Source organism: Polypterus senegalus, chromosome 6 (assembly GCF_016835505.1).
Source record: "Polypterus senegalus isolate Bchr_013 chromosome 6, ASM1683550v1, whole genome shotgun sequence".
Taxonomy (NCBI): domain Eukaryota; kingdom Metazoa; phylum Chordata; class Cladistia; order Polypteriformes; family Polypteridae; genus Polypterus; species Polypterus senegalus.
In genome coordinates this window covers 3,934,489-4,078,667 of record NC_053159.1, presented here as the reverse complement: position 1 = coordinate 4,078,667, position 144,179 = coordinate 3,934,489, and the positions used below count along the sequence as shown (strand labels likewise).

Genomic DNA, 144,179 nt, shown 5'->3' with positions numbered 1-144,179 from the left:
TCCATCCAAGGAGTTTTTGCGAAAAAATATTTAGCGCTTCAAATTTTAGCTGATGGAAATGCTAATCATCGATAAAATGTTGTACATGTCGACATAATATTTTTCCGTTTAACTTTAGCGCATAAATTCCATATCGATACTTCAGATGTCGCAAAAACTACATTGGAAACACTTTTTGTCGGGGAAAAAAGGGTTTTAACGCAAATAAATGTGTCACATGATACATTTTCATCACGTGCAATCAAAACGAGAATAGCGGAGCGGTTCGCATGGTCTGATGAAGAGACTCGTTATTTCTCGTGATGAGCCAATGCAGTAGCGGATAGGCTGGGTCTCCTGCTACTAAAAGGGGTACCTGATCTCCCTCCACATCAACTGTAGCCTGGGGGGGTCTCTCAGGATGTCTAAATAATACAAAAACCACAAAGGTAATTTACTGTGCCAGTCAAAATATTTAATAAACCGTGTGTTTCATTACCTAAACATTTTTTTCTTTCTCAGATGTTTTAGCATATATGAGAAATTCTCCCATTAATATTAACTTTAGTTTTTTTTGATTAAACGTTATTTTGTATTAATTCAAATTTCAGTTTTTATTAAAAACCTTAAGGGAAGCAGGTTACAGTACTAATTCAGTTGTCATCGCACTGAGAAGGGATGTTGAAAGGTAGGCTCACCTGTACAGATCTGATCTGCAAACACAGCTGCATCATGGGCACTTCCAGGAGTGCCAACGCAAATGTCTCGTTTCATGCACCTGTCATCAACAAGGGCCTGGAGAACAATAGATGGCCACCCTTTGCGATTAATGTAATCGCGGTAGCCTTCCGTCGGGGGAAGAATAGGCACATGCGTGCCATCCAGCGCACCGTAAATCTGTGGCACAAGATGCACCAAGGAATTGCGGTATGCAATTTCATTGGCCTCCGCTACAGTCGGAAGTCTGATATAACGCCGCATTAATTTTTCTTTAATAGCGGTGCACACAGCATATACACATCGATGGACGGTAGTTTTACTAACCCCGAAAGTTTCTCCAACTATACTCTATACTCGGCGCAGGTTGCCAGCTTGTAAAGGGCGATGGCAATCCGCTTTGGGTTGGAACCGTGGTCGGTGGCAACCTGTGATGGCGCAACATCAGGACTGATGAATCCACACAACATCTCAAACGTCGGCCGTGTCATTCTAAAATGTTGCAGCCAGAGATTTTCTGTGAAGTGTCTCCCCACCACCTCCTCCCAGAAGGTCTTATTCCGTCGTCTCTCCCATACCCGTGGGTTTCGTCGCACTGGGGTACTTTCTTCGAGCTCTAGGGCTATCAGACAAGCAACTGCTTCATTCTGCTGTCGTCTTCGGATATTATGGACAATTCCAATTATTTGTGAAACTGAAATAACAAGCTGGCAAATTTCAAAAAACTGTCTGAATAATCTCTCCATTTCTTTGTTTCTTTGTTTAGTGGAGGGGGTGTAACGTGGAAAACAAAAGGTAGATAATTTGCGACATACACAAAATTATGTATGGAAACGGCTCAAGGGCAGATTTTTTTTCGCGATACAACAAAACTTATGCGACAGTTCGTTTTGGGGGGATGACGTCATCACGCACACCATTTTATCGATAAAAAGCCAGTTGGATGGAAACAGTCTGGAGACAGCAAATTTCGCACATTTTTTTTTTCGTATATTCTGTTTGTCGATAAGAAAACGTCGTCAAAAACTGGATGGAAACTTGTGTGTCCTTCACATGTTTTCTGCTCCTCTCTCTGCCAGTCTCTCGCAGCTGAATCACATGGCTTTGAAATAAATTTCACAGATTATATCGGCACAAATATATGCTTGTGAGACATGGACACTATCCAGTGACCTGAGATAAAGACTGGACTCCTTCAGTGCTGTGTCTCTTCAGAGAATCCTTGGGTACAGTTGGTTTGACTTTGTGTTGCTCATGGAGTCCCGAATGAGGCACATGACCTGCATTGTGAGGGAGCGTCAGTTACGGCACTACGGCCATGTGGCGCGTTTCCCTGAGGGTGATCGGGCTCATTGTTGAGGACCCGAGTGGCTGGACCAGGCCAAGGGGACCACCAAGTAACACCTGCTGCAGCAGATAGAAGGCCATTTCCGGAGGGTGGGACTGCCTATATGCCAGCCAGGATCCCAAGCTGTTTCGTCAGGCGGTGGGTGTGGCAATGTGGTGTACCAGTGTAGGCTCCCCAAGATGAGATGAGCTGACCTGACATTGGCACAAATATAACATTCTGAAGGCTTAAGCTCCCGTAGCCTGACAGAGCACAAGCCTAAAATATTTCTGGGTTATAAAGCGCCCACGTTGCGTGGAGTACAAGTTAATAAAGGTTAACATGAAGGATGTGTGAAATACTGCAGGGTCTTCTTATTAGGCACAAGGCACGTAATTTACAGTTTCCAAACCGCCTAACGTGCAGGTCACTGGGACCTGAAGGGAGCCTACACTGTCCACACAGACAGCGGGGAGTACAGGTGAGCCATAAAAGTCTGCCTTTGATTCTCTGCTTTTTCATCGTTTCTTCCAGAGCAGGTATTTTGTTTTCTTGCGTTTTTGTCTTTGCTCACCAGAGATTCTGATCTTTGCTTTGTTATTTAACCTCAACTCTTCTCCTGGTTGCCTGCACAACCTTAGTGCTTTTTTTGAAGACGCCTCCAGGAATGATGCAGACATGTTCAGAATTCACAGTCAAGTGTGAGTGTTGTGTTAATTGATAATCAAACACACACACATACAGACAGTAGGATTTTATTATATAGTAGATATTGTATGATTTTTGTGAATTTGCCCGCTCCTCATGAGTAGGACAAAATGGCACCCATAAAAACAAAATTAAAACTAAAAATCTGCACTAGAAGAAAATTAAGAAATGAGAATATTCTGTGTGAGAGCCATTGAGAAGCTGTGCACAGTGCATTCTGGGAAGCAGAAGACCACACGCATAGCGCTCGTGTATCTCATCAGACGTTAAGAACAAACATCGCTGGTATGATTTAATTTAAAACAACAAGCTGTGCTACCCGTCTAAGGCAGGTTAAAATCTGAACAATCAATGCAGACCTCCACATTAATGCTTGCAGTGCACCACCTGTCAGAATGTACTTGGTAATGCATGTAATCATAAAATGCATTGCATTAGTCATTCCAACAGATGGTGCATCATAAACATTTTTTAGTAATCAAATGCTTTTCATTTGTCATGCTAACAGATGGAGCATCACAAACATGACCACTGCTTTAACAAATCCAGCGCCAAATGGCATATACCAGAGAGACATGCCTTGCATTTTTCATTCAAACAGATAGTGCATCACAAACAATTCCACCTTAATAAAAGGATTGGTGCCCATGTGTCTGTCTGTGTGACCATCAGTTTGCTGTGTCTCTGACATTCTGATAGATGGTGCATCACAAACATGAACACTGCCTTTACAAACCCCATACCAAATGGCATAACAGAAACAAAAACATTGCATTTATCTTTCCAACAGATGGTGCATCACAAACATTTTTAGCAATAAAATCCCGTGCATTGGTCATTCTAACAGATGGAGCATCACAAACATGACCACTGCTTTAACAAATCCAGCTCCAAATGGCATATAGCAGAGACACACACCTTGCATTTGTCATTCCAACAGAGAGCGCATCACAAACATTTCCACCTTAATGAAAGGATCAGTATCTGTGTGTCTGTCTGTGTGTCCCCCATTTCTGGCCCTGGGCAGGCGATTCTGGTCTTCTCTGCTGCTTATTTTAAGGCCTCACACCCTCATCACTACAGTCCTGACAAGCTCACATACAGGAGGTCCTTGGCAGCATCTGAAAAAAAATTAAAACTACACGCAGACACAGGAAGAGCACCCAATCGACTCCGCCTTCTCTTTAGACTCTCTAGCCAATGCCTGTAAGGGGCTGCATTAGCCACACCCACCCCAGCAGTGCTGACTTAGCATCCTGATTTCATGGTAACTGAGGAGAAAAGGAGATGCAGCAGACCTGACAACACGAAGAACAAAATGAGCAATCAGACTCCTCTGCCAGGAGTCACTTCAGGCTGATAAGAGCAAAGGGTTAGGAAGAAGGTCACATTTGGAAAAGGACAGAAGTAAATGTTTAATGAAGGGAGTGCATCTGATTGTGCATGCCAGTCTAAATGAATATGTTTTCATAAAAACAGTAATGCAAGAAATGACGGCAAAAAAACTCATGGAATCAAAGTTGTGTTTCCCCAGAGTGTTATCAATTATTGAACACAATTAATGTAAGCAATAAAAGGTCTGAAATGAGAGCAGACATTGTGAGCGAGTGAATCAGCAGCTGGCAGGCTCATGTTATTGAAACTGCGAAAGACAGCCAGGCGATCAAACCTTGTCAGGTACACCTGGAGGGATATTAAAATATTAAAAATGAGACAAACCTGCTGAATTTGTGCTGCCTGCTGTGTCATTTAACACAACTCGGTGAGAAGTGCTGATGCCGACATCGAGAGCGACAAAGTCCGACTCAAAATCAGAGACGGAAAACTGCAGGGATGAACGGCACTTTGGTATTTAGACCAATTTAGTCTGACCGAGAAATATGAAAACAGGCTTTCAGTTTACTTTTTATTTTCCTTTCGTATCTGTCTGTCTCCATCTGTTTGACTACAGAACATCTTCAGACCCTTCATTTTTCATATTGTTACATGCTTCTGATATGAAAGACACTATATAATAGAAAGAGAGATGAGGCACTATATAATAGATACAAAGATAAATAGATAAGGCTCTAAATAATAGACAGAAAGATATGGCTCTATATAATAGATAGATAGATAGATAAAGCAATACATAATATATATATATACGGCATGATAGATAGATAAGGCACTATATAATAAATGGACAGATAAGGTAATATATAATAGATCAAGCAATATACAATACATAGGTAGATAAGGTAATATATAATATAGATAAATCAATATACAATACTTAGATAATGAACTATGTGATAGACAGATATGAAGGGCACTATATAACAGACAGATAAGGTAATATATAATAGACAGATAAAACAATATACAACAGATAGATAGATAAGGCACTATATGATAGATGCCCTGTGGTGGGCTGGCACCCAGCCCGGCGTTTGTTCCTGCCTTGCACCCTGTGTTGCTGGGATTGCCTTCAGCAGACCCCTGTGTTAGGATATAGCGGGTTGGATAATGGATGGATGGATGGATAGATAGACAGACAGATAAGGTGATACATAGATAGACAGATATGGCACTATATGGTAGATAAAGCAATATGTAATAGATAGATAAGACACTATATAATAAGACAGATAGATAGATAAGGCGCCATATAATAGATAGATAGAACTTGATTTGTCCCCATGCTTTCACTTTCTCACTGTGGGTTATTGGGTGAAAACTGATTGGCAAAAATGGCAAACGTATCTTTTCAAAATGAAAATCTAAAACACAATAAAGTGTGCAGAAAGTGAAGGGGGTCTGAAGGTTTACCGAATCCACTGTATACACCATTTGTTTCAAAAAGAGCAAAATGAGTGCTATGGCTTGCCGTGAAAGGCACTACATTAAATAAAGAGTGACATTGATACCTCCAATCCTTCTACATGAGCCTATAAGTGACACGAGGACATGACCCGTTGTGGCCGTTTATCTTCATGTAGGTTTCAATTTGTGAGCAGTGTGGTGACATTCTGTTCCGACCGGCTGCAACTGGATTGTCACTTTTCATTTGTTCTGTTGCTTTTTTACTAAATGTCACGCTTTTCTGTGCTCTTTATCTCTACTTGGACGGCCATCCTTTTGTCCCCATTGGGATGACCCATTTGCCGCCCTTCCCTGCTCCACTTTTTCTTTTGCTGCCACCCGCCATTCTGTTTACTGCTGTTGCCCCTTGTGCCATTTCTACCCGCTCTTCACCCACACAAATGACAATAAAATGCCACTGTGTTATTTAACTTTTTTTATTTTTTGCCGTCTGTTTAATCCAGATAGGCGCAGATCCATTATCTCCTCAATTGAAATTCATTCCCTGCTGAGTTCTTCCATCTACCTGCCCTTAAGCAGCACCATAATAAGACTGAGAATTAAGATGACGTGGCAAGAAAAGTTCACAAATGCAGAAGGCGGACTGAATGATTAGTCAGGAGAAACTGTTCCCGGAAAGTGACTTAAAATGGTGAATTATCAGAGTGAGGTTTGCATGAGTGGGACACAACAGAAAGCTGAGCATCTCAAGTCTGGAAGTTCTGACATGGCCATGAGAGCTGAAAGGCTGCACAAGTCTACGGTGCCATCACGGTGCGGAGTAATAAGGGAGGTTCGTACTCATGACCACGCCATGACAGGATGACCAGGCCAACAGCCACCAGGCAACACAAAGACTTGTCCTCTGAGGGGCACAATTATGAAAGTTAAGGGGTGCACCCCCTGGACACCAAAGGGGAAAGGGGGTCATTGATGATACTGAATGGACACTGTTATCCTCTGGCTGCCATCTAGGAAAGTAAAAGTTTCTAGGAAAGGGGTGCTCGCTCCTTAAAGTTGTGGACAAATGTGTTGGTCCTGTTACAGCTCACTGAGACAGTGCTGTATGCCCCCTGAGAAGTGAGGAAGTGAAAAGCAATTCTAAAGAGGTTAATTCAAAATTAGAATTCAAAAGAAGATAATCAGCAGCAAAAACAGGTCACCAATTAAGAAAAGGGGTTAGGATGAAAACCTGCAGCCACCGCAGCCGTCCAGCACCCCTGGCTTAGAGACAGGATTGTGTTGAGGAAGGCAGCAGTGCTGAAGGTTCCCAAGAGCATAATGGCCTCCATAATTGGAGCAACCAGGACTCTTCCTAGAGCCGAGGCACCGGGCCAAACAGAGCAATCACGAGAGAAGGGCCTTTCTTAAGAGATGTGACCAAGAACCCAATGGTCACCCTAGTTGGGCTCCAGAGAACCTGTGTGGACCTGGGAGAAACTTCCAGAAGGACAACCACCCCTGCTTTACTCCATTAATCGGGGGTTTATGGCAAAAGGGGCACAAGATGCATGAAGGCCCACTTGGAGTTTGCAGAAAGGCACCTACAGGACTCTCTGTTCTGATGGAACTGTCTGGCCTCAACTCTAAGTGTCATGTCGGCAGGAAATCAGGTGCCAGTCATCACCTATACAACACCAGTCCACCATGGTAGTGGTGGTGGAAACATCAAGTAGCCAGAGACAAGTCAAGGGTGAACGGAGCAAAGTCCAGAGACCTCCTTAATGAAATTCTTCTCCGAGTGCTCAAGACCTCAGACTGGGCTGAAGGCTCACAAAGCAAAGGACTGGCTGAGGGACAACTTGAGGGAAGTTCTTGAGTGGCCCCCCTGAGCTTGGACTTCAACCCATTTGGTCATCTCTGGAGACCTCGGCATATCTGCCCATCCAACCTGACAGAGCTTGAGGCAGAAAGTCGCTCGTGGTGTCAAACCCAAGGTGACTCCAGGCTGAAATGGCTGCCAAAGAAGATTTGTGTCAGTGTGGAGAGTTTGGTTTTTTATTTGTAATAAACCTGCAGAAATTCCTAAAATCTTGTCTTCGCTTTTTCAGGCCGGGGTATTAAATTTTTTTTATTGAATTTAAATGATTTTTGCCCAAGGCTACGAATCAGCCAAATGTGTAAAACATGACAGGGACTGACAACCTTCTGAAGGCACCGTAGGCTAAATCTGAGGAGACGTTCCTCACCATTTCCATACTGGCGTAAAATGTCCCGTCATGTAGAAGAGCAGGTCCTCAGGTCTTACTAGCAAACATCGGAGACATTTTTGCTCTTTTACACTCTACTGCCAAAAGAATTGGGATGCCTGCCTTTAGACACACATGAACTTTAATGACATCCCCTTCTTAATATGGAGTCGGCCCACCCTTTGCAGCTCTGACAGCTTCAACCCTTCTGGAGAGGCTTTCCATGAGGTGTAGATGTGTAGTCTATGGAAATGTGTGACCAGGAGAGCATTTGTGAGGTCAGGCGCTGATGGTGGACATGAAGGTCTGGCTCATTCACAGTCTCCGCTCAAATTCATCCCAAAGGTGGTCTGTCGGGTTGAGGTCACAGTCACACCACTCGCTCCTCCTTTTCTTTTTAGATCTTGCTTTGTGCACTGATGTGTGTCTGCTGTCATGTTGCCATCTCCAATCCGTTCCCACAAAGTTGGGAGGATGAAATTGTCCAAAATGGCTTAGTATGCTGAAGCATTAAGAGTTCCTTTCATGTGAACTAAGGGGCCAAGCCCACCCCGGAGAAACAACCCCACACCGTAATCCCCCACTCCAGTAAACTTTACACTTGCCACAATGCAGTCGGGCGAGTCCCGTTCTCCTGGCCAGACTCGTCCATCGGATTGCGTGATTCGTCACTCCAGAGGACACATCTGCTCTGCTCGAGAGTCCAGTGGCGGTGGGCATCCAACGCTTTGCACTTAGTGATGTCAGGCTTGGCTGCAGTTCCTCGGCCATGGAGACCCACTCCATGAAGCTCTCTCTCTGCACTGCACTGTTCTTGAGCTTTTGGAGGTCTGTAGCTGTTGAGTCTGCAGAACTTTGTCGACTTCTGCACACCTTGGCACGAGCTGTCCCCGCTCTGTGATTTTAGGTGGCCTACCACTTCATGGCTGAATTGCTGTTGTTCCCAATTGCTTCCACTTTGTTATAATACTACTGACAGCTGACTGAGGAAATTTCACGAATGGACTTATTGCACAGGTGGCATCCTACCACGGTACCAGGCTTGAATTCACTGAGCTCCTCAGAGTGACCCATTCTTTCACACATGTTTGTAGAAGCCACCTGCATGCCTAGAGGCTTGATGTTATACACCTGTGCCCATGGAAGTGAGTGGAATACCTGAATTCAATGATATGGAGTAGTTGGGTGGTGGTCAAGTACAAATTGAACACATGGCTTTACGTGTCCGGGACTGATTAGCTCATTCTGTTCAGATGTTCCTCAGGATTTCCCACAAATGTTCCTATATCCTATGGAAGAGAGAGTATTATTATTATTACTTCTTATTTGGCTGACACCTTTATTCAAGGCCACTTACAACATTTAAGAGAGGCAATGGGTCACATTTTTTTGGAGCACCAGCCATTCCCATTTTTAAATGCCTGGCACTTCTGCGAGAAGCTGATCCTCCTGTAAAAGAAGCAGCTGGCCTGTTGGATCAGAGCACCTTGGACTCTAAAGAGGGATTCTTGTGCTACTAATGCTGCTGCGTCGGAAACCCTGGAGGGCCATCATGTAGTTATGGAAGCTTTTGCTTGATTATTCCTCTGCTGTGCCAACCCTTGCTGAGCCCATCTGTGCCCTCCTCACTTACCATTTCTTGCGCTTTGCCAGCTGCTGCTTTGACAATACAGGATTCATACAGGGTTATTGCTATCAGTGGAGCTGGCCATATTCAAAGAACACAAATAGTCGTACCAGCAGAATCTACCAGGAGGAGACCGGCATTGGGGGCAGTTGGAAGAAAACGACCACAACACACAAGTCAACAGAAGCTGAAAACAAAGTTAGAAAAGAAGCTGAGGCACCGGGTGGCATAAAGGTGGGAGCCCCAGCACCATATGGAATGGTATTGTGCTTCTTCTAAAAATCCATTTATTCCTCCAGCAATTTTCTGTTCTGCTTGGGGTGACAGATTGTGTTTGGGCATTAAGCGTTCAATGGGGTGCCAGTCCATCACAGGACATGCTCACCAGGCCAGTTTAGAAGCACCAATTCACCTAAACCCACTTTTTTGGGATGGATGGAGAGGGAAAATCAGAGCAGCAGCACTCTTAAAAATAAAGAGGCCAACCAGAACTCAAAGCTGTTCTTCTGAGCGACACCAGAGGGCAGTGTTTCTCAACCTTTCTGATGTCACAATCTACTTTTTACTTTTGACCCCTCATTGGAAGAAGCGCTATGAGCATGATCATCAGAGCGGCGCCATGTGACTCTACACTCACCTAAAGGATTATTAGGAACGCCATACTAATACGCTGTTTGACCCCCTTTCGCCTTCAGAACTGCCTTAATTCTACGTGGCATTGATTCAACAAGGTGCTGAAAGCATTCTTTAGAAATGTTGGCCCATATTGATAGGATAGCATCTTGCAGTTGATGGAGATTTGTGGGATGCACATCCAGGGCACGAAGCTCCCATTCCACCACATCCCAAAGATGCTCTATTGGGTTGAGATCTGGTGACTGTGGGGGCCATTTTAGTACAGTGAACTCATTGCCATGTTCAAGAAACCAATTTGAAATGATTCGAGACATGGTGCATTATCCTGCTGGAAGTAGCCATCAGAGGATGGGTACATGGTGGTCATGAAGGGATGGACATGGTCAGAAACAATGCTCAGGTAGCCCGTGGCATTTAAACGATGCCCAATTGGCACTAAGGGGCCTAAAGTGTGCCAAGAAAACATCCCCCACACCATTACACCACCACCACCACCACCTGCCTGCACAGTGGTAACAAGGCATGATGGATCCATGTTCTCATTCTGTTTACACCAAATTCTGACTCTACCATTTGAATGTCTCAACAGAAATCGACTCATCAGACCAGGCAACATTTTTCCAGTCTTCAACTGTCCAATTTTGGTGAGCTCGTGCAAATTGTAGCCTCTTTTTCCTATTTGTAGTGGAGATGAGTGGTACCCGGTGGGGTCTTCTGCTGTTGTAGCCCATCCGCCTCAAGGTTGTGCGTGTTGTGGCTTCACAAATGCTTTGCTGCATACCTCGGTTGTAACGAGTGGTTATTTCAGTCAAAGTTGCTCTTCTATCAGCTTGAATCAGTCGGCCCATTCATTCTCCTCTGACCTCTAGCATCAACAAGGCATTTTAGCCCACAGGACTGCCGCATACTGGATGTTTTTCCCTTTTCACACCATTCTTTGTAAACCCTAGAAATGGTTGTGCGTGAAAATCCCAGTAACGGAGCAGACTGTGAAATACTCAGACCGGCCCGTCTGGCACCAACAACCATGCCACGCTCCAAATTGCTTAAATCACCTTTCTTTGCCATTCTGACATTCAGTTTGGAGTTCAGGAGATTGTCTTGACCAGGACCACACCCCTAAATGCATTGAAGCAACTGCCATGTGATTGGTTGATTAGATAATTGCATTAATGAGAAATTGAACAGGTGTTCCTAATAATCTTTTAGGTGAGTGTATATGACCCACTTCGCCACCCACCATGACCCGCTAACTTGCGGCTCACTGGTGGCAACCTGTGATCCAACAATGGGGTCACAAACCAGTAGAAGAACCATTTGGATCCCTAAATAACCATTCAAATGAAAGTTCCAGAAAGACCCTTTATTGATTTTGATCCGTGACCACTGTCAGACATGTGAGAGTAGGGGCCAATGACAAGGCTACTGTTAAGTTTCAGTTCTTCTCCAAGCTGGGGTTCAAATTTCTTTGGTTTGTCTTTTTTAAACTCATTTTTGATTCTTTTGTGTATGTTACTATTTATGTGTTTTTGTGGGTGGTTCCCCAAGAGGCGGGGCCAACTGTCTATTACCGTCAAGAAAAACCCACAATCCCTTGCGGTTCATTGATCGCATTTGTGGTGTGGTGGTCAGTTCTTGTTTTTACTGTGCTTATGGATTTTGTGACTTTTTTGCTTTGTTCTTCAACCTTTGTCTGGATTTGTGTATTTGGACTTGTTTGCCCCTGGGTTGTCTGGATTGGCAATTTTTCTGTGCTTTTTGTGCTCATCTGTGCTTCCTTGTCCTGAAGAACATTTTGGTATAATAAACAATCTTCCTTTTTTGTTACCAAGTTTCTTCATCTGCCCTTTATGTTTTAACAAGCCAAAGCCTGACAGTTCCTCCCACTTGTGGGGCTCTTTGCTGCCACTTTTGAGACTTTATGCTAAGGTACCTCCCAAGGTCATGACAGAATGTAACATCTTAAAATTAAAAAAAACATCCGGGAAATCCACAAACACTAATTAAAAAAAAAATCACAAGAACTTACCAGCTCCACAAGCACATACAATGAAGTGCAAGGGACTGTGGGTTTTCCGCAGCCTTTAAGGAGATGAAGGCAGAACCTTGATGGTGATGGACATGTGGACCCCACCTCTTGGGGAACCACCCACAAAACACATGGAACATAACAGAACAAGCATAGACACACAGAAATGAAATAATCAACAATATTAACATAAACAAAACAATCAAAAATGAACAAAAAAAGAACCTGAACATCAGCCTAATCCTGGCTGAAAACATAACCGCTATGATAAGAACAGGAACGGGTGGAGTGGTGGCTCTGAGGCTAACGATCTGCGCTGGTATCCCGAAGGTTGCCGGTTCAAATCCCCATCACTGCCAAAAGAGATCCTAATCTGCTGGGCCCTTAACCTACAAATGATGCGGGTTCTCTTCCATGCTCTCCTTGTCCATTTGGGAACCCTGAACCCAACACTGTCGATAATGTCACCGAGATGAGCTGACAAATGGGGACAAATCTCTCAAAGCCAGGGGATATATTCCAAAAGTGAAAAAGTGCTTTATTAAAAACAAAAGCTGCAGTGCTTCAAGTTCCATTAATAAATCCATAAAAACAAGTGTCCAGTGGGGTTAAAAAAAACAACAATAAATAAATCCTTTAAAATCTGAGGTTAAAAATGTAGAAGTTAAAAATGCAGTCTCTCACTCCCTTGTTATTCTCTGGCCCAGCTCCATCACTCTCTCCCCGGCTCACCATTACTCGCAGCCACGGAGACCCAACAGCCACGAGCTCCTTCTGTCAACCTCCATCTTGGCCTCCAAACGGATGTCACTGCCAGACCAACGAGGTTGGCTCTCCTCCTGTGATCTTTCGCGCACCCGTAGTCGCTCCTCAGATCCAACGGGATGACATCTCTCCTGCTAGCCCCAGAGTGCATCGGCCAAATGCTCCTTAGGGGGGCCCCAGCTCGTGGTGTCTCCTTTATAGGTGGCCAGTTCCTCCCACCTAGACTGACTATTCCCGACTTTTAACCTCATTTTTACTTGCTCGATCTCTCTTTTTTCCCCCCCTCTGGTGTACCTTCGTTTATATATACACATATACACCTCTGCCTCCGTGAGCACAGCGTCTTAATTACACACCGCAGGAAGCCAATGAGGCAAACAAGAATGACCGCACCCACACGTGCAGGTGCGACTCGCTCCAATCACCTCATTAACTCCCCGCGGTCGTGCAATCGCGCCCATGGAGAACGACACGGCTATACGGATTTAAAACCCCAACCTTTTTTTTGGAAGCTGCGGACCCGCTATACCACACAGGGGCGCTCTACAATAGCTGACCCTGCGCTCTGACCCCAAGGGGTATGCGGAAACTAACAAATTCCTAATACGAGAAATTGTAGAAGGCAAAATAAAGAACAAAAAAAAAATAAATAGTACAGCCAAGCATGACAGGGTGCTGTCGCTAACACTTTCTCTTCTTTTGCCTACAGGATAGACCGACCATAAGCCTACTACCATCGAACTGGAAGTCTCGCCCTTTACTCACTGGACTGAATATGAAGAAAATCAATGACAGAAGTTTAGCCGCAATGCATTTAATTACTACAGTTGTACTGAAAAATGTATGTATATGTCTCAGTTATATGCTATTTGGTATGAGAGTTGTTAAAACAGCGTTCATGTTTGTGATGCTCCATTTGTTGGAACAACAAATGTAATAAACTGCTCAAAAAAATTAAAGGAACACTTTGAAAACACATCAGATCTCAATGGGAAAAAGAAATCCTCCTGGATATCTACGTATACTGATATAGACTGGGTAATGTGTTAGGAACGAAAGGATGCCACATTGTGTGATGGAAATGAAAATGATCAACCTACAGAGCCCTGAATTCAAAGACGCCCCAAAAATCAGAGTGAAAAAATGATGTGGCAGGCTAGTCCATTTTGCCCAAATTGAATTGCAGCAACTCCAAATTGTACGCAGCACTTTGTATGGCCCCTGTGTTCTTGTATACATGCCTGACAACATCGGTGCATGCTTCTAATGAGATGACAGATGGTGTTGTGGGGGATCTCCTCCCAGATCTGGACCAGGGCATCACTGAGCTCCTGGACAGTCTGAGGTGCAACCTGGTGGCATTGGATGGACCAAAACATAATGTCCCAGAGGTGTTCTATTGGATTTAGGTCAGGAAAGTGTGGTGGCCAGTCAATGGTATCAATTCCTTCATCCTCCAGGAACTGCCTGCATACTCTCACCACATGAGGCCAGGAATTGTCGTGCACCAGGAGCCACTGTACCAGCATAGGGTCTGACAATGGGTCCAAGGATTTCATCCTGATACCTAATGACAGCCAAGGTGCCTTTGTCAAGCCTGTAGCGGTCTGTGTGACCCTCCATGGATATGCCTCCCCAGACAATCATTAACCCACCACCAAACTGCTCATGCTGAATGATGTTACAGGCAGCATAATGTTCTCCATGGCTCCTCCAGACCCTTTCACTTCTGTCACGTGTTCAGGGTGAACCTGCTCTCATCTGTAAAAACCACAGGGCACCAGTGGTGGACCTGCCAATTCTGGTATTCTATGACAAATGCCAATTGAGCTCCCCGGTGCTGTGCAGTGAGCACAGGGTGCAGTAGACATTTGGGCCCTCAGGCAACCCTCATGAAGTGTTTCTGGTTGTTTGGTCAGAGACATTCACACCAGTGGCCTGCTGGAGGTCATTTTGTAGGGCTCTGGCAGTGCTCATCCTGTTCCTCCTTGCCCAAAGGAGCAGATACTGGTCCTGCTGATGGGTTATGGACCTTCTATGGCCCTCTCCAGCTCTCCTAGAGTAACTGCTTGTCTCCTAGAATCTCCTCCATGCCCTTGAGACTGTGCAGGGAGACACAGCAAACCTTCTGACAATGACACGTATTGATGTGCCATCCTGGAGAAGTTGGACTACCTGTGCAACCTCTGTAGGGTCCAGGTATCGCCTCATGCTACCAGTAGTGACACTGACTGTAGCCAAATGCAAAACTAGTGAAGAAACAGTCAGAAAAGATTAGGAGGGAAAAATGTCAGTGGCCTCCACCTGTTAAACCATTCCTGTTTTGGGGGTCACCTCATTGTTGCCCCTCTAGTGCATCTGTTGTTAATTTCATTAACACTACAGCAGTTGAAACTGATTAACAACCCCCTCTGCTACTTAACTGACCAGATTAATATCCCATAAGTTTCATTGACTTTATGCTATACTCTGATTAAAAAGTGTTCCTTTAATTCTTTTGAGCAGTATATATTGTGTTACTACAAACGTTTGATGTGCCATCTGTTGGAAAGACACAAGCAAGGCATTGGTTTCTGTTATATGCCATTTGGTATGGGATTTGTAAAGACAGCCTTCATGTTTGTGATGTGCCATCTATTGGAATGACAGACACACAGGCACTGATCCTTTCATAAAGCTGGAAATGTCTGTGATGCACCATCTGTTGGAATGAAAAATGACAGAGACATAGCAACTGGATGGACAGACAGATACACAGACACTTATTCTTTTCAGTAAGGTGGATGAACATGAAAAAAATCTCAAGTTACTCTTATCACATAATCCAAATGTCCCAAACACATCCATTTTTAGTAAAATATTGTTTAAACTAACTGTGCTGCCCGTCCAAGACTGGTTGAAATCGAAATAATCAACAAAGACCTCAGTATTAATGTTTGCAGTGCACCATCTATTGGAATGTAAATTGTAATGCATGTAGTAATAAAATTCATTACTTTTGTCATTCCAACAGATAGTGCACCACTAACATTTGTAATAATATGCGCCATCTGTTGGAAAAACTAATGCAATGCAAATATTTACGTTATATGCCACTGGGTATGGGATTTGTTAAAGCAGTGTTCATGTTTGTGATGCTCTATCTGTTGGAATGACATATCAACTGGACAGACACACAGTTACACAGACACTTGTCCTGTTATTAAGGTGGAAGATTGGCTGCACTACGTCTTTTTCTGATTGTTTGAACATAGAACACAGAACTGCTGCTGTTCTTCAGTCTAACAGAGGAGTTATGCGCTCTTAGATACAATACAATTAGATACAATTTAGCCAATTGTAACTAATCTTTACTAATAAAAGGCAGAGCCCTCACTTACTCACTGACTCACTCACTCGTCACTAATTCTCCAACTTCCCGTGTAGGTAGAAGGCTGAAATTTGGCAGGCTCATTCCTTACAGCTTACTTACAAAAGTTGGGCAGGTTTCATTTCTAAATTCTTCGCATAACGGTCATAACTGGAAGCTATTTTTCTCCATTTACTGTAATGGAGTTGAGCTCGAAAGCCATGGGGGCGGAGTTTCATGTGACATCATCACGCCTCCCACGTAATCACGTAAACTGACTGTCAACGCAGTACGTAGAAAATCAGGAAGAGCTCCAAAAAGCGCTGAAGAAAACATGCATTATATAATTGAGAAGGCAGCGAAACAATAAGAAGCGAGCGAGTGACATATACTACCATATTCATGAGTGCTGCTACCTCGGAAAGAAAGCAAGGTGTGAACCTAAACTTTAAATTAAGTTCATAGACAAGCTACCGCTGGCGTTTGTCATGCCCACAGGTAATGCGGGATACAAGTTTAATGAGAGGACGCAGGATATAAATGAGAGTTTTGATCACTTTGTAACTAAGTTAAAATTGCAGGTGAAGGGCTCTGCTTATGCAAATTCCAAGAGACTGTGTTTGTGGGGGATTGACAGTTAAGGCGGGTGGGGGAGTCACGTCTTCATCTCCCCTCCCATTCACCTCATTTCGCTCTGAGCTGAGCTCTGCAGCTAACGCAGTGTTACGGAAGCGACTTTGTGATGCTCTTACCAAATACTCACAGAAAAATCCACAAGTTAATACACACGCTGTCTCTAGAGTTTCTCCACACTGAATCCACCAGGCACTACTTACAAAAGGTCACATTGACAATCGTGTTACGTTATTTTTAAAATCTTTCCTTTTCTTAGCACAGGCACAGCTGAGAAGCTTTAATGCATGTGCTCCATAACGCGTTAAAAAATCACGCATTTACTCACACTTTGCTTTACAAGCAAAGGGGAGCTTTTGTCAATGCATGATTTCCTGGTACACCGATTACATTGATCAGCGCTTCCCGATTCATTTTACCCTCGCACCACCTTAGTTTGAGAAGAAGTATGAAAAAATATGAGGTTAACACAGAAAAACAGATCACCAATTAAAGCTTTATGAATAATCGATTCGCCATCAATAATTGGTTTGGTAAAGCCATACTCAGTGTAATCCTCCTTCCATTTTATAATTTTTCCGCCACTAGCCATGATTAAATGAACGGTAAAAAAGTAAGAGCAAAGCGAGGGTGACTTATTGAGACAGGCAGGCGACAGCTCAATAGCTTGAATTTGGATATAAGCAGCTTCTATTTAGTCGCCAGAAATATCTTTGTTAGGAGTGGAAATTTAGTCTTTAAGTTTCTATGGTAAAGAAAAAGTTACGCAATGATGACTAAATTTAATTATATAAAGTCAAAACTTGTATATATAAAGTCACTGTTGGAATAAATAAATTCAAAACTTGAATATATAACGTCATTCCCAAATATATAAAGTCAAAACCTGAGTATATAAAGACGGCGTTGGAATATTTCGGAATATATAAAGTAGGCGCTGCAATATATAAAGTCAAAACTTCAATATACAAAGTCAGCGCTGGAATATCCATCCATTTCCCAACCCGTTGAATCCGACCACAGGGTCACGGGGTCTGCTGGAGCCAATCCCAGCCAACACTGGGCGAAAGGCAGGAACCAATCCTGGGCAGGGCACATGCATCATTTTCAAAACATTAACCGAACAGTGTTTTTTTAATTTATTTTTCTGAATACGTTTTTGTTAACTTAGTTCAGTTCAGAGTCGTTTCAATCAATAGATTTTGACTTTCACTTTATATATTCAGGAGTGAGTTTATATATTCCAGCGATGACTTTATATATTCAACTTTTGACTTTATATATTCAGAAACAAGTTTGACTTTATATATTCTGACGCCGACTTTATATATTCACAAAATCAATGTATTTGCCTGTTTGGCACCCCATAGTATATGTGTGTGTGTATATATGTACACACACATATATATACAGTGGTGTGAAAAACTATTTGCCCCTTTCCTGATTTCTTATTCTTTTGCATGTTTGTCACACAAAATGTTTCTGATCATCAAACATATTTAACCATTAGTCAAATATAACACAAGTAAACATAAAATGCAGTTTTTAAATGATGGTTTTTATTATTTAGGGAGAAAAAAAATCCAAACCTACATGGCCCTGTGTGAAAAAGTAATTGCCCCCTTGTTCAAAAATAACCTAACTGTGGTGTATCACACCTGAGTTCAAATTCCGTAGCCACCCTTAGGCCTGATTACTGCCACACCTGTTTGAATCAAGAAATCACTTAAATAGGAGCTGCCTGACAGAGAAGTAGACCAAAAGCACCTCAAAAGCTAGACGTCATGCCAAGATCCAAAGAAATTCAGGAACAAATGAGAACAGAAGTAATTGAGATCCATCAGTCTGGTAAAGGTTATAAAGCCATTTCTAAAGCTTTGGGACTCCAGCGAGCCACAGTGAGAGCCATTATCCACAAATGGCAAAAACATGGAACAGTGGTGAACCTTCCCAGGAGTGGCCGGCCGACCAAAATTACCCCAAGAGCGCAGAGACGACTCATCTGAGAGGTCACAAAAGACCCCAGGACAACGTCTAAAGAACTGCAGGCCTCACTTGCCTCAATTAAGGTCAGTGTTCACGACTCCACCATAAGAAAGAGACTGGGCAAAACGGCCTGCATGGCAGATTTCCAAGACGAAACCACTGTTAAGCAAAAGAACATTAGGGCTCGTCTCAATTTTGCTAAGAAACATCTCAATGATTGCCAAGACTTTTGGGAAAATACCTTGTGGACTGATGAGACAAAAGTTGAACTTTTTGAAGGCAAATGTCCCATTACATCTGGCGTAAAAGGAACACAGCATTTCAGAAAAGAACATCATACCAACAGTAAAATATGGTGGTGGTAGTATGATGGTCTGGGGTTGTTTTGCTGCTTCAGGACCTAGAAGGCTTGCTGTGATAGATGGAACCATGAATTCTACTGTCTACCAAAAATCCTGAAGGAGAATGTCCGCCATCTGTTCGTCAACTCAAGCTGAAGCAATCTTGGGTGCTGCAACAGGACAATGACCCAAAACACACCAGCAAATCCACCTCTGAATGGCTGAAGAAAAACAAAATGAAGACTTTGGAGTGGCCTAGTCAAAGTCCTGACCTGAATCCAATTGAGATGCTATGGCATGACCTTAAAAAGGCAGTTCATGCTAGAAAACCCTCAAATCAAGCTGAATTACAACAATTCTGCAAAGATGAGTGGGCCAAAATTCATCCAGAGCTGTAAAAGACTCATTGCAAGTTATCGCAAACGCTTGATTGCAGTTATTGCTGCTAAGGGTGGCCCAACCAGTTATTAGGTTCAGGGGCAATTACTTTTTCACACAGGGCCATGTAGGTTTGGATTTTTTTTTCTCCCTAAATAATAAAAACCATCATTTGAAAACTGCATTTTGTGTTTACTTGTGTTATATTTGACTAATGGTTAAATGTGTTTGATGATCAGAAACATTTTGTGTGACAAATATGCAAAAGAATAAGAAATCAGGAAGGGGGCAAATAGTTTTTCACACCACTGTATATATATATATATATATATATATATATATATATATATATATATATATATATAAATATATATATATATATGTCAGCAACACTCATGACAATGACAAAACAATTACATTGTCAATCATATTACGCTATTATTAAAATGTTTCCTTTTCTTTTTACTTCTCCGCTGCCAAGCGCGGGTATGTTGCTATACAGTATATGACAACAATACTCATATCAATGACAAAACAATTACATTAACAATCATGTTACGTTATTTTTCAAATTTTTCCTTTTCTTTTTCATAACTTCAACACACTACTTCTCCGCTGCGAAGCGCGGGTATTCTGCTAGTCTATACTAATAAAAAGCAAAGCCCTCACTCACTGACTCATCACTAATTCTCCAACTTCCCATGTAGGTAGAAAGCTGAAATTTGTCAGGCTCATTCCTTACAGCTTACTTACAAAAGTTGGGCAGGTTTCATTTCAAAATTCTACACGTAATGGTCATAACGGTCGATAACGTCCACCATGTTGAACTTTCTTATTTATGGCCCCATCTTCACAAAATTTGGTAGGCGGCTTCCCTGCGCTAACCGAAACCGATGTACGTACTTATTTCGATGGTATGACGCCACTGTCGGCCGCCATATTGAATTTTTCAACGGTCTTTGTTACTTATGGGCCCATCTTCAAGAAATTTGGTAGGCGGGTTCCCAACGCTAACTGAATCCTACTTACGTACATATATACGTCCATAGCCTGCAGCTCGGTCACCGTGTGAGGCGGAGTTGGGTCCCCCATCCCAACGCCTCCCATGTTGTTGGCTGCCTGCCTATATAAGGCCGTCTGTCGCTCCGGTCTCTACATTCCCTTCCTTGCTTTGCCACAGGATTCACGTCTCCCTGCTGATAACTACAGCCTTTTTATTTAATCCACGGCTTCTCCGCTGTTTTATTGTTCATTTATTACAATTATAGTTATTGTGTAGGTATTTTAGACTTACTTTACATTGTTCAGGTCCCCATTTCCTTTATCATTCCCACAGTACCCCCATTAACATGTCTATCGAGGTGATCACCATCGATCAAAGAACTGTCACTTACCGAGTGGTTTCCATGCCCGGAGATGCCGCCTGCCTTTTCCATTCTCTTTGTTACATATTGCACGGCCATATCAGGCTCACTCTTGATATCCATTGTGTCTTATGTATTGAATGACTGGGACAGGTTCAAGGTGTGGACTGATGACGGTACAGGAGATAATTAGACTACACAGGAGCACTAGAAGAGTGAAATGCTTAAGCCCTTCACCTATGGTTCTGCATGTGAGTTGATGGCTGCCACTGAATTGTTCAGTTGTCGCTGACGTGTCAGACGTCGTGGTACATTTTCTGATGCAGCTACCGAAAACAACTTCGTGGCGCTGCCGCCAAATATACAAAACAATTACTTTGACAATCATGTTACGTCATTTTTAAAATGTTTCCTTGTCTTTTTCATAACTTCTTTAACACACGACTTTGCTGCGAAGCGCGGGTATTTTGCTAGTAAATAAACAACAAATAATGAGCTTCCTTTCCTTTTGTGAACCTGTTCATTCCAAAACAGCGTCTCAAAGCCTAACTCTGGACGGGACACCAGTTCATCAGAGGGCTCACTTTGACCAGTTAACCCTCAGAGTCACCAGTCAGCCTAAACTGGGCATCCTTAAAAATGGAGGAGGAAACCACAGTACCACACAGACAGGGAGAACATGGAAACTCCTTCAAGAGCTCTGAACCGAGGTCTGCTGTCTGCTGAGGCAGTAGGTCTAACCGTTGTGCTGGCTAATTATTTTATCAGACCAGCACACCAAATGACAGGAGCCTGCAGCACTCCCTGGAGACTTGGCATGGACACCATTTTGAAACATCACACACACTGAACTGTTCCTCTCTTTGGGGATTCTCTCAAGTAAGCTGAGAATTGAATTTCCAACTTCTTGGCCTTAATGTCACAGTTTAATTTGAAGTCTTAGCACTCCAGAGACAAGGAGGCTTTGTGTGCTGCTCCGCTGGGGCTCAGTGTAATGATGTTTGTGATAACAGCACCAGTCATACAAGGCTGGCCGGGGGCTTTACACTTCAAATAATAAGACAACATAGTCAGGAGAAAACCTGAAGTGTTACTGGTCATGAAGATTAGCCCTTCAGAGAAGGAGCTGGCAGAGCAGGCACCACGCCAGGCTGAACTGATCCAGTAATTAAAAACAGCCTGACATGGCGTATATGTGAACATCGAGGCCGTCCAAAGTGACCGACTCACGATCACAGGGCTCTCCGTTAGAGGATGAAAGGCACCAACCACTCGAACCTCTCCTCGTCGAACGTCTACTTGACAATTCCTGGGAAATTGAAACAAAAAAGGAACCTTTGAAGGTGGAAAGAGCATGTTCTGTGGTGTCTGCTCAAACAGATGAGACTCCTTCAGGCACAACGTGAGAGGGTGACGGGATCTGAAAGGTTGGACAGGTGGGCTGCAGTTCAGTCAGATCTCTGAACAGCATTTGATAATCTGACAAGAAACAAAAACTCCTCAGATCAGAGGCGGCACTGCAACATCACGGTTAAAGAACCACAGAGGAAATGGGAAGAGCTGAGCTCACCTGGAAAGGAGCATTTGAATGAGAAGAAAAGCAGAGAAGAGAAAATGAAGAGAACTGGGAACTTAATGGGGAGGACAAACGACAATACAATTAGATATGGAAAAGGGACGGCTTGTGATATCAGAATATCAAACTTTAGACATCTCTCTGTCTATCAACCATATAGTGCCTTTTATTTCTATCTATTGATCAATCATATAGTGCCTTTCACTATCTATCTGTTACATAGTGCTTTTTACTTCTACCTAGCAATCAATTATATAGTGCCTTTCACTTCTATCTATCTGTCATATAGTGCCTTTCATATCTGTCTATCACCAGCCCACTTTCCTCCAGGGCCAAGGATGAACCCAGGATGGACTGGACAAAGACTGGACTCCTTCATGTGTGTCTCTTCGGAGAATCCTTAGGTCCCACTGGTGTGACTTTGCGTTGCTCACCGAGTCCCAAATGAGGCACATGACCTGCATTGTGAAGGAGAGTCAGTGGGAGGAAAGCCACGCAGACACGGCGAGAACAAGCAGACCCCACATAGGGAGGACCAGCGATACAAACCCAGGTCTCATTAATGGGTGGCAACAGCACTACTACCTCAGTGCCACCGTGCCGCCTCCTGTGCCTTTCGTGTTTTTCTTTTCTGTTTTATTTTTCATCCTGGGAAAGGAAAGTAACGGCAGCTGCCGGCAAGAGCTCATTAAAGTTTGAGTTGGAAGGAGGAAAGGCATTCGGCTTTGAAGAGAAACGGGAGGAAGCATGGCAAGTGAATGCAATTAGGGCGACAGACAAGCAGAGGACAACTTCAGGGTCCTCCACTTTTTACACCTTTTGTGACGTGGCAGACTTCTGCTAAAATGTTTTATTTTTCCTCATCAAACGACAGTCAATACCTCAGGATGACAAAGCAAGAACAAGAATTTTCATAAATGTCCAAATGTTGAAACCAGCGTTCAGACTCTTTGGCTCAGGCACACTGTGTTCCTTCGATCATCGTTGAGATGTTTGGAGTCCAGCTGTGGCCATTTCAATGGATGGGACTGATGAGGTCAGGCATAGACACACCTGTCTCTAGAAGGTTCCACAGGTGACAAAAAACCAAGGAGCGAGGCCTGCAGAGCTTGCAGACAAGGTCACGTCAAGGCTCTGATCTGAGGAAGGCTACAAAAACAAAAATGTCTGCCGCGTTGATGGTTTCCAAGAGCACAGTCGCCTCCATAATCCTTAAGTGTGAGAAGTTTGGAAAAACCAGGACTCATCCTGAAGCTGCCTGTCCAAACAAACTGGGCCAAAACCACAGCACTCACTGTGGCTGAGCTCCAGAGGACTTGTATGAAGATGGAGGGCAACCTTCAATGCAACACTCCACTGATCTGGACTTTTTGGCAGAGTGGCCTGATGTCACATGCTTGGGACTTGGCAAAAAGGCACCTAAAAGGGCCTCCAGACTATGAAAAGCGAGATTCTCTGGTCTGATGAAACCGACTTTAGCATCATGTCTGAAGGAGACCAGACACACCCCTCATCACCCGGTGCGGTGGTGGCAGCATCAGAGAGTGGGAGACCAGCCAGAGCCGAGTGGAGCAAAGCCCAGAGGTATCCTGAATGAAAACCCACTCCAAGTGCTTTGGACCTCAGATTTCACCTTCCATCAGGACAAAGCAAAGACCACTCTGGGAATGTCCTTGAGTTTCTGTCCCCAGACTTGAACATCACGAGAGAGACCTGAGCATAGCTGGCCACTGATGGTCTCCATTCAACCTGACAGAACTTGAGAAACAGCAGATCTGTTCTGTTAAATGTAACATTATGGATGGTGTGGACCACCAGGGCACATACAGCCTCTGTAACCCCGACACAGACTGGCAGGACACAAATTGTCACACAGCACACCTTTATTTTTCAGCTGCCAATTCCCAGAAGTGTAATAACGTCCCCAATGACAGTACAGTCCTCTTTTCCTTCTCTCTTCTCTCTGCCTCCACTCCTCTCCCAGTAAGCTTCATCCTCTTCCTCCCGACTCTGGCTCCCCAAATGCAGTGAGGCAGCTCCTTTTATTCTACCCCTGGGAGTGCTCCAGGTGCCTCATCAGTATTACCAGCTGTGGTGCAAGTCCATTGTAGGCTCTGCAGCTCCCCCTAGTGGCCCCCATTGAACACAACGGGGCTGTGCCAAACTCCAAGTCCCAGCATGCCCTGCAGGAATCCGTGGTGCAACAGCCACCCATGAGGGCTGCCCTCTAGTGTCCCAGGGGAGGTAGTGCCTCACAGATGCTATCCCCACGGTCCTTCCATACAGCTGGAGGGTACTGACTGAGGCCGCCCGTCACAGGGGTATCTCTGATATTAATGCTCTTTACAGAAGATTCCATCAAAATGCCACAATGACTGTCAAGTAGAACCTGGAGACGCTCTGCATGGCGGTGACAGATAATTACACTCCGCAAAAATGAAATTCATTGGTAATGGGATTGTTGATCAAGTGCGATTCAGGTTGTCACCGAGACGTCACCTCAAAGCATTAATCAGTCATACAAGTTCACACTTTTGTTTTTTTTTTTGTTTTCTGATCTGAAGCAATTCATGAGCTGCCTCTTAGAGCGTACGCTCAGGTAGGGCAAACCGAATGAATTTCTGGAGGAATCGCAAAAGGAAATTCAGTCAACTTAAAATGCACTTTACTTCTTAACATACAAAAAACTTGCTTCCAGATATCTCCAGATCTGTTCCTTTAAGATATCTATGATACATTTTGAGATATCCACAATGTCTCAAATGAATCCCACGATGTCTCAAATCTCAAATGAATCCCACGATGTGTCAAATGCATTCCACGATGTCTCAAATAAATCCCACGATGTCTCAAATGCATTCCACGATGTCTCAAATGAAATCCACAATGTCTCAAATTAATCCCTCGATGTGTTAAATGAATCCCACGATGTCTCAAATGCATTCCACGATGTCTCAAATGCATTCCATGATGTCTCAGATTAACTGCATGTGAATTTCAGGTACCTCAAAATGCAATTTACTTTTTAGGATATCTGTAACTCATTTCACGACATTTTACGATAAGCTCCTCTACATTTTACAAGGGCTGAGATAACTCAAATGCATTCCACGATGTCTCAAATGAATTCCAAGATGTCTCAAATGAATCCCACGATATTTCAAATGCATTCCACGATATCTCTGTTTTCTGATACATCGGATTAACTGTGCATGCATGTCAAGATATCTCTGACACATCTAAAGGTATCTCAAATTGACCTGGCATGCACATCAAAATTTCTCAAAATCACTTCCTATCAAATTGCTCCTACACTCAAAGGGACTTCCTGTTGTAGGAGGAGAACAGGCAGAAGGGAGGATGGTTTCTTATTCGGATGGGAGGCCAGAGCCAAATAACAGATGGAGTGGCCGGCAGGAAGGGAAAATAAATTTGTGTCCAGCCGACATGATATAAATGGATGAATTGAGAAAAGCCAAGCATTTGCAGTAGCCCCATTCCCCCAAACGCCAGGTGGCAGTGGTCCTCGTATGGGAACCCAGTTGGAACACCTGCAGGGATGCTTGGCAAACAAAGTCCGAAAGTACAGCCCTGTTGAGGTCCCCGAGGATCAATGGATGGATCTCCCTAGTTTCTCCATGGCCCGGAAGTGCTTCCTGGAAGCTACAGCATGACACCGTCTTAAAAAGAAGTCCACTGCCACACATGGATGAGTGACAGTCAGGAGGGCAGCAGCCAACACTCAGTGGAGAGACAAGGAGGAAGAATTGTGCTTTATTATTAATTTATTGTATTATTGTGGCTGATTTTTGGAGAGAGGATTGAGTAAAGGTGCTTGGTGTGAATAAATCTTTATTTTAGCGCATCAACATGTTCTGTGCTGCTGTGTCTGTGGTTTGGGGCTCTCTGGTGCCCCCTTGTGGTCACACTGCCTATTTTAAGCTACTTTGTCTTGAAATGTATTTTTGAGATTATCTGGAAATGAGCAGGAAGTGACTGAGATTTATGGAAACGCACTTCAAATACCTGAACAGGTATGGCAAGCTGAATTATCATTTAGAATATCTCACAATTCATTTTAAAATATCTGTTAAAGAATTAAACATATCTCAAATAGAATTACAGAATTCGGAAAAATGCATCTAAGATTTCAAGATACCTGAAATGCGTTTTATGATGTCTCAAAGAGACTCCAAGATATCTTGAAATGATATGCTGTGCATTTTGAGATATCTGAAATCCATTTTTCGAGATATCTTAAAATACTTCCACTGGCTTTTGATGATATCTGATACGGACGTTATTTTAATTATCTGCTGTCTTCTCTGCTGGAGGACTTCAGAGTAGCGATGTGCAGGCTTACAAGTAATGGGAGATGAGAGTTGACCTGGGAAGGATGCTCCATTTGCCTGAGGTCAGAACCTTCAGTACCCTGAGGCCAGACGTGGTCAACTGGTCAATGGAGGAGAAGACAATGCCACAAGAAGAAGGCTGTAAGGAGGCAGCAGAACAGAAGACCACCAAATACTAACAACTGGCAAAAGACTGCAAGGACAAAAGAGGGCAAACCTGACTGCTTCCGGTGTAGGTGGGCTGTCGAGGATTTCCTGAGCAGTTGGTGTGGGGTCTGCCAACGAGGATGGGAGTAACAGAAGAACAGGTCGGGAGGGGCTTCAGGGACAATCCGTCATTAGCTCTGGAACAAGATGGAGGAGATGAGCTGGAAGCCAAGAGCAGAGAGGCAGTGAGTTGCCCACTGCTGCTGACCCACCAACTGGAGAGTGTCACGGTTTTGGGGTCTACAGTTGCAGAGTGATGTATCGTGTTAGACATTTATGGATTTTGCTTCACCTGTTATTGGTTTGGAATTGAAACACTTGGTGAGAGTTGGGCACCACCTGATGACCTCTTCTCCATGGCCAAGTCTTCAACTTGTCTGGCCACAACAGGTTTGGGGGGCATCTGAGAGGTGTATGAAAATCAGAGGTGCCTTAAAATAAACAGTGTACCATTTAAAGACATCTTGACATATATCTATCTGAGATATCTCAAAATGTACACTTGTTCTCTGAGATCTGCAATTCAGTGTAAGATTCTTTAAATGCATTTCCAGAATTCTCCAAATGCTAATTGGCTTGTCATACTCTGGGGTCTCTCCTGCCCCCCTACTGCAGCGCTGAGCCTTTCGCTGCGTTTCGTTCCTCGCCTGGTCAGACTACGTGGTGCCATTCGCGTTTTATTCGTCTTGCTGTTATCATTATTCTCATTTTTTTCTTTTGCTTCGACTCCCACTTCGTGCTACAGGGGGCACTGTGGAAAGCTTCTTCTCCTGATCGCTAAATGTCAGCTCAATCCCAAAAATCGTGTCGATCGCGTGCGCCGCACATCCAGCCCCGACTGCATCGCCCCGCTCGCTAGCACAAGTTAAACAAGCCTTGGAGCGGCGAGTCCTGGCAGGCAGCTCGCTGACGAGGCACCGGAGCGCTCGGCGCGGTCTCAAGGCACTCATGGATCTCTTAACTTCAGGCGACGCCTTTGACAAACTGCTCTTGAAAGACTAGGAGGATTGTGGGGTACCTGCAGCCGCTGCCCCGCCTACCCTCAACTTGTTCACCTTTGGAACTCAGCGGAGGACAACATGCAGGGTCGGGAGCCGAGAGCGACTTATCCAAGTAGAAAACTGCGGTAGAGAGCGCAACTTTAGCGAAGTGGATCCGCGCGGGCTTGACGTTACCGGCGGCTCATTCCGACGCAGCCTGGATATCGTTTATGACTGATATTTTCTCTTTGTTTGGAAAGTCCTTTTAAAATTTTTATTTCTTTTACTTTTATGAGATATGTCCGGAGTTTGTTTTTGGCAGCTTTTGAACATTGTTTGCTGCTGCATTTTGGTCCGCGTCCAGGTAAGACCGCTGGGTTATTGTTGGGTTCAAAACTGTTCTGTGTGCGGGATTTCATTTTACCGTATCGGCTCTGCGAATCAACTTAGTCTGCTGCTGTTGTTGCGGTTTACCACGGGCTGAAAAAAAGAACGGAGAGATAAGCGACTGCGGCTATTTACCGGCACCGGGCTCACCGCGACCCTGCCAGCTCCCTCATTCAAAAGCCGACCAGGGCATCGATCGGTTATCGACACCGTTACTGCCTAACAACACCGATTAGCAGAACAATTAGCTCAAAGGCAGGGGCAGGATGCGTAACATCGGAGTCGACAGTGCGATCAGAGGAAGCCCGATGGTACCGGATTAGCGGTGCCGTTCACCGTTCAAGACCATCCGTTATCCAACGCGTTTATTCAGCTGATGGCGGTGAGCGGCTCCGCGACAAACTGAGGGCAAGGCTGGAAATTAGCGCCGGACGGGGGTCCGTCCTAACTCAAACAGGGAGAATTTGTAGCCGCCAATTAATCTAACGCTCACATGTTTGGAATTTGTGAGTACAAATTGTGTTTTATTATAATTGGAGTTGGATATCACTACAAAATAGACAGATAGCTGTGAAAGGCACTATATAATAGACAGATATGAAAACACTATAAAAATAAAGATATAAAATGTATTATATAATAGATATTTCAAATCCACTATAGAAGAAAATCAGATACAGTAGGTAGATAGATATGAAAGACACTTCCAAAAAGATAAACAGATATATATGGAACGCCCAATATAGCATATAGAAAGACAGACATGAAAGGCACTACATAATCAATGCATATGCAATGTATAGTATAAAAACAGATACTGCAAGTAGACAGGCAGGTCTAAAAAGCACTACAAACTAGAGTTAATATATAATAGGCAGATACGAAAGGCACTATATATTAGACAAATGGATAAATTGATTGACGGCACTTCCAAAAAAATAGATATGAAATGCACTATTAATATAATATATAATACAATATAAAATTAATAGATAGATGTGAAAGTCACTATATAATAGATGTGAAAGGCACTATATTATTATACATAGATAGATTGATGGACGTGAAAGACACTCTATCATAGTGTTTGTTAACAAAACTGTTATTAACAAGGGCTTCAGAATGCTTTACACACATATTTCTTATATGTACCTGCGTGATAATTTAATTACATCACCCGTTTTTAAGTCTATAATGAGATGTTTTAAAATCGACACCCGGGTCTCATTCCTTATAATAAATTAGGACTCGTTTTATTTTCTGTACTCGTGGTACTGCCGGTTAATTCAGTGCTGACCTGCGCCCTGCAATCAGTGATGTGCAGTGAAGATCCGAACTTATGGAGCTCCACTCAGTTCACTCTAGAAGGTATATGAGTAGATTAAACAAAGATTTATAAAGGGGAAAGGGTTGGTTCCCACTTTATATCCACTGGTGTCAAGATAGATTCTGGCCTTTCAAGCCCAATAAAAATAAAAGTGGCAGAAAACAGAAAATGGATGCATGGCAGTGAACACAGAGTGTGCCGTTTTCCGTGCGTGCCCTGTGCACTCACACCGTGTAGCAGGACAGTGCCTGGCGCCGTTGCCTACAAACGGCAGGAGGTTTTGTTTTGCTGAGGGCACTCAATTGATGCTTCAATAAAAACTGAATTTTAGCGCCATAGTACGGCACAATTCCACAGTCATCGGTTCAGACTTCAGCATTGGCACAGGCTGAGTAGAAGTCGCATGATTACCAGATAGACAGATGCATAGATCAATGGCTTTATATAATAAACAGATAGACAGATGGACGGCACTATATAATAGATAGACGGATGGACAGATAAAGCTAAGCATGTTAGGACCCAGGCAGTACTTGGATGGGAGACCATCTAGAACAGGGGGGTTCATCTCTGGTTCTGGAGGTCTGCAGCGGCAGCAGGTTTTTGCTTTAGACCAATTTTTTAACTTGAACCCATTTATCCACCTTAATAAAAGAACAAGTGTCTGTGTGTGCATCTGGTTGCTATGTCTCTGTCATTCCAAAAGATGGCGCGTCACAAACGTTTGCATTTATGCATTTTTTTTTACTACAAATATTTGTGATACGTCATCTGTCAAAATTACAAATGCAATGCATTTTATTATTACAAATCTTTATGATGTGCCATCTGTTGGAATGACCAATGCAATGCATTTTATTACTATAGGGTGATCCAGATCTAATTATACAATTTTCATTACGCTATAACTTATTAAGTTTATTACATAGAAAATCACCCGAAAAATCCCGGACCATCGAGAAGTGTGCGAATGGACGACATGAAGAATTGTCCTTGTGCCGAACTGCATAGATCAAAGTCATCCAGACGATCTGGATCTGCATAATTAGATCTGGACCACCCTATACAAATGTCTGTGATGTGCCACCTGTTGGAATGATAAATGCAATGCATTTTATTACTACAAATGTTTGTGATATGCCTACTGTCAAAATGTCAAATGCATTTTATTTCTACACGTTTATAATGAGCCATCTGCTGGAATGGCAAATGCAATTTCTTTTATTACTACAAATGCTTGTGATGCGCCACCTGTTGGAATGATAAATGCAACGCATTTTATTCCTACAAATGTTTGTGATGCACCATCTGTGAGAATGATAGATGCAATACATTTTATTACAAAATACATTTCAATAGATGATGCACAGTCCTTAATGCTCAGATCTATGTAGATTACTAAGATTTCAACCCATCTTACACAGGTAGCACAGCTAGTTTTAACATTATTTTAGGAGAAATAAACATATGGGACTGTGAAAACATTATGTTTTTGACCTTTGTTTTAGTTAACTTGTTTATTACAATTCAGAACCCTCAATTGCCGGTTTTATGGGGTATTAAGGTTTTAATTGCCACCTGTTTTTCTAACCAGTCATCAGTTAGTAATGAGGTCCATATGACAAAGGAGCCACCAGCTCTCCAGCGAAAGTCATGCCGTTTTCTAACCTACACAGCAGGGTCACAGGGGGTGCTGGAGCCTATCCCAACTAGCTTAGGGTGCAAGGCAGGGGCAAACCCTGGGCAGGGTGCCAGTCGATCATAAGGGCACACACACAAGGACCAGTTTAGCATGGCCCGTTCACCTAACCTGCATGTCCTTGGACAGTGGGAGGAAACCAGAGCAGCAGGAGGAAATCCACACAGACAAGAGGGGAACATGCAAACTCTAAGCCAAGACCTGAGCCCAGGTCTCCTTACTGTGAGGCAGCAGGTCTACCACTGAGCCACCGTGCTGCCCTCCGGCTAACGTGCTTCCATTTAAACCTGTGTGTACACTTTGTGAAGTAATCTGTATTTAAGGCAGTGTTTTGAAATTACTGAGAAAGGAAGCACCAGGAGGTACAAATCTGTTCTGGACACACAAATCATATGGATGATGTTCTCAGAAAACAAAAGAGAAATCTACAATGTGATAAAGATTGGTGCCTGGGAGAATGAAAGCACCAACAAGCCACTGAATTCAATCTCAAGCGTCACGATCTGCTAGGCCTGCCTTCTAATTACAACACTGATTGGAATGAAAATCAACAGCCACATGCGGACCTCCGCCACTGGACTTGAGTACCCCCGATCTAGGAAAAGCTTGGGTTGCGGGTATAAGAGGTGCTTGTGAATCCAGCAGGGGGCACTTAGCCTGGGGTCTGTTCGTGGACCCCAATGCAGTGACGGGGGACCCTGTGCTGTAAAAGCCGAGGTCCTGACTCTCTCTGGTCATGACAGATCCCATTTTGAAAAGAAGATGCCTAAGCTAAATAGCCCACCACAGCCCCCCTAATCATCCCCTGTACCTAATTCGTCAACTCTCTCTCTCTCTCAGCCCTTCATCACCTAATAGCGGTGAGCATATTGACACAAGGATGGCTGCCGTCACATTCTTGTTTTTATTCCGTTCCATGGCTTGTTGGTGTCGTCATTCTGATTCTGCCACGCCATACATTTCCAGCACTGTTGGTGGTCTTTCTTATTCTGAGGGCACCAGCCAAACAAACATCTTGTGGATGTGAGCCGATTGATTCATCTCAGAACTATCACCTTCCTTCCTTTTCAAATATTATATTAAGAAAGATGTTATCTGGCGGACTCAGGTTAGCTTATCATGTGTTGGCTCACTTGGCATCTCATTATGGTTTGATTGATAAATAAATAAAACATTAAGGGGTCCGAATCTTAAAAAGAAGCTGAATTAAAACTAAAGCAAAAGAAGTCAGTGCCATTAGCAGCAGGACTTAATGAAGTAAGTGGCAGGAGGGAACACCTGCAGCCCCCCAACAGCAAGTCCCCCAGGATTGGAATTTGGCACACCAGCTCGACAACAGCCTCACACTTACAGATTACCAGACGAGTTCCGCATTTCTCCGACTGTTTCATTGATTGGCAAAGCTTCCCACCTTCTACAATAACATTGTTTCTGCCTTAATGAGATGGTACAGTTTGAAGCTGCCGCCTGGTGCTTTACAGTCTAACGCCTCAGCCCCTCGGCCACCCCGAGAGTCCTTTACAGTAGAAGTGGAAAACGAGAGCTGAGCTCAATACGGACGTCTCCTTTCCATCTGTTGGGAAAAAAAAAAAAAAAAAAAACAACAAAACACCCAGCTGATTTCATGTTAAGTGCAGAAAATCTGACAAATCGGCCTCACCGCAATTTTATTCAATTGTCTGCCAATTACAGCTCTTTAGTGGCAGAGCTCAACTATGCCATCAGGTCCAGCCTGACCTGGCCCTCTGAGTCACCCCGGGAGATGGCAGCAGGGACCTCAGAAAATAACAACCTGGCACGTCAGGGAACATCAGAGTGCTCAACCCGTGAAATGAACTTCAATGCCTGTAATTGGCTGTGGCGTCTGAGAAAACAAGCAACTGAGAAACAGAAAGGACTACAAGAACAAGAAGAGCAAGAAGAGGCTCCGCCTGGCAAACAGAGAATTACTTGGGTTAGCCTGCTTAGTGGGCCTGAAATTAGACGTCAGTGTGTCAGGGTGGGGAAACGTGCCCCCCAAAATGGACTGGCACCCCCTGGGGTTGGGTCCAGCCTTGAACCACTGCTCCTGCACCGGACAGATGGCCAAACTGTCTTAAAAGTCCAAACTATCAATGATACAGTGCCTTATATCTCTCCATTATATAGTGTCTTTCATAGCCATCTGTTAAATAGTGCCTTTCATAACTATCAGTTAATAATATACTGCCTTTCACTACATCTGTCTATTATATATCACCTTTCACATATCTATTTATTATATAGCGCCTTTCTCATCTCTCTATATATCTATTACATAACATCTTTCATTACTATCTGGTATATTGCACCTTTCATATCATTCATTCTATTTATTATATAGTACTTTTTATTTCTGTGTGTTATCTAGTGCTGTTTCTATTTATCGATCTATCCATCCATCCATTTTCCAACCCGCTAATTCCGAACACAGGGTCACGGTGGTGTGCTGGAGCCAATCCCAGCCATCACAGGGCACAAGGCAGGAACCAATCTCGGGCAGGGTGCCAACCCACCGCAGTACGCACACAAACACACCCACTCTAATATATTGCCTTTCAAAACTATCTGTCTACCTATTTGTTATATAGTGTTGTTCATATCTATCATTTAATGCCTATCACATTTATCCATTATATAGTACAGAATCAAACTGTTTAATAGTGCCTTACCTATTTATCTAGGTAGTACACTGTATAGTGCCTTTCACTTCTATCTATCACATAGCACCTTCCATATCTACCTGGTATATAGTGCCTTTATTATTTTGTGCCTTTTGTATCCGTCTATCTATATATTATACAGTGCTTTTTATCTATTATCTAGAGCAGGGGTGCCCAATGCGTCGATCGCGATCAACCGGTAGATCACAAAGGTAGTGCAGGTAGATCGTGTTGCATTCAAAAAATTTTTTTTTAAACGTCAGTCTATCATATATCCTCCCTATGGCATTTGCCACTTGATTGACATACAGGGCGGCCAGTCTGAGATCTCTTTGCTTCTAACACACTGGTCATCCCGCACACACGATCAGACGCGCAAGCTACTGCAAAACTCCGGCTATTTAAGTGATCTAGTTAGCGTTCCAATTTATATCGAAAAATGGATTTAAAAAAAAATTGCTGTTTATGGGCTGGATGTGGAATTGGAAGAGGATTGTTTTCTCTCACAATATCACAATCGAAGTGCGTTTGTCTGATCTGTCAATCTATCATTGCTATTCCAAAGAAGGAAAATGTGGAAAGGCACTTTCAAACTGTTCATAAAAACTACAACAACATTTATTTATATAGCACATTTTCATACAAAAACTAGCTCAAAGTGCGTTACATAATGAAGAATAGAAAAATAAAAGACACAATATGAAAATAAAATAAGTCAACATTAATTAACATAGAATAAGAGTAAGGTCCAATGGCCAGGGGGGACAGGAAAAAAAAACTCCAGACGGCTGGAGAAAAAAATAAAATCTGTAGGGATTCCAGACCATTAGACAGCCCAGTCCCCTCTGGGCAAACTGACTTCCTTCTGAAAAGCGATCTGAAAAAGAGAAAGAAGAGGGAACTAAAATCGCAGTTGAGACGCAATGGAAGGACAGCATACGCTACACAGAGCAGATTGAAAATTGTCTGTCAGACTTTATCTTAGTGGCAAAAAAAGTAATGATTTGAGTGTTGCACAATGTAGCGGTAAGAGTAGCATTTCTTCTTCACAAATGTGCTCAAGTAAAAGTAAAACGTATGGTGCAGTAAAACTACACTTGGAACAGGGGTGGGCAAAGTTGTTCCTGGAGGGCTGCAGGTTTTTATTCCAACCCAATGGCCTAATAAGGAACACTTACTGCTCAAGTAACACTTCAGCTTCATTTTTAATGGTCTTTCTCATTAAGACTGTGAACGCTTATTGCTTATTTTAGTCTTAAACAGCTGTATTCTTGGTTTTTAATTGCTCCTTATTAGCAGTAAGATGCAAATGACAAAGGAAAGCAGCAGTTCTCCATTTAGCTTGTTACCATTTATATCTGGCTGTATTCATTGTGTGCTATTTGGTTTAATTAAATACTTGGAAGGAAAGTGAAGAGAAAAAAGTGAAGGATTGAGAAATACTCAAAACATCTTATCCTTCAAATCATTTGGATGGATATCCTTAGAAAGAAAAAAATAATCTAGGACATGAGGATGACCTGACATGGCAGAGTTAAAGCACTAACAAGCCATGAAATGTAATTATTAGCAAGGATTGTTTTCTAATTAAGCAACTGGGTTGGATCAAAAACCTGCAGCCACTGCGGCCCTCCAGGACTGACTTTGCCCACCCCTGTCTTAGAAGTACAATTTGTTTAAAAAGTTACTCAAGTAAATATAACGGAGTAAATGTAACTTGTTACTACCCACCTCTGATACTCGGTATATATATACTGATCCTGAATTTGACACTTTCATTAGTTGTCAGTTATAATCAAAGTTAAAAGAAATAAACATTTGAAATACATCAGTCTGTGTGTAATGAATGAATTTAATATACAAGTTTCACTTTTTGAATGGAATTACTGAAATAAATCAACTTTGTCATGATATTCTAATTTTATGACCAGCACCTGTATATATATATGCAGGACTGATATATTTGTGCTAATCCGACAGACAGAGGAAGAGAGAAACGTGACCTCAGGGGTGGGGAGTCGGGCAGGGTCTTCCTCACTGTCCTTTTTCACTAATACACGGGCATACCCTTGGGGCACTGCCAGTATATATATATCTACTCTCTCTATATAAAATCCTAAGCCTAAAAGTACAATGCTTTTATGTGACTTATGTCACGTTTTTTCTCAAGCTTCAAATCGGGCTTGTTTTAAAACCTACATATATATGTTTGGTATCATTCTTTTCAGAATGTATCAAACTTTAATGTGATGTTGTTAGATTTTCAGATTCTTATTCCATTTTTAAATTATAAAGTAAAAAATATCAAGAACTCACGTCCCACAAGACAAGACTTTGTGCCAAGAGATTTAACCAGGCCCGGGACCGGAAATAAAACACAAGCAGAAGGACAGCTGCTGTACATGCTTTTAAATGTTTGAAACGGCAGCAGCAGCAAACCAGAAGCTGATCGAGCAAAGAGGAAGTAAAAAAAAAAAAAAAAAGAACTGTATTTGTTTCCCATTGTGTCACCGTTTAAGAGGGGGTTGGAGCGAACGCGTCTCCTTGGGGCGTGTTCAGCCCCCCTCTTCACACACACACACAAACATCTACAATTGTGTATTTATGTATGGGCATTTTTAAATGGCCTGCGGTGGGTTGGCGCCCTGCCCAGGATTGGTTCCTGCCTTGCGCCCTGTGTTGGCTGGGATTGGCTCCAGCAGACCCCCGTGAACCCTGTGTTTGGATTCAACGGGTTGGAAAATGGATGGATGGATGGATTTTCAAATGGCTGCAGTATGTTGGCACCCTGCCCGAGGTTTGTTTCCTGCCTTGCACCCTGTGTTGGCTGGGATTAGCTCCAGCAGACCCCCGTGACCCTGTGTTAGGATATAGCGGGTTGAAAAATGACTGACTGAATGACATTTTTAAATGAAGTGACGGTTATTGATTGAGGTCTTTAAATTGTCCTGGGTGTTCCGGATTTTTTTAAACTCCACTCATGTTTAACATACAAGCCCCTGATCTCTTCCGACTGTGTCCCACAGGCTGACTCGGACCCCGGCATTACGGCGGAGGAGCAGATCTACCTGCTTTTCCATGCTAAGCTCCAGTGTGACCTGAACATCTCAACAGAGAGCTCCAAAGGTAAGGCTCCAAAGTTCCGACTTTTATTTTGAATGAGTTTGTAAAATATTCCCAAACTCCTGCTTTTGCTTTGCATTCTGGGGTGATGAGTATTGGATGATGAAGGAAGAAAAAAAAAATGATTCAACGTGATTTTAGCACAAGGCTGCAACAAAACAAAATGTGAAGAAAGAGTCTGAAGATGTCCTGAATCCACCACACAGCCTTCGCTAACACAAAACAGTCATCCCTACATTTTCTCAAATCACAGGCTCACTCAGAGGCCCTTATGTTTTGATATAGCACCTTTCCATGCCAATATGATAATCATTTCTAAATTCCCCCAATCATCCCCATGGAGTTCCTGGTGGAGATGTATCCTTGTTCTTTTATAGTGCCTTTCCATATCAAACTGCTTTAAGTTAAAGTTTATTGTCATGTGTCCGTAGTTCAATGAAATCTCCTTACGATGGAGCTACCAAAAGAAGACACAGAATTTCGTACCAAGCTGTTTTACCAGCACATCCATCTATCCATCCACCCTCCCAAACTTGCATATCCAGAGGAGGATTGTGGGTATTTTACCAATTCAGTGCCATTATTTCTAGAATTTCTGCATTGTAAGCACCAATAGTTGAACTTCCTCTCTTAGGGTTGCCTTGGGCCTCAGTGGTGGGGATGAACTCATATGGATTTTCATAGCCCCGTTCTATAATGAGCAGAATACCAAAAATCTCCACATGTACACAATATCACAAGGAGAACATGTAAGGCCCACTCAGAAAATGAGCAGGCCAGGATCTCCAGAGGTGTGACACTCCAGTCCTAACCACTACAGCACCATGCCTGCCATCAGCCTTTTATGTTTTGACATCCACACACGTGCACATTTACATTCACAGTCAGTGCGGGTGTGAAGTCCATCCTAGGAGGATAGACTGCAACCAGCACTGGACCAGGTGCCAGTCGATCACAGGGCACACACACTCTCACCACAGGGCCGGGTTGAAAGTCACTAATTCATCGAACTGGCACATCTTTGGAGCTGTTGGAGGCAAACCGACACAGACATGGGAAGTAGAAGCAGACGCCACGTGGGTTCAAACCATGACTGCTGGATCTTCTGTGAGTTAGAACTGGTTACCACTGCACTACCTGTGCCATTGTGCTGTAATTAAAATGAGCTCCTCAATCTGGAGGACATTAGGAGATGTTGTGCGCAGCACTCCTGCTTAGAATCATCATGTGCAGACATGAAGGTGTGACTGGTTTACTGACGGACGGACTGGCAGATGAAAAGCAGCTGAGAGGAGATCCACTTCCTGGCTGTAGATGACCAGAGCCGGCCGGCCATTCATCCTGTTTCCATGTGTCCACTTCCCAGCTCTTTGCTTTTCCGACTGATTTTCCAGCGTCGGCAGCTTTGACCGGTTAACCGTTTAGATGCCAGCCCTGCTCAAAAGCGTCTGTAGCCTCTGTCTGACCAAGCTGTGAGGCTGTTAATTAATATTATGAAACGTGAAGCTCCAGCGTCTTCAGCGGACTTGTTAATTTAATATCATTTTAATGGAGACTGAGTTAGAAAGATGCTAATGGCATGTAAATTGAATAACGAGGCTGTCAAATTAATTTAGGTAATAAAATGTCCGTTGTTCACATTGTGTTAGCTCCTGCTCCATGCATGTCTAATCAGGACATTTATTTATAAGGGCAGTGGATCATTAAGATGACATTTGACCTGCTCAGAGAGGGCCATGGCTCCCTGGTGTGTCTCTCTGAACCTGGAATAATCACAAGACATTGGACATATCCGAACGATGAGGCCTTTCTTCTCATGTTTTTTGCCTCATATTTCCATCTTTAATAATATTCCTCATGTTCATGCCTCATGTCTTCATGCTTCCTTAGTCTCATGTTCATGTTTAGTAGAATTACATTTCTCATCTTCATGTCTCAGATTTGATCCCGTTTCTCACACTCATGTTTCATTCAGTCATGTTCAGTCAGATTTCTCATGTCTTGTGTTCCTTGTGTTGATGTCTCATATTTTGTTACATGTCTCATGTTCCTGTCTCATATTGCCATGTTCATGTTTACTCATATTTTCATATTTGTGGTTTACATTTTGACTCGATTCTCATGGTTTTCTCATGTTCATGTGTCCTCTTCTCGTGTTGAAATACATTTCTCATGTTCATGCTGTCAAGTTTAGTTGCATTTCTCATGTTTGCGTCTCATTCTCATATTTAATATTTACAATGTTCAGGGACAATTCTCATAGTCTTATATTAAGCAGCATTTCTCATGTTCATGTTGTATATTTTGTCTCATTTTTCATGCTTTTCTCATGTTCTTGTCTCCTGTTATCACATTCAGATAGCATTTCTCATGTTAATGTCTTATTCTCATATTCAGTGACATTTCTCATGTTCCTGTCTCATTTCAGAGCCACATTTCTCATGATCATGTCTCATATTTTCATACTGTATTAATCACCATTCCCTATATTGATGTTCTCTGGTATAGTCACATTTCTCATGTTCATAAGTCTCATGTTTAATTATATTTCTCAGGTTCATGTTATATATTTCATCTCATTTCTTGTGTTTTTCTCATGTTCTTTTCTCTTGTTATCATGTTCATGTCTTTTTCTCAAATTCAGCGAGTATTTCTCGTGTTCATGTCTCATTTTTGGGCCACGTTTCTCATGTTCCTGTCTCATATTCCCATGTTCAGTGACATTTCTCATATTCATGTTGTATATCTCGTCTCATTTTTCAAGTTTTTCTCATACTCTTGTCTCCTGTTGTCATATTCAGATACATTTCACCTATTAATGTCTTAATCTCATATTCAGCAACATTTCTCATGTTCCTGTCTCATGTTCTCATGTTTAATCACATTTCTCATTTTCAAGCTGTACGTTTGTCTCATTTCTCTTGTTTTTCTCATTTTTCTCTGCCCCGTTCTCATGTTCAGATACATTTCTCACTTTCATGTCTCATATTCTCTTGCTGATTGACACCCCTCATGTTCATGCTTTCATGTTTAGTCATTTCTCATGTTCATTTGTCATTTTTTAGCCATATTCCTCATGTTCCTCCCTTAATTTAGAGACATTTTCCATGTTCAGGTACGTTTCTCATGTTCATGTCTCATTGTCACATGTTAATCGCCATTCCTTATATCTATGCTCTCTGGTATAGTCACATTTCTCATATTAATTTCCCATGTTCCCATTTTCAGTGCCATTTCCCGTTAATCACATCACATACGCGCTCCCTTCAAACCTCCAGTTTCTCTCTCATGGCCCTGACTAGTGAGTCTCTGCCTTAAGCTTTCCTTCTGATGCTGGACTAAATGAAGCCCCCTTACTCCGGTGACTTTATGCTCATTCATGACCCGCATTCACAATTCTGGTATGACAGACTGGGTACAAGTTACACATCTGAGATTTTCAGATGACAGCCTCTTGATGGGTGTATGGAGCTCTCAGTGAGCACTCACTCACCTTCTTTGTGAAGCAATGCCCTCTTCCGGTGTTTCCATGAGGGTCCATCAGTCATGACACGTGGCTACGAACAGCTGGGTACCTTTAAAGCACCACTGTCTGTAGGCACTTGATACAATGTTGTTACTTCCGTCACTTGATTGCGAGTGCTGGTAGTTAATGTGTTTCTACACAAGCTGATCCCTTTAAAGACATTCATAAGAGAAAGGAGCAATACAAGATAATATTCACTCACTTGTTTCTGTATTTTGAAAGGTGAGGATGGCGAGGTAAAGTGACCCCCTGCCTGTCCACTGTACACAGTAGATATAAACCACTGTCACATAGCTGTCAAGTGACATGAGAAAGGTGCTTCGTGTGTAATGTCAGGACGGGAAGGATGGGTGACTCACTGTGGTGTCGGTGAACACGTGCAGGATGTAAACAGTTAAAGCCTCCACACCTGTTTGACAAAATGGAGTGGCAGAGAAATTGTAACGTGTTAGAAGATAATTTAGAAAAATGTGATTTACACTCGCCGTGTGCTGCTTTTTATAAACAGGGCACTTAGGCCTAAAAGCACCACTTTATCTCATTTACACTCACACAAAAGATATAAAATAGGAGACAATGCCAGACTCCTTAGTGATGGCAACACTCCGAGTCTGACGTGATTTTAAGAGGAGCGATGAGGAGGAAAACTTAACTAAAGAGACTCTGAGCAGACAGCGGGCACAGTGGCGGCTTGTGTGTTGTGTTTATAGAGACGGGCAAATCCACAAAGAGTTGCATAAAGCCAATCGGAGAAGAAGAGCAGACCAGGATTTCAGTGTTTCAGTGTAGACCATCATATATTTCTTGCATTTTTGCCCAATGTTCTCATGTAGAGCAAGATTGTCAATAAAGTCCCACGCTGTCATCTATCGTCTGTACTGTTCTTGCATTCGGTGACATTTCTCGTGTTTGTGTCTCATTTCCCATGTCCTCATGTTCACTGACATTTCTCATGTTCAAGTCCAATGTTTGGTCACAGATGTATGTCCCATGTTCTTCTGTTCCCATGTTCTCTAGCAAGTCTTACATTCAGACCTTATGTTCTCATCTTGACTGTAAGTTCTTATGTTCAGTGTGTTCCCATGTTCTGTTACATTTCTTACAACCCTGCTTTATGTTCTCGTATTGACTGTAAGTTCTTTTGTTCAGTTACATTACTTATGTTTGTATCTCATATTTAGTCACATTTCTCATTTTCATGTTCTTGTGTTCCCATGTTCTGTAACATTTCTTAAGTTCATGCCCCGTGTTCTCGCGTTCATGTCTCATATTTGGTAACACTTCTCATGTTCACATCCCAAGTTCCCATGTTCTCATGTTCAGTGACATTTCTCATGCTTGGGTTTCATATTTGGTCACATTTCTCATATTTACACCCCAGGTTCTGATGTTCACTGACATTTGTCACGTTCGTGTCTCATATTTAGTCGCATTTCTCATGTTCACGGCTCATGTTTGGCCACATATCTAATGTACTTCTCAGGTGTCCACACGTTCCCAAGGTTAGTGACATTTCTCACATTCATGCCTCATGTTCCCGTTTCCATGGCTTCATGTTTATTCCCATTTGTAACGTTCAAGCCCCATGTTGTCAAGTTTGCTGGCATTTCTCATGCTGAGTGACGCGTCTCATGTTCATATCTTACATGCTGTACAGTCACTTTTCTCATGTTCATGACCCATGTAGAGTGGTATACCTCAGTTCTCCTGCCCCATGTTCTCACATTCGGTGGCATTTCTCACGTTCATGTCTCCTGTTTATTCGCACGTTCTCGCATTCCCATCCTCTGTAACGTTTCTCATGTCATACCTTCTCTCATTCTCAGATCACTCTCTCTCTTTTATCTCTCTCCCTTCAGATAGTCCTTGTCCTCCAGGCTGGGATGGCTTGATTTGCTGGCCAAGGGGCTCTCCAGGAGAGGTGACAAGTGTCCTCTGTCCAACTTACGTCTACGACTTCAACCACAATGGTACAGATTTTGTTGTTCATTTGGTTGCATGGTTTTAATCTTTTGAATGGTTGGTGACGTCACCCCTGTGGCATCCAGCCTTGAAGGATACACCTTGATTTGGTGCGGTAAAAGTCCATTATGTACTCCTTCCTGGTTTTTCAAATCCCGGCTATTATTCTTTGACATTTTGGATTTGATGAAAGATCTCCTGGTTTAACCACTTGATGGCCAAAAGGGAGTGGAAGATTGAATGTTACTGGAGAGCATTGGCTTTCCACATCAAAAGGGGCTCACATCTCACAACGTTAGGCCACACTATGGCACCTCACAGACTTGGCACTCACCTCCAGCTGACACCTCTTCATAAATTTTGTTCACTCTGGTTAGACCGATTGGTCCCCCCTCATCAGACCAGACCCTTCCACCTCCCAGCCCGCCCTTGGGCTGATTCCTACCCTGTGTCCAACACTACCAAGATAGGCTGGGACCCCTCTCCAGACCCTGAACTGGATGAAGTGGGTCTGTGAGGAGCGATACAACCTTTACGCTGTTTCAACCTTTTAATTCTCACTAGGCTATGCCCACAAAAGATGTGATGTCAGTGGCTCTTGGGACCTCAACCAGACTTGGACAAATTATTCGGAGTGTTTACGCTTTCTTCAGCCAAGGAATGAAGACAGGAAGGTAAGTCTTCTTGTCTGCTTCTATTTTCAGTTCAGTTTAGCCGTACACAGCAGTGGGCCGGGCTGACTTGTGGATCGTTGTCATTTGAGGAGACCCGCACTTTTAGGCTTCTGATGAGCCCACAACACTCCTCAATAATGGATGGCATATCATAGGAGAGCATTTACTGCATTTGTCATTTGTGAAAAACAATTTTCTAAAATGCGTTCATTTTCATTTTCTTTCCCAGCAAGATTTCTTTGACCGTCTGTACATCATGTACACCATTGGGTACTCAGTGTCATTCTGCTCCCTCTTGGTGGCCATCTTCATCATTGGTTATTTCAGGTAAGCCGTGACTCTTTCTCATGTATGATATAATATAACGGTCCAGGAAGTTCAATCAGCCCAATGTTGTTTTCAGCTTCTTCTTTATTAACATGCGACCTTTTAGGAAGCCTAATTAGATTTTTTATTTAAAACTTTTGGTTAGGGTTAAGGAAAAAAAGAGGAAGGCCTAAGAGAAGGTTTATGGATGTGGTGAGAGGGGACATGAAGGTGGTGGGTGTGACAGAGCAAGACGACAAGGACAGGAAGATACGGAATAAGATGATCCGCCGTGACAACCCCTAATGGGAGCAGCCAAAGAAGAAGAAGATGATGATGAAGAGGTTAGGGTTAGGGTAAAGATAGGCTTCCCATGGGCTCGGCCCTGAATGCTGCAACATGAGCGGTTTGTTTCTGGTCCTATGGGTGTCCAGAAGGCACCGGCCATCAATACCAATTATACTTTGGGTTGTTTAATCCCTGGGGTCCCCTAATATTGTAAAACTAGCGACTGGAAGCCGATCGAATCGGGCTACAAATTCTACGTTTGTGAAATCCATACTTTCTCTGCAAAGAATTACTTGCTTTTTTAAGTCCTTCAAATGATTTGTTATCATGGCACTGATTTGTGCTTAAAATAGACCTTTTCGGCCGATGTAATGAAGAGCTTCCTGTTTAAACGGGGCTGCGAGACGTGAACTCAGCACTTCGGTGCACCTCATTTGATTTTTTCTGGCAAACAAATTTTCAAAACAAACCGTATTTTACGACTCTAATCAGAGTCGGAGTAATAATTATGTTGGCGTGGTCATTTTAGATCTGAGATCGGCTAATATTTAAACAGTGACCGTTGTTAATACCCAGCCGTCATTACTCAATTTGCCAATAGATGTCAGAAGGACGGATGCCAAAACCGAACTGCCCAAAGATAGATTTCAACGTACCAAGCAAATAGCGATACGTTCTAAATTACTTACGGTTCCGGAGCTGTCAAAGGGTTTAAGCCAGTCGACGATGTTAGTCCTGAAGAGTACGCCCCACCGAACCAACGTTCCATAAAGCAACCGAACTTACGGTTATCTGCTCGAACCAACACCGACTTACTATACTCGGCCGTCCAGCGCCATCACTGAAGCATTCGAACATTCTTAGCCAATCATGCAATACTATGTCCACGTTTGCCACGTTATGTTCTAACTACAGAGGCAGAGTCCCATTGCATGGTTCTAACTTGTATTGAGTCGAGGTATTGACGCGAACACCATACATACAGATAGTATCAAATTATATATAAGGATGTGTTTTGAGAAGTTCTGTCCAATTTCCTTCCTCCTTTTTTCATCGCCCTATTCTCTGTTCCTTCAGGTCAAATTTAATAAATTACTTTAATCCAGGGTCCTCAATCCCAATCCTGGAGGGCCGCAGTGGCTGCAGGTTTTTGTTCTTACCCCGTTGCTTAATTAAAAAGCAATTCTTGCCAATAATTTCATTTCATGGCTTGTTAGTGCTTTAACTCTGCTATGTCAGCTCATTCTCATATCCTAGATTTTCTTCCCCTTTATCAGGAATTTGTCCAAATGATTTGAAGGCTAAAATGGAGGAGTAATTCTCAGTCCTTCACTTTTCTCTCTTCACTTTACTTCCAAGTATTTAATTAAACCCAACAGTACACAATAAATACACACAGAGGTGTAAATGGAAATAAGCTAAATGGAGAAATGCTGGTTTCTTTAGTCATTTGCATGTTATTGCTAATTAGGAGCCATGAAACACAAGAGACTACAGCTGTTTAAGACTAAAATAAGCAGTAAGGGTTCAAAATCTTAACGAGTGAGACCACTAAAGTGAAGCTGAAGTGTCACTTGAGCAACAAGGGCTTCTGAATAAGCAATTGGGTTGGAGCAAAAACTTACAGCCACTGCGGCCCTCCAGGGCCGTGATTGAGGACCCCTACTTTAGTCCAATGTGTCAGATTTTTGTCGGCTGTGACCCTGGTCCAATTGTCTGTTATCTTTCTCTGAACGGATTGATGGGATACATGGGATATTTTCTTGAATGTATTTGTTTGTATCTATTAAGCCGGTCCAGATTTACCGAGAAGTTGAGTAGTGGCATAAAAATTAGGGTTAGGGTTAACCTATGGCAATTTTTTCGATTTACGTTTCTGGAGTTCCACCATTTACGCCATTTTGTGAATGGTTTCCATGCAGTTGTCAAGGACTCGCAACCCCACCACCACCACCACATGGCAAACACCACCCCCCTGTCCACTCCAGAGTCTGCTGTGCCATGAGGGTCCGCAAGTCTGTCTCGGACTTTGTTACGAATTTCTAAAAAAAGTCACAGTAGAGCACAACTCAGTCAGTCTTCCTACACATGGCGCACCGGGGTTAAACACCTTGCTCCAAAAAAAGCTTTTGTTACCTTACATTGTGTTTGATTTTGGTTTTGACCCCAAATATGTTTACGGATCTCGCGCTTGTCTAACCCTTGATTTTGTTGTTCTCTCGATTTTGACTTCTCTTCCTGGTCCTTCCTATCACCGGTTAGTTGTGGAACGAACACCATAACTGAAATCTGTACAGGGCCATGACAACTGTAGACTTTCTGGTATGAGATCTGAGAAGCACTGAGCAGAGTTCTTATTATCAGATGTGAACAGTAGGGGGCGCGCTGATATAGTAGCTCTATGACAAATAGAGGCTTATGAAATGAAACTTGTGCCCGTATTTGTCAGAGTAGGAAAAATCCAAAATCTCAGGGTGGCACAGATTTGGCACTACACATAGGAGTCGGGGTGACAACGTTTCAACAATTTTCGGAAACTCACTGGAATTTAGGAGAGCTTCTGAGCTGTCCCAACTTGCTAGGAGTTTCCAGAAGATGGCATTCAGGCAGCAATTGGCACACACATCCTGGGAAAAGTGCAATGTTTTTGAAAATGGTGGGCAACAACGAACTCAAAACAAAAAAAATATCAAGTTGACATGTTTACTCCTCCTACCTGGAGAAGCCAAATTGAAAGTGTAATGCTACGTGCAAAATGCAGCTTCTGAACACTTAGAGGCACGCTTATTGAAAAGTTGTAAGAGAAATATACAATTTCAGTACAATTTATTGTTGTAAAGCCTAAAATAACACAAGGTGTGCCACACAAGGGGCTTTAACAGGCCCTGCCTTTTGACAGACCCCCAGCCTTAACTCTCTAAGAAGACAAGGAAAAAATATGGACTTGAAACTGCCTTCCTGTTCAACGAGGGTGTCCTGACATTTTCACATTAAAAATATGATCATATTTATCTTTTAACTTTATATTTTGCCCTCTGACAACAGTTTAGATATAAGAAGTCTCATTTCTTGTCACAGTTTATCACCCGTGACTCTTAATGACTGACTGTTTTGGGACTTTACTTAACGCTTAAAAGCCGAGGTGTATTTCTGGACCATACCATTTATCTGTATTTCGACTGGTGTGTTTGAATTGTTTTGTAGTCAATTAAATGTAAATGAATGTAGATAATTAAAGGAAGCTTTCTGTGAGATGTCTTGGGTCTGCCATGATGCTCTGAATAAGGCCCTTGGGTGGGTCCATGGCTGGTGTAAAGAAAGGACGTTCATGTTTAGAGTTTTTATGCAATGACGGCTTTGGATTTTTCTTTATTTACTTAGTGTTTCCCACACCACAGTCCTGTGACAAATGGGAGTTTACAAATTGAGTTCTATAGCAGCTTTGGTGTGAACAGAAGGGGGCGCTAAATGGTAGTCCTGTGACAAATGGGGACTTACAAAATGAGATCAACTGTTATGGTGAGCAGAGCAAAGCAGGTTTGCTGTTTGGTCTGATTGTCAAATGTGAACAGGATGGGGGGCTGTTATGGTAGTCCTATAACAAATGGGGGCTTTCAAACTGAGACCTTATCAGCAATGGTGGGCAGGAGGGGGAACTCTTATAGTGGTCCTGTGACAAATGGGGGCTTCTGAAATGAGATCAGCGAAGCCATTGATAGCAGAACAAATTTTGCTGTTTGTTCTCATTGTCAGATGTGAATAGGAGGGGGTGCTGTTATGATAGTCCTATAACAAATGGGGGCTTACAAGCTGAGACCTTATCAGCAATGGAGGGCAGGGCAGCTTTGGTGTGAACAGGGGGGCTTTTAAAATGAGATCTTCTAAGCTAAGGAGAGCTGAGCAGCTTTGCTGTTTGTCCTCATTGTCAGATCTGACCAAGAGGGGGCACTGTAATGGTAATCCTATAACAAATGGGGGCAGACAAACTGAGATCAGATCAGTATTGGTAGCTAAAGCAGCTGTGGTGTGAATGGGGTGTGGGGGTGCTAAACTGGTAGTCCTATAACAAATATCAGCTTACAAACTGAGACCTTATCAGCAATGGAGGGCTGGAGGGGGAACTCTTATAGTGGTCCTGTGACAAATGGAGGCTTTGAAATGAGATCAGCGAAGCCATGGATAGCAGAGTAAGCTTTGCTGTTTGTTGTCAATGTCAGATGTGAACAGGTGGGGGCGCTGTTATGGTAGTCCTATAACAAAAGGAGGCTTACAAACTGAGATTAGATCAGAACTGGTAGCCAGAACAGCTTTGGTGTGAACGGTTATGTTCTAACTGGTAGTCCTATAACAAATATGAGCTTACAAACTGATACCTTATCAGCAATAGAGGGCATAGCAGCTTTGGTGTGAACAGGGGGCTTTTAAAATGATATCATCTAAGCTAAGGCGAGCTGAGCAGCTTTGCTGTTTGTCCTCATTGTCAGATGTGAACAGGTGGGGGTGCTGTTATGGTAGTCCTATAATAAATGGGGGCTTTTGAAAAGAAATGCCGTTTGCTCTCATTACCAGATGTGATCGAGAGGGGGCGCACTTGACTTAGCCCTGACTCTGAATTGCTGCCATGGCAATGTAAAAGCATAAAGAAGTTTGCTTTCCTAATAAAATAACAGCACAGAAATGGAAAGATCAAGGGGAGGATCTAAAGTAGCATATACGGTAAATAAGGGGTGAGGGGTCTTTCTCAGGGTCCACCTTACTGGGTGTGAATGTTGCACTCAGTTGTTGTCTGTGTGTAGTCAGCACATTCGCACCACGTCTACACGGGCATACCCCTGGGTCCTGCATCTTGCTGCCCACGTCCCCAAAGACGTGCATGTTGGTGTGCGTGGACGGTGGTCTGGTGCCTGAACCTCAACTGCATTAAGCAGATTTTAGAAAGTCAGTAGAAAAGAAAGAAATAAATGAATGAATGAATGAATGAATGAAGCTCTCCATACACAAGCCACCAAATTTATTCCCACTACAAAAGTTCTGAAAACATTTCATCTGCGCACGTGAAGGTGCTTCATATTTTATACATACTGTTTGTGGATGATCTATTCTGTGAAATTATTCTAAACTAAATTATTCATCACACAATCTTGGGCCAAAGGAGAGGCTTATGGATGTGGTGAGGGAGGACATGAAGGCGGTCGGTGTGACAGAAAATGATGTAAAAGACAAAGATGGAAGGAGACGGACAATCTGCTGTGGCGACCCCACCGGAGCAGCCTAAAGAAGATGATGAAGAAGAAAAAGAAAAAGAAGGTGGTAATCTTGAGATTCATTCACAAAAAAGAATTCTTTAATGTCAGTCAGCACAAGGTGCTGTTTGCCCCCTAAAATAATTCACTTTAGAGGCACTGGGCACCCCGCTTTCATCACAGGGCAGCAGTGGCAAAGCAATGGAGCTGCAGAGTAGTGTGGCCCACCTGTTAACAGCCTGAATGGTCGAGCCTTGGAGCAAAGTGTTTAACCCGCTGCTGCGCCATCTGCAGGAAGAATGACTCAGTTGCGTTCTACTGTGATTAGTGATGCCGTGTCGGACCTCCAGGGACCTGTGTTTGGAATTCAGTCCTGTCACTTTCAGGGTAGAGATGAGTCACTCAATGGGCGCAGGGTCTTAGGACCGCCATACTAATGCTGGGTGGGGCCTCCTTTTGCTCTCCAAACAGCCGCAGTTGTTTTTGGAGTGAATTCCACAAGATGCTAGACACATTCCTTTTGAGACTCTGGTCCATGGTGACATGATGGCAAACACACAGTTTCTTCAGATTTATCCATCTCACAGTGGATGCAGATCTGGTGACTGAGAAGGCCACTGAAGAACACAGGCGTCATTGTCACGTTCATGAAACAAGATGGCTGCTGCATTGTCATTCTGGACGCAGCCATCAGATGGTGGCTGAATTGTGACTGTAAATGGATGCATATGGTCAGTAACAGCACTCAGATAGGTCGTGGCCTTCATGTCATGACTGATTATTATTAACGAGCCCAACGTCTGCTGTGCCATCTAGACCACCACCTGCACCAGCCTGGACTGCTGACACAAGGCAGGTGGGGTGCATGGGTTCAAAATAAGCCTAACCCTACCATCCGTGTGCCTTCAACAGAAATGGAGCTGCACCAGACCAGCCTACGTCTTTGTGGTCTCCAACTGTCCAATTCTGGTGAACCCGAGTCCACTGCGGCTAAAGCTTACTGTTCACGACTGACAAGAGTGGAGCCCAATGTGGTCTTCTTCTGTTGCAGCCCATGAGCCTCAAAGGTTCAACGTGTTGTGCATTCCGAGATGGTTTTCTGCCCACCACAGTTGTACAGAGTGGTCAATTGAGTTACAGTAGCCTCCCTGTCAGTTTGGACCACCCTGATGGTTCTCCTCTAACCTCTCCCATCAAGACATCTTCTGCTCACCAGATGTTTTTCATTTTTTCGCACCATTCTGAGTAAACTCTTAGAGACTGTGTGTGGAAATCCCAGGAGATTAGTCAGCAGTTCCAGAAACACTCAAACCAGCCCACCCAGCACCAACACTCACGGGCAACGGGCGAAATCCCTGAGAATCCATTCTGGCGTTTGACGTGAGCATGAACTGAAGCCCCTGACCCATACCTGCAGGACTGTAGGCATTGCACTGCTGCCACCCGATTGGCTGGTTAGATAATTGTACGGATGAGCAGATGGACAGGGGGGTTCCTAATCATTTGCCCACCTGTTGCACGTCATCTTCATGACTCTGTAGTTCTTATCCCAGGGACTGCAAGTTTTCCTCTCAAACCTCACAGACGTGATGTGATGTGTTTGAGTTTGGCTCCTGCATCACAATCAGTGCTGGCAAGATAAGGGGCAAGAAGATCTGAAGATGGGTGGAAGTGTAGATGTGAAAGATCTGTGTTTTAAACTGGCCAGAGAACTGAACAGACACGATTGTGGACACGTGTGTGTTACACCAAGAAGGCTGTGGATGCTGTCATCTTGGTAAAAGTCGAAAAGTAGCCAAGTTATGAGGGATGGTGGCGCAGTGCTTAGTGCTGCAGGGTCCTGGTCCCAAATCGTGAATCGGTGTCTGTCTGGAGTGTTTGCATGTCCTCCCTGTGTGCTGCACTTTTCCTCCAACATCCCACAGATGTGTGTTTTAAGGTATTTGGTGGCACTAAACTGGCCATAAAGACTAAGAGCAATGACAGGTGCCTCCAGAACTGTGAGCAGTTGGTCAAAGCCTGGCACCCCACACTTAATACCCTCCACATTCCTACAAGTTGAGTTAAGATGGTTTAGAAAATGAATGGATGGATAAACTAATTTCATTTTAAACTGGACAGAGCAGTACACCCCGAGATGGACTGGCATCCCGTACACAACCGGTTTCAGCCTTGTGCCCAGTGCTGCCAGGTTAGGTTCAAGCCCCATGCCATGTAAATCTTTGGGTCAAAAATAGCCTTTCAGTGTGTGTTAACCAAACTGGCCAAGCAGGCCAAGGAAAGCATCAAGCCCATATTAACCACAGGGGGAGCAGGACCCAAGTGGGCTTCTGTATCTCGACGGCAGCATCTGCACATCTGTCTTCATCAGTGGGATCAGAAATAAAAATCAAACTGAACAAAAGCGGTGAGAGCTGGGCTTTGAAAATAGATGGGACTGATGGAAAGTCAGAAAATGAGCATGTCAGAGTGTGTGCCCTGGCATTGAACTGGCATCCAGGGAGGCATTCACCTCTACAATGTGGCCTTCTAACATCAACTCACTTTGGAATTTTCAGAGGTGGCTTACGTGAGACGTGTTCCGCTAGAAAGTGCAAGACCTGAGAATCCTTCGAGTATTCATAAGTCCTTTCACCACAGTCAATAGCTTTAAGGCGCCAGAGATGAAGAAGCACTTTACTGAGACCAAAAGAGGCCTTTGTTAAGATTTGTTATATAACATTGTTTGAATAATGGAGGCATCTGTGCAGCACCTAAGCTAAAGTGTTACCCAATAATAAGAAGAATAAGAATAAAACACTGCATTTAAATTCAGCTTTTCTATACACCCAAGGACTCCTCACAAAATAAACCCATAAATCAGGCCATTCAGAAGAACACACAGCAGATTGAGAAAGACTCCAGCGCTTCACTTGCTGCCCACTTTATTGTGTTGTGCATGTCATGTGACATTAATACAGTAAGTAAATATCAAATTACACTAACCCACAGTGACAAAGTGAAAACATGTTCTCAGAACGCCATGCAAACATATTAAAGTCTAGAGGTGCTACACGACTAAGACAGGTTAAAATCTAAATAATCAACTAAACCTCGCCATTAAGATTTGCAGTGCATCATCGACTGGCATGTATTCTGTAATGCATGTAGTAGTGCAATGCACAGCATTTGTCAATCCAACAGATGGAGCAACACAAACATTTTGTCGTAATAAAATGAACAGCATTTTCCTTTCCAACAGAGGGAGCACCACAAATATGTGTAGAAACAAAATGCATTCCATTTGTCAATACAACAGATGGAACATGACAAACATTTTGTCGTAATAAAACGCACTGCAGTTGTCATTCCAACAGATGGCACCTCACAAACATTTTGTAAATAAAAATCATAGCATTTGCCATTCCAACAGATTGAGCATCACGACTGTTTGTAGTAATAAAATGCATTGCATTCGTCATTCCAGCCGAAGAAGCATCGCAAATAGTTGTAGTAATAAAATGAATAATAATAATGTTACATTTATTGAGCGCCTTTCACAAACCCAAGGTCGCTTTACATACAGAGTAAAAAAAAAATTACACAAATGACAAAAATTCGTAGAAGAGGAAAGTTTTCAGTTGAGATTTAAAAGTGCAGAAAGAGGGGCAAACTCGGAGAGACAGAGGAAGAGAGCTCCAGAGTTGGTGGTTGTATTTGCCATTCCAACAGAGGGAGCATCATAAATAGTCATAGTAATAAAATGCATTGCATTTGTCACTCCAAAAGATGGCGTATCGCAAACATTTTGTAGTAATAAAAAGCATAGTATTTGCCATTCCAACAGACGGCGCATCACATACATTAGCACTGCTTTACAAATCCCATACCAAATGGCCTTTAACACAGTCATAGTCACACAGACACACACACTCCAACACATGTCCTTTTATTAAAGTGGATAAGCTGATTTCTGGCAGTTACTTTCTATTGGACGTTTCAGCCTTAACATTTGCAGTGCACTATCTACTGGAATATCTTTTTTCAAAGGCATTAGTAATAAAATTCATTGCAATTGTCATTCCAACAGATGGCACATCACAAACATTTGTAGTTATAAATGGCATTGCATGGTTCATTCTAACAAATGATGCAACGCCATCATTAAAACCGCTTTGACAAATCCTACACCAAATGACACAAGACGCAGATGGCAACCGGACAGACATACAGGTACACAGACACTTGTCCATTTATTAAGGTAGGTTAAAAACTGAAAGTAATTTTGGTCATGGGTTTAAAAAATCGTCTCAAGCAGCCATGTTGGATCCCTGCTTTTAAAGACTTTTTTTCGCCCTCTGCTTGTTTTTCTTTTTCTTGGACTTGGACTCTCTGAATTCTTGATTGTATCTTGGTTCTGATGAAAGGTTCACTTGAGATTTGGTGGAGTGTTTTCTCCCATTCTTTAGATCTTCTACATCAGATCCCACAACACCTCTGCTCCCTCTTCTCCTAAACTCTTCCACAGTTCTGCTGGTATTTCACCCGCCCCGATGCCTTTCCATTCTTCATTCTTTTCACTTCCTCCCCCCTTATTTGTGGTACCAGCCTACCATTAGGGACTCAATTCCCAAATCCCACTACAGAAGGCCACCTGTGTTATATAAGCTTTCTGCTCTGTGATGTGATGGTTGGGCAGCACTTTCATGTCTGGACTGAAGCAGACCCTCTGATGTCCCCCAGTAGTTTAAAGCAAATACACATTAGCACAGTGTCAAGATGGTGGGCTTAGTCCCTGTCGTCAGCCGGGGGAACACAGCAGTCCAGAAATGAAATGCTTGGAAGCCAACCAGGTCAAAACTCTCAAACTTGTCAGCAAGTGAAAATACACAGGCGCACGACGGCACAAATAAGAACAACAACAAAAAAAAAGTAATCTGCCGGCTGTAGGGAATCAGAACACAGGGAGAGAGCGGCAGATTGGTCAGGTCAGCTGGGAGCTCCAGACGGCCATCTGCTCTTTCCCAAAGGTAATGCCACCTTCTAGCAGCGTCTCAATCTTATGGCCCGCAGACTGGAAGGGGCAGAGTCAGTTGCCCTCGTTGGGTGTCTTCTCTTAGGTGTGGATGGAAAACGAGGTCATGTTGTCAGCAACGGTGCCCCCTGGTATCCCGGAGTGGTAGTGCTTACCTCTGACGAGCCTGGAAGGTGACCCTCCGATCCCAAACACATGTCAAGGTTTACCTCCCTTCCCAGCGTTCTTTGTGAAGGAAGCCGTTATGAATACTAATGTGAGATTAGTTTTAAAGTCCACAGGATATGGGCCTGTAGTCCGGTGCTTATGTTGAAAAATATAAATTCTAATGCCCCCCGAGACGCAGAAGGCAAACCATTCGGATGTGTGCGAATACAGAAGGTGCCAATCCCTCAGAAACAAAGCCGGCTGCTTTTGCTGATCTCTAATTAATGACAGCACGCAGCACATCTCAATTATCCTGATCCCTGCACACTTTTTATTCTCCCGCCTTCTGGCAGTGCCAGCTGTGATTGTGATAGCACCTCCCGCTTCGCCCTCACTGGAGATACATTAACAATTGTGTTTCAATTCACCCGTCAGCTGCCAAGGAATTGCAAAAAACAAAACAAAAAATTGCAGTAAAAGCATCGTTCACCATCTCAAAGCTGCTGAAGAAGTGCGTTGGCAAGTGTAATGAGAAAACACGGAGCCAGAAACAGGTTTGAGGATCCCACCCTCACACTTGGAAAAGAATTGAGAAAGATGCCAACTGATGTTACACACAAACCGAGGAGTCCAGTACGGGACTGAGGTGGTACAAAGGGAATGGGGGCTTTATAGCAGGCAGGAAGAGAGAGGCGGGTCTGTGGAGCTGCACCCGCGAGTGAAGTCAGGATTGGGATTGGGAACTCCGATCTGGTTCCGGCTACTCAGACCACCCCCCAGACTGACGAGCCAGAACAGGGTTTGAGCAGGTTTTCCTTCTGTGGAAAAGCAGTAGTGCCTGCTGCCAACCCCTGGTCTGGTGGTACAACACATTTAGTCAGGCCATCGACTGCCTCCTGAGTGCACACGTGTGACATGACACACTGAACGAGGAGACACGTTTAAAGCAGGCCTAGCGCCTCCTGAAGCGCCTCTTGCTTTAGGCTGCCTTAAATCGATGTCACATTAGTGTGACTTGTAGCCCTCGGGTCTGTCAGACTTGCGACTGCACTGGCTGATCTTTTCAATTTACATGACTAAAAACTGCATGACGATTTGCTGCAGCGTTGCAGGGTTAGTAATGTTAAGCTGGGACACCCAAGGATCAACATTTTGGGTTCCAAAATAGTCCATCTTTTCGTCAACAGCAACATTAGCAAAATTTGGTCCTGATTGTTTAAAGCACGGGTGTCGAACTCTGGTCCTGGTGGGCCGCAGTGGCTGCAGGTTTTCATTCTAACCATCTTCCTAATGAGTGAGCCGTTTTTGCTGCTAATGAACTTCTTTTGCCTTAGTTTTAATTCCCTTAACTCAGGCTCCTTTGTTGTTTCCTCTTCCTTACATTAGTAGCCAAATAATAGTGAAACATGACCAGTTCACCTGTGCCCATTACACAATATCTGAAAATAAAAGGAAGGTGACAGTCTCGGTGAGGTTGATCTCTCGGGTCACTGAAACATTTTGACGGCGTTCTTAGAAAAAACAGAAAACCAACAGGTTTGGAAATGTCTGCTGTTGCAGAATGAGAGCAGCAACAAGCCGTGGAATTAAATAACGGGTTTAATTACCAACAAGAATCGGCTATTCATTAAGAAAGTGATTAGAGTTTGAAGCCCCAATTTAACTGGTTATCTGTCAGCTCGTTTCATGTCTCATTTCTCTTTGACTGTCATTTAATCAATTCAGAACACGGACTCCTTAAAAACAGGGCTATCAGAATAGTTAGGGTTAGAATGAAAACCTGCAGCCCTTCAGGCCCGGAGTTCAACACCCCTAGTTTATAAAGTGTTTAGGATTGTAATACCTGCTCTGAGCCAGCAGGTGGCACCAAACAGGTCACTGAATTCTTAACAATACCATCAACCCTACCTACCTAAGGCTCCAAAAAGACTTTGACTGACACTGGCGCTGGCACTATATAAGTTTTCCCAGCTACGAGGTGTGCCACAAAAATAACCGGATTGGTAAAAAAAAATTCTATATTTATTTATTGATGAATGACAACATTCTAAACGTTGTCACCTTCCATATACTCCCCCTCCCGATCTCTACACCGCTCTACACGTATCTTCCATTGATTGAAACAGAGTGGAAGTCTTCTTGCTTGTGGCTCTTCAACAGGCTTGCCGTTTCTGTCTTCACTTTATCCACTTAAGAAAAATGTGTTCCCTTCAGGTCACTTTAGATTTTCGGGATGAAGTAAAAATCACAGGGAGCTAAATCGGGCGAATAGGGAAAAAGATCGAGGACAGGAATGTTTTTGTCATTCAAAAACTGCTTTACGGAAAAAGTAGTACGATCACTTCGAACAATCTGATTCACCATTTTGATGTTTTCATGATCTGAGACGAGCGTGGGTGACCTGGGCGTTGAACGTCTTCCACATTTTCTTGTCCTTTCTTGAAACGTTTGTGCCACTCGAAAACTGATTTCACCGCACACTTTTTTTTTTATCATTTCATAAGTTTCTGTGGCCGTTTTGTTCAATTTCGTGAGTAATGGTTCGCTGTTCGATTTTTTTCACCCGACATGATAGCGGCAACTCGTGTGGCGATTGTTGTACAAATGGTGACTGGGCTATTCACAGGATATACCCAGCCGCTCAGCGGTTTGAGAGGGCGTGTAGGAGGGGATATAGATCTATGATTCACGTTCACGACCTCTAGACGGTTCACCCCCAAAAGCCCCCAAGCCCAGTCCGGTTATTTTTGTGCCTCACCTCGTATATTCCTGCTGCCCACTATTTAACAGCAAATGGCCTCTTTTATATATATATATATATATATATATATATAACCAGCGTGATGCCAGTCTAGGACTCGGGCTTGCATGATCACCTACAGGTCAATAGGGGGAGCTCTTGAATGAAAACTTTGGGACTGGAGTTTCAAGGTCTGGCCTGGGTTGTCCTGTACTTACCCATCTCATATTCAGGGGCCGAGTGAGCGTCGAGGAGATGGAGAGCTACGGAAAAGGCTCAGCTGGTGAGAGTTACCTGAGTACTGGAGGCGAGGAATGGTGTGCCAACGAGGACACACGCAGTCGGGGTTTGCCACTTTGTCTTCGATTTTTACTTTGAGGTGCTCTTGCTATTCATGCCCTCCTGCTATTTTTGCGATTCCCTGCCCTCATGGGCTTTATTTTGCTGTTCTTTGGCGTGCCCCCTGTTGGTCACATTGTGCAAAGTCCAGATCAGATTCGGGGGTATAGCTGTCAGACATGATTGAGCACAGAACACAAATTGGGAAATTTTTCCAAAAGAAAGCCCCCAGGAGAGGGTCAAAGTAAAGGCGTTTTAAAATACACGCCACCAATGAGAACGTACCGTGACTAGAAAGTGACGTGTGGGGTGAAGGAGAACTCTGGGTGATCTTCAAGATTTGATGTCACATCGCCCTAAAAGCCCCAATAGATCAATAATGTGGTCAGTTAGAGGAATAGAAAGAACAAACAATAGTCCCGGGTTCAAAGCCTGGTCCAAAGATGTTGATCCTCCTCACGTCTGCTTTGGGGTTTTTATGGGACAGGCTGATAGGCCAAAGACGCTTCCATTTTGCTAATCTTGCTTCATCTGTCTCTTTCCAGAAGGCTCCACTGCACAAGGAACTACATCCACATGCACCTGTTTGTGTCCTTCATGTTACGAGCCGTCAGCATCATTGTCAAAGACAAGGTGGTCCACGCCAGCAGCGGTCTGCAGGAGCTCGATTCATTTTTGATGAGCGACATGAGGAACAATTCCTTTGCCCCACTAGTGGACAAGAGCCAATACGTGAGTATGTCACCCTGCCTGTCACTTGCTCCTCTCTCTTGGCTTACAGTGTGTCCTAATAAAGGAGGTCAGGGCCATCTTAATGTATGGGGAACAATGGGCACTAGCACGGGTGCCTCAGGAGCAGACGGGCCCACGGTGTTTCTGATGCCTATGTATGTTTCTGTTTTGCTGTCAAAACAGGGGTCTCAGTGCACTACTTTGCCCGGGGGCCTATGATGCTGTTAAGATGGCCCTGAGGATGTGTGGAATAATTAGGCTCAAACTTGTGGTCTCACCGAATTCTTTATGGATTTCGCAATCGCCACGGGTTGTCTGATGAGAACAGTCAGAAAGCAAGGAAGTCTGCCATAATGTTTATCAGCGGTGGGCAGCAGAAAGAATGCAAGACACTTGTGGAGGACTTTGTCTTACTGATGTTGAGGAGGAGGTTCAACAAAGGAGATTACCGTAGGCATCCGGAAGGTTCTGCTCCCAGTTCTCGTAGAGGGTGAAGCTGTGGAAGTGGTGAGGACTTAGAAATACCTCGAGGTGCATCCGGACGTTAGGCTCAAGTGGAGTGGAGGGTCCAAGTCGCCTCGATTTCCTGAGGAGGTGGAGGTCGTCTGGAGTGTGCAGGTCACTCTTACAGGTCTTCTATCAGTCTGTGGTGGCCAGCGCCATCTTCTCTGTGGTGGTATGCTGGGGAAGCAGCATTAGGGTAGATGATGCCAACAGATTGATTAGAAAGGCCCCTTCAATCTTAGGAGTCAGGCTGGACTCACTGGACGAAATGGTGGACCAGAAGACACTGCTGACAGTCCTGGGTTAGGGTCTGTCACCCTCTGTTTGAGGTCTTGGCTAAGCAGAGGAGCTCCTCCAGTGGCAGACTGGGACAACTGTGAGTGCTCCAAGGAGCACAACGCAAGACCAGCCCTACCCTCTGTCATCAGGCTGTATAACGAGTCACCCCCTCGGTCGAGGTGGTCTGGTGCCCTGTGTGCCGAGTGCTGCTAAGCGGCTCTAGCAGTCACCTTGACAGACAATGACATCATGTGCCAAAATACAGTGCCAATGACTGAGACCCTGTACTGTAATATTACAATTTATAAGTATAGGTGATGCTTACATTTCTGTTATATGCCACTTGGTATGGGATTTGTGAAGGCAGTGTTAATGTTTGTAATGCGCCATCTGTTGGAAGATAAAGGCAATATATACATTTCTGTTATATGCCATGTGGTACGGGATTTGTAAAAGCAGTGCTGCCTATGATGTGCCATCTGTTGGAACGACAAATGCAACGCACATGTCTCTGCTATATGCCATTTAATATGGGATTCATAAAAGCAGTATTAATATTTGTGATGTGCCATCTGTTGGAAGACAAAAGCAATGCATATGTTTCTACTATATGTCATTAGTTATGGGATTTGAAAAAGCAGTACTGTCTATGATGCGCCATCTGTTGAAAGACACATTCAATGCAAATGTCTGTGCTATATGCCATTTGGTATGAAATTTTGTAAAAGCAGTGTTGTCTGTGATGTACCACCTGTTGGAATGACAAATGCAAAGCATATGTCTCTGCAATATTTCATTAATATGGGATTCGTAAAAGCAGTATTCATTTTTGTGATACACCATCTTTTGGAATGACAAATGCAATGCATATGTCTCTTCTATATGTCATTGGGTATGGGATTCGTAATAGCAGTATTAATTTTTGTGATACGCCATCTTTTGGAATGAAAGAGACGTAGCAAGTTGATGGTCGCTCAGATAGACACACAGACACTTATCCTTGTATTAAGGTGAACATTAACTAGCCAGTCCATTTCTTTTTAATTGGCATGCTGGTTGATACCCCAGACAACTAAATTCACATTCCAGCCCAGGAACTACCTGTGTGGAGTTGGCATATTCTCAGGGTACTTCTGTTATCCTCCCACATCCCAAAAAAATGTGTCAGTTAGACTGGTGACCCTCAATTGGTCCCATGTAAATGTGTGTGTCTGAGTGGACTTCATGATGGATTGGCATCATCTCCAGAGTTGGTTGCTGCCTTATCCCCGATGCTGCTGGGATAGTTTTGGGGCTCCACGACCCCAAACTGGGGGAATGGGTTTGAAATTGAATGTCTACAAATAACTGACAAGCTGAAGGATACTCTTTTCAGTTTCCAGGGGCGCAGGGATTAGTGATGCCACCTCACAGTTCCAGAGGCCTTGGTTCACATCCCAGAGCAGCCCACTGTGTCCTTGTAAAGTTTGCGTGTTCTCCTTGTGTCTCCATGACATTTTTTTTCCTGGTACTGGGTATTTGATAAAAACAACAAATGCACAATTAAAATTGTCAAGATATACGGTGGGGAACTGCAGATGATCCCCAAATAAACGATGAAACAAACAAACAAAAAAAAAAAAACAAAACTGTGGTACAAACTCTTCTCAAGAAGGGAGTTCAAGACGAGGCTGCCTCAAGATGGCGGTTGAACCGGTTACGAGGTGGCACAGGTGGAATAGGTGGCCTTAGGTGACCGGAACCTGGAAGTGACAGCAGATGCTGATGTTCTTTGACTTGGCTGAAAAGAGAAGAGGGATTAGGGGCCACAGCGCCAACCCTCGACTCGGGGTGGAATTACCATTTGACGAACCCTGAAGTTGTCCCTCAGGGCACACGTGTGACAATGTGCAATGCCAGCAAGAGCCTTTCCTAAGGCAAAAAGAATAAACGTTTAAATTTGATGTTTCACGTTGGACATTTGAGGAATTTCTTTTTTGTTCAGTCACTAAGGAATTCAGAAGTACGTTCTGACAGCAGCCAATGCCGACATATTTTTCCTTCGTAATTTACTGGCATGCAATCCCAGGAGATGAACACACATGGGGGGTTTATTACGTGTCACACTCGTGCCGTTTATTTATTTATATTTTAACACAGAAGCCCCGCTCGGTGAGGTTTTTCCGTTTCTTTGTTGTTGTAAAGGTGAATGTTAATTGCACACCTTACATTGTGCACTGACATTATACAATATTATCAAATTATAAATTGCGAACGCCAGTCCTTGGTGGGCTTTAAGGTCAGAGAACTATGACACCCACATATTATGCTATAAACACAATATATGTTGACGTGATTATAATTACTGCTCTTGAATGCAAAACAAATATAGGAATTTACAAAGTCTGCTGCGCTCTTCGCTGCTTTCAAACGATGACTCAGGTGTTTCACAAAACATCGCCAACACTATCCACGACCATCCACGTCCATGGCGTCATGGGGGGCACAGATCATCGGCTGCGTTGTCAGAGATCCACTAATTCTGATCTCATCTGCGCGCTGCTGATTTTTAGAAACAAGTGTCTATTGACGTTCTGAGCTATGTCCACACCAGTGGCAGAAGTAGATGTGGGCAACGTGGGCAGCAGCTCAGGCTGGCATCTTGTACAGGGCATCTGCACCAAAAAATCTAGGATGGTGATTACGGCCTGAGCTGGTCAATCCATTATGAAAGTTAAGGGGCCCTCGCCATGGACACCAAAGGGCACAGAGGGGTGCCAATTTTGTAACTGAAGGGGAGCACACAGTGGGGGGAAAAGGTTACTGAAGTCTAGTAAAGCCATTTATGTGGCATCACCCAAGGGGCATCATTTATGAAAGCACACGATCTGTAAATCGCGTGGTATGTGCACAGTGGGGCCGCGTCTAAGTAACTAAAAGGAGCACCCTGATGAATACAATTCAATTAATAGAAAACACAAACCCACTAATCTGACGTACTCTCCAGGTGCCACTCTAGAGCGAGGTGAAGCAGGAATGCTGCCATGCTAGACGTTTTATATTATTTTGCCGCTCTTTTCGGTATTCTCAAGTATTTTGTTTCCATTAAGATACCAGTGAAGTTGTCATTTTGTCTCCTTCTAACAAAGCCCCTTAGATATCTCTGGAAATCGTTTCATCCACAAATTACACTGAAGACGATAAATAAATGAGCCGTGTCAAGTTACCCAAATAGCTGACCACACATTAAGGGGCCTTATGGGTATCCGTGTTCAGTTTCGCTCTCCTAATGCGCACTTATTTTCTATACAAGTGTCTTTCCTGAGAAGTATAAGTGTAAATTAGATGCTTTTATGAGTTCGGTGAAGCACACAGTGTTTGGCAAAGGCAATAATTCATTCTGCTCTGGGAAGACCCTCCATGATTAAGGAAACGAACATTTCCACTAAAATGCTTACAGAGGACATTTGCCTCATTTGTCACATTGCATGGGTCGATAATGGGGATTTTTTTTTTCCTTTTAAAGAGTTTTAGGATTTGTGTAACTCTGAATGGCAAGAGAGAGGTAAATAGGTGAATATGAAAGGCACAAATATATGACATAAACTGTGTGGTACTTGTAAAAATAAATGACAGGAGGTCATCCCAAAGGGTTCATTTTGTTTTATTCTCTCTTTGATAAATCCCACACTGGTGCAAAAATGTCCTTTACTGTACATGGAAGCAGGACTGGAACAGGTGGGCATGAAGGAGGAGGGGCTTTAGTGATAATTGAGTTCCTCTTGCTGGCTGAGCTGAGAATTTAAAGGACAATTAGGTTCCTGCGTCATCATCATCTCAACACCATTTAGGTTGTACTTTAGGTTGAGCCCGGAAGTGACACACTTACCACTCGCAAGTGAAGAAAAAGAAGGGGGACGGACAGACAGATAGACAGATAGATAGGAAAGGCACTATATGATTGTTTCCTTAGGAGACATTAGCTCTCCGGAAAATGTGTTTTTTTGAAATTGCGGCATGTTAAGTAACCGAAAAATCCTCCCATAGTGATTATGGCGGTACAAAACACATGAGAGAAATATACTATAGCTTACTTTTTACTGACGGTGTTTACGCGGTCACTGACGGGAAGCTTATGACAGACTTTTTTTTTTTTTTTTATTTATTACAATCAATACATAGCAATCAAGTTTTTACAAAAAAAAGAATTATGTTAAGAACAGATCGATCCCCACCCCAGACTTTTTATCAAGGTGGGAATCTTGATCTACGCAGTCTGCCATTTTTCGTCACCACGCTGAGAGGATTTTTCCGGACGGAGGTCCGACAGCTTCAAAGTGTATTGGCAGTAGGTCCATCCTTATATACTGGTTGTGTGGATGAAGGTTTCAGACCAGACAGCAGGTGTGGTTATAAAGCAGCTTTATTTTTCAGAGTCACGGTGAGAAGAGTTTCAGAAAAGCAGACAATCAAATATACATGACAGCGTCAGGGCTCTTCTGAACCCCGTCTGTTGGGTGGGGTCCAGTTTTATACCCCTAGAATGCGTGATTTAAATATCATTATAAAATGTAACAGTCAACACATTTATTATACACAAACCTTGAGCCCCTTTAAAGTCCCTTGTAAAACTTGATTTCTTGGCTCCTTTTGTTATGGCGTTCAGATGTAAGCTAAGGGACAACGTGATAAGGCAGACTCATGTGTGGAATGCTCAGACCTTGAGTCCTTTTGCACAAATATTTTTCTGTATGCTAAAACAAAGCATTCTATTACATGGTTATGTAAAACTTACTTCTCAGACATGAATTAGTACAAGGGAACGAAGAGAGCATTCAGTTTCCACAGTTGCTCAATGTGCAGGACCCTCAATGGTCTCCAAACAAGGGCAGGAAAGGACTGAACTCCTCCTCCACAAAATACAGGAATAGCATAATGCCTACATGCCGGTTCTCATTCTCCCAACAAGGAAAGAAGATTTTGTACGGACAGAGGACAGACATATACAGTACTATTCTGTGTTTAGGCTGACTATACAATCCTCCAGTTGTCTTTGGCTATCTAATCCAATGCTTGGTTGGCAATTCTAAATGCTGAGCCCCTGTGTCCCATACTTGGTCTGCCTGTATAACTGTGTGCACAGAGATAGTGACATTATATTAATATTATAACAAACATATTATAACAATGATAGATAGATGCCCAGCAAATGTGAAAAGTCTTTAAACAATCTATAAATGGACCGACAGGCTGACCAATAATCAACATGTCTTGTGTGTGGCACATCAATTTAGATGGCCTTTTAAAATGTTGGCTTGTATTTTTCCGAGCTGATTATAACACACAAGGTGTTCTTGCCATCCTCAAACTGAATTCCTCCTTTTTCAACTTATGGGAATTCACTCGATTTGAATTGCTTTAACATGTGTCTGCACCAGCATAACAATAATAATTGAATTACTAACATGAATCCACTTTAATAAAAGGATAAGAGTCTGTGTGTCTGTCCTGTTGCTAGGTCTTTGTCATTCTCTCTCTGACTCTGTCAGAGACGCATCACAAATATGTGTAGTAATAAAATGTGTTGCATTTGTCATTCCAACAGATGGCTCATCAGAGACATCAACACTGCTTTCATGAGTCCCATACCAAATGGCCTAACAGAAGCATATGCATTTCATTTGCCATTCCAATAGATGGTGCATCACAAAAATGAAAATTGCTTTTACAAATCACATTGTAGCGGGCTACATAATAATAGTACGTTCTGTGTTTGTGCCGAGTGCATTTTGTTTTCATCGTCCCGTTTACTGGCCGTTATATGTGCGTCAGTAAATGTTGTCCCCGTAAGTGCAGAGGGGAAGGTTGATGGACAGAGATGCAGCCCCGAGACGGAAATCACCGGTTAAACTCACCAGATACATCCAGGACATTCTGTATTTAAAAAAGAGGAGCGAAGGCGAGAGAGAGACAGAGAGGAGACAAATCGAGAGGAGACAAATCGAGAGGAGACAGGAGACAATTTACCCGTTCATTTTCAAACTCATCACTGTCATTTATTGCATCATTACACTGCTTGTTTTTTCAACAAACGATTCAACATTACGACACCCAGAGCCGAGAAACCCGGGGTTCGGATTCATCCCAGCCATTGCCAGGACTTTTCAGTGTGAGGTCGTTTTGTTTTCGGGAAGGCGCACAATACACTACAGCCAGTATCAGTACCGCCGGAGTTTATTTTGGACTCATTTTTCACCACATTCCAATCGCTGTATTTACCGAATCCGTGTTTGTATTTGTGTTATGTGTTTTTGTTTATTGTTTAGGGACAAGGGCGGGTCAATGTAAATATTTGTATATTCATGTTCGTATATAGTAATTAGTCACTGGTGTTTGTGGGATAGTGGTGTTTAGCGCACAGATATATATAAATATTATTGAATATTTGTTTTTTCAATTTAAAATACATTCGTGTTTGATTTTACATATCTGTTACTGTTTTCTGGTTATTTTGTCATGTCAGGAAAAGTAAGACAACTTGTAAGGAGTATGGCTTGTTATTAGAGCAAGAAACTTCAGGTAATCCAAGGAATAAGTCTTGGTAGTGTAGTGGCCTGTCTGGGTAAGGGGTCAGCTGTCACGACATACCAAATGGCATAGCAGAGGCATATGCATTTCATTTGTATTTCCAACAGATGGTGCATCACAAACATCAACGCTGCTTTTATAACTCTCATATCAAATTGCCATACCAAGTACACATGTCTGCATCCCAGAGCCTTCATCCTGGAGCTCCAAGTAGGTGAAGTAGACTCCGATGGGTGCCAGCAGAGTCTAGCTGCAGACTTTTGAGAGTTGAGCCCGGGTACACTTTTGTTAAGATTAGGGTTGTGGGTGGATTATCTGACTCAGGAATGCCAAGTACTGTCATGTAATCTGCTGGAATGACAAATACAATGCATTTGGTTAATACAAATGTACCGTATGTGATGCACCCTCTGTTGGAATAAAAACTGCAATGTATTTTATTACTACATGCATTCTAAAATACATTCCAAACGTTAATGCTGAGGACCATGCTGATTACTTAGATTTTATCCCACCGTGGGATAAGGATGGCACAGCTGGTGATTAAATATGAACATCTAGTTGAGATGTGTCGGAGTAGGTGCTACTAAGTGGTCCTTCCATTCCTTATTGTACCCATGTCACACTGTGCTTTAAATAATGTGGACAATCTTAGACTTTTAATAAATGAAGCGAGTCTGATTTGTTCTCGGTCCAATTCACCGTGTGCTCTTTTTCTTCTCCATTGGCAGATCGGGTGCAAGATCACAGTTTTCCTGTTCATCTACTTCCTGACCACCAACTACTACTGGATTCTTGTGGAAGGCCTCTACCTCCATAGCCTCATCTTCATGGCTTTCTTTTCTGATACTAAATACCTCTGGGGATTCACTCTGATCGGCTGGGGTAAGAGGTGGCCCCATTCTCAGTTTCCTTTTCCTTTGAAGTTAGGGTGCCAGGAAAGAAAAAAACTGAGGTAGTGGGTGCCCAGAAAAAAAATCAAACTAGGCGGTCCAACACTGTGACTTGACTCTGCTCGGCTGCAGATTTGCACCATTTGTAAAATGATAAGCCCGCCTAATTCTGCTATTTTGCTTGCAGGTGTACCAGCTGTCTTTGTGGCAGCATGGGCAGTCGTCAGGGCAACGCTGGCAGATGCCAGGTAAGCGGCGTCGCTGCCATTGTAATCTGCATGACAGTAAATCTAATGCTGCCGCCTCAGGGTTCCAGAGTCCTAAGAACTAATTCCGGCCTGGGCACCCTACCTGTGAGGGGTGAGCACATTCTCCCCATGTGCATGTGGGGTTTTACTCCAGAAATTCTGGATGTCCACCCACATCCCAAAGATGTGACTGCCTGGTTAATGGGTGACTCTAAGTTGGCACTGTATGAGTGAGTCAAAGGATGTGTGTTAGTGTGTCCAGCAATGGACTGGCACCCTGACCAGGATTAGTCCGTGCCTCATGCCTGATGCTTTCAGGACAGTGCAGGTCAAAGCCCATTTGGAGTCCTAGGCAGGTCTGATAGACGTCACCCCTCATTGTCCATAGTGGGGAGCCAGTATTATTAGACTTTGATGACGTGTGTGGCCCTCTGTGTCTGAAGCACGTGCTCCTTCAACAGCAGAAGCGGCACCCTTTTGTCATACACCAAGGAGTACATTGCTGTGTGGAGCATATGTACATTTAATTTCATAAACTCATCAGAGTCATTGGGGGGTGGGGGGGTTTTGGGTAGATATATAATGAAAGGCACTATATGATAGATAGATGAACACTCTTAGCTTTAGGTGGATGGCCCCTTCTGAAATGTACGTGGTGTGGCTCCTGGTGTGCCCAAAATTTAAGCAGAGTACAAATAATCCAACCTGGAGAATAGGCTACCAGGTGGCTCTCTGTCTTAGTATGATGATTGGTATTACGTCTGCTACGACCCTTGGATGGGTGGAGCTCTCAACTGAGATGGCACCTTCCAGAGATGTCCGCACTTACATGGATTGACCAGAAGGGGTGGGGTTTCACAGGATGTTGTAGGCGAGGCTCAGGTGCTCTCACTCGGTACTGCAGAGTGGAAAATGAGACATTACTGTTAGCAACAGTGCCCCCTCTCACCCTGGACTGGTACTGCATGCATCAGTAGAGTCGAGAATGGGATCCTCGGATGCCCATGCGTGACAGGGGGGCAATACTTGCCGTTAGAACTGAAGGTGGACTTAACTTTTTCCACAGATGGAAACACAAAATCTGTTCATTTTTCACTGAATGTTTTATCAAAATGTCAAATTTTCAGGGTTGTTATAATTTCATCACTTTTGTCTATACAGTCTCTTTAAAAGAAGATTAAATCTTAATATGTCCACATATGCTTAAACACTAAAACATTTCATGGGGCCCACTTACCTTTTCACATGTGTATTATCGCTGGCACTGGCAGGTCGGGACAGCGAGGTTCACCACATTCGCATACCGACACAGCCGTTACAATTCCTACATCTTGTTGAGCGCCGCGGCTCTTTTGTTAGTGAGCCCCTACATAGCTGCCAAGTGGAAGACCTCACAGTGAAGCTGGCTCTCCTGTGGCGCTCTTATCCTTTGAGAGTCTCTCACCCCCGCATGAAATTATAGACCATTGTGCCTTTACACTACAACCTTTTGTAAATGTCTTAATGTAATTTATCTGAATGTGTTACTGGAAAGGAGCGAGGAATTCATAAAAGCAACTGAACACAGTTATTGGTAATTTAAGGTTCGTGATCAATGACTATTAATATTTAAAATACGGACAGCAAATAACCTAACAGAAGACTGTTAGTGAGCAGTAAGGAGGGTCTATGCGGTATACAGAGGAGACAGGCCCCTTGTAATTGTCTGACCCTTCAAATGAGAGCTGAGACATCCGAGGCCAGTAGGTGGCAGTGCTAGGAGGACCCCCACACCCCCGAGCTCCAGACGATATTCCAAACCTTAGAAGTAATTGGCTGAGTCACCTAGGATGCGACTCCTGCCTGGATCTTAAAAACGTCACCCAGCTGCTGTTCTAGTGAGCTTAGAGAAAATCCACAAGTTAAAGGGTTAAGTCTGGTATCGTTTAAGTCCAAGTTACTTCTTCTCACACACATGTGGTGTGTATGCATTTGCCGCATGAAATTGTGTTCTAAAAATAAAGCGTTTGTTATAAATTTAAAAAAATAAAAAACAACACACACACACACACACACTCTCCCTACCTTTTGATGTGACGTAACCATCCATGGGGTCCTCACCTTGTTTGTCATTCGGCCTGGGCTCTGCGATGATGCCTCACCAAACAGCCCCACCTGAAAGAAGACCTTTTTTTTTTTTTTTTTTTGTGGTCTCGTCCACCTGTGTCCCATGTGTAAGGAGCATGCAGATGTGCCGGACCACTTCTGGCTTTTCTAGGCCACACAAAGGAAACCCCTCAGTGGCAGGGATCATGCATGTCCTGCCATTTTAGAACCAAGGTTACCAGCAGGGGGCGGTGTGGTAGGTCTAGTACTCCAGAATAAACTGCTCTATGGGTACTGAAGTCTAAAAGGGGAAGATACGTCCCTATGGTAGTGACCAAAAGAATGAGAACGTAGGCACAAGTGACCGAGATGAACTTTCTCTGCATATCCCTTAGAGAAGCACCGCTATCTGGGAGAGGCTCGCAGTAGAGCCACAGACCCTCTCCTTGTGGAGGTTTTATGGGCACTACCAGCTGGGAGGAGACCCCGGGGAAGACCCAGGGCTCACCGAGATGGCATGGGAATGCCTTGGGATCCCACCGTGTAGGTTGGCTGGGAAAGAGACGTATGGGTCTCACTGCCAAGACTGTTGACACCATGACGCGGCTTCGGATAAGCGTTTGACATGAAACAAATTAATGAATATTTCATATTGGAGGACAAGCTACATGGGGTTTGAGTTGGAGTCAGCAGAGTTTGCTCAGGAAGGCAAAGCCTATGGAGAAGACCCCAAAACTTTGAAGGAGAAAGGCGGCAATCATGGACCTAGAAGTAATGCCAAGCCGGGGTTTAAAGACCAGTCACTGCTGGGCTTTAGAGAAAGAGAGGATTGGGTGGCTATACTGGGTGTGCTTTATCGTGGGACACTGTCAGCCAGGAGGGCAGACAAACCACTCCAAACATGTAAATATTAATTCAGGGTATCGGTGGTCCTAAAACCGACAACATCTGTTACTCTGTTCCTTGTCAGATTTCTTTATTCCCCATGTTTATACGTTCCTTGTATATTTTGTGTCCCCCATTTTGACGTATCTTGACCTCTTTTGCATTATTTTGGCAAGAGTGCCCCCTAATGTTTACATTCTAATCAAAACTCTTTTCTGTGACTTTTTTTTTTGTTTAATTTTAATCAAGAAGGAAGGATTTTTCCTGCATGAGAAGGCATTCCGATTTCTTAAAAAGCCTTGGAAATCCGGTCCAGCAGGCCCCCACGGCGAGCCCTTAAATAAAAATGAAATTTTTTGCATTCATATAGCGCTGTTCTCAGCCCTTAGTGTAAAACAGATGTCATAATAGCAACCCCGCCCCCCCCAGCATGGAACCATTTCTATGAAAATCACATGGCTCAGCAGAGGTGACAATATTGTGACAGCTCTGCCGCTGCTAATCACTGGCAAACTGGCTATCGTGTGCGCTTCAGAAGCTGCCTTCTTTGTAGGAGCGATTTATTTACTCGCCGTATCCCAATGTCACTTCTCCTTCATTAAAATTCACGCTTTTCCTCCCCGACTCTTCAGTTTTGAGATGTTATGACAGGGTTGAGTGAGCAGAGGTTTTGAGAATCATGGGTGTCAACAGCTCCAGCAGCTTTTATCGTGTTCCTTGTTGTTGGGAAGCTTACCTCCTTTTGATTTTTTTCCCCCCTTCTTTTTCTTTCCTGTGCCAATGTAAATCTGAAGGCTGGATGTTTAATTTTTTAACAGGATGGCACACATGGTGAAGCACGAGGAGCTGTGACTTTGAGTGCCTTTTTGTGCTGATCAGAAGCACAAGGACTGGCCTGGGCAGAGGTCTGTCCTTTGACGCCTGGTACTTTTAGGCTACTGGGTAGTCCAAGTGCTTAGCGCTGCTGCTCTGCGGCCCTCACGTTTAGGGTTCAAATCCCAGCAATGGACAAGTCCTGTGTGAAGTCACATTATTTATTTTAGATTGGCTGGCAGCTCTCTACTGGCATAGTGTTACGTACTCCAAAATGACCTGGCATCCCGTGGGCTGTTTGGGGTTTTGGAGTGCCTGTCTTTTACCCAAACCTGCCAGTAAGTGTTCACACAGTACTCATTTTTTGTTGTCCAAATCCTAGATGGTCCAGACAAAGGTCCCTGCTTTTATGGTTCCTCCAAAATGTACACCTTGCTCCTAACCGCATTACTGTTGTCCTTTCTAAAATTCAAACAAAATCAAGCACATGGCAAAATCTACACGGGAGGGTGGGAAAATCTTTCAATGAACTGCAAATATCCAGCTTAGTGAATGCATATGTGTCTGTGTGTGCGTGCGTATGTGTCTGCCTAGCTGCTATTTCTTGGTAATTCCAACAGATGACGCATCAAAAACATTTACACCGTTTTTACAAATCCTGCATCAAATGGCATAGAGCAGAGACATACGCATTGCAGTTGCCATTCCAGCAGATGGCACACCACAAACATTTATAGTAGTAAAATAAAATGCATTTGTCATTGAAACTGAGGCTTCATCATAAATATTAACACTGCATTTTAAAAAATACCATACCAAATGGCATATAACAAAGACAAACATCACATTTCCCATTCCAACAAATGATGCACTGCAAACAATCAGAGTAATAAAATGCATTTATCATTCCAACAGACAGATGGTGCATCACAAACATTAACACTGCTTTTAAAAATCCCATTCAAAATGGCATATAACAGAAACATATGCATTGCATTTGTCATTCCAACAGATGCCACATCACATTAATACTGCTTTTATGAATCCCATACCAAACAGCATATGACAAAGATATATGCATTGCACTTTCCATTCCAACAGATGGTGCATCACAGATCTATAGTAATAAAATGTGTTGAATTTGTCATTCCAACAGATGGCACATCACAAACATTTATAGTAATAGGATGAATTACATCTGTTATTCCAACAAGTGTCACATCACAAACATTAACGCTGCTTTTATAAATCCCACACCAAATTGCAAATAACAGAGAAATATGCATTGCACTTTCCATTCCAACACATGGTGCATCACAAATCTACAGTAATAAAATTTGTTGAATTTGTCATTCCAACAGATGGCACATCACACACATTACTGGTCAGTATAAGCGAAAAATAGATAGATAAATAGATATGAAAAGCACTATATGATAGATAGGAAAGGCACTATATGATAGATAGATAGACAACATACTGAATAGCTACAATCCTTTTTTAGTGTGTCAGTGAGAGGATGTGCAGCATTGTTCATAACGGTACCCCATTGTGTCTTAATTTTTTCCTCCTCTAGGGGATCCAGAGTGGTCCCATAACTAAGCCTGCCCTTTTTATGAGCTCGTTGATTCGGTGGTCCCCTCTTGAAGTGAGGTCCGTCACATCACATTGGCCATCGCAGAGTTGTAGAAGTTGTGAAGGACGTCCCTACCCCCATAAAGGGGTGCAGTTTACTAAGAAAACCGCCTGCTATTCCGTTTCTTCTGTTGTTCATCTGTGTTATGTGACCAGCCCAAGCTGTCAACGATGTGGACCCCTAAGTACTTGTAGCAGTCCACCACCTCCACATCCACATCCACTCTTTGTTCCAGTGAAGTTGAAAAGTAGTTCTTTGGTTTTGCTGATGTTAATTTGCAGACAATGGTTTGTGCAGCAAGGAACAAATGAATACATTTTTAAATCTTGGTGTGTTGTTGCATTGTACTTGCATGACGAAAAAGAGAATCATCAGCAAGAGATGTCTTGTTGGCTGGTGATATTTATTTGAATTTTGTAACTTAAATCCTAAGTAAACGATTAAAGTGATCCACAAAGTCAGTTAAGTCAGGCCCATGAAATGATTTGTGTGACTCACTGGAAAGAGTTGATCAAAAAAAAAAGAACAGATTGTTCATGGACCACTCATTATTAGTAGGAGCGGTAGGTTTAGGTATGGGCGACATGGGCAGGGCTCCCAGAGTGGCTTTTAGCCAGGTTTGGCATGGGGTGCCTGCACCAAAAAATTTGGAACAGAGATTGCAGCCTGAGCTGGTAATCCGTTTATGAAGATTAAGGGGTGCGCGCTCCCGTAACGTCTGCCATATGTAGAGGTGGCACGAATTATGTAAATAAAAAGTGTGTGCTCAGGACACCAAGGGGTCTAATACCGACTACCCACTATGGACACTGAGGGGCGTCGCCCCCCACCCTGCCTAGGGATGCAAATGAATCTCGAGCAGCACTGCCTGATAGCAGTTCTGTGATGGCTGAAAAATGAAAGAAGCAGCCCAGTCGAGGTGCATTAACAACACAAACCTCCTTACCACACCATCGCTCCTGTCATCATATGGCCGCAGAACATTCTGAACGCCAAAGGAGACGCCGCGTCGGAGCAAGGCGTCCATCCATAATGCTGAACAGAGGACAATTCTGATTGTCAAAAAATAAAAAATGTCAGCTGGCTGCTAATTCACAACTGCAGACTGCAAGGCAGCATATGGAAGTCATTGAATTGGCTGTGCCCATCTAGGAGGCAAAGGACTTAAGCTGTCAAATGAATCGAGTTTAGCGCTCGGTCTTCCAAGCGCCGCTGGCAGAGCTAATGCGCAAACTTCACACAAAAGAAGATAAAAATTCACAAAGAAACAAAAGCGCACAAACAAAGCCTTAACAAATCTCCGTGAAAGAACACATGAAACAAAAATGCAGAGGCGAATCCAGAGCGGCAGAGACGGGCACATTAGACTCGCTGTAGTGTAGCGAAGGACAATCTTGAAGACAGGGAATATCTAAATGGGCTTCAGTTTCAGATCCAAGTGGGGTGCTGGTGGGGGCTGCAGAAACCCATTCCAACTTTGCTGCATCACTTGGCTCTTTGTATTCCACTTCAAAAGCTACAACAGCCTCCATTAATGACACCACACCAGAACAGAGCACGAAGAAGTCCAACAAGCCAAATATGACAGCAGGCGACAGAAAACACTGCGGCTAGAGCCGAATAAAAGAAACGGAAATAAGAAGTCACTCCGTATGGAACATCCTCAGTGAGGTGGAATTGGTTTTGTTTCTAATTAGACCTTCTCTTTAAAACATCTGACCATAATGTCCTACCGTTCTACCAGCCGCACAGGAGACGTTCTCCTGCTGCAATAAGTGATTGAGAAACAGAGGAGTGGGGGTCCGAAAGAAAGACAGAAAAGGCACTATATAATAGAAAGATAGATAGACATGAAAGGCACTTTATGATAGGTGGACAGTGATGAAAGGCACTATATAATAGATAGATAAGCTGCTATATAATTAATACATAGATATGAAAGGCATTATATGATAATAGATAGGTTTTGCGCATTACAAAATGGGTGGATGTACGGATATAATTAACCTAACCTAGACATCTCTGGAATGGGGTAGGAAAAACCCACTCGGGCATAGGGAGATCCAGCCACAATTCGCCACAATGCTTAATTCAAGGCCAGTCTGCTGGAGCCAAGGGACAGACATGCCACCCACTGTCTAACACGTCATACAACAGGCCTCTTTGGTCCATCATCATCAGGTCAAATCCCACAATCTCGTTCATATCCTCTGTGTGGAGTTTGCATGTTCTCCCTGCGTCTGCCTTGGTTTACCTTCTACATCCTTAGAGATGTGGAGAGAAGAACATAACGTTCTCAAGCTCACCTGACCTGTAGGGGAGCGTGTGTCCAAGTTCAAGTGGTGCCACTACAAAGATGGACCTTGTGTGTCTTCTGTATCACCAATGCTGCAGGTCGGCCATGCTGTATGTTGTGAATTTTAACTCAACCTCTTCCTGTTGTCTTTAGGTGTTGGGATCTCAGTGCCGGCAACATAAAATGGATTTACCAGGCGCCAATTTTAATCGCCATCGGGGTAAGTGGCAGATACATTTTGGCTAAAGAAATTGTGAGTGTGTGCTGGGCTAACCCAGACAAGGTGAAGACGAAAGGGTACAAGGCTAAATTGGGGCCAGGGACGGACCATCTTTGAAAAGCCTTTAGAAATCGGTGGGGGTAGCAGAGTCCACAACACTGGTCGCAGTGTTCACCAGCTCTGTGAGATCCAAGGTCCCAATGACAGCCTTGCATGTCGGCCAGAGGGCTTTAGCAGTTGAAAGATGCAGCTGAAGCGTCACATAAGTGCTGTATGTGTAACCTGTCCTCACCTGCTGTTCACGGGGGCCGCTTTAAAGCCAGCTTCTCCAGGCATTCCCACCCACCTCAGACAGTCCACTGCCACCTGGGGAGCACTGTCTCACTCTGAGGTCCTGACCCTGAGGTCACTAAAGATAGATGTGAAAGGCACTATATAACAGACAGACAGAAAGACAAATCAATAGATAGATAGAAAGAACACAGTGGCAACACCAGCTGGGTTACCCAATTTAATTGTCAGCATTTTAGCCACAGAAAAATAAACAAAAATCACGTTTAGTGCTGTTGTGCACACACACAGTAGTGAAATAACGGCCAGAGCCACCAACTTAACAAAGTAAAGAAGAAAGAAACATTAAAGGGAGCTCCATCTCTTTTGCTGTTTGGTTCCAGAATCAGCCGCCATATAGTTTTCAATGTGTCTGGACCAGAAGGTGTGGAGCCATCTTGGCACTGAAGGGGCATCATCCTGGGGCCGCCAATCAGAACTTCAGGAGGGAAAGACAACGTTAGCAACAGTGCCCCCTCTCATTATGGAGTGGTACTGCTTACCTCGGCAGAGCCAGGAAGAAGCCCCATGACACAAATGTGTGATACTATATATAAAATATATGAAAAAGTTTGGGAACCCCTCTCAGCCTGCATAATAATTGACTCTCCTTTCACCTAAAAAGATAACAGTGGTATGTCTTTCATTTCCTAGGAACATCTGAGTACTGCTGTGTTTTCTGAACAAAGACTTTTAGTGAAGCTGTATTTAGTTGTATGAAATTAAATCAAATGTGAAAAACTGGTTGTGCACAAATGTAGGTCCCCTTGTCATTGTGCTGATTTGAATGCCTGTCACTGCTCAATGCTGGATGTGCTCGTTAAGCCTTGAACTTCATAGACCGGAGTGTCCGATCACGAGTGCTAAAAGGTATTTAAGGTGGTCAACTGCAAGTTGTGCTTCCTTCCCTTTGACTCTCCTCTGAAGAGTGACAGACAGCATGAGATCCTCAAAGCAACTCTCCAAAGATCTGAAAACAAAGATTGTTGAGTCTCCTGGATTAGAAGAAGGCTACAAAAAGCCATCTCAGAGGTTTAAACTGTCAGTTTCAACTGCAAGGAATTGAGTGAGGAAATGGAAGGCCACAGGCACAGTTGCTGTTAAACTCAGCAGGTCTGGCAGGAAAAGAAAAATACAAGAGCGGCATATGAAGAGGCAGGATTGTGAGAATGGTGACAGACAACCCACAGATCACCTCCAAAGACCTCAAGAACATCTCGCTGCAGATGGTGTATCTGTACATCGTTCTACAATTCAGCCCATCTGTATGGCAGGGAGATGAGAAAGAAGCCCTTTCTGCACTCGCGCCACAAACAGAGTCGCTTGTTGTATGCCAATGCTCATTTAGACAAGCCAGATTCATTTTGGAACAAAGTGCTTTGGACTGATAAGCCAAAAATTGAGTTATTTGGTCCTAACAAAAAGCACTTTGTATGGCGAAAGAAGAACACCGCATTCCAAGAACACCACCTGCTACCTCCTGTCAGATTTGGTGGAGGTTCCATCATGCTGTGCGGCTGTGTGGCTAGTTCAGGGACTGGGGCCCTTGTTAAAGTCGAGGGTCGGATGAATTCAACCAAATCTCAACAAATTCTTCAGGATAATGTTCAGGCATCAGTCACAAAGGTGAAGTTGCGCAGGGGTTGGATATTCCAACAAGACAAGGACCTAAAACACAGTTTGAAATCTACAAAGGCATTCATGCAGAGAGAGAAGTACATTGTTCTGGAATGGCCATCACAGTCCCCTGACTTGAATATCATCGAAAATCTATGGAATGATCTGAAGCAGACTGTCCATCAAATTGAACTGAACTGGAGAGATTTTATATGAAAGAATGGTCAGAAATACCTCCGTCCAGAATCCACACACTAATCAAACGAGGACAGCGTCTAGAGGCTCAAAGCAGCAAAAGGAGGCTCAAATAATATTGATGTCATATCTCAGCCCAAATGTATGCATCTGTCTAATTTTATGATGCATATTGCATATTTTCTGTTAATCCAATAAACTTAATGTCACTGCTGAAATCCTACTGTGTCCATAAGGCATGTCAGATATTAAAAGGAAGTTGCTACTTTGAAAGCTCAGCAAATGAGAAACAAAAATCCAAAGAATTAAGAGGGGTTCCCAAACTTTTTCATGTGACTGTATGTATGTATGTACATATATATACACACACACACACACACACACACACACACACACACAAACAAACATATATACATACATACATACATAGATATACACTCACCTAAAGGATTATTAGGACCACCATACTAATACGCTGTTTGACCCCCTTTCGCCTTCAGAACTGCCTTAATTCTACGTGGCATTGATTCAACAAGGTGCTGAAAGCATTCTTTAGAAATGTTGGCCATATTGATAGGATAGCATCTTGCAGTTGATGGAGATTTGTGGGATGCACATCCAGGGCACGAAGCTCCCGTTTCACCACATCCCAAAGATGCTCTATTGGGTTGAGATCTGGTGACTGTGGGGGCCATTTTAGTACAGTGAACTCATTGGCATATTCAAGAAACCAATTTGAAATGATTCGAGCTTTGTGACATGGTGCATTATCCTGCTGGAAGTAGCCATCAGAGGATGGGTACATGGTGGTCATGAAGGGATGGACATGGTCAGAAACAATGCTCAGGTAGCCCGTGGCATTTAAACGATGCCCAATTGGCACTAAGGGGCCTAAAGTGTGCCAAGAAAACATCCCCACACCATTACACCACCACCACCACCAGCCTGCACAGTGGTAACAAGGCATGATGGATCCATGTTCTCATTCTGTTTACGCCAAATTCTGACTCTACCATTTGAATGTCTCAACAGAAATCGAGACTCATCAGACCAGGCAACATTTTTCCAGTCTTCAACTGTCCAATTTTGGTGAGCTCGTGCAAATTGTAGCCTCTTTTTCCTATTTGTAGTGGAGATGAGTGGTACCCGGTGGGGTCTTCTACTGTTGTAGCCCATCCGCCTCAAGGTTGTGCGTGTTGTGGCTTCACAAATGCTTTGCTGCATACCTCGGTTGTAACGAGTGGTTATTTCAGTCAAAGTTGCTCTTCTATCAGCTTGAATCAGTCGGCCCATTCATTCTCCTCTGACCTCTAGCATCAACAAGGCATTTTCGCCCACAGGACTGCCGCATACTGGATGTTTTTCCCTTTTCACACCATTCTTTGTAAACCCTAGAAATGGTTGTGCGTGAAAATCCCAGTAACGGAGCAGACTGTGAAATACTCAGACCGGCCCGTCTGGCACCAACAACCATGCCACGCTCCAAATTGCTTAAATCACCTTTCTTTGCCATTCTGACATTCAGTTTGGAGTTCAGGAGATTGTCTTGACCAGGACCACACCCTAAATGCATTGAAGCAACTGCCATGTGATTGGTTGATTAGATAATTGCATTAATGAGAAATTGAACAGGTGTTCCTAATAATCCTTTAGGTAAGTGTGTATATACAATATATATATATATATATATATATATATATATATATATACACACACACATACACACATTGATGTATATAGATATTTATATAGGTACAGTACATATAAAAATACTATTAAAAAAACAACAAACCCTCAACCACTGAAAAGAGAGAGGCGAGGTAGATGAACACTTCATGAAAAACGTCTCCATCTATTGTGGATGACCCCAACGTTAAAATCAAAATGCAAAATGAGGTCTGGAGAGCAGCAAATTGGAATTGAAGAGATAAGCAGAGCCGAGAGGCGTGCGGTGATCTACTTGCTTGCCTGTGAGCGCCTGAGTGAATGAATTTGCCGGGCGATGCTCAGAACTCGGCTCTGTTTGGTTTTATTTTTTATTGAAGTTGTAAGATGGCCATTAAGTAATAGACAAAAAACAGGAAAGTAATTTCCAACCCTATAAAGCACAAGCTGTCCTTACACAGTGCAAGCAATCAGACCTCAAAAGGAGACGTGTAGGGGCAAAGGCGGATTTCTGCAGAGCGCCGCCGTGCCGTAATGAGGGTCTGAGATTTGGCACTCCGATGATTACTTAGCATGCAGGAGGACGCCGGGGCATCTTGAACCTCATTGTATGCAACTCCGTCTCCTTCTTAAACTGAACCTGCTGGGCTCCGCATGCTTTTCCTTATCCCTTTGGTCCATCTGCCTATCCTGCCAGCAGCTATTGAGCCCCCTTTATTTATCTCATGTTGGCCATTAGCAGGTTCAATTTGAGATGAATGGATGAATACATTACTTTTCTTTAACACTGTAAAATATAAAATATACTTTGCATGGACATTTCAGTGTGTTCAGAGCAGTATGGTGTTTGGTTGGGGGCGAGTGTGTCCTGCTTACAGTTCACAATCCTGACCAGAGCCGTCATCATCCATAACGCTGACTTGGACACTCGTAATGGCCAGAGACAGTCCCACTAGTCCAGCTAGCTGAAAAATGAAAGGCACACAGCTGGCCTCCTGTGAGGGGGACCTGACTGGGGTTTCGTTTTTAAGTTTTGCGATATTTTTTCGTTTTTTTTTTTAGTGAGATTATTGATATTTTGAAAAACGTGATGCCACACAAAAATGTTAGCTGACCAGTGGGCCTGGAGAAAGAGCGGCGTCCATGTCCGGGGCTGGTTGTGCCTGAGGTTGCCAGGATCAGCTAAGCAGATGAATGAATGAATAAAGTATAAAAATAAAGAAACAAAACAAATGAGTGAATAAACAAATAAATCAGTCAGTTGTGTGTGTGTGTGTGTGTATATATGACAGACGTGTGAAAAAGTAAGTGCACCCCATAAAATGTTTTGCCTTTTCTTAACCTATGTGGACATATCAAGGTTTGATCTTCACTGCAGATAAAGCTGATACAGTAGAACAAACAGCCAGCCATATTTACATTGCGTAGTCCAGTGTATTATTTAAAATAGACAGAAATGCACATTTCACACGTGGAAAAAGTAAGCCCACCCCCCAGCATGTATCACAACCTCAAATACCAATAACTAAAATGAGATGCAGGTGATATACAACTTCATGACAGAAGATCTCGTCAACTCCTGTCCTCTTATTTTAACCTCAGATAATCAGTTTGGTTTACTTGTTGTTGTTCCAGTGTGTGTCAGAGCTGTCTGAGGCCTTCAGAAAAAGGTTATAGATGCCTTGCATATGGAACTCTAGGCAAGGGGGTGAGAATGCATGCCACTTTAGTTACCAAAAGCACTGCCCCATAGCATGGTGGGGTTTGGGTTGAGCTGTGGAGAAAGATCTGATGTTATGCGCAGCTTGACATACATAAACGGTGCCCCTTCCAAAAAGACACCCCTCGCTGTCCATAGCATGCTTTTAGTAATGTTACACTTCTGTGGAGGTGGCACGGTGGCGCAGTCGTACCACGGCTGCTGCCTCATAGTTAGGAGACCCGGGTTCGCTTCCCGGGTCCTCTCTGCATGGAGTTTGCATGTTCTCCCCCATGTCTGCGTGGGTTGCCTCCGGGTGCTCCGGTTTCCTCCCGCAGTCCAAATACATGCAGGTTTGGCACATTGGCAATTCCAAATTGTTCCCAGTGTGTGCTTGTTGTATATGTGTGTGTGCCCTGCGGTGGGCTGGCGCCCTGCCCGGAGTTTGTTTCCTGCCTTGTGCCCTGTGTTGGCCGGGATTGGCTCCAGCAGACCCCCGTGACCCTGTAGTTAGGATAGAGAGGGTTGGATAATGGATGGATGGACACTTCTGTGGGATAGTGGATCGGGGGAAGGGGGTGGTCCTCCTCCATGCCCATAGTACATGCACCTCAGTGTCTCTAGAGTGCTTTTAGCTGTGCCTGCAATTGGGGGGGTTCCACTTCGGGATTCACAGTGCTCCCCTTCAGTTTCTTGTTCACGAAGGTACGGGGGAAGCACACTTGAGTTATTTAAATGGCGGCCAATTCATGGGGTACACTTACTTTTTCACACGACTGTCAGTGGGCCCTGAGATTGATTGCTTGGATCCCACCTTGTACTATAATGCTGCCAAGACATGTTCGGACCCCCCATGACCCCAAACTGGATTCAGACGGTTCAGTAACGAGCAGATGAATGGCTGGCCACAGTAATCATCTCCTGGCACTCTGGGCGCCTGGGTGGCATCACACACCCCTGACCTCGCACAATGCCCGCTTTATACAATCGGATGCAGAACCATTTGTTTAAATCTCATGCGTTTCTACACACTCTATTTTTCTTTCTTTCTTTCTTAGTCCCTGACCTTCGGGCTGTTCAATTTTATTTTTGTGAGGCTCATTTGAAGTCTTTTTTTATTCTGTTATTATTTTTATTAATCAACATTCAGCCCTGAATCCTTTGATATGAGAAGTTACGGCAGTTTGCATGACTGGAACATCAAAGCTTTCTGACAGGAAATTTGAAGTTAATCAGATCTGTTTGTCCTGGAAATACAAAAATAAACAATAATGAAAGAAAAATGAACGTCAAACGGAAACAAAAAAGCAAAGCACAAAACCTGCCTTGCAGTTGGACACAAGCAGATGGGCCTCATCCCCTCAGGGAGCCACCATGCCCGGCATTCTGGGGGTACAAACCTGAAAATGAATTGTGCTGCACCTGCAGAGAGAACGGGATCTCACTACAACAACAACATTTATTTATATAGCACATTTTCATACAAACAGTAGCTCAAAGTGCACTATGGAAAGGCACTATATAAAAACAGGCACAAAGATGCCAGGTCAGCCTCTGGTCTGCTTAGGCTCTTGTTCTGTTCATTTCCATTTATTCACCTAGCACAGGGGTCCTCAATCCCAGTCCTGGAGAGCCGCAGTGGCTGCAGGTTTTTGTTCTGACCTGGTTGATTAATTAGAAAGCAATTCTTGCCAATAAAGCACTAACAAGCTATGAAATTAAATGAACTCTGCTATGTCAGCTCATTCTCATATCCTAGATTTTCTTTCCCTTTCTATCATGCAAATGATTTGAAGGCTAAAATGGACGAGTAATTCTCAGTCCTTCACTTTTTTCTCTTCATTTTTCTTCCAAGTGTTTAATTAAACCCAATAGTGCAGATAAATACACACAGAGGTGTAAATGTAAATAAGATAATGGAGAAATGCTGCTCTCTCTTGTCATTTGCATGTTATTGAGAATAAGGAGCAATTCAAATAGCTGTTTAAGACAAAATTAAGCAATACGGGCTCAAAATCACTAAAGTGAAGCAGAAGTGTTACTTTAGTAATAAGTGCTTTTTATTAAGCAACTGGGTTGGAGCAAAAACCTGCAGCCACTGCGGCTCTCCAGGACCATGATTGAGGACCCCTGACCTAGCAAATGTTGTTGTCCAAAGCAACTTACAATACAGGTCAATATACATCGAGTAAACAGCAGTCTGGGGACAGTTTAGGGACAAGTGTGACAGGACAAGGTGTACAAAATTGATCACCACAAAGGAAAAGCTCAGAACAGAATGCCAGTGGGTTACCATTCCTGGGTCACAAGAACTTAAAGCCACCATCAGTCAGAGAGAAGGACAGAAGGAGTCATATTGTGTCTTTGTGGACCTGGAGAAAGCATATGACACGGTGCCTCGAGAGGAGCTGTAGGATTGGATGAGGAAGTCGGGAGTAGCAGAAAAGTATGAAGAGTGGCACAGGATATTTACGAGGGAAGTGTGACTGTGATGAGGTCTGCAGTAGGAGTGACGGAGGTGGGATTACATCAGGGATCGGCTGTGAGTTCTTTCTTATTTGCAATGGTGATGGACAGGTTGACAGACGAGATTAGACAGGAGTCCCCGTGGACTGTGATGTTTGCTGATGACATTGTGATCTGTAGCGAGAGTAGGGAGCAGGTTGAGGAGACCCTGGAGAGGTGGAGATATGAGAGGAGAGGAATGAAGGTCAGTAGGACCACCAAGACAGAATACATGTGTGTGAATGAGACGGAGGTCAGTGGAATGGTGAGGATGACAAGAGTAAAGTTGGCGAAGGTGGATGAGTTTAAATACTTGGGATCAACAGTACAGAGTAACGGGGATTGTGGAAGAGAAGTGAAAGAGAGTGCAGGCAGGGTGGGGTGGGTGGAGAAGAATGACAGGAGTGATTTGTGACAGACGGGTATCAGCAGGAGTGACAGGGAAGGTCTACAGGACGGTAGTGAGACCAGCTGTGTCATATGGGCTGGAGACGGTGGCACAGGAGACAGAGCTGGAGGTGGCAGAGTTAAAGATGCTAAGATTTGCATTCAGTGTGACAAGGATGGAGGACATTAGAGGGTCAGCTCAAGTTGGACTGTTGGGAGACAAAGACAAAAAGTGAAAGGCCTAACAGAAGGTTTATGGATGTGGTGAGAGAGGACATGCAGGTGATGGGTGTGACAGAGCAAGATGATGAGGACAGGAAGATATGGAAGAAGATGATCCGCTATGGCAACCCCTAACGGAAGCAGCCAAAAAAAGAGAGAGTTAAAGTGGTCACTCGAGAAAGACTCCTCATGTGCATTTGAGGAAGGTGCCTCATGGTTCTTCATGACCTGGTCCAGCACCTTCTCGCGGGTTAAGTCAGTGCAGACTGAGCACCTGCTGAAGATCAAGCTGGAGGCATGCAGAAGATCGGACTCATTTAGGAAGTCCTTTCTTTGGGGTTTTGTGACACTTTTGAAATGTTCTCCTTTGTTGTTTTTGTAAACCTCTTACAGAGGGTCCAATGCTGCCAAACAAAGCGGGAGAATTATAGCTTATGACAGGCAGCTCTGTGAAAGATGGTGCTCACCAGGGCCAGGTACCACGGTCGTCTTTTTTGATGTTTTGCAGCACACGTAGGAAGGTTTGATAAAGTCAAGTTCTGTTCTGATCAACGGAAACGTCATTTATTAAGTAAGGGGACTTCTTTCAAGGACAGAGAAGAGACTTCTAGCCCAACCTGAAAAGACAGAGCCCTGCTGGAGTGGAATCAGCGCTCAGCTTGGACGGCGTCCAGTGCACCCCGAGAGAGTTTCACGTTTTGGTTTCTTGTTTATTCATAACTGCAGGAAACAAAGACTCCCAGATTGCTGCGTCAGGAGGAATTTTGCATTTGCTTTTTAAAAGCCACCACATTAGCAAGATGCACACCCAAAAGCAGCAACACCAGCAAACGAGAGTTTCATTAGACTTTAGGAGGAGTGCTGCAGTATTTGCCATTTCCACCATTCTGTGGTACAGAGTCCTTACAGTGACCTTATATTCCCCTTTCATACACTTTAGAATTTGCCAAAATACCTCAAGTCCCATACACTGACCACCCTGTGGGCCTTCTTTATCCGTAACCTCGGACAATTAGATAGAGTGAAGGATCAGGAAGGAGAAGGAGCCACACACGCCATTAGGTAGTTCAGGTAATGTGCCCAAATTACAAGCAAAGCAAAATGAGTGGGACAAAAATACCCTTAGAGCCACGCAGCGCAGCCTGTGTCAATCGACAGCTCGCAGCCTTATGTTGTGTCCTGCTTGGGCTTTGTTACCACGTGGCCTTTGAATGGGGGACTGAAGCAGGCAGATAGTGACATCTTCATCATGGATCCGATGAACTGACCGCAAGTGGACTCCAAACATCTCAGCAGTGATCAACAGAATGGGAGGCACCTGAGCCAAATGTCATAGTAAAGGGTCGGAAACTTTCTGACAGTGGGAAATTTTGGTTTTCTATTTCTAATACATTTGAGAACTTTTCTAAAATGCTGTTCTTGCTTTGTTGTTCTGGGGTGTGTCAGATGAGGGGGGAAAAAATGAATTGAAATGATCTCAGCTCAAGGCTGCAACAGAACAAAATGTGTAAGAAGTGAAGACGGTTGAATACTTGCTGAAGGCGCAATATGGCTGTTAGCTTAATAGTAAGGAAGGACTCCTGCCTGACAGTCCCAGAGTCATGAGGTTTCAGTCCTGGCACAGTCCGTATCTGTGTGGTCATCTCATGTTCTCCCAGTGTCCTTCATTTATCCCAAAGGTACGAGGGTTAGGGTTATGCATGTGTGGGCCCTGCTAAGGACTAGGACTTCATCCAGGGTTGGTTCCTGCCCTTTGACCAATGACATTAGAATAGACACCAGCGCCCTGTGACCCTGAACCAGATAAACGAGTTAGAAAATAGAAGAACAGATTATTTATGTGGAAACAAGTGTGCCTCTTCTGAAGCAAAAAGTTGAAAGTTTATTTCAAACATAAAATGAAAACAAAGGCTTTAAAAAAAAAAAAAAAAAATCAGGTGAGCGTTCCTGAGAAATTCGTTATATAAATAAAATATAATCCAGTCATCCGCCTTAATAATAGAATAAGTGTTTGTGCATCTGTGTGCCAGTCTAGCTGCAATGTCTCTGTCTCTTCAACATATGGCGCTTGCTTCACAAATATTTGTAGTAATAAAAGGCACTTCATTTGTTATTTTAACAGATGGCGCATCACAAACATTTAACACTACTTTTACGAAAATCAAATCAAACAGCATATTACACAGACATATGCATTACAGCTATCATTCCAACTGATGGCATATGACAAACATTAACAGTACTTTTACGAATTCCCAAATCAAATGGCATATAACAGAGATACACGAGTTGCATTTGTCATTCCAACAGATGGCACGTCACAAACATTTGTAGTAATACAATGCCCTCCACTTGTCATTTCAACCCATGGTGCATCACAAACATTAACACTGCTTTTATGAATCCCAGATCAAATGGCATATAACAAAGATATATGAGCTTCATTTGTTATTCCAACGATGACTCATTACAAACATTAACACTGCTTTTTCATATCCCATACCAAATGCCATATAACAAAGTCATATGTATTGCATTTGTCATTCCAACACAAGGCACATCACAAAAATTTATACTGCTTTTATGAATCCCAAATCAAATACTATATATCAGACACATGAGTTGAATTTGTCATTCCAGCAGATGGCACGTCACAAATATTACCAGTGCTTTTACAAATTCCATACCACATGCTATATAACAGAAATATGCATTGCATTTGTCATTCCAACAGATAGCCCAACACAAACTTTTGTAGTAATGCGTTTTATGACCTCAGCATTAACGTTTGCAGTGCACCATCTACTGGAATGTATTTTGTCATACATGTAATAACAAAATGCTTTCCTACAAATGTTTGTGATGCGCCATCTGTTGGAATGACAAATGTAATTCATTTTATTACTACATGCATTCCAAAAGATGGTGCACTGTAGACGTTAATGCGGATTACTCAGATTTCAGCCTGTCTTAAATGTGTAGTACAGCTAGTCAAACAGCAGAAGAATTTCTAACATGATTTTTCTATCTTTTGCATTTCTAGTTGAATTTCATCCTGTTTCTGAATATTGTTAGAGTGCTTGCCACGAAAATTCGGGAAACCAACGCAGGACGATACGATACAAGGAAGCAGTACAGGTAAATGTGAATGGCACCATCGTTGCTCAAGCTAATACTGTCACCCCTCATGCTTTCATTCATCAGGCATGTCTGTTAGAATTGAACCCCAAATGACGCCATTAAGTGTCAGCACTCACTGGTGGACTTCTGTATGATGGTCCAGCTTAACGTGATGTTCTGGTTTATTTGTATTTATTCCCGAATATACAGCAGAATTAGAGAGTCCTTCACTCTCTTCATATTTTCTTATGCTGCAGTTTTGTGCTAAAATCACTAAAATTCATTTTTATCCCTAACATGAAGCAACACTGAGTACCTCTGAATGACAAGGCAGAAACAGGAGTTTAGAATATATTTTCCAGGATTATTAAAAATCATAATCACATTGACACAAAAATGCAGACCCTGTACTCAGTCCTTCTTTGAAGCCTCTTTGGCAGCCCATCCAGTCTTCTTGGGTTTGACGCAACGAGCTTCACCCACTCCTGGATTTGAAGATTTTCTGCCATTCGTCCCTCCCCAGCTCTGTCAGGCTGAAATCACGAAAACGTCACGAAAGAGCAAGTCACAATCACGGCAGGTCCTTCTGCCAGGCTTTGTTTCACTTTTCCGAAGTCTGCAGGCCATTTTGTTTTTCCACCTTGGCACTAACCTTCCTTGTAAGTGGCCTCAGTATGTGTCATTTTTAAAATGCTTATTTGTTCTTGGTGACATTTCTGCCTGGTTGATTTTGACATGTTTTGTCTTTTATTAACTCGAGACGGTTTTCTCACATTGCGCTCAGGTAATTTCACAAAACCAAAAAACGGAGCAGGGGACCCCCAAAACTGTGCCATCCTGTCTCTTGAAAGGCTGTTACTACGGCAACGAGGAGTGACACAACCGATCACTAACAAGCCGTTCTCGGAGCGGCGTCGCCCTCAGTTGAGTCACTGGAGTGGATGAAGCTGTGAATTGTCATTTCAATTGTCATAAAAATGCAATCTTTATTAAATATGAAAGGGGCTTTCAGTGCACCAGACAACCATCAAAACCCGTAATCCAAACTGGCTCACCATCATTGCCTGGACAACCACCATCCTTGTAGTTCCTCTCAGAGTGTGTGTTTGCACATGTCCTCGACTTTCTGATGCCACTGTCCGGTGCCAGTCAAAGGCCATTTGGAAACCTAGGCAGGGGTCCGGTGTTGAGTCACATAAATGGCACCCCTCAAGTAATGCTGACCACCTACGTCAACTGACCAGCTCTGTTGCTGTCCTCATCTGTTTGCTCTTCAGTCTTTGCTGGACATGTTTGGTTTCTTTGCATATAAGCCTTGTGTTTTGTGGGGGGTCCCCCAAGAGGTGTGTCCTCCTGCATATCACTGTCAGGAACTGCCCTCTCTGCCTTATATATCCAGAGGGTCTCCCCCTCATTTCCTGGTGGTTCGTTTATAATATGCTTGGGAGATGGCAGGTTCCCGTGCCTTTTGCTGTGTTCTTGTTTTCCAAGTTTTTGATACTTTGCGATTTTTTTACCTTATTGCTCCATTTTTGACCTTGGAATTTCATCCAGACCGGCCCACCACAATTGCCTGAACACCCACCATCCATGCACCTCTGCTCAGCGTGTGTGCACATAGCCTACCAATATGTAATTAAGCTTTACAGTTAAACTGACTGACCTAGAAGCACAGGCTGTGCACAGGTGCCACTGTCCCCGAGTTTCTGATGCTCCTGTCCAGCCTCGGTCGATGCCCATACAGAGCCTTAGGCTCAGGGGTTGGGGGGTTACATAAATGGCACCCCTCAGGTATTGGTGCAGTAGGTGGCCGCCTATGTCACCAAATAAATGGACCGGCTCTGCTCCTCTTTTCTCCTTCTTCCTCTCATCCACTTGCTCTACAACCACTGCACTTAGCTGAACTTTGACAAAAAATGAAGAACCTGTGACATGTTGAACAAAGTGACATTTTACTCCTAAATTAACCTGTTTGTTCACCTATGTTAGCTCCACTCCACGTGTGTCTGAATGTTGCCGTCCTTATAAGATAAAGTAGACTATTTGGCTACATCAATGATGGACTTGGAATCACAAAATGACCCTGGGATTTCATCCAGACTGGCCCACCACAATTGCCTGGACACCCATCATCCTCGCACCTCCGCTCAGTGTGTGTGTGTGCACATACCCTACCAATTTGTAATTAAGCTTTACAGTTAAACTGACTGATCTGAAAAGCACAGGCAGTGCACAGGTGCCACTGTCCCCGACTTTCTGATGCTCCTGTCCAGCATCGGTCGATGCCCATATGGAGCCCTAGGGTCAGTGGGGTTACATAAATGGTGCCCCTCAGGTGTTGGTGAAATAGGTGGCAGCCACTGTCCCCAAATTCTGATGCTCATCCACTTGCTCTTCAGTCTTTGCACTTTGCTGGACGCGTTTGGTTTCTTTGTATGTAAGCCCCCTTTGTTATGTGCCTTGTGTTTTGTGGGTGGTCCCCCACAAGATGTGGGGCCTCCTGCCATTCACCGCCAGAAACTGCCCTCCACCTTATATATCCAGAGTGTCTCCCACAGCTCCTGGCCGCTCACTGTCAATGCTCTTTTTGCCATGGAATTTTCCAGATTTTGCTCTTTTTTTTTTCCCTTCTTCAAATATTTGCATTGGGATTTGTTTGCTTTGGATTACCTTCTGTGCTCCTCAGAGCTTTCTCTTGTACTTCCGGGCAGTTTGTGGAGCGAAACCTTTTTCTGATTATAAAGATTCTATGATGTCCTCTTTATGTCTAGCCGGGGTTTTTGACAGGATTGCCCCCGCTAGTCGGAAGTGCTTTTGGAGGCTTTATATGTCATACGTGATTAACAGGTGGTCCCATCACTTGGGGACCACCCACAAAGCATGTGGAACTTAACAAAGGAATATATATAGTATACAGAAGAATGATGGACATAATTAACAGAAATGAAAGAATCAAGAATGAACAAAAGTGACACAAAACTTGAATTTGAACCCCAGCCAGGTGAAGATCCCTGCATATGGAAGCATATGGCGGATCAGCTGAGTACGACTTTTGTAATTTGGGGTGGTCACCTAAAGAGGGCTCATCCGGTTACCCATCTGTGTTTTCAATCTGCCACAGAAACCGTCAGCCTGTTTTTCTTAACATGGGACAGTTTGGTTTTTCAAAGCACCCACATGAAGTCCATTTGACTGTTAAAATACACAAAAATTTGACTGCCCCTTAAAACAGATCAAAGGTTTCAAGCTGTTTGTTCTCCTTCCTCCCGACAGGAAGCTGGCCAAATCGACGTTTGTGCTGGTATTAGTGTTTGGCGTTCACTACATCGTGTTTGTGGGGATGCGGCACACCTTTCAGGGCACGGGATGGGAGCTGCGAATGTACATCGAGCTGTTCTTCAACTCCTTTCAGGTAAGCAGAACGACGCGGCATGTGTGACTTTGGCTCGGTTTTTCGAGTGACGCAGTGAGGGAGTTGGGACAAGAAAAGCATTTCATAGGCTTGGGGAGGCCACACTGCCCATCCACCCGCCTGCCATGCTGCCTGCTTCAATTGTAATGAAAAATGTCACAGCTGCTGTGTTTGGAACTCCTTATAGCCGTTGGGACCCCATTACAGAGTGGATGTGGACGGTAAGAGTGTAGATATTTACAGCCACCTCAACTGAACCAAAAGGCGCACTAGAGAGAGAGGCACTGCAGCACATTCGCCGAAAAACATCACACATCATTATTATTAATGACCTAAACTGAATGGCCTCATTTCTGTTCCTCACGGTGTTTTTCTAGGCAATTACAAAAAAAAACTTTACAGACAAATAGAAAAGACACCATAAAAGAAAAGATAGGTAGGGAGGTGTGAAATGATCCAATATAATAGATAGATAAAAAAGGCACTAAACAGCATGTAGGCCAATAAATGTGAAAAGTTCTACACATAAACTGATGTGACATAATAAAAAGGCAGACAAATATAAAAGGCATCGTAAAATAGATACATGAACACTTACGAAAAATCCTAAATAATACAGAGATGTGAAAGGCACTACATAATAGACACATTTAATAATAATGATTCAATGATCTTGTCATTGTACAGGTACAACAAAATGTAGTATCACATACCCCTTGGGGTCAGAGTGCAAGGTCTGTCATTGTAAGGCACCCCTTAGCACCCCCAGTAGCAGGGATTCAAACTGGCAACATTCCGGATACCAGCGCAGATCTTAAGCCTCAGAGTTACAACTCTGACATAAAATACATATAACCGATACTTACGCAGGGCGCAACGGTGGCACTGCACTTCCCAGGTCCTCCCTGCGTGGAGTTTGCATGTTCTCCCCGTGTCTGCGTGGGTTTCCTCCCACAGTCCAAAGACATGCAGGTTAGGTGGATTGGCAATTCTAAATTGTCCCTGGTGTGTGTGTGCATCCTGCGGTGGGCTGTTTCCTGCCTTGCACCCTGTGTTGGCTGGGATTGGCTCCAGCAGACCCCCGTGACCCTGTAGTTATATAGCAGGTTGGATAATGAATGGATGGATGGATGATGCTTATGCAAATTATAATACATGTAATAAAAAGACAGACGAATATAAAAGGCATTGTATAATAGATACCTGAATACTTACTGTATGAATGCTCCTAAATAATAGAAAGGTGTGAAAGACGCTATATATACAGGTAGACAAATGTGAGAACTTGGATATAATAATCATTCAGCTATTAAAGGCACTATGTAAGGGAATGATAAATTAATATACACCATTGAGTCTTTACATATGTTTATTAGTAAATTATGAAGCAGGGACGTCATTTGAAAGAGAGTGGGCTTCATCAAACAAGAAGAAAATGAATGATAACATAAATAAACGAGTGACGCAAAGAACTAAGGCAAGGAAAGGTAACCGAATACACGAGATTTCACAGAGTGACTGAAAAAAAAAGAAAAAAAATCATAAAAGCCAAAGTAAAAGTCAGAACCCAACGATGAGCATCTAAAGCCAAGAATCGCAAGACAAACATCGAAGTCAGAAGAACTGCTGAGCGCTCAAAAAAGTCCAATTTAAAAAGAGGCTTCAAAAGGTGATGGAATGCATGTCGTCTGATGAGGAAGTGAAGTCTTAGACGACCTTTTATTCTGTCCGTTGTGTCGTGATAGGCAGGCCACAACCTCTGAGGACACGCCCACTCTGGGAGGGTCCTGTCAATAGGAGTCAGCAATAGTGCAGACTAATGGGCAAATCAAAATCACAACCACAAGTATTAAAAGGATAGATAGATGTGAAAGGCACTATAGAATAATAGAGAGAGAAATGGATAGATCTGAAGGGCACTATATAATAGACAGATAGATAGATATGTAAGGCATTATATAATAGATATAGATAGAGTGAAAGGCACTATATAATAGATAGATAGATAAAGTGAAAGGCACTATATAATAGATAGACAGATGGATAGATGTGAGAGGCACTATATAATAGACAGATAAAGTGAAAGGCACTATATAATAGATAGATAGAGAGGCACTATATCTCTCTATTATATAAAAATCTTGGAAGGAGACGAGACGTGACTTTCTCAGAGAGACACTTTCACGTCCTGCAAGATGAGACTTTATGCCAAGAGATTTAACCAGGCCCGGGGCCAGAAATAAAAAGATAAGAGTAGAAGACAACGTAGAACATCATAAAGAATTCAAAAACGTTGGCGCGTACACATGCAGAGCAGGTAAGAGATAATGGAAGTACAGTACTAAAATTCGACAGTCTTGCAAAAATGATAGCAAAGATCGCATTAGCGCAAACAAACAGAAATTATTACTCGGTGAAATAATGGAACAGCGAAAAGAGATCAAATATATTGTTCGGATTTCAACTTTAAGTCAGAGTGTTTCTAAACAATGAAGAGGCCTATCCACAAGAATTAAAAGTTTTGTTGTTTGGTGAAAGTGAAATCCACATACGTGAGCGGAAGAGACATGAAGTGGCACTATATAATAATAGAGAGACAGATACAAGTGAAAGGCACTATATAACAAATAGATGGATAGAAGTGAAAGGCACTATACAACGGATAGAGAGATGGATAGATGTGAAAGGCACTATATAATAATAGAGAGATAGACAGAAGTGAAAGGCACTATAAAATAGACAGAGAGGGATAGATGTGAAAGGCACTATATAACAAATAGATGGACAGAAGTGAAAGGCACTATACAACGGATAGAGAGATGGATAGATGTGAAAGGCACTATATAATAATAGAGAGACAGACAGACAGACAGACATGAAAGGCACTACATAATAAGACAGGTATCTAACCCCTCTGCACCACCCTAACCCTCCATTCGGTGTACAAGGCCCCGAGTTCTTTAGTGTGGTGTCACCACCCCAATATTGAAATTTACAACATCGGTCACCTCCAACTGTAGCTGCTGGTAAGTAAGGCAGGATCACGCGCGGATCAAACGCGTACCAAACGAAATCTCTCAGTCCAGAAAAGGTTCGTTTTAAAAACGTTTTGCGAAAATTCAAGGCAAACTGTCTACACAAGAATAGCGAAAAGTTGTTACACACGTAGAATAAGAGGCAAAAAAAACAGAAAAATGTTTCTTCTTGTTCATCTTGATTGTTTCTGTACTTGAGGAGGACTTATTTCTTTATTTCGCACTTTCTGCACATACCACTGAGCACGTTAATTACGGTGCCCTCCATGCCTGACACGCGGCAAAGCAGCACACTAACTGAGACTCATCTGTGGTCAGAGGGCCAAGAAGTACAGTAGTTAGAGTACAGTATACCAATTCAATTCAGCTTGTGGGAGATATAAGAACCTCCTATAAGCTATGCACTAATTTACAGGCAAACGTTTAATATAACTAAGAAGATACTTCCATCAGCTTAATTCTCTTTACTTGATTGCTCAAAATCAACAACGGATAACCAACCATTGCATAATACACTTAATACGACATGAAATAAAAACCCAGGAATAAAACGCCATTTACAGAACCGTATATCGTCCTCCTAATGCAACTGTTAAGATTTATCTTAGTAATTACAGTACTGTATGCCATTCCGTCACTCCATTGGGGGACACATAAACAACAAAACAGGTCCCTTCACGGGAGTTTCACCTCAAGCTAAATAACAAACAAACAAACAAAAAGATTTTAAGAAAAAACAGACCTTGGTTGATTGTACTCCCATTTCTCCTTGTGTGCCTCCATTGGCCCTCTCGTGTCACTTGGTCTTTAACAATAAGTCGCCAGTGGTTTGTCAGACCTGAACTTGTGTCCTGTGGTCTTTCTCGCGGTCTTTCTCTGCTTCAGTATAACCGAACGCTCCGTCCACTCCGTTTCAGTTTGTCTCCTCTCTCGACTCCCTTCGTGTCCTCCGGCTGCACACTTACTTTCCCTTCTTTATTCCACGGACAGTCAATATGCGGGTACTTTCTACCTTTCACTGGTGGTGCACTTTTACTGTGTTCAGCGCTTGCTTTCGTCCTCCCAAAACGTCTATCGTCTTTGGTCTTTTTTTTTTCTTGCGAGTCAGCATTTTGCTAGGCTTTTCTTTTCAGCTTATTTTGGCGTTTCAATATGCGGTATCTTTCACATTATCTTCAAAGTTATGCTATCGGTTCTTTCTTTCAGTTTAGCGTTTTGCTAAAACTTTCTATTTTTCCGTCTTCTCTTTTATGTTTTGGCGTTCTGCTAAAGTTATGTGTTCCTCCTCTTTTTTTTTCGTCTCGCTTCGGCGTTCTGCTGTAGCGTTTCTTTTTTTTCTCCCGCCTCTTTTCTCTCTCTCTTTCTCCTCCAATCCCATTTCTACTACAGGAACTGTCGATAGGCCAATCAGAGGGCACCTACATATCATGCTTAGCTTTACACACCCTCGGCTGTTCATTCAATTAACTTTATTAACACAACCCTCGCATTTAGAATTTTTACTTTTTTAAAACCTAACCCAGGTTACTGATAAATAGATGGACATGAAAGGCACTACATAATAGATAGATATTGGTTCCAGCAGACCCCCGTGACCCTGTAGTTAGGATATAGCGGGTTGGATAATGGAAAGATAATAGATAGATAGAGAGATGTTAAAGGCACTATATAATAATAGAGAGATAATAATATAGATAGATATTTTTTATTTTAAACAGACTTTTATTAACAATTAGTACATAATTGCAGTCAAATTAACAGCCAAAATTCAATATTTAAAAATATTTTTTCTTTTTTTTCTACTCATACTTTAGCACTAGACATTCATTTTCTGTGGAACATAAAACATCATTTACAGACCAGATTTCTCTAAATGTATCTAATTGATTAATTTAGTTTAAAATAACATAGATAGATAGATATGAAATGCACTATATAATAATAGATAGATGTGAAAGGCACTACATAATGATAATATAGATAGATAGAAAGATGTGAAAGGCACTATATAATAATAGATAGATGTGAAAGGCACTACATAATTGATAGATAGATAGATAGATATGAAAGGCACTATATAATAATACATAGATAGTTATGAAAGGCGCTATATAATAGATCGATAGATAGATAGAAGTGAAAGGCAGTATATAATAGATAGATAAGTAGATAGTGAAAGGCACTATATTATAATAGACAGATAGAACTTTATTTGTCCCAGGGAAAAATATGGCTTCTTACAGAAGCTCTTTAAATAAATAAATACATACTGTAAATGGGTAGATAAGTAAATAAATATGCTGTATATACTCACACTATGGCCTGAATGCCTAATAATAAATGAAACCAGTGGATTCTTTGGGGTAGAAAACAAACCTCCAATAAAGGTTGAAGTTAACAAAAAGAGCCCCTGAGGTGACATGTAAATATTCAAAACAGGACAATGTGACACGATGAAGCTAAGCACGGCATTAAGTTACATAGAAACAGGATGATCACAGCAGTAAACTCAAAGAAAGAGTCCAATCAGAAGAAAGCCCAGAACAACATCCTGTCAGATAAAGGACAGAACCTGATAACATTTTCTAAAGATTCTCTTAATTACGTTGTTACCGTTACCAAATAATAAGGCATCGAATAAAAAAGCCTAACAGCTGTGTATTTCATTGGTCTCTTGGGTAATTGTTGTCATAGTCCAAGTAATTTTTCTTGGTTTTTATTGTTGGGAACTCGTTAAGGACCAATTTGAATTACATGACACACATTAGGGGTCACATGACCACAATCGTTTCAGTAACATTATGGCCGTAGCACAAGTTGAGATTATCTTTCAGTTGGATAAAAACTAAATGACGATCTTTATTACTGGTTGGTTTCTGTTCTGAGGATGCCAAGTGTGACATTCATTTTGGTTTCAATCTGCGTTTTGAATTTTTGGGACCACCGTGGTTCAGACTTGTTTTTTCCAGCATATCCCCCTAATGCTCGATCAGATTGACATCTGGGCAGTTTGGATGCCAAGTCCACACTTTGATCTCTTTGTCGTGTTCCTCAAGCCATTCTTGAACCATTTTTGCAGCGTGACAGGATCCTGAAAGAGGCCACTGCCATCAGGGTGGACCGTCACCATGAAGGGGTGTAGGAGGTCGGCGGCATTATTTAGGTAGGTGGTATATACCCAAGTAACTTCCGTCTGAATGCCAGGACCCAAGGTTTCCCAGCAGAATGTTGCCCAGGGTATCACACTGCCTCCGCTGGCTTGCCTTCTTCCAATAGTGCATCCTGCTGCCATCTCTTCCTCAGGTAAACGACACACACACACCCGGCCATCCACATGATCTAAAAGTAATGTGATTAATCAGACCAGGCCACCTTCTTCTATTGCTCCATGGTCTAGTTGTGATGCCCAGTGCCCATTGTAGGTGTTTTCAGTGGTACACAGGGGTCAACGTGGACACTCTGACTGGTTTGTGGCTGTGCAGTAGGCTGCGATGCACTGTGTGTGCTGAGACCTTCCTCTCACGGACAGCATGATGTTTATCAGTAATTGGTGCTCCGGTAGCTCTTTGGGGTGGATTCAGACCAGATGGGCTACCCTACACTGCCCACCATCAACGAGCCTTGGGCACTCATGACCCTGCTGGTGGTTTACCAGATGTCCTTCCTCGGACCCCCACCACAAGACCTGCAATTTTGGAGATTCTCTGGCCAGTCATCTCACCGTCACCATGTGTCCCTTGTCAAAGATGCTCAGGTCCTTACACTTGCCCAACACGTCACCTTCAAGAACTAATATATGCCATGCCATGAGAGGTGCCACTGTAAAGAGGTAATCCATGTGATTCACGTCACTTGTGGGTGGCTGATCGCTGTAAGAATGTTTGGATGCAATTTGCAGAGTTCCCAGCTGTGATATTAACAAACAAAACAACATGACGCCCAGATGTTCACAGAATACTGTTATATTCTGAGTTAGCAGCACCTGACGCCTTCTCCTCCTTCTTCCACTTTTGTTTCATTCTTTGGAGTTGGAATGTGAAGGATGAGATCATCAATAACGGGATCTGTTTCAACCCTGCTTCCATTTTTTCCTCCATTTTCTTGTCTTACCTTTTTGTATTATTTGGCCACAGAGCCGCACACCACAGGTTGAACTTTTCCTAATCGTAAGCCTGGCAGGCGTTGCTTGGCAGCCTGAGCGGAGTCAAGTCATTCATCCGCTGATGCACTCCATCCAAAATACACGCATCTCTTTGTAACGAATGTAAGGAATGTGCTCAGGGAATGTGTTTGCCATCAATCTGGCCGCACGGTCCTGAGAAGCACACCACAGCGGTGGGTACACACACTCCAGATACACTTTGGATGCCCCGTACATTTTCCTTTTCCTTCTTCTCAGTTTCACTTCAAAGATGCTGTATGAGAATGTGGAGGAGCGTCGCACCAATTAGCACCACTGCCTCACAGGTCCAAAGGCCTGGATGGGAACCCGGCCTGGCCAAGTCCAGTCAAGCTAAGCTCATTGTCTTGAAATTCTCCATGAAATGAAATTCTCAATCGAGTGCCTCCACACAACATACGACAAGAATACAAAACCAACAAAAGACACACAGACACAGACAACAAGGTGGCAATCACAGACAACATGCGCTGATCTGATCAGATACCAACCAGGACTTGACCGAGATGCAGACTGCCAGGGCGAGCATAAGGACAGTCTGAGTGACTATGAGACGACTGAGTCAGAGCATCTCTGCAATGGCAGGTCTCGTGCAGTGGGTGGCACCTACCAAAAGTGGTCCAAGATGGGATACCAGGTGAACTGGTGACAGGGTCAATGACACCAAAGACTCATTGACGTACGCGGGGAGTGAGCTTGTCTGGCTACATGGGACAGAGGAAGCTTCAGAAATGCACAGGGATACCAACCAGGCCTTAATCATGATGCCAGGTGCCAGGATTCAGTAGTGCCACTACTTGTCTATAGGTGAAAATGAGAGAGAAGAGAACCAAAGAAAAGTTGGGGTGCCAATCGGGTCACCCCATTTACTGCTAATGTCGAGAAAAATAGAACAAAAATAGGTGCACGGTGGCGCAACTGAAATAGGGGGTGCAAAAGCTGCCTTCCTAGCCTCTGTGACTTCTTGAAGGTCTGGGTCAGGGAGCTCCATCATACGGGACCATGTTCCTCAGTCTGAGATGCCATCTTCCAGAAGCCCTCGAATTTATGTCGTCCCAACTGGAAGAAGCATGAGTTAGTTGACTATGGGCATGGCTTAGGTGCCCTTAAGGGGTGGCTTCTTGGAGAAAACAAATGATATTGTTAGCATTGACACCCTCTCTTCTCTTGGCAGGATATTGCATACCTTGTTTGAGCCTGGAAGGTGATCCTTAGGCGCCCATGTGTGACAATATAAATATATATATGTATATACATATATACATACACACACACACATATATATCTATATATATATATATATATATATACAGTATATATATACTATATATATATATATAAAGTCAAACGTCTGTCTGTCTGTCCGCTTTACACGAGAGAACTACTTAATGGATTTAGATTGGGTTTTTTTCTATGAGTTGCTTGAACATTCCTTGTTGATTTTGCGACTTCTCCCATTGCGTTAAGTACCATAGTTCGCTTGTGGTTCCAATTTTTTTGTGCAAATTCACAAGAGACGCAGCGGGCCAAGGGGAGGAGGGCAGGGTCCTCCTCACTCACCCACCAACCTCGGGGCGCATCTTACATCCGCTTAGCTAGAGAACGAGAGAACTACTTAACGGATTTAGAACAGGCCTTTTTCATTTACTTGAACATTCCGGTTGATTTTGCAACTTTTCTCATCGCAGTAAGAATCATAGGGCACTTGCAGAAGTGATATATTCGCGCTAATCCGAGACAAAGGCTGCGGGCTGAGGGGAGGGGGGAGTGTGACGTTAGGAGTAGAAAGCTGGGCGGGGCCTCCTTGCTGTCCTGTTTCACTAATACACAGGCAAAGCCATGGGGTGATGGCTAGTATATATATATATATATATATATATATATATATATATATATATATATATATATATATATATATATATATATAGACGCCAGGAGGACCAGAGGAGGGCTTGTGCCTCCTCCAGACCGCGAGGGGCCTCCGTCCTGGTTATGTTGGGGGCCTCGGGTAAAGGGCTTGGAAGCCCAGCCCTGTAGGGACCCGTGGCCACCGCCAGGCGGCGCCCCGATGCCGATATATCCAGTGTGGTCCCCGGCCGGACGCCCAGGAGGACCAGAGGAGGGCTTGTGCCTCCTCCAGACCGAGAGGGGGCGTCCGTCCTGGTTATGCTGGAGGCCTCGGGTAGAGGGCTTGGAAGCCCAGCCCTGTAGGGACCCGGGGCCACCGCCAGGCGGCGCCCCAGTGCCTTATTATCCCGGGAGCGCCCTGGTGTGGCGGAAGTGCCGGGGGGAAGACGACAAGGACACCCGGACGGCTTCCGGGTGCGTAGCCGGCACTTCCTCCACACTGGGGTGTGGCCAGGACTAATTACCGGGAAGCAGCTGGAGCCCATCCGGGTTCCTATAAAAGGGGCCGCCTCCCTCCAGTCATTGGCGGAAGTCGGGTGGAAGAGGACGGAGCTGGAGTGAGGGCTGGAGGCGGCCAGGAGAAAGAAAGGCACAGGACTGTGTGGCCTGGACATTGGGGGAATCGGTGCTGGAGGCACTGGGGTTGTGAGTGCACGTACATTGTAAATATTATTGTAAATAAACGGTTTGTGGTGAAAATATGATGTCCGTCTGCTTGTGTCCGGGCCAGAGTCCACAATATATATATATATATATATATATATATATATATATATATATATATATATATATATATATATATATATATGGTGGCAGACAGCCGGGGAGCCCCTGTGATGGAAGGACTAGGGTAGAGGACATATTCAAAGCAATACCTTCCCCAGAACATGAGAGGGCATCCCTCCTGGCTTACACCGGGATCACAGATTTGGAGCTTAGAAACTCAACCCTGCTGGGGCCCATGGCCACCTCCAGGGGACGCCTGGACAGTCCCAGAGCCCTGGACTGCAGCACTTCCACCACACTCAGGAGTGCTGCCGGATGAGGATCGGAGAGCACCTGGAGCACTTCCAGGTGCAGGATAAAAGAGGCCGCCTCACCCCGGTCAGGGAGCCAGGAGTCAGGAGGTGGATGACGAAACTTGCTGTGGAGAGGAGTGGAGGCGGCAGAGAAAATAAAGAGAAAGGAAAATAAAAGTGTGTGCTTGTGTGCCTGTCTGTGTCTGGGTTTGGGGAGCTGTACAACCCCAGTTTACTACAATATATATAAATACCAGTAACGGCACACTGCATGATAATGTGCAGTGAATACACTTGACTTGAGCATTCATACTGTAGTTGTCATACTCTTTCTCTGTATGTTTAGCATTCATTTGGTCAGAGGTTGATGCGCTTGCTGCTTCCTGAGCAGCTCTTCTTTTCTCCACTCTAGCAGCCCGGTTCTTCTCTTCTTTTGTTGGCATCTTATTGTATTAAAACTAATTAAGTCAGTGTTTGTGTTGCAATTGTGTTGCAAAGATGGTAGGGATTAGAACGGCCCCCGTACGCATGCGCCACGCAGCCACCCTGCTTTATTCAGTTGATTCTATAATAAAATAAAATAAATATAGAAAGAGGAATAACCTCAGAGGTCAATCATCACCCTGAAAGCAGATAGTAGACCTCACGTAGTATATGTGTACCACCTTTCAGGTCAATAGGTGAAACGGTTTGTGAGCTACAGGTGATTTAAAAACCTGGATAGACAAATGAACAGCTATGGTAGCATATTATATATAAAGATATATACATATATATATATGCACACACACACTGATCAGCCATAATATTAAAAGCACTGAAAGGTTGTACCATTGATTATGTCATCAACATGGCACCTGTCAAGGGATGGCATACATTAGGCAGTGAGTGAGCAGTCAGTTCTTGACGGTGACGTGTTGTTCAAGCATAAAGGTCTGAGCGACTTTGCCAAGGGCCAGATTATGATGGTGAGACGACAGGGTCAGAGTCTCTCCAAAATGCCAGGTCTTGCCCAGTGGTTACTCCTTACCAAAATGTGGTCCAAGGAAGGACAAAAAGTGAACTGGTGGCAGGGTTATGGGCGCCCAGGGCTTATTGTTGGTGGGCAGTGAAGGTTAGCCTGTCTGGTCTGATCCCACAGAAGAGCTACTGGAGCACAAATTACTAATAAACTTCATTGTGGCCATGAGATAAAGACCTCATAACATACAGGGCATCACAGCTTACTGCACAGCCAGTCAGGGTGCCCATGCTGACCCCTGTCCTCCACTGACAGCACCTATAATGGACGTGTGAGCATGAGACCTGGACCACGGAGCAATGGAAGAAGGTGTCCTGGTCTGATGAATCCTATTTTCTTTTAGATGATGTGGATGGCCGGGTGTGATGTGTGTCATTTACCTGAGGAAGAGATGGCAGCAGGATGCATTATGGGAAGAAGGCAAGCCAGCCGAGGCAGTGTGATGCTCCGGGCAATGTTCTGTTGGGAAACCTTGGGTCCTGGTATTCAAGTGAAAGTGTGTGTGTCCTGACGTGCAGGTCAAGTGAACTCGCACACACCTTGGTCCAGTTAGGGGGGCGTAAATAGAAGGGCTGGGGGTGGGGGGTTCCCAAAATGTCCCTGTGGACTCTCTGGATTACCCGGATTTGCTTTCTTGGAGATGTTCTGCCACTTGCATTTCTGGTGTTTACTGACATTGAGCAGAGGAGGGTCCTTGAGGCACCTGGCGTTTGCAACCCACCCAACCCTACAAAGAGCTGGGGTGAGCCGTGACATTAGACGCAGCACATCCTTGTTATTGCATAAAGTGCCTTTCACAACGAGAATCATTAGGTCTTCACCTTTGATTCCATTTCAAATGGCAGGCATGCTGTTTAATCTTTAATCTTTAATCTTTTGTTTAATTTTGTGCTGGAGTGGCAGCATAAAGAAAGACGCCTCACGCCTGGACAAACTTGTTAAGAAGGCAGGCTCTATTGTAGGATTAAAGTTGGACAGTTTGACATCTGTGGCAGAGCGACGGGCACTAAGCAAACTCCTGTCAATCATGAAGAATCCACTGCATCCACTGAACAGGATCATCTCCAGACAGAGGAGTAGCTTCAGTGACAGACTGAGGAGATCGTTCCTCCCCCACACTATGCGACTCTTCAATTCCACCCGGGGGAGTAAATGCTAACATTGATTTTATTTAAATTTTTTTCATTTTTATTACTATTTAATTTAATATTGTTTCTTTGTATCAGTATACTGCTGCTGGATTATGTGAATTTCCCCTTGGGATTAATAAAGTATCTATCTATCTATCTATCTATCTATCTAATCAGATTGACTGAGATGTTAAAAGATTCAACAGTAAGACCTGAGCGATGGCCTAAATACACAAATGAAATTAACATATTATTGAACCTTCTCCTAAAGCAGTGCTTCTCAATTATTTTCTGTCATGCCCCCCCCTAGGAAGAAGAAAACATCTCGCGCCCCCCGCGTGACTATAAATAGTATCATTTGTCTATAAAATTGTTATAAGTACAAGTACAAGTATAAAAAAGCATGTTCCCCGAGGTCAAACGCGCCCCCCTTGACAGAGCCAGGGGGGGCGCGCCCCACTATTTGAGAAGCACTGTCCTAAAGTAACATCTTCCATAGAAAAATCCCATTCCAAATGGAACAAAAGAAAGCTGAAGGCAACCTCAACTGTTTGTATATACAGTAGACCCCCGCAAAGTCGCGGTTCAGGGTCCGTGGACTCAGTCATTCGCAGATTTTTCCTTAGAACCACACTATTAATTGTTAGTGGAAACCGCAAATATCCTCCACAATTTTTTATGGCTTTTTTCATTACATTACTGTGCTGCAAAGATAACAGGAAGCAACCGCTGAGGGAAGCGTGATTTGGGAAGGTGAAAGTAGCCAATCCGAGAGCGTTATTCATTTCTCCTTGCTGCTGATTGACTGCAGCCCTGTGACGTGTTTCCAGCGGAGTGTCCTCGTGTTTTCCATTTTGTTATTGGTTTGTTATTTTTAACCGCACACGATGTCGCCGAATCTCTCTGCACCTTCTAAGGCTTCTGGAACTGAGCCTAAGCGCCAGATGAAGTTTAAAACACTCCAGGAGAAGGCTGAACTACTGGATTTGCTCCGGGAACTAAAAAGTTATGCTGCAGTAGCGCGCCACTATGACATTAATGAAAGCACCGCACGAAACATAAAGACGAACGAAGCAGCGATCTGGAGTACCGTATCTGTAAGTTTCTGTGATATTGCCAAAAAGGTAACGACCGTAAGGAATAAAGAATATCGTCAGAATGGAATCTGCCTGGGCATTGTGGATCACTGACTGCAGGAAGAAGAACATCCCCTTGGACGGTAACATGAAAAAGCACGGAAATTGTTCCAGCAGTTCACGACAGGAGCCAATGTAGCAACTTCCCATCACAATGTTCCTGACACCTATAAAGAAAAGCCAGCATGAAACCCCACCAGAAGAAGACCCGTCCAAAGATACGACTCCTCCTGAAGCGCCTGAAGAAGAGGCGCCACCCAAGGAGTTTTAAATCCTCTGCATCGTACTGCACAGCTACTTCATCTTCATCATTATCAATATCATTCATCATTGGTGAGTACCCGTACTTTTTACTGTATTTTAATGAAATGAAATTATTATGTATTTACTCTACTTATAACAAAGAAAACGTGTTTGCATGAATTACAGTACGTATAGCCGTAACATCGGTATTTTACATTCTAGCAATGCGGGACAGCAGCGTTTCTCAACCTTTAAGTATTTGCGACCCGAGTTTTAATAACAGTTTTAATCGCACCCCCCCTAACATGTTTTTGAAATGTAGATGCATATTTTACTATACCTACTTAACTTTTATCGACATTTTTCTAACTCTATATTCATTGTTCTAGTATCAGAATGTAGTTTAAGTTCATTTGTTTTGGTTTCAACAGATGTTTTTTTCATATTTTTGATTCTTGTTTTCTTTTTTCACATCTTCGCGGCCCCCTTTTTGTTACTTCGCACCCCCCTAGGGGAGCCCGCCCCACAGGTTGAGAACCACTGCAGTACAGTACTGTACAGTATACGGGTTTACCTTTACATTCTGTTTTTAGGTAATGTATTAAGGTATTAAGCTGAGTTTGCAACGAAATTAAAGTGCTTTGAGGACATACTGTATTTAGGGTTTAAACTATAAAAATAGGCATTTAAAAGTCATTTTTTTAACCACATCCAAAAGTCGCGGTTTTTCACAATTCGCGCTAGGAACGTAACCCCCGTGAATTTTGGGGGAGTACTGTACATAAGAAAACTATGGTGGCCAAGAAAGACCAAACCACCCGGCAGCAACCCAAACCTACAGTAAATGCAGCAGAACATGAGAAAGCCCACAAAGATACAGCGAGGGAAAAACATGAAAGAAAATCTCCATTACAGATTAGAAAAATGATTATAAAGTTCCTGCATGCACGCCTCAATGGTTGCCATAGAGAATGTTCTCTTTCATTGATTTCATCAGGGAGGTCCACGGAGAACAAAGGCTCATTTACAACAATGGCCTCTCCAGCTTCATGGGTCATCAGCTTGATTACGGAGTGTTTCACAGGTGCCACTCTTTCCAGATTCCAGTTTTTAAGCCGCACCCTCTGTGTCGCGAAAGTTGCCAAACCTCCTTCAAAGCTGCCCACTACAGCGGGAAAACACCATCAAATACCCCGACTAAATACCCAAAGGGCAGAGAGAAATCTTTATAAAAATAAAAAGGGTTTACTTTTCAAATTGCTTTGTAAGCCCCAATGCTCCAAAGAGCACAAAGGAAATGAGGCAAGGCAGACACAGCCAACAAGTCCCAAAACAGAATCCAAAAACGAAACAGAGAACAGGTTCAAAAATATCAAGAAACACACGAGGCGAGCAGGGGGGGCAAAAATCCAAAAGATCGAAAACAATAACAAAGGAGCAGCCAAGTCACAATAACTCTCCATTCCCAATGGCATTCAGTGAAGCGCAAGGAACTCTGGGAGGTCCTCCCTTAAACAGGCGTTTTTTTAGGCCCCGCCCCTTGAGGAATCTACCCACAAAACACAACAAGTCATAGCCTAGGCCACACCCCTTTCCCAACACACACGCACAATAAAATGTACATTATTGACAAAATAAACATGAATACAAATAAATAATACAAAGTAAACAAAACACAAGTGTAAACACCAGCCACGACCAGGATCCACCATTTATGAAGGCAGACAGAAAGGCAACAGGCTGCATTTGCACAGACGGCGTACGATGGCCCAGCATTCAGCTCTCTTGCCTTTCGGCAGGTGGGATCCGGGTTCAGATCCGTGTCTGGCCAGGTTCTTTGTGAAATTTGCTTGCTCCCTCAGTCTGATCGGTGCGTGTGATGATAGTGGTGCAGTGAAGAACTGCAAGTCTAAAGGAGACATGTTTACTCAAAGGACAGCTATCAAACAAGCGTAGGTGCTTCTAGCAGGTCCTAAGGGTTCCCAGCAGAACATTTCTCAGAGCATCTCACTGCCTCCACCAACTTGCCTTCTTCCCATAGTGCATCCTGCTGCCATGTCTTCCTCAGGCAAATGACATACCTGGCTATCCACATGATCTGAAAGAAAATGGGATTCATCAGACCAGGACACCTTCTTCCATTGCGCCATGCAGCCCACCACATGTCCTACAATTGAAGAACACAATTTTTTGCGGTAAATTAACGTATACCTCTAGTTGAGTGTGGTCTTCAGGACAAAAAAAAAAACAACCCAAAGACCCCCTAGCCATTTTACTGTATTCGTCAACTTGGAGAGGCGTCAGCTAACTCTAAAGAATGACCACCCAGTGCAGAGCAGTGTTGGGCATGAACTATTTCAAAAGAGTGCCTTCACTGAACAAACTCATTTTTCTAAGAACGGTGAACGTAACGTAACGGATTTGCAAGTGAGGAACTGGCCCTGCGTGTGTCGGCCTGCTTGTGCTTAAACTGCACCCCCCCGCTGTGCTTTCGTGTTTAGGAAAACGTTGTACATCGTGACGCCACTTTATATTTTTCCCCCTTGGACGTGCAATATGTGACGCGAATTTTGAGCGGCAGCGTAATTTGACGGGCAGCGTGATAGGTTAGTACACCTACTCGCTGGTTCCACAGTCACCATTTGTGTCACACGGTTGGAAGCAGAGCGGTAATTTATATTATACTTGCATCTATTAATCTTGGGGGCTTTGCCCCCTGCTCGCTTCGCTCGCCAACCCAAACGTCTGCACTACACACCAGCCACATTGTATGAATCATAGTTCGCTTGCAGGAGCGATACAGTATATTTGCACTAATCTGAGACAGAGGCTGCGGGCCGAGGGGAGGGCGAAGCGTGACATCAGGGTGGGGAGCTGTGGGGGCATCCCCACTGTCCTGTTTCATTTCGACACAGTAGTAGTAGGAGTAGATATATACTAGGGGGGCTTCGCCCCCTGCTTGTTTTGCTCACCAACCCTCCCACCTGTGCTACTGTGGAAGAATAATTTTAGGGTAACATAGTATCCATCTTAAAGAAATAGCATAAAGGGTTAATAAATGTGGGAAACCAAATAAAGGTCAAGTGAACAACAAAATGTACACTGAAATATAAGATTGGTTTAGGAAAAATACTGAGATGGTCAAGTAAATAAAGAATGTACCAGAAGAAAGGTTGATGTCATATACAAAATGAACTGAAGGGTGACTAAGAGCTGACTAAGAAATCAGCAAAATGGACAAAGAAATGAGAATGTTATATGCACTTGTTATATGCACAGAAATTCAAGGGTGATGGCTCATCTCAAAAGGTATAAGAAGAACCAGAATATAATATAATAGACAAGATAGAAAAAAGGAAACTCTTGGGTCAGGTATTCTCAAAATGAACTGAACATGAACTAGTTCAAAACTGAAATGGTGAACTATGAACGTGAGTTTATTCCTTTTAATCGGTGTGAACTGAACTTTGAGCGAGTTCTTGTGAGGTGTGAACTTGCACAACGCTGCTGCAGAGGACCCACCTGTGCTTGCTGTCCCACTAGTTTTGTAAGAAGACCCCTGGTGATGCCGTAACGTAGCTGTCCTATTAATCGTTGTCTTGAGAAAATCCCTCCAGACAGGTAGACAGTGTGTTTAGTGATAGTCTTGCCCTCCGTTGGTCCATCATTGAGCGGCGGCGTTTGCTTCATTTCGACGTTGTGTCCCTTCAACTGTGTCATTAGCACCACGTCATTGTTGCACGGACGCGTTTGCTGCCCACCGGTCTTTCATAGTGAGATGTGTGGTGCGTACATGCGCCATCTAGTGGCTGTGGTTGAGCGTGATCAGAGCAGTCGGCTCCAGACACACACACAGGTCTTTCGTTTATAAGTGTCTAAGGATTGTGAAAAAAATAACCGATTTGTAAAACACTGAATGTACTCTTAAAGCTGGATTGTTTTCTGCTTTGTCTTTGCATAAACATTGAAATCCACTCTCTATATATTAAATCCTGAGCCTAATAGTGCAACGATTTTATGTGACGTTTGTTGTCACGCTTTAAATCGGGCTCATTTTAAAACCTACATGTTTATGTTTGGTATCATTCCTTTCAGAATTTATCGAACTTCAATGTGATGTTGTTAGATTTTCAGATTCTTATTCTGTATTTAAATTATACACTAAAAAATATCAAGAACTCATGTCCCGTGAGACGAGAGGTTGTGCCGAGAGATTTAACCAGGCCCGGGGCCGGAAATAAAAGACAAAGAGTAGGACTGCTGCTGTACAGGCTTTTAAATGTTCGATGCGCGAGATGCAGATTACACGGCACGGCAGCAGCAGCAGCAGCAAGCCAGCAGTTGATCGAGCAAAGAGGAGGTAAAAAAACTGTCATTTGTTTCCCGTTGTGTCAACGTTTAAGTGGGGGTTTCAGAAGAGTTGCCGCGTCTCCCTGGGGTGCGTTCAGCTCTCCTCTTCACAACACGAGCGGCAGAGACGCAAAGTGGCTGGCGCGTAGCGCAGGCCGAGGGGTTGGCAAGCGAAGCGTGCAGGGGGCGCCCCCCCTAGTAAGCTTTAAATGAGCCCTAAAAGCTCTCAGTCAAGTGAGTTGTTCGATGGTAACAAATTGTCCTTTTTTTTTTTTTGTCTCTTTCAGGGATTTTTTGTGTCCATCATCTACTGCTATTGCAACGGAGAGGTGAGTGCACTCAGCCACACACGGGACGCGCAGTCATTGGGTCTTCATTTTGTAAAATTTATGAGCATTTTTTTCTTTCAAACAACCAGCCTCACAAAAGCATTGGGCCGCAGTTACAACTGCGGGGAACAGACATTCAAAAAAAAATATATATATATATATATATATATATATATATATATAAGAAATTGCCGGGTAGTTAAGATGATAAAAGCAACAGCATTTTCAAAGTCGACCCTAAAAGACGTTGGCAGCCAGTGTCAGGATGCCAGTTCTGCTGCCATGTGCTCATATGGCCTCTTTTTTTTTCACTCTTGCCTGTTGCATTTTGAAGAAGCAGCAGCCAGTGTCTTATGTTTTGTTGGACGTCTTCAAAAGCAGCATTAGAGCTGTCAGGTCGGCGTGTAACAAAAATGATGTCGGCCAGTCAAAGATCATAAAGTGCGTACGTTGAACCAGTGACGTGTGGTGAGGTTGATGGCTGGTGACTCCTTCAGAGTCACATTTACCAATATAAGAGTAGCTTATTCACTGTTCAATCGGCAGCCTGCACATTCCAGTTGAAGCTGGAAAACTGCTGTGAGTACGTGCGGCGTGTTGATTAGCACACGCAGGTAAGAAAGTCACTCTACTTTGTACATGTGCTAATAATCCACCTGTGTATCTGTGTGTCCTTCCTGTTGCTGTTTCAACAGACAGTGCATGAAACATCTGTGGTCACAAAATGCATTGCATTTATCATTCCAACAGATGGTGCAACAGAGACATTTGTAAGAATAAAATGCATTGCAATTGTATTCCAACAGATGGCGCATCACGAACATTAACACTGCTTTTACAAAACCCATACCAAATGGCACATAACACAGACTTATCCACAATTGTTGCACATTTTCTTTTGCTTTTCAGTCACTTGATTATACAGGGGTTACCAGTGTCACGATGCCAGTTCTGCTGCCACGTGGTCCAATGGCCTCTTTTTTTTCACTCTTGCCTGCTGCATTTTGAAGAAGCGGTAGCCAGTGTCTTCTGTTTTGTTGGAAGTCTTCAAAAGCAGCATTAGAGCTGTCAGGTCGGCGTGTAACAAAAATGATGTCGGCCAGTCAGCATAAAGTGCATACGTTGAACCAGTGACGTGTGGTGAGGTTCATGGCTGGTGACTCCTTCAGAGTGAGATTTACAAGTATAAGAACCCCAAAGAGTAGCTTATTCACTATTCAATTGGCAGCCAGCATGTTTCATATCTCATCAGCGCTCTTTCCACACACACAGGTAAGGCGCATATCTGGTTAAGAAAGAGCGGCGAGAGAGAGAGAGCGGAGAGAGCGCATTTGCTCCTCACCCTCCATGTATTCTACATTTTCCATTGTAATTCCACAATTCAAACTCATTCAGTACAAATGAAGGTATAGAGCGATGTGTAAAAAAAGAAATGGATTTCAATTATGACCTTAATTGAAATATTTAGGTGTTTTTAAAAGCGTTTAATTCTGATGCTTTAATCAATTTTAATACAGACTGCTCAACAAAAGGCTAACAAAAAAACAAAAGAATTATTTTATTTAAGGTCAAAATTTAGGTTTATAAATATTGGATTGTTTTTTGTTCTTAGTCTGATCCTATATTTTTATAAAATTGAGAATCGTTTATGGTCTTACTTTTATTTGCAAATGAAGTCCATGCGCCTATCTTTCTCCATGAAAATCTCCACCTTTTTCCTGCAAAAGTCCCTCCTTATTTTCCTTTAGTTTTAAAAATCTTAATCTTCCATTTTGGCAGTCAGTCGGAACAAAAAATAAAAATAAACGGCCCGCTGCAGTGTACTTGACTTTCTGATGTCGCTAACTTACTGGCACCTCTGCGTAGAAGAACAGCAGCGACGAGCACCTTTTGGGCTCACATGCGCCCCTTTTTTATAAAATGGAAAACTGTTTATGGTCTTACCTTTATTTGTAAATGAAGTCTCCACGAAAATCTCCGTCACTTTCTTCTAAAAATCCCTTCTTATTTTCCTTTAATCTTGCATTTTGGCAGTCAGTCCTAACAAAAAACAAAACGAATCTGACCGCTGCAGTGCACTTGACTTTCTGATCTCGCTAATTTATAGCGCGTCTGCGTAGAAGAACAGCAGCAACGAGCACCTCTTGGGTGCGGCACGGTACTCTCTGCCTCACCTTGTGCCTTTTTACTGCGGTTTTATGTCCGATCAGCAAGACTAAATATGTCAGACACGTTCATTAAAGATATTAGCCAGACTGTGGCAAGTCAGGGTGTTTAATAAACGTGTCTACAAACCTTCTATTGGCGACAAACAGAGAGACAGCAGCAGATACGCGCCAATCAACCCCGTGTGTGAGGGAGAGTGCAGTCCGAGGGGAGGTTAGGCTCTTTGGTGCAGCACCTCACGCTTCTCTCCTGTATTTGAACAGGAAATGCGCCAATTCAGCAGTTTTGGCTATACAAATGATCAAAATTATCGGAATCATACAGAAAGCAAATCTATAGCACAGACCAGTGGACTGCACATTTATTTTATGTTATCATTATTAGTTTTTTTACTTTTCGTGATGACAGGTGAGGCTGCCTCCCCTGACCGCACGTCCCTGTGTTGAACGGCGTGTTTCATCCGTGTGTTGTCTGGTAGATGTCTGTCTGCATCTGCGCCGTCATGTTTCCTTTTTCTTCCTTAATGTAAGGAGGTTGTTTTATATTTAAATGCGTGTCTTCTAAAGTAGCGAATTGGCAAAACATTTTTTTCAAATTCCATCCGGCAAGAAAAATTTCATCTGCTATACCGGATCAGCCGGGCCGTCACCCACGCCGAGTCTTAAGTGTCACTAGGAATCGCTTTTATCTTTAAGTGCATTCTTGTTTTTATTCTTTATTGTTTTTCATTACTGCAATTATCTATTGTATTGCACTTAATAAATTGAATTTCGTCGTCAATTTAAGGAGTCAGGTTTAGGGTGTTGATCTAATTAAAACGCGCCTTTAAGTGCCTTTCAGGGGGCTGGCTTGATTTTTTTTTTTTTTGCCCTCCCCTGTCATGCTAGCAGGTCAGCTCTGTCATGGCGACATCTTTTTCTTTTGTCTGCATTGGGTGCCGAGTTTGAGATTTGCTACTTACGTGGCTAGCAATTGGGCCGAGTTCAACCAAACACAATTAATAAGTTAAATGATTAATTAGTTTATGTACATGCCAGCCCAAGTACCTGGTATAAATAAATAAATGGGGATAAAACTGTTGTGGCAAAGGCGCTATATAGGTGTCGACCCGACACAGACTGACAGTGGAGGCACGTATAAAAATGAACAAAAAGATTTTATTTCTGTCTTCAGCTGTGCAGCACGTCTTTCCCGTGTCCCACAGGCCCTACACAGTCCCCAACACACACTCTTCTTCCTCCACGGCAGCTTTTTTTTCTCGTCCTCGTCCCGACTCTGGAGCACCTCGAGTAGTGGCTGCAGGATCTTCTTATAGCCCACCCGGAAGTGCTTCAGGTGATAATTAACCTAATTCGGGCTGCACTGCCGGGTGTGGCTGCATTCCAGCGTAGATAAGACGCCGCATTCACTGTGTTGCCCAGTCGGCACGATACATCAGTACATCCGCCATATTGCGAGTGCAAAAGTGCCATTTAAACTAATACAGGTAGACGTGGAAACTGGGTTTTCTGATGAAAAAGCAATAACATTTAAAACAGCATCATTTACATACAGCAAATTGTTTGAATGCAATTATTTATATCCATTTATACACTAATAATGGCAATTATTAAATAATAATAATTATTATTATAATTATTATTATCAAATAATTCCTCCCATATAAGTAACATTTGTCGGACTGCCTTCTTCCAACCATTCTGTTCTTACACAACACAGTACTGAAGTATCAGTTAATGCCCGAGTCACCTCACGTATAGATTACTGTAATGCTATTCTAGCTGGCATCCCACAAAAACGTATCCATCTCTTACAACTTCTTCAAAATTCTGCTGCCAGGATGATAACCTGCTGTTCTAAATCCACTGAACACATCACACCGACTCTCTCTCGACTTCACTGACTCCCTGTTCACTGCTGAATACGATCCACAATCCCGCTCTGAACATTTAAAGATCTCCACACCTCACTGATCTCCTCCAGACTGGCACTCCTCTCGCTCACTCAGATCCTGTAATTTGAGAGGATTCAGTCTGTCAATACGGTGCAGCCTTAGTTTGAGGAAGACAGAGACAACTAAAGACATGAGCATAAAATGATGGCTGTCAATTTCAAACTGTGTTTCCTCCATGTGCTCCTTCATCTGAGCCAATCTCAGCCCGAACAAAGTGATTGATCAAAGTTACGCTGACAGCTCGCCCCAATGTCAACTGGCGGATCACACGCTCAGCTACTTTGACCACCTGGACTGGACCCTCAGAAGGAATCATCAGACCTCCTTTGTTTTGTTTAATGTGAGCGAGTGGCAGCTTTGATCATATGATGGCGGTACAGCACATCTGTTACCAAACTAGCACGGCACACGTCACAGGACAGCTTTCTCAAAATCCCGTCTAAGGGCTACCTGACCTCCCACTGCTTCCTGGTTCTTTGGGAAACCTTCAGAGTTTGAGAAATGTTAACAGCTAACAACAATCTACATAGTCAGTGACTAAATATGTTTGGCCAAAACGTTGTTTGGAGGCTCACTTGAGCACATAAATGCATTGCTTTGCTAGCTTAGCCTGGCGCAGCTAAAGTTAAGATTATAAAATGGGATTTTCTAATGGCCAAATATAACCAAAACAATCGCTCAGCCTTACCTATGAAATGTCATCCCCCGGGATCAGGTTTGGAGCGTCCAGCGGTTTGTACAATCCCAAGCAGCACATTATCCATTACTTCACTCTACAGTAGTGCCACTCGCAAATGGCGGCAACGTTGACGTACAATGCGGCTGGTCATGTGGCGTCTAGTAATTCTATGTCTATGTTCAGCCCACATGGGCTTGTTAAGCTGTTCAGCTCCTCCCGGTGGTGGCCATGGAGCCCAACAGGGCTGAGCCCTGAAGTCCCATCCCTGTGGCCCCCCGATGTACCCCAGGAGGACTGCCACTGTGTGTTCCGGGGGACGTAGTGTGCTTCTAATGGCTGCTCCCCTGGTCCCAGTGTCAAAGGGGTGCTCCCCACACTGTATGCCATGGTCGGCATACTGCATCCCCCGGAACACTTGGTGGCAGCCCCCCGGGCTACATCGGGGCCACAGACATGGGACTTCGGAGCTCAGCCCTATTGGGCTCCATGGCCATTGCCAGGGGGAGCTGCATGGCGTCCTGAGCCCGTCTGGGTGGCAATGCAGCCACACCCGAAAGTGCAGCCAGATGCAGGTTATCAAGCACCTGCAGCACTTCCAGGTGGGCTATAAGGGGAGCCAGCAGCCACCACTCCGGTAGCCAGATTCGGGAGGAGAAGTGGTGGTGAAGCCAAGTGTGCTTTGTGTTCGCTTTTGGTGACTTGTTTGTGCACATAGGACTGTGCTGTGGCTGAGGGCATGGGAAGACGTGTCCCACAGCTGAAGAAAAAGAAATATTTGCTTTATTTTTACGTGTGCCTCGTGTCTATCTGTGTTGGGTTGGGCACCAATATGGCGCCTTGTTACAATATATTACCATTCCGGTAACCCCGTATAATCAAGTGACTGAAAAACAATTGTGTATAAGTCTGTGTTATGTGCCATTTGGTATGGGTTTTGTAAAAGCAGTGTTAATGTTCGTGATGCACCATCTGTTGGACTACAATTGCAATGCATTTTACTCCTACAAATGTCTGTGTTGTACCATCTGTTGGAATGATAAATGCAATGCATTTTGTGACCACAGATGTTTCATGCACCGTCTGTTGAAACAGCAACAGGAGGGACACACAGATACGCAGGTGGATTATTAGCACATGTACAAAGTAGAGTGACTTTCTTACCTGCGTTTGCTAATCAACACGCCGCACGTACTCACAGCAGTTTTCCAGTTTCAACAGGAATGTGCAGGCTGCCGATTGAACAGTGAATAAGCTACTCTTATATTGGTAAATGTGACTCTGAAGGAGTCACCAGCCATCAACCTCACCACACGTCACTGGTTCAACGTATGCACTTTATGATCTTTGACTGGCCGACATCATTTTTGTTACACGCCGACCTGACAGCTCTAATGCTGCTTTTGAAGACGTCCAACAAAACATAAGACACTGGCTGCCGCTTCTTCAAAATGCAACAGGCAAGAGTGAAAAAAAGAGTCCATATGAGCACATGGCAGCAGAACTGGCATCCTGACACTGGCTGCCAACGTCTTTTAGGGTCGACTTTGAAAATGCTGTTGCTTTTATCGTCTTAACTACCCGGCGATTTCCTATTCAGTCACCATGGAGGACAAAGCAGGACATCCTTCCAGAATAGCAAGGCTATTGTTTTTAATTCCTAACTTAACTTTTCAGACGATTGACTCTTTGCTTGATTCACAGGTCCAGACGGAAATCAAAAAGACTTGGACTCGCTGGAATCTGGCATTCGACTGGAAACGAACCACAAACTGCGGTAGCTACCGTTACGGCTCCGTCCTCACCAACCTGAACCACAGCACCAGCAGCCAGTCTCAGCTAGCTGGCACTTCCCGGACGGCCCTCTTCTCCAGCAGGGTGTACCGCAGCGGGACCAAAGTCATCAACAGCCACACCACCTTACCTGGATACGTCCTCAGCAACTCGGACGCCGAGAGCCAGCCGGCTTCGATCCCCGAGGAGATGGACGAAAACCAGGTGGATGACATCTCCTTGAAAGAATCACTCCAGCCAATGCTGAGCCACCACCCTGTGGCTGAGGACAGCGAAGAAACTCTATGAGCCTTCCTTCAGGCCGGCAGGGCTACGGGTACGAGGGGCAGCCCGGCCTTTGACGGGATCACAGTGGCAGATCCCAGCATGAGAACCACAGCCACTGTGGCAGGGGATCGAGTGGCAATGGAGACTCGTGCAGATGAAAAGCACCAAGTTTGCTTTCTTTGATGAGTGGAGCACCAGGCTACTCCTCCATAGAAGCACCCATGTGTTTTAACTGGGGCTTCTGTCTACAACAGTATGGCACAATTTGATACGACTTCAGTCCACATTTATATTCTTGGATTGGCTTGGCACTAAGGGCTGCGTTTATATGTCATCATCGTCGTCATCATCATCACTGTGTAAATCTAGCTGGGCATGAACTGCTGTTTTTTTATGTGAGTACGGACTAGCGGTATTTTGGTTTGTATTTCCAATTTTGACTCTCCCTATTTATGCATCGACTTGTTTAGATGGCAGCAGTGCCCACTCTGCCACCCCAGGGTTAGATCAGGTGAGACCAAACACTGGGCGATTGGGAAACTGGCAGCACTGGAATCCGCTGCACAACTCTGGATCCATTGGATCACTCAGGCTGGAGAAAGCACATTTATGTTGCATTCATTTATTTGCTTATTTATTGATTGCTTTTATACAGCTTTTAAAATGTTGGTTAATTTAAAATAGTCTGATAAAACGAATGTTTCCGTTTTTTAATATTGATTTTTGTAAGTCCTCAATTAATATGAATGAACAGATACAAATAAAAATAAAAGTCACCGCAACTTGGAGGATTTGTCCTTGACTTGCACCTCATGCTCTTCTTATGTCCCAAATTTCATTCAAATGCCTCCCAAGGGAGGGGACCACCATCAACACCTGGCATGTACAGATCCAGGCAAGGAAAAAAAGAGGGCTTATTTAAGTGAACAATCAATTATTTGCCTAAAAGCAACCCAAAAGAAATGAGTCCCAAATTGAAATCCACTCAAATAATCCAAGAAACAGCAACATAAGTCATAAATAAGAAAAAAAAACAAGAAAAACACTGGACTGAGAACCAACCACACTCCACCGGGGTGCACTGACCTTCAGTTCCCAGCTGCCTTCATAGGGCTAGGGGGCGGTCCTTAATTATGATAGACAGGTAGCCCAACCTCTTAAAATTTAATTCCCTGCTGTCTTTATAAGGCTGGGGGGGCGGTACCTTAACTATGATAAACATGTAGCCCTGCCTCTTGAACTTCAATTCCCAACTGCCTTTATAGGTCTAGAGGGTGGTACCTTAACTGTGATAGACAGTTAGCCCCACTTCCTTTACTTTAATTCAAAGCTACTTTAATATGACTAGGGGGCGGTACCTTAACTTTGATAGACAGGTAGCCCCACCTCTTGAGATGTAATTCCTATCTGCCTTTATAGGGCTGGGCGGGGTGTAATCAGTACCTTAACTTTGATTATCAGATAGCCCTGCCTCTGGAACTTCAACTCCCAGCTGCCTGTAGGGGGGCCAGTTCCTTAACTACGAAAGACGTTTAGCCTTACCTCCTGAGTTTCATTTCCTAATTGCCTTTGTAGGGATGGGGGAGGTACCTTAACAATGATGGACAGGTAGCCCCGCCTCTTGAACTTTAATTCTCAGCTGTCTTTATAGGACTGGGAGGCGGTACTTTAACTATGATAGACAGTTAGCTTCACCTCTTGATTTCCAATTCCTAGCTGCCTTTGTTGGGCTTGGGGGCGTTGCCTTAACTGTGATGGAAGGGTAGCCCCACGTCTTGGATCTCCAACCACAAAATACAAGGAACATGAGAAAATTGCAAGACATACAGAGATACCAATAATGAAATCAGACAAAGATGACAGAATAAAGGTAACAAATAAGAAATGAACAGAGGAATAATATTAAAAAATTGGAAAACAATGAACATTAATGGAAAGAAAAGCAAAACAGTCTCAAAGACAAGCTCATGGAAGAACCTTGGCATGACCATAACCGTCTCATTGCTCCCTCCGCGCTTGGGCTGCTTGCCATTGTTTCCCCCGCCTTCTGCTTTGTTTTCCATATCTCCTCGGTGTCCTGATCATCTCCTGGTCATTTCTTTGCTCACAATAATCCTCGGCGTATTCATAACAGCCAGAGAGTGTCCTCCATGTTTATGTATTTGCTTTAAGTCCCATTTTAATCTGAATGAACAGACACCAGTAAAAATGATTAAACATAACTGGGAAGGCTGCCATCCGGTCCAGGACTGATTCCTTGTTTGCAGCTGGTGCTGCTGGCATAGAGCATCTGCCCCCCCCCACCCCGCCACATTATAATTTGGTCAGATGGTTATAAAAACATACGCGTAAATGGATGATGAAGCGCTGACCATGTCGTGGTACTGGGATCCAACATGTCCATTTGGCACTCAGGTGCCAGCTGTGCGGGTTTTGGACCTTCTGGTCTTTCTCGCCAGCTTAATTGGAAATAACTAAAGATAAAGAGACACTTGGCAAGCTGTAATGTTTGGCATCAAGTCAGGATTTCAAAGAGTGAAGTGAATCACAGTGAGAGGGTCACGGCACAATAGGCACAAGGGATTTGAGCCTGAAAATAATTACAAACAACATTAATATGCAAAAGCAAAAACGGCGAATTGCAGGAGCAGCAGAGCCTGTTAAGGAAGCTGGAGATCCACGGAGACACAGAACTGGATAAAGATTTCTGAGCATTTTGTGGCTCGACGGATCTCTGGTCCTGAAATTTGTCCTCCTTGCCCTTGCATAATGACAGAGTGGATGGCTGGAGAAACAAAAAGGGTTCAAATCCCAGCTTGGTTGCCATCTTTGGATGTCCTCCTTGGGCTTTTCCTTCTGGTGCTCCAGGTTCCCTCCAATATTTCAAACAGGTGGCGTGGGGGACCCCCACGAGACATGGTGGCCCAAGCTGTGACCAGGTCAAGTCAAGTCAGGTTGGGGAGCATGAACTGGTACAGCACCCACTACACGATAAAACAACTCGGGATCCCGATTGGCAACCCCCCAGGAAGACACGCGGTCCAGTCCTACCCTCCGGAAATGACCCTCTATCTGCCACAGCCAGGTGTTACGTGGGTGACCCCTTAGCCTGGTCCAGCCACTCAGGTCCCCAACAATGAGGATCTTATGAGCTGATCACCCTCAGGGAAACGCGCCACATGGCCGTGGTGCCGTAACTGACGCTCCCCAACAATTCTGGTCATGTGCCTCATTTGGGACTCCATGAGCAACACAAAGTCAAACCAACGGGATTCTCTGAAGAGACACAATACTGAAGGAGTCCTGTCTTTGTCTCAGGTCACTGGATAGCGTCCATGTCTCACAACCATAAAGCAAGACAGGAAGCACCAGGACTCTAAAGACTTAGACCTTTGTCGTTTTGTAGATATCGGGAGCGCCACACACCCCTTTGTGGTGACCTCATGACCCTCCATGCTCTCCCAATCCATCTACTGACTTCATAGGAAGAGTCACCAGAGTCATGAATGTCACTGCCAAGGTAAGTAAACCTCTCGATGACGAGGTTGACACTCTCTCCGTAGACAGACACACTGCTAACGGCCGTGCCCAAGAGGTGTTAAAGGCCTGGATCTTTGGTTTTTATCAGGACCCTCACAAGCCCACACACTCGGACCCCTCACTCAGTCTCTCGAGTGCCCCGATCAGAGCCTCCATTGACTCTGCGAAGATCACAGCATCGTCAGCAAAGTCAAGATCCGTGAATCTTACATCACCAACAGATGCCCCACAGCCGCTGGACCCCACGACCTTGCCCAACACCCAGTCCATGCCAGCACTGAAGAGAGTAGGAGCAGAACACACCGCTGATGACCCCCAGAATCAACTGGGAAAAACGCAGAGGGTCTGCCTCCACTCTGCACAGCACTCCCAGTACCAGTGGACAGGCCGGCCATGATATCCAGCAACCTCGAGGGTTAGGGTGTGACCAGGCTATAAATTAAAACACTTATTTACATAACTAACACAAGGGAGGGATGATTACAGGGAGATTGGTGGATGTAATTGGATAGCAAAGCAATAATCGAGTGAAGGGCCCTGACCCTGAGCCTAACCCCCAACGCTTACCTTAACCCTATTGTCTTTGTGACCTTATGTTACATTTTTATTGTAATCTTAATGTAGTCTTTATATGTCTTACCCTCCCCTCACCCTTATCTTAACTATTGTTTTGTTATTTTTTTCATATACCATTCTACCATCCTTAATCCTCACCTTAATTTATTTTTGTATTACCCTAAACCTAAAATTATTTTGCCCTGATTTGAATCGATTTTAAGGCCCTGATGTTAATAATCCTTTGAGGGGCTCTAATTTTAACCCTAAAACTTAGCCTTTGTTTTTTCTTATTTATTGTTGTAAAATGAAGGGACTTGACAAATTTGAAAAGAGTTGGCCGATTGCCCCGTATAGTGTCCAGTGGACTAGCGAAAAAATAAATGCAAAAGTTGGATCAAATAAGAAACATTTGACAACAGATAGTGAGGTGGTGGTTTATATACAAAATGGCGACCAGAAGGAAGTATGGCCGGAAATGACGGCGTAACAGAAAGGCAGTAGTGACATCATCAGACTGAGGCCGAAAGTGACGTCATCATACTGGGACGGGTAAAAGTGACGTCATCAGGATTAACCGGAATTGACGTCATCAGACTGAAACCAGAAGTGACATCATCAGACTGAGGCCGAAAGTGACATCATTAGGATGAGCTGGAAAGTGACATCATCATACTCGGACCAGAAAAAGTGACGTCATCAGGATGAGCTGGAGGTGACGTCATCTCTGGGAGTCGGAAGCAGAAGTGATGCCTTGGCTAGAATGCCATTTTGTGGATCCGGAAATGAAGGTGGTAAGTGATGTATTTCATTATTTTTCTTCTGTAGGTCTGGTGAAAGAAGGACAGAGGCATTAATGCTCGATAATAACCCTTCATTTTGTGAGAATTCACTCACCTTAGGACTTGTTGTTTGCCTCTTAAGCGCTTGTGTGTGACATTATAGATATCTGATTTCAGAATGACCTGATCTTTAATAATTTTAATTTATTAATTTATTCATTGTTTTTTAAGTCTGATTTTAGTGTCACTTAAAGTATTTAATTTTCTATATTTAATGCAATTTTAAATTTGGGCCAATAGGGGGCAGTCTTCTTGAACCCCTTATTTTTTAACTAAATATTTATTGCATATTTAAATATATTATTAAGACACTATTTCAAGATGATATTTACTGAATGGAAAATAAAGTTTAAAAAGATTTGGAGTTGTTTGTGGGGGTACATATATGACATTAAATGCAAGTATATTTACAGGATCAGAGTAGCAGAGCTTTTCCCTTCAGGCACTCATCCCCTCCCTAATTCATTGGACTCATTTGATTTATCTAAATACAAAACAACAGCTTTTGGTACGGGGGAGAGGTGGTGGTGGTGGTTTCGCTGATTGATTTGCAAATTATTCATTTATTTTATTTATGGTAATTTAGAATAATTTATTTTTATTTGTTATTTTAATAATATAAAAAAACATGTTTGTAATTTATATTATGTAATATTAACCACTTTGAAAGCACAAAGCATGATAGTATAGTTAAAGCGCATAATTAAAATAAGACACTAAGTCCAAGAATCGTAAATGAATTGTGTGACTCGTTCTCAGTGAATGATTTAATGATTCATTTTACAATTCAAATCAATTAGAACCGTGGGACTCGTTCTCGGGTAATGGTTCGGGTCACAGATCAGGTGAACAGAAATCGTGTGACTTATTCATGAATCAAGTCAAGACTCGCATGCACGTTATGAATGAAATGAACAAGAATTAAATAAACAAGAATCATGTAAGTTGTTCACAGCTAATGAAAGAAATGAAGATGACTGACCAAGAGTCGTGTGTGACCTGTTTGCAAATCAAAGAGAATTGTGTGACTTCTTCTCAGGTAATGAATCAAATGAATGAGAACTGTTGGTGACTCATTCTCAGGTAATGATTCAATTTACAATTCAAATAAACAGGAATTGTGTATGACTCCTTCGCAAATAAACAAACCAGCATTGTGTGACTCATTCTCAGGTAATGATTCACTTCATGAATTAAATGAACAAGAATCATGTGACTTGTTTGAGAATAAAATAGACAAGAGTCATCTGACTTGCTCTGAGGTAATGAATCAAATGAATGAGAATCACGTGACATGTTCAGGAATTAAATAAACAAGAATCATGTAACTTGTTCACAGGTAATGAATCAAATGAAGAAGAATCTTACATGACTAATCAAGAGTCGTGTGTGAGCCGTTTGCAAATCAAAGAGAATTGTGTGATTTGTTATGAAGGGTAATGAATCAAACAAATGAGAATCGTGTGTGACTCGTTCTCGGGTAATGATTCATTTCAAGAATCATGTGACTTATTCAGGAATGAAATAGATGAGACCCGTGAGACTTGCTCTTAGGTAATGAATCAAATGAACAAGAATCATGTGACTTCTTACATTAAACAAATGAGAATCGCGTGACGCATTCTCAGGGAACAAGTGAAATGAATGAGAATCATTAACTAAGTCTCTGGTACTGATTCAGTTCACAAATCAAATGAACTAGAATCACATGACATGTTCAGGAATTAAATAAACAAGGATCATGTAACTTGTTTACAGTTAATGAATCAAATGAAGAAGAATCTTACATGACTGATCAAGAGTCGTGTGTGAGCCGTTTGCAAATCAAAGAGAATTGTGTGACTTGATCTCAGGTAATGATTCAGTTTAAAATTCAAATAAACAAGAATTGTATACAAGTATGACTCCTTCGTAAATTAAACAAATGGGCATTGTGTGACTCATTCTCAGGTAATGGCTCACTTCATGAATCAAATGAACAAGATTTGTGTGACTTGTTCAATAATAAAATAGATGAGACTCGTGTGACTTGTTCTCAGGTAATGAATCAAATTAATGAGAATTGTGTGTAACTCGTTCTCAGGTAATGATTCAATTTAAAATTTAAATAAACAAGAATTGTGTATGACTTCTTTGTAAATTAAACAAATGGGCATTGTGTGACTCGTTCTCAGGTAATGATTCATTTCATGAATCAAATGAACAAGACTCGTTTGATTTGCTCTTAGGTAACGGATCAAATGAAAGCGATTCATGGGTGACATGTTTGCAAATCAAGTGAATGAGAATCATGTGACTCAGTTAATGAATCAAATGAACAAGAAATGTTTGACTTATTACATTAAACAAACGAGAACCGTGTGACTCATTCTCAGGTAACAAATCAAATGAATGAGAATTGTACAAGAGTCATTTTTGAATCAAATAATCAAGAATCATGTGACTTATTCTCAGGTCATGATTCAGTTAACAAACCAAATGAATAAGAAATAGTAACTTGTTCAGGAATCAAATAAATGGGATTCATGCGACTCATTCTCAGGTAACGAATCAAATGAATGAGACTCGCGTGACATGTTCAGGAATTAAATAAACAAGGATCATTTAACTTGTTCACAGTAATGAATCAAATGAAGAAGAATCTTACATGACTAATCAAGAGTCATGCGTGAGCCGTGTGCAAATCAAAGAGAATTTTGTGACTTGTTATGAAGGAAATGAAAAAAATGAATGAGAATCGTGTGTGACTCGTTCTCGGGTAATGATCACGTTTGAACTCGAAAGACCTGGTGAATGACACAAGCTCGATGCATTTAATGAGTTGTACAAAGTGGGCACTAAAGCCTCATCGAAGTCAAATAATTGTTGGAACTTACAATAGTCATTTTATAGTAGTCAGTTTTGTGTGACTAAATTGTTGACTTTATAAAGGGGCATAAACGCATTATTTTAATATTATGTTGATGTATTCTGTTTAAATACGATATGTCCAATAACGAATTGCACAAAACAATCAATGTAAACCGTGGCTTGATACCAGGCATGTGCTCATTTGTTGCCCTTCAGCTTTCTGGATGAACATGGCTGGCATCTTCCCCAACCACACTTGTGCCAGTGCCCCACATTGATTAAGTTTTTGGAGTACGGCACACTTGTACAGGGTGTACTGCCCTCTAGTGGTCCCTGCACTGCTGTGACCAGAGCCTCTTCTGCTTCTGTGGGACTTAAGGCTGAGTTATGCCACCCTGATGGTACGACTGCCCAGGGGGTTTCCTTTACAGGTGCTTTAATTCCTTCAACTGCCAATTACTTTTAGAATTACACAGCACTTTAATTGGCACAGGTGCACAGCGTGTGAAATCAAAGTACTGGGGGAAACATTGCAGTAGGTATTGGCAAAGAAGCCACTTCTGTATCTCCTGTGATTTAAATAAACAGCCCACCCGAGGGAAAAGCACTGCACCGTATCTGTCAGTCCATTCAGCCCACCACTACAAGCTGCAATTAAAAAAGCACGGCTGAGCGCACAGACGCCTGACAAACTGAAGCCCTGACTTGGCGATGCCGCCTCACAGAGACCACTCACATTACACAGGAGAAGACGTTCAGCAGAAGACTCCCCCACAATGTGTCCACTTGAAAGATTATGTCGGCCAAGTGCACTTTGGGTCCCATGTTCAAATGTCATTGAACTGAACTGAGTTGGCATTATTGTCAAAAAATGAATATTGATTCAGTTTCAGTCGTTAAGTCTGAACAACACATCCATAGGCGGAGAACACCAGCAAAGCAAGGTGACTGCCATGACATGCCAGCAGGGCAGCGCCAGCAGGTGTCTCATATACAATAAGGGCTGGGGGGCATAAACAATAGCAGAAACAGCAGAACACGACTGAAATGAGTTACCAGCAGGGCAGTGCCAACAGGACTCTAGCTCTGTACACAATAAAATAAGGCTGGGCTCCTCAGATGTGAACACGCTTTTAATGCTTTGTTTAAGTGAAATCTTCATTGTGGCCCTCTTGTGGGGATGCATCTGCCAACTACCCTGGCCCAACAATTGTAGCCCAAAGCTGAAAGGCAGCAGTGCTGACCACTTTGCCATCTTGAGATGAAATTATACTTCAAGACACCAAGTCCAAACTGACCAATCACATCAGAGCCAAACTGACCAATCAGATTGCCCTGATGGACTGGACATACACAGCCTTAAGTTTTTTATTATATAGACCTTAATAAAAAGATCAGTGTCTTTGTATCTGTTTGTCCATCCAATTGCTATGTCGATATCATTCCAACAGATGGTGCATCACTAACATTTGTAGTAATTAAGTGCCTTATATTTGTCATTCCAGCAGATGACGCATCACAAACATTAACACTGCTATTACAAAGCCCATACCAAATGGCATATAACAGAGACTTATGCATTGCATTCGTTATTCCCTTAGATGGCACATCACAAACATTTGTAGGAATAAAATGCATTGTATTTGTCTTTCTAATGGATGGCACATCACAAATGTTAACACTGCATTTATGAAACCCATACCAAATGGCTGGCGGCATGGTGGTGTAGTGGGTAGCGCTGCTGTCTCGCAGTTAGGAAACCTGGGTTCGCTTCCCGGGTCCTCTCTGTGTGGAGTTTGCATGTTCTCCCTGTGTCTGCGTGGGTTTCCTTCCACAGTCCAAAGACATGCAGGTTAGGTGCATTGGTGATTCTAAAGTGTGCTTGGTGTGTGTGTGTGTGCGTGTGCCCTGTGGTGGGCTGGCGCCCAGCCTGGGGTTTGTTTCCTGCCCTGTGCTGCCTGGGATTGGCTCCAGCAGACCCCCGTGACCCTGTAGTTAGGATATAGTGGGTTGGATGGATGGATGAATACCAAATGGCACATAAGAGAGACTTATGCATTGCATTTGTCATTCCCACAGATGGCGCATCACAAACCTTTGAAGAAATGTATTTTATTACTAGAAATATTCGTGATTCGCCATCTATTGGAATGACAAATGCAGTGCATTTTATTATTACATGCATTACAAAAAACATTCCACTAGAAGTCCACTGCAAGTTGATTACTTGAGCATGGGAAAGGCGCTATATAAAAATGTATTATTATTATTATTATTATTAGATGGGTAGCACAGCATTGCTTTTTACATTAACTGAAATTCGATTTCATCCAAATGCTCCAAACTGGTGCAGATGTAACACCAGAGATTTCTGGCCACCTGTTGCTGTTGGAAACAAAAAAAGCGTTAAATTCTTGGCAGCTGTAAATTACGTTCACTGATATTTCAGTTTTGGCAAAACTGCAGGGCGAACATCTGCTTGGCTCCTCTGCATGAAAGATGGCAGACGGTGCCCGAAAGCAAAGCCTGTTAACAGTTGTGAATGTGATGCGCATTGTCTTATGTCTACAGTGTTGTATAGCGCCTTTCACAGGTCTCTAAAGCTGACGCTCCTGCCCCTTCTGCCCAAAGGAAGGAAATGTCTCACCTCATGAAGGGAGGAATCTCACAATTTTGGGGACCACCACCACAAGACAGTAAAATACAGAGGATGAAATCTAATAAGAAATAACAAAATGACAAACAAATAAATAAATGGCAATAAAGCAATACACAGCCTTAACACAGAGCAAAAAATCAACACATTCCAAGAATAACACTTCACTATGAGCCAAAGGCCAGGGAATAAAAATATGCTTTCCAATTCCCCAAACCCCCAAACTCCCCCCCACATTTGAAAAAACAACGGAATATCCACAGGCAGAAATGAGCAAAATCAGGAAACTAAACGTCAGAACACACCAACTCAGCTAACCTTCGTGCTTTTGGGCCGCGGGCAGAAACAGGTACCTGGAGAAACACACACCGACCTGGGGAGAACACGCAAAGGCCACAGAGGAAACGCCGGGGTCCGAACCCCTCAGCAGAGCCAACACTGCGCCGCCATGCCACCCACTGGGACATCAGCCTGTAATTTCTCTTTTACTTGCCAGGTCGTCACAGCACTGGCAGCCCAAAATCCGACTGGAGAGATACATTAAATTTAATTTACATGTGTATATTTATCTATCTATCTATCTATCTATCTAATCCTGCCAACTACACTATCTATCTATCTATCTATCTATCTATCTATCTATCTATCTATCTATCTATCTATCTATCTATCATATAGTGCCTTTCATATCTATCTATTATATAGTGCCTTTCACTATCTATCTATCTATCTATCATATAGTGCCTTTCATATCTATCTATCCATCTATCTATCTGTCCTGCTAGGCTGATTGGTCCCCATAAATATGCTGGTATGTGATTTTGGACATGAGTGTCCCCCATGAGGGTATGCCCCCCCACCCAGTGCTGGTTCCTTCCATGCAGCTGATGCTACCAATTTCTTCTCCAGGCCCCAGTGCGGTTGATTGGTGACCATAAATAGACTGGGGTGTGAGTTTGTGCCATGTAATGACCTGGCATTCCACTACTTTTCACCCTTTGCCAGCAGGTTAAACTTTGTTCAAATAATCTATCTATCTATCTATCTATCTATCTATCTATCTATCTATCTATCTATCTATCTATCTATTATATAGTGCCTTTCCTATCTATCTATCTATCTATCTATCTATCTATCTATCTATCTATTATATAGTGCCTTTCCTATCTATCTATCTATCTATCTATCTATCACTTCCTGTCGTGTGGCTTTGTAACCCAAAACTCAAGTTCATAAATCTGATAGTTGGGTGGTCTGACTTGCTGAGTTTGCGTGGATAGAAACTTCAGACAGACGGCACTAAGTGTCAGCGGGGCTTGGGTTCAGTCCCGGGTGCTGCCTGTGTGGAGTTTCTTCCGAGTCTTCTGGTGGTCCCCCACATCCCCAGAGATGTCACTGTGAAGGTGAATGAGTGTAGGTGGGTTTGAACGGAACCTTCCACAGTCTGATGTCCCACCCAGGGTTTGTTCCTGCCTTTTGCCTCTGATTCTTCACAGCCCCGAATGCGGACCCCTAATTGCAAGTGATGTCTCCCATATGAATGTATGTCAGCAGCGCTGATGAAACTCCATGGCTCCTGCTGGTCTGGAATGACAGGCAACTCTCTGTCTCTCCAAGATTTGTTTTAATTCCCATCAAGAGTTTGGGCGTAAGCAAGTTTTGGATCGCAGCAGGAGCTCCTCTTCGGAGAGTTGGCCTAATTAATAAAACAGGAGGGCCGACGGAGCCGGTGGTAAATCAAATGAGGTCCTCAAGGAGGCGGATGGAAAAAAAATGGAATAAAAGGAACCGGCAAACCGAAAAGAAGAAGATCCTCAGTGAGAGCAGCCCACGGAAAAGTGAATTAGCCGAGGTTAATGGAAACCTCACAGACAAATGTCCCGCCGTAATTGGAGGGAAATGAGAGGTGCCAGCAGGGTTAATGCTGTTCACGTCTTTCTCTTCTATCTTTATTTCCTACAGGACTGAAACCTACAACTCTGCATGAAGAACATTATGAGTGTGTTGGTTCCCTGAGCTGCCAATTAAAAGCAAAGGCTCATCCCGCTGCCACAAGACCCAAAAGTCTTTTATGACATTTGGTGTCCTGACAGATCTCAGAGCCCTCCATCCAATTACTGAGCCCCCCACCCTAGTCCACTTGGACACTGGATGGGAGGCCAGTCCACCATGGGGCACACGAACGGCCCAGCCTGCCTAACATGTTTGTTCTAATAAAACGTGACAAACCTTAACGAGGTAGCATCGGATGAAAGGCAAGGATCCACTGTTGGTAGTATCCCAGTCCATAGGGAGCCACACTCAACCCAGGCTGCCTAATTGGTTAATCCTAATAGAGCATGATGGGGAGAAAGGTTAACTTGGCAGCATCAGGTAAAAGGCAGGAACCAACAATAGATGGGATGCCAGTCCACCATGGGGCACACTCATGCCCAAAATCATAACATGACAATTCATAGGAACCCTGGACTTAAACTGGTAGCGCCAATGGAAGGTCAGGAACCAATAATGGATAGGATACCAGTCCATCACCGGGCACACTCACCACCCAACCTCTATTTAGTTGGCAGACAACTTCACGTGTTTATTTGAACAAAGTTTAACCTGCTGGCAAAGGGTGAAAAGTAGTGGGATGCCAGGTCATTACATGGCACAAACTCACACCCCAGTCTATTTATGGTCACCAATCAACAGCACTGGGGCCTGGAGAAGAAATTGGTAGCATCAGCTGCATGGCTGAAACCAGCACTGAGTGGGGGGGCATACCCTCATGGGGGACATTTATGTCCAAAATCACATACCAGCATATTTATGGGTACCGATCAACCTAGCAAGATAGATAGATAGTGTAGTGGGCAGGATTAGATAGATAGACAGATAGATATAGATGTGAAAGGCACTATATAATAGATAGATAGATATAGATGTGAAAGGCACTATATAATAAATAGATAGATAGATAGATAGATAGATAGAATTTATTCACTAATCAAATGAATGATAATGCAGTGATGATTCACTCATGAACCAAATAAATAAGGTTTGTGCGACTCATTCTCGGGTAATGATTTTTCCACAAATCAAACAATTAAGAATCAGGTGACAGGTTTGTGAATCATATAAATGAGAATCATTTCACTCGTTCTTGGGTAACAGTAAACGGTGTGAAAGATGTTAATCATGTCACATAATCCACATGTCAGTTATCTGTTTCTAAAATATTCTTAAAGAGATACTTCCGGATGAATTACTGCACATGATGAATAAAGAAATACTAAAACTTAATGAATTAAGGACTCTTGACAAATGAATGGGGGGGAGAGCGACAGGCCTTTAATTTAAACACGAGGCTGGAGTTTGCTGTTTATGATGTGCGCCGATTTTTCATTTTAAGAAGACCCCACACTGGAGGACACACTGGTCAGACTGGGCTGTGCCACGAGTTACAGAAAGTGCCTTAAAATCACATGACCAGACGTCTGCCATCTCAGCTACCATAGTTGGTGCCACTAATTCACTTACATCAGGCTGCTAATTGTCATTGAGATTTAGAAGTAGAAGGAGAGGACATGCTGACCAACTAATGTGATGAATATGCAGCCAAATGATAAACGAGAATCTGTTTGCTCATTAAAGACTAAATTAAATTGACACAAAGCGCCGTGGGCCTCATTAAACAGCACTCTGATCGTTCATTCCTCGGTAAATTCTGAATGCATTAGGGTTGAAATCAAATAAGAGGATTTCATTTTGTTATCCCATCTCCCTCCCTGTCTGTTGCCTGCTTCTTTTTATATTCCTTGTGGACTGTGGTGGTGGGGGGGCTCAGATATCCAAAGCCACATCTTCGCCACAGCAGCCCTGGGTTCAAATGAACTGTTTTAGTAAATATAAATATCCTCTTACAGGCTTCTTCCGCAATATCTGAGCTCTTGCCCTCTGTTTCCCACCCAGGTGAGTGTCGCCCTACTGCGCTTCCGACTCCGACTTCCAGAGTAAGGTGGAGTGGTTGCTTTTACTCCGGATCTGGGAGTACTTTCGGTGCGAGGATATTGCACTCAGGAAGCACTTCTGGGTTAGGTTTTACTGCCACAAAGCAAAGGAATCCCCCCTAGTGGCATCTGAGGAGCCCAACAGGGCCGCCCCTCAGGACTCCGGATTTCCAAAGCAGAGTCACACCAAAGAAGAGTGCTGCCACCTAGTGTACGGTTGTCTTTGGGGGCAGCCTCCTGTCCAGCACCCACCCAGGTTTGACACCCATCCACTTAACCATATTGAACCTTCGGGCCAGTCAAGGGACACCATACAAGCTGTCCATCCATGATATTGTCCTTCCACGAGCAGCAGGAAGGATGGACTGCTACACCTCTTCCTCAGGATGTTCTTCCATCCACTTGCATCATCCATCTCCATGGTCTCCTAGTCTGATAAGGGAACACCCCAGTAGGGATGCCAACACTGAGTGACATCCTGTAAATGGAGATTTTCTTGTGTTTACCAAACTGTGCCACCACCAGCAGGCTGTGCATGTTCAGGTGATTCATCGTTTGATTAACTTTGTCAAAGCCAGCATTCTGGACACCAAAAGGACAACGGCAGTCTGGCAGGAGAACCTCTGGCCTCTGTTAAAGGTATCATGTGGCCCTCTGAGGAAGATGAAGGATAACAGCTGACACGTCTCTCCCCTGTTAAGGTGTTGAGATAGCCAGCCTCTGCCATATTGCTAATGTGTTTGATTTGTGCAGCCCTTACAAAGGACACACTTCTGGGAGGGGAGCGTCACACACAGGAACCCCAACAGCTCTCACCGTGGCCCTTTGAAAATGAGGCCATTTGGGCGTCCCGAGAGGAACTCGGCTTGAGAGGGGAGTGACTTCTGGCCTTAGGTAATGAAGCTGAGGCAGCCAGCCAGCCATTGAGATACTGAAACTGAGGTGGGCAACCTCTACCAGTGAGATACTGAAACTAGGTAGCCAGATCGGCCGTTGAGATATTAAAGCTGAGGCAGCGAAACTTGGCCATTAAGATATTGAATCTGAGGTGGCCAAATTTGCCACCGAGATATTGAAGCTGACATAGCCAACCTCAGCCATTGAGATCCTGAAGTTGAGGTAACCAATCTTGGTCTTCAAGACATAGCTGACTTCGACCATTGAGATATTAAAGCTGAGGTAGCCAAACTTGGCCATCAAGATATTGAATCTGAGGTGGCCAGATCGGCCACTGAGATATTGAAGCAGAGGTAGACAACCTTGTCTATTGAGATACTGAAGTTAGGTAGCCAACCTCAGCAACTGAGATATTGAAGTTGAGGTAACCAACCTCAGCAACTGAGATATTGAAGTTGAGGTAACCAACCCTGGCCTTCGAGACACTGAAGATGGCACAGCTGACCTCGACCACTGAGATATTAAAGCTGAGGTAGCCGACCTTGGCCATTTAGATTATGAAGCTAGGTAACCATATCGGCCATTGAGATATTAAAGCTAAGGTAGCCAACCTTGGCCATCGAGATATTGAATTTGAGGTGGCCAGATTGGCCACTGAGATACTGAAATTGACATAGCCAGCCTTGGTCATTGAGAATTTGAAGTTGAGGCAGCCACCCTCAGCCAGTAAGATACTGAAGCTAGGTAGCCAGATCAGCCATTGACATATTGAAGTTGAGGTAGCCAGCCTTATCTATTGAGATATTGAAGTTGAGGAAGCAAACCTCAGCCATTGAGACATTGAAGCTGGGTAACCAGATCAGACATTAAGATACTGAAGTTAAGGTAACCAATCTTGTCTTGGCATATTGAAGCTGATGCAGCCGACCCTGGCCATTAAGATACTGAAGACAGGTAGCCATATCAGCCACTGAGATATTGAAGCAGAGGTAGCCAACCTTGTCTGTTGAGATACTGACGCTAGGTAGCCAACCTCAATCAAGGAGATGTTGAAGTTGAAGTAACCAATCTCAACCAATGAGATATTAGGTAGCCAAACTCAGCCATTGAGATATTAAAGCTCAGGTAACCGACCTTGGCCATTGAGATACTGAAGTTGAGGTAGCCAAACTCAGCCACTGAGATACTGAAACTAGGTAGTCAGATCGTAAATTGAGATATTAAAGCTGAGGTGGGCAACTTCAGCCATTAAGATACTGAAGCTAGGTAACCAGATTGGTCATTGAGATACTGAAGCTGAGGTAGCCAACCTGAGCCATTGAGATACTGAAGTTGAGGTAACCAACCTTGCCTATTGGCATATTGAAGCTGATGCAGCTGACCCCGGCCATTAAGATACTGAAGATAGGTAGCTATATCAGCCACTGAGATATTGAAGCAGAGGTAGACAACCTTGTCTACTGAGATACTGATGTTGAGGTAGCCAACCTCAGCCACTGAGATGTTGAAGTTGAGGTAACCAACCCTGGCCTTCGAGACATTGAAGATGACATAGCTGACCTTGACCATTGAGATATTAAAGCTCAGGTAACCGACCTTGGCCATCGAGATATTGAAGTTGAGGTAGCCATACTCAGCCACTGAGATACTGAAACTAGGTAGTCAGATCGTAAATTGAGATATTAAAGCTGAGGTGGGCAACTTCAGCCATTAAGATACTGAAGCTAGGTAGCCAGATTGGTCATTGAGATATTGAAGCTGAGGTAGCCAACCTGAGCCATTGAGATACTTAAGTTGAGGTAACCAACCTCAGCCACTGAGATATTAAAGCTGATGCAGCAGACCTCGGCCATTAAGATTCTGAAGTTAGGTAGCCATATCAGCCACTGAGATATTGAAGCAGAGGTAGACAACCTTGTCTATTGAGATACTTAAGCTGAGGTAGCCAGCCTTGTCTATTGATACTGTATACTGAAGCTAGGAAGCCAATCTCATTCATGGAGATGTTGAAGTTGAGGTAACCAACCTCGGCCACTGAGATATTAAAGCTGATGCAGCAGACCTCGGCCATTAAGATTCTGAAGTTAGGTAGCCATATCAGCCAATGAGATTATGAAGTAGAGGTAGGCGACCTCAACCACTGAGATACTGAAACTGAGGTAGCCGGCCTTGACCATTGCTGTCTGTGATGAGAATTGAGTGAGGTGTGAACGTTAGATAGGTGAGTATTATGGGGTGTACTTGTAAAAAAAGCCTAATAATTTAGATATTTCCAGTATTAACTTGTTCACCAATATAAAAGGAACCTTAGAGTTTATTGTGCCTTTCATGAAGACTTTTACACAATAAAACACATGTGAACTCTCCGAAGGAGGTGAGTACTTTTTGTAGGTACTGCCGATGCACACACACACACTCACAATATACTGTAATGTTCTTCATTGGCGCAGACAAGCGCCCCAAATAAAACAAAGATGCTTGCTTGCCCCTCTGGTCTCTTTAAAAGACCCCTTTAGTTAGTAACACAACTACATTTAAAAGCCCGTCTTTGACCCCAAGTGTAGAAACATCGTCATCTTTTAAAATGACATCCAAGCTTCCGGACTTTTCCGCTCCCGAACTGGGCTTAGTGATGGATGGAGGACGCTGGTCACCTCGCCATAAATTGCTCTGGAGGATTTTCAGATTTAGTAGACGCACTAAAAATAGCCCAATAATTTCTTGCTTTTTCTATTGGCCGTCATTTTAAAAGCTGACAATGTTTCTATGCTTGGGGGTCAAAGACGGGCTTTAATGTGGCTGTGTTGCTGATAAAGGGTCTGTTAAAGCAATCAGGGGCCGCACGCAAACATCCGCAGAGACATTCATTAATGCCGTCTTTTATGTTCTGAATTAAACACGATCTAAATGAGGCGGTGAAAGCGGCGGTGCCGAAGAAGAAAGAGAGAATCGTTTATTTCTGCTACAGTATCAAAGGCTTCCAAAAATACGCAGGAAAATGAAGGTAAACAAATTCACGAAGCCTCCATTCCCTGTCTCATTAATTAACTCAGATGGGTTTGCACATAGCTGTGAAAATATCCATCCTGCCTTTTATTTAAATTAAAATCTTCAGCTGTCAAACAGTACGGCCTCCTTGTACCTTTTACAGGAGGCGAACTTAAAAACATGATCGGCGGTTTGAAAAAGAAAATCAGATATACACTGTGACCAGTTGGGGGCGCTCAGAAAGACAACAATACATTCAGATATGTAATGGAAGACAATGTATTAGCAAACAATGTCAGATACAAAGCAACAAACAAAACTTAAAATAAAAAGAGAAGCCAAACAAAAAATCTGCGCCACTCTGTGTCTGCAGATTACAAATGTATCATTTAAGCCGAACAGTCTACACTCAGTGACCCATAATGACAAAGTGACAAAGTTTGTAAATTGATTAAAAATCAAAAACTGAAATCTCTCCTTCCTAAAAGTATTCAGACCCTTAAACTGATACTTTGTAGAAGCCCCTTCTTAGATTAAGTCTCTACAAGTTTGGCACACATGGATTTGTCCGTTTCACCCATTCTTCCTGGTTTGGGTGTGAGGCGTCTGTAAGCTTCCATCTTCAGGTCTCTATCCACACGGTGGTTAAGTCTGAGCTTTGGCAAGGACAGTCACAGATTGGTCCCAAAGCCACTTGGCTGTATGCTTCAGGTCATTAGGGTTAGGGTCCTTCAAGGACCCCTCGGTATTTGGCTGGTCTGAGGTGTACAGTAGAGTGGAGCCCCCTTAGGTTCACTCTTATGGAGTCATTTCAATGTTCGTCTCTCAGTCTTGTTCTGAACTTTCATTTCTTGACATTCATGTCACAGACTCACAGAGGTATGGAGACCCAAACAATGCAGACATTTTCAGAGCTGCTTGGTGAAGATTCTTCTAGTTATCTGGCTTTGCTAAGCTCCAGAAATGCTGTTAAGACTTTAACTGCACATCGTTTTGAAGGTTTACTAATATATAATATATAAAATCCAATCCGTCTGTCTGCCTGTACTCACGAGTTAACTACTTCACGGATTTAGATCGGGTTTGCTTGAACATTCTGGTTGATTTTGCGACTCCTCTCATATCGCTTTGTATCAGAGTTCGCTTACAGTGCCAATTTATTTGCATGAATCCAAAATCCACGCGGCTGGCTGAGGAGATGGGTCTTCCTCACTCACTCGCCAGCTTCAGGCATGTTCCTTAACTCCGCTTAGCTAGTGAACAAGAGAACAATTGAATTCAACTTTGTTTGATATTTAAAATAAAGTGTTGCTCAGGTTTTGATGAGTTTGAGTCCGGATATTCTCTGAAGTGTACGCCACATTGAAAAGAGAGACTGCAATTCAGATGGTGGATGGTGATTTTGTGTTAAAAGGATCGTGATGTGATTTTTTTGGAAAGATTGCCCACCTTTAATTTGGCTAATCAAGTTTTCAAATTTATGTAGGATTCATTAACCCTTTGGTGAGCTACTTGGAAAGGGGTGGCGAGCTACCAGCAGCTCGCGAGTGACGTGTTTGACACCCCTGGTTTAAAGTGATGAAGGGAATTAGCACAATCAGCGATGGACTGGCATCCTGCCCAGGGTTTGTTCCTGCCTTGCGCCCTATGCCAACTGGAATAGCCTCTGGCACCCCCTGCAACCCAGTTCAGGACTAAGCAGGTTAGAAAATGTCAGGCTGAATTGGCACAGTGGATTGAGACTGTGACTTTAAAATGGACTCGTGTTCAGGGTAAATTTCACAGAAATGTTAGAAAGTTTTTCTTCACACAGAGAACCACAGACATGTGGAATGAGTGACTAAGTCGTGTGGTGGGCTGGAGGACTTTAGGGGGCCTTCAAAATTTGACTTGATGTGGATAGGACTGCACCCTGCGGTGGGTTGGCGCCCTGCCCGGGGTTTGTTTCCTGCCTTGTGCCCTGTGTTGGCTGGGATTGGCTCCAGTGGACCCCGTGACCCTGTAGTTAGGATGTGGTGGGTTGGATAATGGATGGATGGATGGATGGATGGATGGATAGGACTGGCAAGCTTTGGTGGGTTGAAGGGCCTGTTCTCGTCCAGATTGCTCTAATGTTCTAAATAAGGATCCACCAAAAAAGGGTGGGTTGACGTTTTTTTGTCAATTTTCCAACAGATGCTGTGGCAAAAAATCCGGAAATTTGAGAACAATGTTGGTAGGATTTTAAAACCTTCACCATCTACAGTGCAAACATAATTAAAGAATTAAGGAATCTAGTGACATCTCAATTGCACAAAGGGCAAGGCTGAAAACCTGTCTCTGATTGTGTGTGATATCCGATCCCTCAGATGTCACTGTCTTAAAAAGTACCCCAATTTGTTTTTACAATTGGGGTCTGGTATTAAAAAGCAAGAATTATATGTTTGTGCGCAGACAGAACCCCTAATGTAACGCTGAGATGCTTGTAAAATACCCTTTGGAGTGAAATTGCCTCAAATGAAGGCCTCTGAAATTGACTGAATTACGTCTTTGTTCCACGGCTACGGCGGAGTATCCCACCCCCTCAAATTTTTTAATTCTTCCAATAACCTCGCACCACCCACCAGCTTTCACTCCTTCTCTCATCTCCGTGCAATCCTCTGTTCTGTCTCGAAGAGGCACATTCCCTCCGAGACTGAGCATCTTGAACTCGGGGTGATTCTGGCAACTAAGGTCCCATCTCCACTGTGCTCCTGTGGTATCTTCTAAGACAAACAGAAATGTGCTAAATATAAGAAAAGCCTTCAGGCTCTCTGCATGCAAAATGTTTGATTTGAGTTCCGAACTGTAAATAAGTTTGCGGGACGCGTGTATGAATCATGACAGTAAATGTCAATTGAGCGGCTTTGTTCATTCCGTTTCAGCACCCGCTCTGCTGGACAGCGCCGATGGCAGACGCACTTTCTCTAATCGCACGACTCGACCTTTAAAATCGACAGCGGCTTGCGCTGGATGCGCTGATTTTCGAAGTGAAGCTTAAATTAACGGAGTATTCATTTTTTTGTACGTATCTATTTCTATAATATTCCAATTTCTGTAAATTTCTATATTTTTTTTATCCCAATAAATATGTTATGAATTCGTCAAAACTCTTCTGTTTTCCTTTATTCACTGCGGGTTGTTTAGTACACAAGTACCATAATATCAATTCTTCCAATTTCCTAAAATTTTCTTTTGGGCAAAATGGTGCTTATCTAATAGTATTGACCTGGGGCCTCAATGAATGTGTAAAGATGTTGCCTACGCCCGTTTCCATGTTCACGTCGATATATAAAAAAACCTGAACTTGGCGTAACGCTACGCACATTTTCACGGCAGCCTCAGACTATTCGTACACGGACGTTTCTGCTCGGCTTTGTAAACGGGCGGCACCCACGTCAAACCAGTGCTACTGTTCCTGTGAGGTCTCTCTTTCTTATTTATGACGCAGGCTTTATCAGAGAAACCGAAATGAACTGCATACACTGTAAAACAATTATGTTACATTTACAGTAAATTACTGGTAGCTGTGGTTTGCCATAATTTTACCGTAAAAAAGAAGGTGACATTATTTTAGGTCTACAGTCAGTCAGTCAGTCAGTCAGTCATTATCCAACCCGCTATATCCTCACTACAGGGTCACGGGGTCTGCTGGAGCCAATCCCAGTCAACACAGGACACAAGGCAGGAAACAAACCCCGGGCAGGGCATCAGCCCACCGCAGGGCACGCACACACACACACACACAAAGGGGACAATTTAGGATCGCCAATGCACCTAACCTGCATGTCTTTGGACTGTGGGAGGAAACCCACGCAGACACGGGGAGAACATGCAAACTCCATGCAGGGAGGACCCGAAGCGAACCCGGGTCTCCTAACTGCGAGGCAGCAGCGCTACCACTACGGTGCACTTAAAAAAAAAAATGTTATATTTACCGTAAAAAAACGGGCAGCTGTGGTTGTTAGAATTTTACCATAAAAAAAATAACGTGACAGTATTCTTAGGTCTTCGGTATAACTTTGTAGTAAATAACGTTTTTCTTTACAACACATTCCAACAGAAGTGAACGTTTAACCATAACCTGTTACCTATGCACTCAAATAAATATGCCAATCAATAAATCATTAGAAAATACTGTCAAAATCAAACACCAGTACACAGTTTGTATCAGTAAATTAACAACACCCACCAACTACTGTATATACATTGTAAGGAATTCATTATTTAAGAAAGTCATGGCACATTGTCTGGTGCAGAAGTAAAATTTGCTTTGGTGGTGTCTGGTGTCCTACAGGTGTGCCACCTTATCGAATGCAGCCCACCATAAATAAGCTTCCATAACCTCAAACATAATCTCTAGCATGCAGGAAAAAATAAGTCTGCTAACTTTGTTTAAGTTTTTTTTCCCTGCCTTTTAAAGGTATGCGCATCGGCTCACCACGAACAATATGGTAAAAATAAGGGGGCGTGTCCTTATGCAAATATCGTAACTTCGGCGTTACTGAGCCAGCGTTTTACATTTTACAGTTGTTTGCCTTCGCTATTTAACAGTTTTACACTGAAAAATTAACAGAGATTTTCAGTGTAACTGTAATATATCACTAAACGGTATGTAGCATAGTTTGAAGGTATAGGAAAATATTGATTTTACAGAATTTGGCTGTAAACAATAATAAAATCTATTGTTTAAGATATACGGGTAGAACATAAGGTAAATTTCCTTTTTTTCAGAAAAGGTATTTTACTTTCACCATTTACAATATTCTTACCGTTAAATTTACTGACTTTTTTTTTTTTACAGTGTATCGTTTATATATTTAAGGCACTTGATTGTAATCAGTCCGTAACAACAGAACGGTGCACAGAATGGCCAAACTATTCCAACTACAATGGCTGTGGTAAGGTTGTTAGAAGACATTACAAATGGAAGATTAGAGATTAGCGTATTTACAGCTCATACTGATTTCTTGTCCAAAGATAGTCACTGGCTTCTAAGTTGATTTTGATTTCTAAGAGTTATCGATCCTCTTGGTTCCAGGGACGGTGGGAGTGGTTACGATAAAAATAAAAAAAAATAATAATGATAACATTAAAACAAAATGCCCACTGGTCTGTGCTATAAATGTGTTTTCAGTATGATTCCAATAATTTTAGTCATTTTTATAGTCAAAATGGCTGAATTTGCTCATTTCCTGTTCAAATTCACGGGAGAAACGTGAGGTGCAGCAGCGACGAGCCTCACCTCCCCTCAGACTGCGATCTCCTCACACACGGGGTTGATGCCTGCAATTGGCTCGTGTCTGCTGCTGTCTCTCTGTTTGTCGCCAATAGAAGGTTTGTAGACACGTTTATTAAACACCCTGACTTGCCACAGTCTGGCTAATATCTTTAATGAATGTGTCTGACATATTTAGTCTTGCCGATCGGACATAAAACCACAGTAAAAAGGCACAAGGTGAGGCAGAAAGTACCGTGCCGCACCCAAGAGGTGCTCGTTGCTGCTGTTCTTCTATGCAGACGCGCTATAAATTAGCGAGATCAGAAAGTCAAGTGCACTGCAGCGGTCAGATTCGTTTTGTTTTTTGTTAGGACTGACTGCCAAAATGCTAGATTAAAGGAAAAAAAGAAGGGATTTTTAGAAGAAAGTGACGGAGATTTTCGTGGAGACTTCATTTACAAATGAAGGTAAGACCATAAACAGTTTTCCATTTTACAAAAAAATGGGATCAGACTAAGAAAAAAAGCAATCCAATATTTAAAAAAATAACTTTTGTCCTTAAATAAAATATTCTTCTGGTTTTCTTGTTATGCTTTTGTTGAACGGTCTGTATTAAAATTGCTAAAAGCATCAGAATAAAAAAAACTTAAAAAAAAACCCTAAATATTTCAATTAAGGTCAAATTGAAATCCGTTTTTTGTATATCACTCTATACTTTCATTTGTATGAACTGCGGAATTGCAACAGCAAATTTAGAACACGTGGAGGGTGAGGAGCAAACACGCTCTCTCCGCTCTCTCCGCTCTCTCTGTCTCGCCGCTATAAATGTAACGTTCTTTCTTAGCCAAGTGTGCGCCATTGCTGTGTGTGTGTAAAGAGCGCTGATGAGGACAGTCAATGTGCACGCTGACTGCCAACTGAAGAGTCCCTAATCTACTCTTTTGGGGTTCATATAGCGTATTTGTAAATCTGACTCTGAAGGAGTCCGTGCCTCACCAGCCGTGAACGTCACTGCTTGGCTCTGTGGGCTTTACAAAGGCAGACTTTGAGGAATTGGGCTCTACCTGGCTGTTCCTTTACAAGTTCTGTCCACCCTCGGAGCCTTTCGACGTGAATGAATGGACTGAGCGATCGGGTATGTCACAATCATCCCTGAGCCAGTATGGGATGGTATTATCCGCTTGCCATCCAGATATATAAGATTTCCTTCCACTGTGCTTGAAGGGTCAAACAGCAAAGCGCAGTCCGCAGCAAACGTTCGGTTAATCGGAGCGGTCGACTGTACGCACATTGCTATAAAAGGCGCGTCCAGAGAATGAATTTGCTTATGTAAATAGAAAGCATTTCCACTCGATTAAACGTGCAAATTATCTGTGGTGTGAAAATGCGTCTCATTAACGTTCCGGTGAGACGGCCGGGCTCAACTCAGGATTCATTCATTCTGAGGAATAGTAGTGTTGGGAACAAACTTGAAAATGGTGTTGCGTGTGAGCTTCTTGGTATCAGATGTTCAATGTTATCCTTTAGTCAGAACTGGACGTTGTGTGTATGATGTACCCGGAGGTTACTTTGGGCCCTATAGGCCAGGTTTCTTAGTGCGCCAACCGTCTGTTCATTAGCTAACCCTGGCGGCTGGATTTGCCCCACACCTTCTGATCTGCACCCTAAGCCAGGGCCGGATTAAGACGAAATCTTTTTCTCGGCATTGGCGTCTGTGCATTCAACACTCGGCGTATTCGCGCACCGACCAAGGAGCCTTAATTGCTTGCGACGCAACCAGCCAGCCTTTATTGAACATGAATAATAATAACGACGTAGTATCGTGACAACTCGAGATTCACACCAGACTATGTAACGTCAACATTCAATAGCAGTTGTCTGAAAAGTGCACTTAATGCAGAAAACCTAACAACGAAATACACAACATTTTGCAATTCTCTTACGAAACAGAGTAAGAAAAAATGAATTTGCAGAGACATTGGGTCAGAGTGACTCAGTTCAGGCTCTTGAGGGTAAAAAATTTGTCCACGATTTAAATTTCATAACAGACCAGAATCCTGTCGAGGATTTGAAAAATTCTAAACATCCATGCCAGGTAACCATTTAAATAGCCAGCCAACTAACTTTCAAGATGAAAAATCGACTACGTGGCACTTATTGAACAATAATAAAGTGGCAAGAATCGCCAAGATACTGCAAAAAAACGCAGCTAAATTACTGAGTAAACTGTTTAACGTAAAATTAATAGCATTAAGTTGAAATCTTCGGTTAACAATAGACACGACGACGTTATAGTTACGTCACAGCGCAAAGAACAATAGTAACTGTATAATAAGTGACGCTGTGTCTAGGTGTACGAAAGTCGGACTCCAAATTTCATTCTAAGAATTATTTTGAGGTTAATATAGCAAAGGAAAACTGGAAAATTCCCGTCTGTTGTCATTTGGGCCTATGTCAGGAATGCCGCAGCATCAATAGCACCCACCTCAATCCAGCCCTGGTTACGATGGGAGTACAGGGTTTGCCATTAAAATTCAATATTGCATGCTGTGTCCTTCAAAGAGGGCTGAAGAGGCGCATCACAGCAACACCTGCCCTCTGACTTCCTTCAACGTCCTAAATCACTTGCGTACCGTTTGACGGACTGACTAAAGGAGACGGGAGTTTCAGCTTTCAAATGACACCGCATTCCAATTTGTATACATATACTGTATCTACAGTGGGATGCAAAAGTTTGGGCAATCGTGTTAATAGTCATTATTGTCCTGTACACGAGGTGTGGCAGAAAAGTAATGAGACTGATTTTTTATTTAGCAAAGTTTTTCTTTTTTTCAAACATCAATGTTATCCCCTTCAAAGTAGTTCCCTTGGGCAGCTACACACCGATGGAGATGTTGTTCCCACTGTTGGTAGCAGCGCTGGAAGTCTTCAACCGGTATGGTCTTCAGCATGTCCGTTACACTCTTTCTAAAGTCCCGAAATGACGTCCTTTGAGGATATTTTTCAGTTTAGAAAAAAGAAAAAGTCCCACGGACTGAGGTCAGGTGAATGAGGGGGCTGGGGAACCACAGGAATGCGTTTTGAGGTCAAAAATTCTGTTATGGAGAGGGCAGTGTGACGTGGGGCGTTGTCATGATGGAGCATCCATTTGTCTGCAATGTCTGGTCTCACACGAATGACCCTTTTTCTGAGCCTTTCAAGGACGTCTTTATAAAAAACTTGGTTGACAGTTTGTCCTGGAGGAACAAATTCTTTGTCAAAAAAACAAATCAGCATTGATTTGACCTTCGATTTGCTCATTCGAGCTTTCTTTGGTCGAGGAGAGTTTGCAGTGTGCCACTCCTGACTTTGCCTCTTGGTCTCAGGATCGTACGATTCAAAAATCCATGATTCATCACCTGTGATCACACGACTAAAGAAATCTTTCTCATTAGCGATTCTGTCAAGAAGATCAAGACACTTGTTTTTTCGATCGTCCTTCTGCTCAATTGTGAGGTTTTTCGGCACCATTTTGGCACAGACCTTTCGCATGTGCAAATGTTCAGTCAAAGTTTAATTTAATTGTTCACTCAACATTCTTAATGTTAAACGACGGTCTGATCTCACAAGAGTGTTCACACGTTCGATGTTTTCATTGGTTTTCGAAGTTGAAGTCCTCCCTGAACGGTGTTCATCTTCAACGTGTTTTCTGCCTTCCAAAAATGATTTGTGCCAGCGAAAAACTTGAGCTCAGGATAAAGAATGTTCCCCATAGGCCTGTTTTAACGTCACACTTGCCGTTTAATGGCACAACGTTGCTCCAAATTCCGCTGTTCAATTTTGCGTGACGCACAACCAAAAACACGACTTCGCTAATAGCAGTCACAAAAATCACGTAGTTAACGGAAGGAGTTGAAACTCGCACTGAGCTATGGGAGGGGACTGATACACGTGCTCTATCAAGGACAACAGCGCAGCGTTGCCAGATCGCTTGCAGTGTTGCCAGTCTCATTACTTTTCTGCCACACCTCGTAAATCGTTGGTTGTTACGATAAAAAACGTCAGTTAAATATATCATATAGGAGACACACAAAGTGATATTTGAGAAGTGAAATGAAGTTTATTGGATTTACAGAAAGTGTGCAATAATTGTTCAAACAAAATCAGGCAGGTGCATAAATTTGGGCACCGTTGTCATTTTATTGATTCCCAAACTTTTTGAACTAATTATTGGACCTCCAATTGGCTTGGTAAGCTCAGTGACCCCTGACCTACATACACAGGTGAATCCGAGTATTTAAGGGGGTCCATTGTAAGTTTCCCTCCTCCTTTCATTTTCTCTGAAGAGTAGCAACATGGGGGTCACAAAACAACTCTCAAATGACCTGAAGACAAAGATTGTTCACCATCATGGTTTAGGGGAAGGATACAGAAAGCTGTCCCAGAGATTGAAGCTGTCTGTTTCCACAGTTAGGAACATATTGAGGAAATGGAAGACCACCGGCTCAGTTCAAGTTAAGGCTCGAAGTGGCAGACCAAGAAAGATTTCGGATCGACAGAAGCAACGAATGGTGAGAACAGTCAGAGTCAACCCACAGACCAGCACCAAAGACCTACAACATCATCTTGCAGCAGATGGAGTCACTGGGCATCGTTCAACCATTCGGCGCACTTTACACAAGGAGATGCTGTATGCGAGAGTGATGAAGAGGAAGCACAAACAGAGCCGCTTGAGGTCTGCTCAGCACATTTGGACAAGCCAGCTTCATTTTGGAATAAGGTGCTGTGGACTGTTGAAACTAAAATGGAGTTATTTGGGCATAACAAGGGGCGTTATGCATGGAGGAAAAAGAACACAGCATTCCAAGAAAAACACCTGCTACCTCCAGTCAAATATGCTGGTGGTCCCATCATGCAATTATGAGGAAAGATTAAAAGAGCTGAGCCTTTACAGTTTAAGCAAAAGAAGATTAAGAGGTGAATGATTGAAGTGTTTAAAATTATGAAGGGAATTAGTCCAGTGGATCGAGACTTGTATTTTAAAATGAGCTCATCAAGAATACGGGGACACAGTTGGAAACTTGTGAAGGGGAAATTTCGCACAAACATTAGGAAGTTTTTCTTTACACAAAGAACGATAGACACTTGGAATAAGCGATCAAGTGGTGTGGTGGACAGGAGGACTTGAGGGACTTTCAAAACTCGACTTGATGTTTTCTTGGAGGAAATAAGTGGATATGACTGGCGAACTTTGTTGGGTTGAATGGCCCGTTCTCGTCTCAATTGTTCTAATGTTCTAATGTTCTAATTCTGTGGGGCTGTGTGGCCAGTGCAGGGACTGGGAATCTTGTCAGAGTTGAGGGACACATGGATTCCACTCAGTATCAGCAGATTCTGGAGACCAATGTCCAGGAATCAGTGACAAAGCTGAAGCTGCGCCCGCCGGGGCTGGATCTTTCAACAAGACAACGACCCGAAACACTGCTCAAAATCCACTAAGGCATTCATGCAGAGGAACAAGTCCAACGTTCTGGAATGGCCATCTCAGTCCGCAGACCTGAATAGAATTGAAAATCTGTGGGGTGAGTTAAAGAGAGCTGTCCATGCTCGGAAGCCATCAAACCTGAATGAACTCGAGATGTTTTGTAAAGAGGAATGGTCCAAAATACCTTCAACCACA

The 144,179-nt window shown here is 43.3% G+C and overlaps 1 protein-coding gene across 2 annotated transcripts; it reads left to right on the top strand.

The window, feature by feature from the left end:
- The first annotated feature begins 27,503 nt into the window (after positions 1-27,503).
- Positions 27,504-115,749, top strand: pth2ra (parathyroid hormone 2 receptor a). 2 transcript variants are annotated; one of them, XM_039755296.1, is made up of 13 exons: positions 27,504-28,351; positions 37,108-37,207; positions 42,590-42,700; positions 43,257-43,366; positions 43,596-43,693; positions 57,992-58,175; positions 66,257-66,410; positions 66,606-66,666; positions 74,535-74,601; positions 86,265-86,359; positions 89,615-89,753; positions 108,063-108,104; positions 114,605-115,749. In XM_039755296.1, exons 1-13 carry the CDS (start codon positions 28,286-28,288, stop codon positions 114,980-114,982), a joined length of 1,605 nt encoding a protein of 534 aa, XP_039611230.1. In that variant the 5' UTR covers positions 27,504-28,285; the 3' UTR covers positions 114,983-115,749. The 2 variants fall into 2 exon arrangements, with proteins under 2 accessions (XP_039611230.1, XP_039611229.1); XM_039755295.1 differs by having other exon boundaries at positions 57,989-58,175.
- The last annotated feature ends 28,430 nt before the right edge of the window (positions 115,750-144,179 follow it).

Excerpts from the sequence above, each read along its gene's own strand:
- pth2ra (XM_039755295.1), top strand. The coding sequence starts at position 28,286 with ATGTCCGGAGTTTGTTTTTGGCAGCTTTTGAACATTGTTTGCTGCTGC. Across the intron at positions 28,352-37,107 it reads GCATTTTGGTCCGCGTCCAG|GCTGACTCGGACCCCGGCAT; the intron begins GTAAGACCGCTG and ends TGTGTCCCACAG. Across the intron at positions 42,701-43,256 it reads CTACGACTTCAACCACAATG|GCTATGCCCACAAAAGATGT; the intron begins GTACAGATTTTG and ends AATTCTCACTAG.